Consider the following 144,179-nt stretch of genomic DNA (forward strand, 5'->3'; position numbering starts at 1 on the left):
GAGGAAGTTATTCTGAACTAGGTAGGGAGAACATCTGAGCCTATTTGAAGTCAGAACTCTACCTAGTTCCTAACTTAACATTTTTTTCCAGTTACATCTAGTATTCTAAGAAGCTCTGGGAGAAGTTGTCATATAAAAGTGTTAAATACAAATATCCTGTGCCTAGAAAGGAAGCCTCCTTCTTTCCAAGTCTATGGGCATAACAGAAAAAAAATATCTCGGAAGGCTTAAAGAGTGGTTGACAGTGGGATACAGTGCTTGAAACCCCAAGAATGATTGCCCCCACTAATTTTTTTTTCAGTTTTAACAAGCAATATTTTCATTGTTTTCCCAAGAACTCCAGAGAGTTTATATAGATCACACCCATAAAAGAGAGCAGTCTTCTTACTCTAAGTTTAATGCCTTTTAACCCAATTTCTTCTGCATCCTGAGTTTTTAGATCCCCCCCCCCTTTCCTGTCATTACTAGCCTGATTCCTTCAAGTAGTTTATGCATTCCTCTACCATGTGGGCAACTGGTGTCTACTTTCAGGGTTCAGACATACACCAGGATCCCTTGTGTGGCTAGTGCTGCGCCTATGAAAATCTACAACAGCTCACAAAACTGATTTAATAGTTTGAACCCTGATGGTACCTGCTGCCATAGCTCAGAAAGGAAAACACTATCTTTAGGGATGTAGGCAGTCTCCCCCAGTCAACCATGTCTATATCTGGACTACTTATCTGAGCTAGTGAATATCATCAGGACACTCACCCTGAATTAGTTCCACTGGCTAAAAACAAAACTAGGAGACAGGTAAAGGTGAAAAAGTTACATGCAGAAGAGGAAAGCTATGGAAGAATGGGATTCTGGGGTGGGGGAATGTTTGGTAGAACAATAATCCAATTGGTGGAGACAATGTGACTCTTATTCACCCAGTTGCTAGCAGGTCATTTTTTGGTGCCAAAAACTATTGCTTAACTAAGAACATGCAAACAACTTGTCAGCTACCCCATGTGAGCTAACCTGATTTTATTCAGATTTTGAAGGGTTTAATACAGTAAGTTATATAAATGAAAAAAAGACATTTACTATTCACATTACGTCTTTTCACCCTGAGATAATTTTTCAGCCACAATCAGTCACCCAGAAGTATCCATTTGACTCAATGAAGATTTTTTTGGGTGCCTTAACTTACATCCATTCTGTAGGGCAGTCACCAACATCTGATTTATAAAAGTGCTTTTTAAATGGGGCTGTTACCATCTTGAAATTGTAGTTTAATTTTACTAGTAATATAAAGCAGTCTACCTTTTCAATGTTTCCAATGAAGCTGAGAAAAATCTGTAAAAAACCATCGCTGCATATTTATTTTAATAAAAGGGCAGATTTATTCATGTTTACAAACAAATTCCAAAAACAAAAAGGAAAACAGGTATGCTACCTACTAACAACCTTTCAAAATGCCAACAGCCCTCATGCTGTATGAAGGATTCTATATATTAGAAAAATCAACACAGTTCCACTCACAATTCACCAAGACAGCACTATGCTAACATGTTTAGACAAAAACAAAAAGGACTAAGGTTCTGATGTATTTTGATTTAATCCATTTTGCCTGAGATGATAAAAGTATTTCAAGCAAGTTCCATCACATATTGATGTCCCGCATTAAACAATCCTCTACTAAATTCTGAACAAAAAAAGTTATTCAGTAAGTTTCTCAAAATTTTTAAAAATTAAACAGTTGTTTCAAAACCATTAAGTAGTAAATGTATTTAAGAAACTAATTAGGACAGAGGCCATAACTTCATTAGAACACCACTGCTCATGTTTTTACAAAGCATTAGTGTTATCTATTTGGCTATTAGTATTAGCAATTTATCTACAATATTCAACAAAGTAAATTGCAGGCAAAATTTAGTACAGTTTCAATAGAAACACCCTTTTCCTGAAAATACAGCAGTATTTGAAGGACTAATTTTTTTCTCTGCATCATTTATAAGGAAGCTTCCCATCTAAGAACAGGAACAAAAAAGTATCTACAAACCTTGTAAACAGATCTGTATCATTTATAAACATAAATAATCCAAATTATTAACAGCCAACAGCAGAAATTTAAGTATCGATTCAATGATCCAGGGCTTCTTTGCCCTTCCCAGCCCTCCCCTCAAAAGGATCAAGATAAACTAAAGTTCTAACACACTGTTCAGGACCATTAAGTACAACTAATGATCCGCAGGTCACTTATGCCGAGTTACCGTTTATCTGTCAGAGTTCATTATTATCCCCGCCCCCCAAAAGCACCCTCAAGTCTGGCAGAAAGCTTTTTTAAAAAAATAAATCTACATTCGTACAAGTGTCTTCTGTTGAAGTCCAGGACAAGACTACTATCTTGTCCATCACAATGTGTGAAAAGACCCAGTTTCAATTTGTTTCTTTACAATGCAGCTAGTGTGTTAACATTCAGCTTACAATCAGAGTGATGTTTCCAAACTATGTAGTGGGCTCCCTGGGGATGAAGAGGTAGCAGACTTGTTCATGTCTGTTGTAAGGTGAATTCCACTGTCAACCGCATTGTTATTTTTGTTGGGAGAAGGGGGAGGTGTGGAGTTGCGTTTTGTTGGAGCATCATCTTCAGCGTCAGTATCATCAATAAGGGGAATATGAGGCTCAGAATCTTCTATTCTAAACTCAGGATGCGTCATAAAATTGTGAATTGAACTTCGTGTCTCAGGTTTTTCTAACCCTTCATATAAGGAACTACGAAATGCATTCACCACTCGGATCTGTAAACATGAAAGAAATACAAAAAACTGTTAGTATGCTGCAGATTTACTAGTAGTGAATATGGTTCTTATGAGTTTGAATCCACAAACAGCTAGACATGAGTGAATCGAATTTGTATGTAATGTAGTGGAACTTGCAATAAACTGTAAAAAATGAGGAGCATTTCAGTAGAGCACTGCCAATCTACAGTTGGAATAAAAATTGTAGAAGTGTACTGTAAAAAACTGAAATGTCTAAAAATTCAAAGTAGTGCTAGAATTATTTCATTGCTTGACGTGGACTAAATGTTTTCAAAAAATGAAGTCAACATGAAAATTTTATCCAATGTACTTATTCACAAATTCAACAAGTTTTACTAAGGAATGTTTTATTCAACACCAAAGGGAAAAGGCTAAAAAAGTTGGGGCACGCAGGGTTACTATTTCTCATGCTGGGAATTAGGATGTCACGGACTATGAAAAAGCCAAGCAAGTGTTCACCGAATGTCACAATGATTGGACATTTACCAGCAGGACTCATGCAAAAGATACCTCTACAACAGCTGTAAATATTCGAGTATATACCTATTTGCCACAACAAAGTACATTTCCCCCCATAAAAAGTAATACGTTCTGTGCCCCAATTTGTTAAAAGTTGTAATAAATTACAAGTTACATTTTGCAACTGTTTTCCATTATGTGCAAAATTAAGTTTTTCCTGATGCCTTTCAAAAGGTGAAAAAGTTAAGCATTTTAAATGCCTCCACACAAGCTAAGTGGCAGATACAAGAACCTCTTTTTGAGAACAGTGTATGAAAATTCCCAAGACATACAAGTATTGGAATTGCTGCACATTTCAGTATGAAGGCCACCACTGTAAGATTTAAGTAATCACCTTTATATACAAGTGTGCATCTCAGATGACAAAAACATACAAGACAACCAACCAATGTGTAAGCTGTCACTGGCTAATTATAACAAATTTTATATATACACACATGGCCAAGTCTGTCTTCTATTAAGAGGTCAATTCTTCTCTGCTTTTGGTGCAGAGATGCACACAAGAAGAGAGTCCAAAAAGCTTCATATATACTGCTGAAGTTGTATGGCTTATGTACCATTTACAACTATTAGGTTCATGACATTAGAAGTGGTCTGTTAATTTGCATTTTAGAGCCAAAAAATGATTTTCTACCAACCTAGTAGAATTTGTTACTTAATGAGAAGCTGATAGAATGTACACTCCATGAAAGTTAACAGGTTACAGAACTCTCTTAGGTAACATGTCGAGATCCAAAAATTAACCTTTGCATTTAGCATCTTTAAGAATTTTCTTTAGCATTGTCATATAATCCTCAAAGTATTAGTTTTGCTAACTGTTCAGTCTGAAATCAAAATCCTTAACTATTAACTTGTAATTAAATGAGTACCTATAAAAACCAACACTAATATCAAATACATTTTTCCAGGCAAAACTGACACTGAAAAAAGGAATAGGAATGCTTCTTCACTTCTGTAACTCCTTTCACTGAGGTTCTCTCAGCAATGTAATAGAAGTTGGGTATTATTCCCATTTTACCGGTGGAAAATGGATGTACAGAGAGTAAGTAACTTGCCCAAGATCACTGAGTAATCAGCATAGAACCCTGGAATAATACGCAGGTCTGATTCCGAGTCCTCTGCCTTCATCAGCAGATTCCCATGATCAGCTGGTTCAGTACTATTCAGTTAGGCCCTGATTCAGTAAAGAATTTAAGCATGTGTTTAACTTTAGATAAATAGTCCCAATAAAATAAAATAAACACTCAGGTTCTTTGCTGCTATTAATTCAGCACTAAGGCCCTGATTCAGCAAAGACTTCCCTTTGATTTATTTTATATAAAAACAGACACGTTCTCACACCCATCATCATAGCACCTGAGCAATAAAAGAATGTACACTGACAGAACCCAAGACATGAGAGGCACTGAGGAAGTGCATGCAAGAACCAATTAACAGTGAAAAGAAAATACAATCTACATACAAGACTGGCACCATTCTGTCAACGACTGCGCTCCATCTAGTCAAAGAAAGTGCATTTTGGCACCATCTCATGCAAAGAATCCTAGAGAGCCTAGCTTCAAATGTCTCAATCAGTAAAGCTGTGTATGTACCTCCCTACAATCAGAAAAGTCTTGTTGTTATCGAGTTAAAGGGTTGAGGTCCTTACACTAGTTTCAACAGGGAAAGACCTTGTTACAAATAGTTGACTTAAAGGTATTTAGCACATCCAGGACCACTTACATCTCTGCATTATTAATGACTTACAGCTTTAAATATCAGGGAAACCATGTCTGACTCTGGTACACTTCCACTAAACTTCCTAGACATGTTTGACCATGAAGAATCAAAATTAATTCCCTTTCTTTGACTGGGATCCCAGTATATCAGAAGCGTTAACAAAATCTGATGCATTCAGCAAAATGAGGTCTTTGGAGTCTATAAGGGCACCTCACATGAAGGCATGCTATGGTTGTTTTTTTTGTTTTTTTTTTTGGTATAAAGAGTCACCACAGAATCTATTAACCAACATTAGTTTTAAAACTGGTGTGGTTCAATTTAGAACTGTGTTCTCTTTTCCACCTTAAGGGAGAAGTAGAGTCAGTTACTTCTCTGCTGAAGAAAGGATTCAAACAGGTTGAGTTTTGCTCCAAAGATTACAGGAGTTCATCCTAATCTCTTACGGCAGAGCTCCACAGCCAGGCACCCCTTCAAGAATGGAAGTATTTAAAATAGAGGCTATCATGGCAGTCACCATAAAGTGAGTGATGGTTGCGGATTCATTTCCTTCACGCCTTTCTCGAATGCAATGAAGAATTTGCTGCAGTTGGCAAGAGCTTTGTTAACAGCACTGAATTTAAAAATAACCCATGAAGGGGGAAAATCCACAAATTACATCAGCATAAACCAATCTACAGCATGTTGCATAAATAACCTCTGCACTCATTCAGCAGAAAAAACTTTTACCAATTAGACCTAACGTGTATGAGTTAAGCTCCAATACATCATCTTCATTTTTGCTATGACAATCTTAAATTACCAGAAACATTTGAGCCACATTAAGAACGTGTCAAATTAAAAAGAAAGAACATTCAAAATTGAGGATCCTCTGGTCCCAGTTGATCAGGCACAAGCGTTATTTTTTGCAAACATGTTAATGCATCAATAAACAAATTAAATTAGACTGATCATCTCCATTGTCCGAGCTGAGTGAAGAATAGTACATTTTCAGTTTTAAGTAACTGAAGGGTTAAGAGTAATACCATTAAGGAAATCTGAAAATATAACCAGTTCTCTGTAAGTGTCCCTTTTACTTCAACTGTTAGTCTAGATCAGAGGTTCTCAAATTGTGGTGCACAACTCACCAATAGTTCAAGGAGCATTTGCTGGCCACATGGTGCCGGCTTGTCCTTATCTCCAGTTGGTAAATCACATTAAAAAATTAAAAGTATTACTTTTCAACGTAAATAATGCCATAGCTGCCACAGGGAGGTTAAGGTATCTCAAGGGGGTGGAGAGATAGTTCTCAAAACACCACTATGATGTGGTCCATAATATGAAAAAGCTTGAGATCCTCTGCTCTAGATATCGATGTGTGGTACATAATTTCACATTGCTACAAGATCCTGCAAAAATCTAGGGATGATAGTACAATTCAGAGATTGTATCAGCACCTTAGTTACTCTTAAATGGCAAAACTGTACAGTTTATTGATAGAAATGAATTCCTCAGTTTAAGTAGACAAAGGTATTGCATAAATATATATTCAAGGAGTATTTTAGAAGACAATTTGGTATGTATTATAAGCATATAAAACATAATTCTGCTGATGTTATCAGGCCCCCCACCATAAAGGCTAAGTTGTAGCTTTCCCTTACATGCCCACACAGTGATGGAGTGTTATAAACACTCCACGCATATTTCCCTACCTACAAGGCTCGCATAAGGGCTGCTCAGAGTTGCAGCCTCAAAGCTCAGGGGAACACAGGGTCAAATTAGTCCCCAATGATAGCTTTTTTAAAAGCTAAGAATGGCCATACTGGGTCAGACCAATGGTCCATCTAGCCAAGTATCCTGTCTTATGACTGTGGCTGGTGCCAGATGCTTCAGAGAGAATGAACAGAACAGTGATCCACCCTGTCATCCAGTCCCAGCTTCTAGCAATCACAGGTTTAGGGTTGTGTCTCTGAACATCTTGGCTAATAACCATTGATAGACCTGTTCTCCACAAGCTTCTTATTCTCTTCTGAACCCAGTTTTATTTTTGACCTTCACAACATCCCCTGGCACCGAGTTCCACACAGACTGTGCATTATGTAAAGTAGTACTTCCTTATGTTTCTTTTCAACCGGCTATCTATTAATTCCGTTGACCCCTGGTTTTTGTATTGTGAATTGGTAAATAACTCTTCCTTATTCATTTTCTCCACACCAGTCAGGATTTTATAGACCTTTACCATATCTCCTCTCAGTTGTCTCTTTTCCAAGCTGAGAAGTCTCTTTAATCTCTCCCCTATGGAAGCTTTTCCATACCCCTAATCATTTTTGTTACCCTTCTCTGTACTTTGTTCCAAATCTAATATATCCTTTTTGAGATGGGGCAACCAGAACTGCATCCAATATTCAAGGTGTGGAAGTACAATGGATTTATATAGTGGCATTTGATATTTACTGTCTTGTTATCTATCCTGTTCCTAACGTTAGCTTTTTTGACTGTTGCTACATATTGAGCAGATGTTTTCAGAGAATTATCCACAATGAATCCAAGATCTCTTTCTTGAATGGTAACAACTAATTTAGACCCCACCATTTTGTATGTATAGTTGGGATTATGTTTTTCCATGTGCATTACTTTGCATTTATCAATGATGAATTTCATCTGCCATTTTGTTGCCCAGTCACCCAGTTTTGTGAGATCCCTTTCTAACTTTTCAGTCCGCTTTGGACCAATCTTGAGTAATTTCGTATCATCTGCAAACTTTGTCTCCTCACTATCTACCCCTTTTTTCAGATCAACATACTCATGAATGAACAGTAAAGATCTTTTGCAGACCCCTCTATTTACCTCTCTCCACTGTGAAAACTGACCATTATTCCTACCTTTGTTTCCTATCTTTTTAACTAGTTACTGATCCATGAGAGGGCCTTCCCTCTTATCCCATGATTGCTTACTTTGCTTAAGAGCCTTGGGTGTTCCTAGCCTCTGTTTGCCAGAAGCTGGAAATGGGCGACAGGGGATGGATCACTTGATGATTACCTGTTCTGTTCATTCCTTCTGGGGCACCTGGCATTGGCCACTCTCGGAAGACAGAATACTGGGCTAGATGGACCTTTGGTCTGACCCAGTATGGCTGTTCTTATGTCTTTCTGAAAGTTCAAATAAACTATATCCCCACTGGATCACCCGTGTTCACATGCTTGTTGACAACCTCAAAGATTTCAAATAGATTGGTGAGGCATGATTTCGCTTTATAAAAGCCATGTTGACTCTTTCCCAACGTATTTTGTTCATCTGTGTGTCTGAATTCTGTTCTTTACTACAGTGTCAGCCCATATGCCTGATACTGAAGCTAGGCTTAATGACCCTGTAATTGCCAGGGAGGAGGCATGGCTCCTTCTCTACCTTGAGACACTGGCTATCAGAGCTGGGTGCCAGGACAGGAGTAAGTATGCTGTGCTCCTTAAAGCAGTGTTGCAAATTAATCCCCTTTCCACACCAGGACAGCAAAATGCTTCCTGGCTGCTCACCCGAGGGTCATGTGGTTCTGTACTACCACTTGCAGCAGGCTCTGCTTAACAGGCAGAATGTAACCCAAAAAGTTATTTCCCATATATGGAAAGAAACGAATGAACATTCCCATAAACATCAGATTTTAAAATACAGTGCTGTACTGCACATCCCTATTCCCACAAACAACAGAATGTACTTTGTATTTAAAGATTCTAAGTGCTTTAAAAACATCAAATGAATTAAGCCTCACAATATCCCTGTGAGGTAGGGAAGGATCCTCATTTTACAGAATGGAAAACAGGTAGACACACAAGTGACTTGCTCAAGCGCATACAGGAAATCTGAATCAGAAACAGAGCCCAGAGGACCATACTTTCTTTTTAAGAAGAAAACTCCTGAAAGCTTTAAAAAAAGTCTCTGCCAGCACTTAGGCCAGCAATGTGAAAGTTCTTAAATTAGCTAACTACTTTTCAGGCTAGTTAACTAATTAAGTTTGTCACTTAGCCAACCCATAAGAATGTTTGCAAATGTTAAAAGGTAAATTATTAAAACAGGAGGGAAACTCATCTAGTCAAAAAAGTTTAATCTTTTTACACGTTTGTTTAAATAAAATACTTGTATATTTAATCTATAAATAAGTGTGCTGAAAATACTTACATGAAACAGATATAATTGAGATTAAGGATATAATGCATTTAAAGTATCCATTTTAGAATGAACTATTACACTTCTGGTCTTAACAGAAGAAGGCTGAAAAACCCAGATGCCACTTAGTTTAGAGAGCATAATGTAAAGAGAACAGAGGTAAGTAATTGACAAAACATCACTTGCACTGGAAGTTTATGTACTGCTGCCAAATGAACCTAGAGAGAGAGTTATCCAGTTTGAATGAAATAAAGTGTTGTACAATTCAAATATTTTAATGTTCTTACCAATGCCCCTGGTTGATTGGCTGAATGCTTCTGCAGCTTTCTGTATAGTTGGAAATTTACTACTATTGTAACTATTTGGAACAAGCCTATTTTATTAACCTGTACCCCGAAGTTAAAAAATAAATAAATATTGCCATCTGGTTAAGAACAGGTCCAACAAAAAGTAAGATTCAGTCTATGAAGCATTCCTATCAGAAGCAAGCTTTTATTTGGTCTATATTTTAAACTTTGTAAACTTTAATTTAAGTAATTTAAATCAGATTATTTTGCTAGAGAAAGTGTTAACATGTAAAATATGTAACTTTCAACTGTGTGTTATTTTAAATTATGGTTTATTTTCAAATTGGTATTACCTACTTTTGTTGGACCAGTTTAGTGTTATATGCTGCACTGAGTAAATTATGAACATTTTCATAAAATGAATCATTAGAGGCATATACTCGAAAATTTACAACAGTTTTCCTATTTCAGTTTTTAAGAAGTCCCTCTGTACATGAATGAATGAAGGCACAGTACATACAGGCTCACAGCTTTCATGTTTAAGTCTTTTGTTGCAACTGTTTCCATCTGTTCTCTAGCCCTCTAAGAAAAAAGTCTTGAGGACTCCACTTTGTGAAAAGAAAGCTTTATGAAAAGCCTGAACAATGAATTTAAATACTAAGGAGAAAATGAGAAACGTTAGGAGTGTGAATTAGGAAATGTTAATTTCATGCACTTAGGAACACACACTCACACCCCACAGTAGTAGAAGCAGTAGTAGAGGAAAACACTACATGTGTAGGGGTAGAAATATTTGTTACATCATGATGCTGGCTGGCGATGGAAGGTTGCCGCCTTAGAGCCCCCTGAATGGTACTTCCACTCTGGAAAGCATTCACTACATCCATCTGCAAGGAATCAGAGATTGTGACAGCTTGCTCAGCAAGAGAGAGAGAGAACAAGAGAAAGGACCATCCCATCTATAACACACAAGAAGTAAAGAAAAAAGGCACTTTTTATAGAGAGATACACAGGCAAGAGTTGCATTTAGAGCTGAAGAAAGTAAAGAAGGAGCTTGAGGGATTACAGAGCCATCCATACCCCCATCTTGAGAAAATCTCAGTCACACAGTTTAAAATTGTCACCTTATTGGGGTAAAGGGGACAAAGGGGAAGATTTAATTAAAAACCTCAACTACCACTGTCTCCTCCTACCTTTTCCAAGACCATACCTGAGTTTGTATCCTGTTCAGGCCCCTAAACCACAAGATCTGACCACGACGCAGTTCTCTTTCAGCATGATCAATCTCTTCTACATCTTCTGAAAATTCTTCTTCAGGAATCTCCTCCTTCTGTGTTCCATGCCCAGCTTCTTTAAGGAATTTCAAACGGCTGGTTGGAATTGTTGAGATCAGCTAAAGATGAAGGAAAAGATGTATAAGAATTAACAGAAAGAAGAATGGTAGTAAAAATTATATTTTTTTAAATGTAGTTTAAGTCACTGAACATACAATGTTAAGTCTTTGCCATTTTGCCTTTAACGGATAATATTCCGCAAAAACTATTTTTAAAATGCAACATATCTTTCTACTTCAGAGATACAACTTTCAATGTAAAACAACTGTCCTGATATCACCCTATTGACTCAGTATTGCTGGACACTCTCCAGCTAAGTAACAGCTGCAAAAAATGTGAAAACTCATCCCCCTACAACCTCATTTCAAAGGTGTGCAGCTGAACTCAGGCTATTGAAATTCTAAAATTAAGTGCAAGCTCTTCACTAACTGAAGAAATTTTAAATTAAAAGCATAAACCTACATTAATAAAAAAAAAAAAAAAGACAATTGTAACATTATAACACTATAAGAGTCCGGTAATGCAAAAGTTAGAAAAACTGCCAAATTACATGTCTGCTATTTATTCATGTAGCCCACACACAGCGACGCCCACTTAAAATTTTGAAACATGTTTAACATCTTTTGGATGTCAATACAATTCTCATATGTATCCAAAAAGAAAAACCCAAATATATCAGCAAAGCAAAACATGAATTCATCTCAGGTTGTCTTAGCTTGTACACAAAAAAAAGTTGATTTACCTGGCCCCAGAGTAGTGTTCCCATTCCCAGGAAAATGGACCATAGCCATTGTTCTATTGTAAGTTCTGAACAACTGAAAGGTTTCCCACCAAACTGTACAATAATTATCTGTGGAAAAAGTAAAAAAAAGTCAGAGAAAGCAATACTTACTGAAGTTTGTAAATTAGTGAATGTAGGTAGTAGGTATTGTGAATTTTAGCTACTTGGTGCTTCAAATGTAACACCAGTCATAGAAGCTGTTTACGTAATATATTAACTTTAGTTTGTCGTTTTAGTATTTTGATCCCCTGCACTTCCCCAGGCACCATCTTCAAACTACCTTTATTCTGAACCTCAGCTTAGATACAGAAGAGTTCTCCTCCATGCTTACCTTGTACTTCAAAAGTAGTGATAATTTAAACAGTTACTCTGGTTCAATTTAACAGATAAAATATAATATTAATTTTTCTTTATGCCTACATCTAGAAAAACAGCAGATTTTACAGAGACCAAGATTTATGTTTACAATTTACTATTTTTTTCCTGTTAGACAAAATACAGATGTGTAGTACCCAACCTAGAGTTACAACTCTGCTTTGTATAAAAGCAAGTACTGTATCAAGTGGACTCCCCTCCCAGAACTAGACATAGTGGTAATATTTTCCTATTTTAAAGATTGTCCAAAAAACAGCAATTAACACAGCACTCATTAAACAGCATTTCTGCACATCCACTTCAAGCTTAGCAGCAAGTATAAAAACCAAAGAGGAGTTGATTAGGAACCATAATATGAGCAAAAGTGAAAATCTGAAATCAAACTAGAAATTAAGGTTAAGTGTAAATTGTAGTAATTATCCATGCATTGTTTAGTGAGGGCAGCCAAACATATGCTATCATAAGCATATACACATTTGTATGCTTTACCTGTCAAAATTTAGAGAGCTTTTAGGAAAACCAAAATACCAGCATTAAAAATTAGTATTTGTAGTGTATACACATTACAGCATGGTAGCACTCAATTTGTGTATCATCATTTTAAGTTAGCATTTGGCTAACTAGATTTTTCCCTAAAGCTTCACATATTATATTTTAGGCTTTAAAAATTTTTTTTTTTAAATCTCAAATTACTTTAAAATTAACCTTGTACTATTGATTTTTGTTGTCTGTCATTTGTATTAGGGAGCTCTTAAGGGGCATCAACCAAGATTGGGGAGCACAGAGTGCTCGGCACTATACATACACATAGTGAGAAACAGACATGTCTTCTCTTTGAAGAGTTCCCAAACCAAACAGCCAAGACAGGAAAAAAGGACAGGAGAAAGTACTAATCCCATTTTATGGATAGGGAACTGAGGCCGAGAGATTCAGTTCCAAGGATACCTATTTTACTCCTTTTAAGGAACCATCTTGCCCCGCTTAGCAAAGCGTTAATTTTTTGAACTCTGGTACTGTATGAGACAACCTACTAAATACATTGTTGGCACTGATGTAAAAGTAAAAGAGACTTCAGTTAATGAACTGGAAGCCATCTGACCAGTTCAAGTTTTGTTTTATCTAGCTGACAAGTAGGGATAAATCCTTTGTTTCACAACGCTGTATCAGAGTTTCAATGTGTTACAGTTTCTGTAGAGTACTTTACATTTGCAAAGTGATGCATAAACAATCTTTAAAAAACATCTTTGAGGTAGGTTAGGCTTAGCCCCATTTTATAGATTGGGAGGATAGAGAAGTGAAGTAACTAGCCCAGAGTTATACAGCAAATCAAGAGTAAGAGCCAGGATTAGAATTCCCAGGTTCCCTGATCCTATTCCTGTGTTCTTGTCTCTAAATCACAGTGCTTCCTTGTGTCATAATTTTATGGAATTTCAAGTTTTCAGGTAAAACAATCTTAAAGGTGTGGGTGTGTCTTGGCAAGGCTAAGTGGCTATTTTATACTTGGCAGTTAAATGTTATGTCAAAAACATAGCATAGTATTAAATATACATTTCAGTACATTTCTGGTTTTCCTGATGAACCACTACCACCATAAAAAAGGACCTGTTAGAAACAAATGTGAAACCACAAGTTTAAGAGTCCAGAGAACATACTTAAGTTGTCATTCACATGTGTGAAGCTGAAAGATGCTAGAATTACTTGGCCTGGAAAGTTAGCGGCCATGTGATTGAAAATATTTAAAATTTTGGCAGACTGTACAGTCTGACCAGTTCTTTTAACATGTCCCATATACAAAAAAAATAAATAAAAAAATAGAAGGGTCCCCAGATGTTTGTAGTCATTAAGCTTAGAATAAGTTAAAGGAAATATAACCTCAGAGTATAGTCAATTTATGTAATTTGTTGCAGCAGGACATTCAAATACTTGATTTGGTGATGCTGACATTTCCAAGCTGATGTAGGTATAATTAATTCTCACTTTGTAAGGTATAAACTGATCAACACTGCATGTTTGATAACAGTACACTTTTTCTTCTAATGGGTCTTAGTTCAGCTAATTATATATAGGAAGATACTGCACTTTACAAGTGTTCTGACAATGGGTGACTTATATTTAGAACACATTTAGGTACATAACTCTTCAAAGTCAGATTTTAAAGTATCGATTTCTATAATGGGAAACTGTTCAATATTTTAGGCTCAAATTTTACATTTGTAACAAAGTTTTAAAGCTCAATTTAAAATGGTCTATATGAACCAACTTTTCCTCCCATGTTGTCAAACGAAGCTGTTCATGTTTATAGATACATAAACCTGACACTACTTTCTCTGGAAATGTTGAGAGACCTTTAGTGCAGATTCACCAACAACAAATAAATTAAATAGGACTAACAATATTAAACTAAAATCTTCAATTACCTACCTGCACAATAAACGTGCCCAGAACAATAATACAGAAGATGGCATTGTTGAAGATTCCTTCAAAAACATTTCTTTCACCATGGATTTTTCGGGCATTGATTTCATTAAAAAGTTGCATCATCACAAATGTATTAAAAACAATCGTGTAATGCTCTGAAGGGGGAGCATGCAGAGGTGCATTTCTTCCACTATCAATATCAAAAATTTTCTCACCTGTGTAATAAGACATTTCAGTATCATGAATTAACAAAAAAATACACAATTAGAATCAAAATATTAAAGAGGTCAGGATTAACATGACTAAGATTGAAATGCCATAATAAATTAGCTTTAACTTCTAGAAAATGAGCAAAGCTTTTATAATATTCTTACCAGCAAACAGGAGTGTAAAGACTACCACAAGTTGATAGACTGCATGACCCAAAATATTCTTCATCATCGTGCGAGAGATCAGAGGTTTATTTCTACCATAAGGTCTCCGCAGCAAGAGAGATTCAGTAGGTGGTTCCGTTGCCAAAGCAAGAGATGCTAATGTGTCCATTATGAGATTTACCCACAACATCTGCACAGCTTTAAGTGGAGAATCCTATAAAAAGGATATGTTTCCTAATAGATAACACAATAAATATCCTAGAAATGAACAAGTTGCAGCCATTAAAAAAACATTTGCTATATGGAAATTTGGTGTATTGCTTTGAAGAGCAGTACATTCTTTAGAACAGCACGCAAAATGGTGACTTTGAAAAGATTTCAGTACGCAAGAGTTCAGTTAAAGAGGCACATGTTTTCAGAACTTAAATTAGTTGAAACCAGCTACCACCAGTACCTACTTGTGTAATACATGCTCCTGTGAACGCAACAATTACTGCTACGACATTGACAGTAAGCTGGAACTGAAGAAATTTGGAGATACTGTCATAAACATTTCGTCCCCACATAACTGCTTTAACAATGCTTGTGAAGTTATCATCTGTGAGAATAATATCAGAAGCTTCTTTAGCTACATCTGTTCCAGCAATACCCTGTTAGGAAGAACATACATAGGAACACTGTGAATCAAAACAGCAGGAATAACGGATATATAGCGTATTTAGCATAATAATTACATTTCTACTACACAACTTTCAATTAAGGAAAAGTACAACACTCTAGAATATTAGGCTTACAATAAACTCACTTTTGGAGAACAAATATTATTTCTTAAAAGGTCTGAAGAAGCGCAAAATTGAAATGCAAGACTGAAATTTTAACAAGTTAAAGATACCGATGTTGATATGTATTTAAAAATTATCAATAAAATACAAAAAAGTTGAAGTATTTTACTGAGGCAGGTACCAAGGGATAAACACATTTTATATGCTTAATCAAATTAAGCTCTTGTGCTCAAACAATAAATCATCCTTTTGTTTAGTTTAAGCGTCTTTTTAGTTTTTAATTTGAACCATTAGATAAACCTGACCTCTTGACATGGTTAAAAAAAAACCAACCACATGTAACTGCATTGAGGAAACAGTTATTTTTTTAAGCAGGTGAATAGCTTGGGCAATCCAATAAAGAAATTATAAAAGTTAAGGTAGTTTTCCCATCAAAGTTTTATTTCACTGACCAGTTAACTTATTCTCTCAGATTATCTTTACTAAATGCTTTGTTTCAGAGTAGCAGCCGTGTTAGTCTGTATCCGCAAAAATAACAGGAGTACTTGTGGCACCTTAGAGACTAACAAATTTATTAGAGCATAAGCTTTCGTGGGCTACAACCCACTTCTTCGGATGCATATAGAGTGAATCATATATTGAGGAGATATATATACACACACATACAGAGAGCATGAACAGGTGGGAGTTGTCTAATGCTTTGTTACAGGAGCAGTACGTTTGCTACCATGTATACCAGCACAAATATCAAGATAGTGATGATCAGTTGATGTTTTAGTTAAAGCAGGAGTCCGCAGAGAAAGCTGGAGTCTTTAAACCTAGTGTCTTTTTTATTTCATTCATCATTTGTTGGCAATGGATTAGTAATCTTGAAAAAAAACAAAAACAAAAAAACACCATCCTCAATATACTAGAGATTCATGGTCCATAGTGCTTCTCCTGATAAGACTTTGTCATGATTTTGCTATAATTTAAGTACTATTCATGCTCTGCCATCCTCATTGTAAAACTGTCCCTGTAAAGTATATCACAGAAATATAAACTATAGTTTAACAGCTGAAGTGTGCTGTAAATCTGTCTATGGTGTAGTAATATTTAAAGGAGCCTCTCTAAAGGTGCTGCACAGGTAAAACATAACTACACAGTCTCAATCAGAGCAGACACTTTCTGCTCTCGTTTTCGAAAGAATATAAAAGGTGAAATAATTACACAAAATAATGACAGACTTGTCTGTGTGGTTTCTCATTATTGAGAAAATACACAGACATTTATTATCTAAGCTTATGTGGCTCCGCAACCAGCATGGTTGGTTGAAACGGCTGAAGTACAGTAATAGTATTAAGTCTTTCTGAGCCACCAGATAGTGCAGTAGTACAGTACTGCAGCCTGTGCTCCAAATCTAGCTGATTTATATAGGTTAACAGAAAACAACTTCATATGATCAGAAACAATGTACCTTTTGGAAGATAAACTTTTGTTTTATAATAGAGAATGCTTCTCTGCAAAAAACAGAAAAACAAGTGTGTATGTATACAAGGCACAAGCATTGGGTAATGAGGGTCTGAGATATATTAGTTAACCATTTATAATTTTTTTAAAAATCCCATTGGAGGCTAAATTATGTTTTATAGATTTCAAGGAAGAGTATAGGACTATACCCCTCCCCCACTGAATGTAAGATACTGGACCCGTTGGTAGCAATATTTAATGATCTTCATTTGTGCAAGCACTCTTGCCAGGAAGTCAACTCCCAGTGTCAAGAAATTAAAAATACATAGGCCACAATACTGGTATATATCAGTTTAACAAAAATCTCAATTCAACATTTAAAATTCATAAAATTCAGATGGCTGGAGAATGTCATACCAGAAACCATTATGCATGCAACAGTGCTTGTTTTAGTCAGAGGAAAAGAGTATTTTTCACATGTTGGCATCAATACAATAGTGAGCTATGCTCCTGAAAAGTGCTAATTGAGACTGGTATGCGAGTTACTATTGTTTTGCTTTCCCATGTGAAACTTTACTGTCTACGTATCTGCTTCTGTTCTAGGAAAAATGCATCCATGTTAGCTTCAGCATTAAAAAAAAAATCCCTAAAGTAAGAAAGCTTCAGGATCTTGTAACCAATCCACCTGACACCAAATTCCACAGAGATAACATGGTGTACATTCTTATCTTCAAGTTGGTGTCAGAATTCCACCTTGACAAGTAGCCAGAAAAAACAGAAGAAACTTGAACTCAAGTCTAGGTGCTTAAAAGGAGGTATCGTTTTTGTATGGACCACATTAACATCTCATGATTGAGGATAGTTTTAAAATTAACCCTCCTTGTAACTCAAGTAATTTCAAGTGTAGGGGAGAGCACTATCATCATCTAGTGCATTCTAATTCCAGGAATCCACTTCTCCACAGCCTTACTCAACTGCAATCCCATGCCTCTCTTGTAAGACTTTGGAACAATGAATTTATCTTACATTAAGTTAATGTAAAATGAATTGTCTTCCTAATATCAGAGGAGTAGCCGTGTTAGTCTTTATCCACAAAAACAACAAGGAGTCTGGTGGCACCTTAAAAACTAACAGATTTATTTGGGCATATGCTTTCGTGGGTAATGTGTCTCAGTATATTTATGCCTGCATCTGTAACTTTCACTCCATGCATCTGAAAAAATGTTGTTGTTTTTTCTCTCACGGAAGTTTATGCCCAAATAAATCTGTTAGTCTTTAAGTTGCCACCGGACTCCTCGTTGTTTTTGTCTTCCTAATGTGAAAGTTAATTAAAATTACCATATATACTCATTCATTAGCCCGTTCATTTATAAGCCGACCCCCCAGATAGTTAGGTAAAAATAGCAAAAACTGTATGACCCTTTCATAAGCCGACCCTATATTTCAGGGGTTGGCAAACTTTGGCTCCTGGCCCGTTAGGATAAGCTGCCAGTGGACCTGGACGTTTTGTTTACCTGGAGCGTTCAGAGGCACGGAGCCCCTCAGCTCCCAGTGTCCGCAGTTTGCCGTTCCCAGCCAATGGGAGCTGCAGCTACAGGGAGCCGAGGGGCTCCATGCCTGTGAATGCTTCAGGTAAACAAAATGAGAATGTATTAGATATTTAATTCAATGATTCCATAGAGTTTAAAATCAAATTTTGTTGTAGACCCATTTATAAGCTGACCCCCCTCTTTGATGAGTCACCTTTTTACCAAAAATATTTGGCTTATGAACGAGTATATACGGTAGTTAATTATAAATAACTGAACATAAAGTTGAAGCTAGAAAAATGTCCACAGAAAGATGAAATAGGTGCCAAATAAAGAAGGATGTTAATCCCAGACATAGAAAATAATCAAGTAGTTTCGCATGACAATATGAAGTTACTTTTTCTTTTAGCACATTAACATAGTTTTAGTCAAAGGGTACCAACTGGAAGTCCTAGAAAGTAACTCTTTTTGGTTTATCCACAGAATAGGTACAATATGAAGAGTTAGTTCAGTTTCCCTGCCCATTCAAATCCTTATCCTTCTCACCAATGCATCCAACAAGGGCCTATATCTATAATATTAGTCAGAGCTAAAATTAAAAATTGGATTTGGGAGCCCAACTCTTCAGCTCCTGTTTTTGAAAATCACCGTTGGGTGTCATGTAGTCAGTCAACTGGGGACGGAGACCAAACTCATTAAGTAGATTAAACATCCATCAGGTAGTAATTAATTCCAATCATTAACCTGTGATAGACATGATATGGAGTTTTGCCTATATTGGTTAATCCTGATATATTCAGTCCAAAGTTAATATCTGAATCAAAACAGGCTTGGAACTTTCTAGTAAGCTATGGAAAATTCATCTTGGAGAATTTAAGGTTGCAATCCAGCTGCTCTCTACCCTCTCAGGATCTAGCCAGACAGGTACAGTTACCAGATTCTAATATAAAGAGATGCCTGGATTTGGATGATGAAGGTTGAACAGAAAGGGTCCCACTATACTGGAGATCTCAATGGCCAATATAAGTGGGAACAAAATTAGTCTTTAATACTGTGGGATTATCAGGATCATGTAACCCATACCTCCTCACAATTCTTTAAGGTCAGCATACTTAAAGCCAACAATTTAGTGCGCTCCCACTCAGTGAGATCAAGCAATTGTAATGCAGTATGACTCAATGGGTAAGACTATCTTCTTTTGCACTAGGAAACTGAATAGTACAAGTACCTGGCAAGGTATTGCCCAGTCCCACACTTCAAGCTTTTCCAACAGGGGAAGATCTTTTTTCCTTTCTTGTTGATGCTGCGGTCCAACTGATTCAAATCAGACCACAGTTTTGGGACACTACCTCTGAAATCTCCACTTGGTGCATCACAAATGTATTTGTTTTCTGGAAGTTTCTAAAGCTTGGACTACTATAGGGAAGCAGCTCACCAAGTATACAAACTTTTTTGTATGCTCTCCCAGCCAAGGTCTGATGCATATGGTCACTTGGACAGGAGGATTTTGAAAGTTCAGAGTTTAAATTTCCGCAATCCTCTATCAATCATAGCTTATTCATAGATTTTAAAGCCAGAAGGGACAACTGATCATCTAGTGTGACCTTCTGCATAATGCAGGCCTATAGAACTACCCTGAAATTATTGCTGTTTGAATTAGAGCACATCTTTTAGAAAAAGAGAATCTTGGAGGGAATTTGTTAAACGGATGCATTCAGAGTCTGTGGCCCAAGACCTGGTCTCTGTTCTTTGAGGGTGCCTCCAGATGCAGTGGGCCAGGGTACCTACAAAACACTGCTCTGACTGAAGACCCAACATCCTTCTGTATCTGATACTTTTGTGAGGAACTGGAAGCTCTGAGGGTCCATAAACTCATTTAACTTTTCACTTCTAACAGGTCACTTTTAGACAAAATTATAAAATAGAGATCAATGAAGTACTGGAGGAAAATATCCTTGGTAAATTTTAGAAACAAGTTTTTTCTTCCAGTCAAAGCTGCAACAGGCTATGTTGTTGATCTAAGATTATTTCTATATAAAACCAATTGCAAACATTGATCATATCTCACTTTAGGCACCTTGACAAGCATGACAAAAGGAGCAGAAGAGGTAGCAATGAACTTCTGCATAAAAACAGTTTGATTTGTAATTATTAAAACTGATTGGAGACTAATGCTTTTAAGTAGATTTCATTCAGCATCTTATGACACAAGAACACACCTCCATTCTCTACAGCTGAAAACCTGAACCTTAGGTTAAAAGGTAAGGAAGTCTGAAGAAAATAAAAAAAAGTGTGGGAAGCGGTAGCTGTCAATGCTACGTCTGGTAGCTCAGTGGGCTACCAAGCTACAAGCAAATTTGTTCAGCTTTGTCAATTCACATATGACACTCACAGCAAGCAAGATTGATGCTTTAGCTAAAAAAGGCTAAAAAAACCAAAATTACTTTTTAACCACTGAAAGTAAAGAGACTAGAGTCCATACCATGGCAAAGCCAACATCTGCTTTCTTCAATGCTGGACCATCATTAGTGCCATCTCCAGTTACAGCTACAACTTGTCTCTGCTCTGAGACAGTGCTGTCAATTATACCTAAAATGAAAGCACACGAAGATTTGAATTTCAGCATTGGTAATTACAAGTTTGTGGGGCAGCCTGACTGTAGTGCTCTGTGTTTATGCACAATACTTAGTTAAGATGGGCCAAGTACTCCTTAGGTGAAAGGACTGGGATGTGAGACATGACCTCAGGTACTGAGATCATCAAATTTTAACAGATACAATGGGCAAGCCTAATTTAGTTTTTAAAAAGCCTGAGTCCGAAAAAAACTTGCATTTTGAATTTCTGAAACATTGAATGAACATGCACTTTACCTTTTACCAATGTGTGTTTGTCAGTGGGTGAAGATCTTGCAAGCACACGAAGCTTTGGCCAAATCTTATCTATTCGCTCTTGCTCTATCTGTACAAAGAATGCAGATTAGTTATACTGTGCAAGTAAAACACTATAAAAGACAAATGCAATCCTACTGAAAAAAACAGACTCACCTCTCCTTTTTCATTACGTATTCGTCTGTTGAAGTCTTTGCCCTCTAAGCATATGAAGTCTTCACCAGGATTCAAAATGCCACATTTTGAAGCAATAGCACGAGCAGTGTTAATGTTATCACCAGTGACCATGCGCACCGTTATACCAGCACGCTGGCATTTTTTTATTGCATCTGGTACCTGTTTATGGGGAAAAAAGCTTGTTATTGTAGTTTTCATGTTGAGTGCCTAGTACTTGTCCTAGCACCACCAAATAAAGTAATGGATGATTACAGTAAATTCCACTACTGAAAAAAGATGCACTGTGTTCTTGACCTGACCCATAGTAACACAATGTGACTGTATGGCCACCTCTAGTACTGGACTGCATAAAGAAGTTTACAAGTATTCCACTGCCTCTGAGATAATGGCCTTAGCCTCCGCCTCAAGTAGTAAAGGTCCTTCAGATCAAGGTTCTTTGTTCAATCCCCAACAGCTGACCAAGCAAAGCTGGTGTTCTAACATCAATAATTCACGTGTCCATGCACAGACTTCTTTTCCCCATAAAATTTAATTTTCAAATACATTTATTTTCTTTTTAGTTATCACTTAAAGAGCCTCACGCAATTGACCATTATTGTGTATTTCACTATCAGACTTTCTGCAGAGCACCACTATGAAATAAATTGTATACTTTAAATATCTGCAAAGAGCCACATGCCACGTTAGTAAGCTCTGGTGTTAAGGTTTACAAAAACAAATACCAGTATTTTATTCTGTGCATGTTTTATGATTTCGCCATTGTTTCCAACTGTCAGTACGCTACAGTTGGTAGTGCTCACTTTTGGGATAGCTCAGTGGTTTGAGCATTGGCCTGCTAAACCCAGGGTTGAGTTCAATCCTTAAGGGGGCCATTTAGGGAACTGGGATAAAAATCTGTCTGAGGATTGGTTCTGCTTTGAGCAGGGGGTTTAGACTAGATGACCTCCTGAGGTCCCTTCCAACCCTGATATTCTATGATTGGACTCAAATCCCACCCTGGGATTTGTTCTTATACCTATTGCTTATATTTAAATGCATTGTGAAGTGTTACTGTTCTCCTGAAAAGATCTACAAAGGAGATGTCTTCTTTCCTTACCTCTGGTTATTGAGACCCTATAAAATGCCTTTTTTTTTTTTTTTTTTTTTTTTTTAAAGGAGATACAGAAGACAATGGCCAATATTATTTGGTCCTAAATAATGTTGTTTCTAATGTCCAAGTTTGTGAATGCATTACTACTGAGTGCTTACTGATTGTTCCATTTGCCTTCCAGGTCATTGTAGAGGGCTACACCACCACACTGGCAATATGAAAGTCTTAATTATTTATAGTCTCCATCTATGACACTTTCACTAGGTTCCTGGACCACCTTTCATCACATAAGCAACATTAAATCTTAAGCACAGTAAATAAATGAGACTCTCTTTTGGCAAACAGTTCTGTAAAGAATGTCAAGAATCCAGATGCCTAACAAATTGATATAGATGAAGATTTATTTTAGCAAAAATACAGTTTAACAGTTACAATGAATTCACAGTTCTTCCTACCTCAGGCCTCACAGGATCTTCAATCCCTACAACAGCAATGCAGGTAAGACCAGTGACAATATCATTTTCATTGTCCCACTCTGGCTCAGGTTCTCCTGCTGGGAAGTCTCTGAATGCTAGACATATAGTTCTGAGTCCCTCAGAGGCCATAGGTTCAATCACAGTTTTTATAATATCATCACGGTCCCTAGGTCTGAATGCCTTTGGTTCACCATTAGCACTCAATATTTTGAAGCACCTAAAAAAAGAATGGAAGAGGTGACTAAATACCAAATAAAGGATTTAGTTTATGGTAAGATTCAGAACCACATACTTAAACACCTGATAAAATGAAATTGTAATGCTTGCAGGCATAACGAATCGTTTTCCTCAAAGGAAAACAATTTTGAGTCCCTCCAAAAGGCAAAGGAAGGTGGTGTCAACCTTACATTAACTCCCCCTCATATAAGCACTATATTTTGCAGGCGCTTAAAATGGCAGAAATTGAAAGTTAATATATTAGTCTGTCTGTATTGTACTTCTGTGTTTTGTGTTCAGTGAGAGATGGACAGTGGGGAGTTCCCACAGCACAAAATAATGCCCAAAAGCAGCAGCAGCTATGGTGGATGAGAGTGCATAAACTAACATTACCTTCAAAGAATTAAAACTCTCTAAACTGGTATTTAGATAATGCTCACTCTGACCAGCTGAGTCTAAGAAATTTAGCTCTTGAGCAATATGAGAACCAGGTCCAATGTTTCACGTGGTACAGGAGTAGGATTTAAATCAATTGTGCTTATCAATTTATATGGTACTTAATTTGGTCTGACACCAAAATATCTGCCTGCAAGACATCAGACCAAACTGCAGTGATTTTAAGCAAGGTTTTTATAAAAATTATATTTCTAAGATTAGCTTCAGACTTCTTGTTTTCGCAAGTCTGAGCTTTACATCTACATGTATAACTTGAACACAAGAAAAACCCCTTCCCCATGCTCCGGGTGCCCTTGTGTTTTGAATTGTCTGTATATATATTGTCGGGATTTCCAGTAAAGTTGGTAGTGAGTTGATAAACGTTTAGCAGTAAACAAGTGACCTCTCCCTACCCGCAGCAAGTAAGCGGTGTAGTCATTAGTAAGGCAGTGCCAACAATCTGTAAACTGAACCGCAAGTTCTTTAGACAGTCTACAAAGGAAAGCATTACAATAGCCCAAAAACAGTTTATCACTTCATAGGGTTATTCCTTCATCTCTTGAAATACTTTAATATAGCACAAACTGATCCAAATGATATGGTAAAAAACATTCACTAAAAATCAGCAGGTAATTTGTTTCAGAAAGAAACAAGTTTAGAGGATCTGACTAATGAGGAAAGAAATATTAGGTGTATTTTGACCGTAGAAGAGTTTGATTTCTCATTGCCAGGAAATACAAAAATAAATGTGTTTCCTCCTCAAGCAGCAAAGCACTAAAAAAAAAAAATGCCACTTAAAACTTCAAATACATTGCAATACAGTACAATATACACTAACTCCAGAAGCATAAGAAAGATGCTTTTTAAATATTAAGTCATAATTACATACAACTGAGTAGATGTGTTAACATTCTAAAGTACCAAATGACTCAACCATTCCCCACCACCATTATAGCCAAAATATGAATTTCAGATCTCCCAAAAAGCATATAGGAAAACTATGTTGAATTCTTAAAATGCTATGGTCTAAAACTACACATTTAACTCAACACTTGTCAATAAACAAATAGAACATTCACAAACTACCTCATGATTTGTTGAGACTAGAAGCAAGGTAAAGAAGTAAAGATGCACAACTGTTGTATATTTAAATATTGGGAAATTTTTATTACTTAAACAAAAGCTATGAAGCAGTCAAATCACAAATTCACAATGCCATAAGCTAAAATGTTTAAGTCGATAAAAATTGATGATTTTCCTTACCTTCCAAGAAAGGTCTTAAAAATATTTAAGGAGGTGATGAGGGAATCAAGCTCCTGCTAATAGTTATAGAAAGAGCAAGGGGGATGGAGGTGGGAAGTCACTGGTTAAGTAGTTATCAAAAAAATAATAATGTAGAGATTACTTAAAGTATTATTCTGGCATACTAGATAGATTTCCTTATCTGCTATTTTCTTCTGTTACTTTTCACAAGACTGGAGTAATTCTATGTTTTCAGCTACTCAGGTAACTTCCAATTCCATCTAAGTTTTCATGTCCCCGCTCCCCAACCCTGGCCAGAGGTCCCAAACCCTACTTCCAGTTTGGCATGTAGAACAGAAGCTCATGAGAAAAACAAACAAAAAAAAACAACAAACACAGGAATAAAAAAAAGCTACACAGTTTAAATTTGGATAAGGGTAGGTGCCTAGTACACTAGTGGAAAGACTTTCAATTTTCCAACATGGAAAGAATGAGGACAGAGAACATTTTAATTGTGAACAATTAAGTAGTCGTGATTTGTGATACTCTGATGAGATTTATCTTTAAATCAATGTGTGGAACAAACCTGTGTCAATGGCTACATCCACATTCTGTGCCAAAGTGACCAGAGAAACACAGAATTTACTTCCAGCTATTGAGACACTGAAGTATAGAGAGGAGGAAGGATTTCAGTTTTATCTTTCAGTAGTAAGAGATTAGTGATCTATCTACAAGCGTGCCCATGTTGACCAGTTTGATCTAGGAGCATTGTTCACTACCAATCCAACAAGATAAATTTTTTAGTTTGCAACAGCTCCCTTAGACTTTCTCCTGGATCTAGCCCTGATAAAACAGTGAGGATATGATACAGGTCCATTATATATACCCAAGCTTTTAAAAATACTCTAGCAGATACTGGAGAATAAAACTAGTTCTGGTAACAGACTGCTTTCTTTTCAAGGAGACAGGATCTCGGTCTAGTTTTGGCAACTCTGCTCTCTTTTTGGAAAATGGCTCAAGTTTTCCCGTTCCTCCATGGAAGATTCAGAACTCCACATCTCATGGAAAAATCCCCAAAGAGATCCTACCCATGTCAGGTTCTGCATGCCTCTTGAAGGACAGAAGAGTTTCTTCAGGCTGACATCTGCTTGGGAAAGGTCTTAACCCTGGAGTTGTGGATACAGCTTTAAAATCCTATGAGTTAGCTGGTCAGTTACATTATCACTAGATGAAAGTGATGCAGAGGAAACAAAATAGACCAGAAAAATCATCTTAGTTAGGGGGGCATTAACTGCTGAGCATGAGGGAGTAGTTTCCTTTTGGTCACAGAAACTTAACATTTAGAGGAGTGAACTCAATCAACTATCATGACTGAATCAGAACTTTCACACTTGACATAGGGGGCCTAACTTTTGTTTCTTCTTGAAGGCTTGACTGGGCTGATGTTATGGTCTGGATCTATGCCTGACAGAGGCACTATACTTCCCTAGAAAGTTGGCCACTGCCTGTCAGTTGTTCACAGCTGGGTGGGAAACACGCCGCACAGCAACCAACTAGCGACAAGACAGTCCAATGGTCTAAAAGTAGGGTGAGGAATTTCTCAGGTGCATGGCTGTCAAAGTGAACTTGCTTTCTGGTCCCATTCACTTCTCACCTCTGACACTATCCAGGTAAAAATGAGGACAACCGATGAGAGGGCTGACGCACCTGAAACAAAATCACTGACACACAGAATGGATGAAGGAAAGCCTGTCTTCAGCTTCAGAGAGGCTTTATCTTTTAAAAGGAGTAAATAATTGTTCTCAGGCAGGGCGTTGAAACTTGCCATGGGGGGGTGGGGGTGGGAGGTTGTAATGGTTTGTTGGTTCTATTTCGGTCTAGCAAGCATTTTGGGGCAGTGGTTGTCTCACATCTAGAGAGAGTCCCCACTTTGCTTGAGCGTAAAGCCATAGCACTGTGGTTGTGACTAGCCTTCTGCTCTGCCCACTTACCTGCTTCCTGTCTCAAAAGCAGATTCAGAGTTTGCTTAGGCATAAGAAGCAGCATGCCATTGCCTGCACCACACTTCAACTTTTATGCAAGTTTTCCCTCTTCTGCAATGTGATTTTAGGGAAGCAAAAGGAAAAGAGAAACCTACTTTACTGTTTTCCTGCTTCACTGAAATAGGAAAAAGCAGTTGTGTGAAAAAGGCAAAATATAGTAAGAGCAGCTCTCAGGGTAGTAGGAAATAAGTCTTTGTTACAGCTGGTTGTCACCTTCTTGACTAACGGGAGAAAGGCGTATATCCCAAAATCTGCATTGGTGGCAGCCAATACATAGAAGAGCCGCTACTTTTGCATGGTATAGTTTAACAGTTTTACTGTTCTCAAATGGGAAGATAAAAAGATTATCTGATTAGTTTGTCAATTACATGTACATAACATTTAAAAAAAATTAATCTTACTTTTTAAGAACTATCTCAGAGGCACCCTTGCTGAATATCCGAAAACTGCCATCAGAATTTTTTAACACCGTACTCATTGATTTTCTGACTGAGTTGAAGGTGTATACTTTGTACAGTGCCTCTTCTGGTATTTCATTTCTTACATCCTGATAATCTCTTTTTAAATCCAGAAGCAATCCCAGCAAGGCACATTCTGTTTTATTACCAACATGACGTGGCAGGCCACCTTCTTTTTCAGGAGGCTGTAAAAAAAAAAAAAAAAAAGATGCAATTCTATTCTAGTTTGCAGAATACAGTACTCCATTATTAGAAAATTGCAAATTTAAGAGCAGTAGAAGTGAAGTTATTACCATCCTAGAACCAGATACCCTGCTTATGAATTGCTGAATTTGTAAAATCAAAGTCACTTATTACAAGTGTTAAAAATCTGTATTTATAAATGCCCTGATCAAAGTGAAAAGAAATCGGCAGCTTTCATAAATTGTAAGCCAGGAAGGGACCATTTATGATTTTTCAGTCAGACATCCTGTAACAGGCCAAAGAATCCAACCCAATAGTTTCTGCATCTGATCCCATAACTTCTGCTCAAGTGACAACATCTTTATGGAAAGATATCCAACTTTTGATTAAAAAGACTACAAATGACAGAATCCCCCACATTCAAAGGTAAGTTGTTCCAATTCTTAAGTGCCCTCATTGTTAAAGTTATTTCTAGTCCAAATTTGTTTAATTTTGGATTCCTTAAAATTGACACATTATGTCTTCTCTGATAGATTAAAGAGCCTATTACTATGAAATCTCTTCCCCTTGTAGGTACTTGTAGGCCATGATGAAGTCACCCATTAACCTTCTCTAAACTAACTATATTGTACTTAAGTCTGATTGTAAGGCATATTTTATAGAACTCAAACTATTTTTAGCTCTTTTCTGAACCCTTTCCAACTTTTCAGCATCCTTTTTGAAGTGCTGACAACAGAACTGGACACCATATTCCAACAGTGGTCCCACTAATGCCATATATAGGGACAGTACCACCTCATTATTCCTACTCACTGTTTCTCTACTGTATAAGCCAAGGATCAAATAGAATGGCCATACTGGGTGAGACCAATGGTCTGTCTAGTCCAGTATCCTGTCTTCCAACAGTGGCCAGTGCCAGATGCTTCAGAGGGAATGAACAGAACTGGGCAACTGTTGAGTGAACTATCCCGTGTCATCCAACCCCAGCTTCTTGCAGTCAGAGGTTTAGGCACCCCCAGAGCATGGGGTTGCATCCTAGCTAATAGCTACTGATGGACCTATTCTCCATGAACTTATCTAATTCCTTTTTGAACTCTGTTATACTTTTGGCCTTCACAACATCACCTGGCAATAAGTTCCATGGTTAACTGCATTATGTGACAGTTTGCCCTCTTAGCTACAGGACTGCACTGTAAGTTCATGTTCAGTTTGTTACCCACCGAAATCCCTAAATAATTTTTGGAGTCACTTTCCACCCCCACTTCCCCAAGATACACTGCTGAATCTTTTAAGTATGATCTACATTCTTTATTCCTAGATGTAGGATCTGGCATCTGGCTGCGTTAAACACACATGGTGTTCAAATGAGCCCACCTTACCAAGCAATCTAGGTTGGTCTGTATTACACCGAGCTTTTATTTACCACTCCACCAATTTGTGTCATCTGCAAACTTTACCAACTTCTTTATATATTCTTCCACGTCGATTGATTAGCATTGAGCCAATGCCAGATCCCTGTTGGACCCACTAGAAACACCTCCAATTGGTAGAAGATTCTTCATTTAAATTTTTCATACCAGTTAACCCATTTTATGTTGATTTTTGTCGTGCTTTTAAAAAATAAAAAAGTCTTTTCAAAGTTTTTCATTAGTTGATGCCAGCTAGCCTAATATACAGTTAATATATTCTGGACAAAATTTGCCTATTCAAATTAGAAGACATGCTCTTGCAGATTAACAAGACACATAACATTAACAACTTCAACAGGCAGATGGTTTAGTATTTTTCACAGATTCTAGAATATTAAGATACTAGTGAGTTAAAAATTGTAGCTTGGATCTAGACAAGGTATTGTGATGCCTCTTTTCTCTGTAAGGTGTTTTTTTGGGGGGTGGAGACAGTCAAGGGTACCACTGTTACTGGATACAGCAAAAGGCTTAGAGCAACTTTCCTTTTTACAGGTACAGTAACACTAATATCATTCATAAGGGTTGTTTCCTACTATTTCTCCAAAAATCACTCTTCCCATGCAAGCATATTATAGGTCCTGAACCATCCGCACAAGACAAATTGGAGCAACGCATATTCTTGGAATGAACCTCAGCACTGAGCCACTCATATGCACCTACTGCACTCTTACTGGATATTTCTCTCTCCGTACTGGCTACTTTCTGAAAATTTTCACCAATTTTCTCTACAGGTAGCAAACATATCTTTTTCACAGAAAAAGTTCTAATTTAGCTATGTATTGTAGAGTTGATATTCCCTAACATATAGATGGGTACTGGCAAACTTATGTAATTGGATGGAGTATTTAAGGCAAGTAAGCCATACTCTGCTATATGCTTCACTATTTTCTGTCTACTCAGAAAGCAACCTCAACATTTTTCCTTATTATATATGGCATGTAATATCTCCTGAGATCATGATTGGTGGTGTGTATATGAATCAGGTAAGTGGATCCCACCATTAAACTACTAGACAAAAGTAACAAACTAAAAAGAGTGCAATCTTTATACTGAATATCAGTTGTGCAATAGATTTGTGATACAGGTACTGAACTATTCATTTCACAAATGCTCAACATAATGAAAAGGAATCAAGTTATGAACAATGATGGATATTATTGACCCTTAATCTATGCACTTATTCTACTAACATTACATTATCCAGGAATAAAAACTGATCAATTAAATTAAGCCACTATTTGTACTTGCATTTTTCATTATATCTAGTGAACACACTATACTGCTCACATGTTTATATTGTGGTAGCACCCAAAATGTGCTAGATGCTTTCCAAACAGAGGAAACAGCCCCTAGCCTGTAAAACAAAATTCATAAGTTTATCCAAGAATTAGGTATTATAAGAAAGTCAGCTTCTTGGAGTCCATTTCTGAATCACCAATTCAAAATAAGCCAGTATTTGTGTTTTGAATGGTTCCCAAACCAACTGAAATATTGGGGTGTCTTAAATTACAGTACAGTTAAAAGGTACCTCACCCTTAACTCAGTTTATACACATTTAAATCAGCTAGTTGATGGTCAAACATTACCATTATTTGTACAGGGTTTTTTTAGAACTAAAGATGAGTGGCCTTTTATTTTTACTATTGTATAAAACTAAGGAAATTCACTTACCAGTATTTTGGAAGTGTAAGCACAATTAACAGAAATTCCTGTTACAAGATGAGCCAGAGTTTTCTCAGGAATAGCATCTGGTTCTGGAATTTTTTTATAATGTTTTTCACTGACAAAAGCCTGCACCACTGTCATTCTGTTCATGGTCAATGTTCCAGTTTTATCTGAGCAAATGGCTGTTGCATTGCCCATGGTTTCACAAGCATCCAGGTGTCTCACCAAATTATTATCTTTCATCATTTTCTATGAAGAAAAAAAAGCAAATATGAACAGCTAGTCGCCACCACCGCCACCAGTGCTTCAACTTTCAAAACTTCTAACTTTTAAGGTATTGGGTCTTCAGAAAGCGCTAATACCTACTTGCAGAAGGGCAGGCCTCTTTAAAAAGGTGCCTCAGGTTGGCAACCCAAATACTGACACATACAGAAAATTTATACCCAAATATATCATGCCACAATAAACTGCATTTTAAACATGTCTACTAGAGCCAGAGTCCATATTCTGCTGCATTTGTATGTCAAACTTAGGTGAATAAGTAGTAACATTCCAGCGAATTACTCAAAGTGAGACACCAGCTATATCGCTACACTAATAGAATCTGGGATCTGAGCAGACCACTTCTAATAGAAGACATTTTGTTCAGCATCTACTCCTGACTGATCAACCGGAGATGAATATTCAACTGTTTCCAAAGATGGAATGTCGCTGCTGTAGGAGACAGTTGCTTTACAACTGCTCTATAAAAAAAAAAAAAACAACGGGGGGGGGGCAGACATATAGGGAGGTTGAGCCCTTTCTCCCTCCCCAATTTTTAAGTTATGTTTTTACATAGTAAGATTAGCATACAACTTAAATACTTCAGCTTGCATTACAGGGTGCTCTCCATTCACTGACTGGAGAGCAAGACAGAACTACTTTGTTATATTTTCTTTTAGCTTAAAGGGCAAACTATTCAGTCATCTTAAAATTTGTGTGATGTTCTGACTATATTTTTTTGTTAGAATTTTATTTAAAATGTTTCAAGTCAGTGAAGTTTGACTATTCAAGAACTGAAATCTGTGATAATGGACTGAACAGCCAAGAGAAACAGACCAGATGGTGCAGAAAAGTAGTGCATGAGTTTCACCTATAGACATTAGTTCAAAATCCTAGTTTCAATCATTCTAGCTCCCAAAAGGCAGTTAAGTGGGCTATAGGTCTCGAATACCAACACTGCTGCAAGTTGCAATAAAGGCACATTAGCAGAGCTGTATGAAAAAGCAGCACACAGTCAGTGTCTGCACTATGCCAATCTCAAAGCAGTGTTCAACCTCTCATTATCACTACTGTATTGGAACAAAATAAAGATATCTAAGAATCTGAAGTTTACCAAGGTAGCAGATACCTTGTACTAGATAGTAGGCTCTAGATATTCTGCAATATTGACTCAAAAATAGGGGAAAACAATGAATTGGCAAGTACCCAAGCAGACTATGAAGGATTATCGCACCATTTTCGGATTAAATTTACTAATTAGTAATGCTTATTGGACAAGTGTGTTAGTGGCAGAAAGGAAAGCTTACATAGCTCAGTGTGCAATCCTAACACACACACACACACACCTTTATTTTAAGTTAGTACAATAGGTTATGGTATGAATATGACAAGCATACTGGAGTGCTAAAACTATACACACATGCACATATGACAGAAGTCCTTCTATTCCAAGTCCATGCACCAGAACCACTATGCTTCACTTCATGTCAAGTAGACTATTTCTAAATTTACATTATTCTGCCCAAGGAACCCCTGATTTATATTAATGCACAGAGGATTAGATACCAACTCGCCACAATGTTTTTTCATTGTACTGTACTACAGACGAGAATGAGTGAAGTAAGATTCCCTCAGTCTCCAATGAAGACAGTTTAACAGTGTAGAATTTCCTGCTTTGCATGATTTAGAAAAGTTTTATGTGCCCACCTACCTTTAAGCATGCTTTTTACACATACCTTTACAGAGTAAGCCAGTGAAATAGTGACTGCAAGTGGAAGACCTTCTGGTACTGCCACCACCAGGACTGTAACTCCAATAATGAAGAACTTCACAAAGTATTGAATATAAATTGGTGTGCATTCAGCAAGCCAAGGTCGCTTCTGAACCCAGAAGGTATCAATTACAAAATACAAGATAAGGATAATGACTGTGATTGCAGACATCAACAAACCTTTTGTTAAAAAGAAAAGGATAAGCAGTTATTTAAAAAAAAATATCCATCTTCTCTATTATACAAATAACATCTAAAATAAGATTTCAAAAAAACTACCCTCATTTTCAGATTAAATGCAAAAATCTGAAAGTGTTATTTAAAGTGGGAAAAATAACAAAAATCTTAAGTATAAAATTGTAACAGGTAAGTCAGAAGATTTTGATGGTTCTCAAAGCAGTTATAAACTTAGCTCCCAAACACACAAATACAATTTTTTATTGGATATATAAACTCTTACACCGCTATATTAAGATGTAAGTAATGGAAGAGTCTTCACAAAGGTGAAGGGTAAAGCACATTTGTGACAGACTTATGGGTAATGGAAGAGTTCTCAGGAGAAAGAATAGCATTGAAGATAGCAGGCTGATCCAAAAGGATGAAAATGTAGAAGAGGCCTTGATATTTCACAACAGGACATTGGTGAGGGCAATTTCAGTGGAGTGAATGGAAGCTAGATTGTAGGGGATCATAATGCTAGTTAGTGAAAATACATTCAAGACAGGACTAGACAACACATTGATTAAGCATAAAGGCAAATGAAAGGAAGGAGATAGGAAAGTAGATGGAGAGAGAGAGAGAGAGAGAGAGAGCGCTTACACTAGTGGGACAATGACATTCATGCATATAGAAAAAAAGTTGCCAGAGGAGTGACTGGGGAAGAGAAGAAATGGGATTAATTTTAGGGCCAGATACAAGAGCAGACAGAATTGAGAGAAACAAGGAGAACACTTCAGAGTGAGAGCAGGAGAGTGCAAGCAGAAAGAAGAGGCATGGAAGGATCTCTTTAAAGAAGCTGAAGATAACCTAAGAAGAGGGATTTTAACAAGGGAGTGAAAGGCACAGAAGAAAGTTGTAGTGAGCTGCTCAAATGTGAAGTAAAACATTGTTTAGAAAGAAAAACTTGCATTGAATGCCTGGAAGAAGTGGAATTACACATGAAACACTTCAGTATAATTATTGAATGAAACTGAATGTGAACCCTTTGCACATCAACTACTAAAAATCTGTTCCCTCCTCTCTTCCAATAAGATAAGCATAACTACAAACATCAAGAAACGACTCCTGTGTTAAATGCCCTATTGCAATAATAATTTTCATGGTTTTGGTACAATTTTAGGACAATGCAACTATGAACAGGTCATTTTATATTACTTTTAAAATGGTGCACTTTCTAGTTCCTCTTCATAAACATAATAATAAGCTTTCTCATCCCATCAAATAAGCAATTGTTTGCCAAACATTTATTTTGTCATGTGCTTCTAACAGAGCTGAAACTATCTAGTTTATTTTTATTATGTAGACACATTTTTTATTTAAAAAGGTCTTAAAGACAAAAGTCTCTTAATTATTAACACTAAATATTTAAGATAAATATTGTATTTATGTGTATATTTATGCCTGCATCTGTAATTTTCACTCCATGCATCTGAAATGGGCTTTTTACCCACGGAAGCTTATGCCCAAATAAATCTGTCAGTCTTTAAGGTGCCACTGGACTCCTAGTTGTTTTTGTGGATACAGACTAACACGGCTATCCCTCTGATATTTAAGATAATGTAATAAGGGGAATGGGTGGAAAGAATAGTGATGTTAGTTTACAATATAAAGAAAATAAAGAGCATATGTAAAAACCTAATTTGTTAGTACACCATCCTGTGGAAGTATCAGATGAAGATGGACATGCAACATGACACTCTATGGATACACCGACACATGCCACCAAAACAAACCCTAGGAATAACAAGCTGCTCCTGCCTGCCAAAAAGGGTCTGTTCTAAAATTTTAGTTTAGATAATGCTAATAGTGACCTTGGAGCTAGTTACTCTCTCATGCTGATCTGACTTGGTTACTGAGCTAGTGCTCCTCAGCTGTGTTTCAGGGCATCAGTCATTAGCGCCTAGGAAATGCCTGGCTCCAAGGTCATTACTGATTAATTTAAGAAAAAATAAGCTTCAATAATGACATTTCACATCTATTTCCCCATTCATTTTGGAAGGGTAGACTTTAAAGTCAAAATGTCGACTTTAGTAGTAACTTAACTTTACTTATATCCTATAGCCCCCCCTCCCCACCCACCCACAAAACAACATGCTTGATTAGAGTGGGAAGAGATTCTCAAACCTGAATATATACCAATACAATACACAAAAGAAATATCCAGAAAAGAAACAAGTAATCGATAAAGATGCCATTGATATACTTTGTGGGAAGAGGAAGCAGAGAAGAATGCCTCAATAGTGGGCCCTCTAATAGAAGAAAAAGTCCTATCTTCAACAGTGTACGTCAATATTACAAATTCACATTCCCTCTGCTCAGATAAAGGGCAACAGATCCAACAATCACATTTCTATGTAGTATACTGCCTGGTCAAACATGTCTTTCCTGGAAAACTGTATTTGTTGGCATATAATATGCCAAAGTGAGAAGTAGTGTGAAAGGTAGAAATATTTCACAAAATACACCACACACCATCATCTTGGAAACCAATGTTCTAAAGCTGTACTTTCTAGTGTTATATTCTTTAAGAGAAACTACCAATACATTCATTTGATTATACACTCAGAGTAAAGCACACGCAGGTTCGTTGTAACTTTTCACTTTACAATTAGTGTATGTGCGCTTTAACTTGACTTTGCCATATTTTCTATCAAATAAGCCAGTGTGATACTAGAAAAAGGATAAAAACAAAAAAAAACTACCTATGAGTAGGTTATTTCAGAGCAGGGCCACCAGACTATTTCAGAACAATGACACCAAATTTGTTCAGTGTCAAAAACCACAAAAATATGAATAAAAATCATACCTGCTTTGCCAATCTGAACTGCTAGCTTTGTAAGTTTGCCTTGTAGAACTGATTTTTCTTTCTTTGGCATATTTGCTCTCTTCTTGTCTTTCTCATCTCCATCTCCACCATCTTCACTCTTCAAGGGTTGCATTTCCATGGCTGCACCATCTTGAGCTTTGGCTAAGTTTAGAAATATAGGGGACATACGAATGAATAATTGCATATGAATGAATAATTACAAAGTCCAGTAAGACACTGGAATCAGTGTTAGATGCATGTGCTCAGCAATCCCAACTCCCATTAATATCAGCTTTAGTAGTGTCCTTGAAGCCAGTCATTCCCAGCTGATCAATAACGTCACCAGTGATCCCTTATCACGTCAAAACTGGCTTCAGGATCACCACCAGAAATGAATGCTATGTGACCTAGAGGGGCTCAGGTCACTTCTATTTAGATGTTTAGCCAAGGCTTTTGGGAATTTAACATTGGACATTGTTTGAAAATTTGGGGTGAAGTTAGAAAATGTGGGTCTTAACGTTTACTACTTTTGATTTTAATCATAAGGGACATTTCATATTTGCATTTTTGGGTTAGGTTATGGCAACATTTACCTAGATCTATAATATTTAAACAAACTACTGTATATAGGTGAGGCAGATTAAGATACACAACCTTTTTTCCCCCTAGAATAGACACCTATACAAAAAGAAATGTTTTTAGTTGTTGTTGTTTTTTTATTACATATTTACCTTTGTTGCGGTTCTCAACAGCTCCATCTTGTTTTTTACCTGTCAGGAACAAAAATAAGGAACTGTAATTTTCAAGCTCCATCTCTCTAACATACAAGCATTAAAAAAAATAAGTTCTCAAGTCTTATTTCTGTAACCTATGGTTGCTTATTTCTCACATCAATTAACTTCGATTTAAATGTAGAAAATTTGACTGGATACCTAGGAGGAAAAGTAACTTCTTGTGTAATTTTTGTTTTATAATGGAACCATCAAGCTATGGGTTAATCATCTAAGTATAAATATCAACTTTGTTAGACCTGCATATCTCAGCAAAAGAGGTAGCTTAGACGTTCCTGTTTTGAAGTTCAGTCTGTTTACTCCTAGGGAAATTCTGTGCCAAAAAATTAAAAATTCAGCACAAAAAACATTTCTGCACGGAGTATTTCAAAATTCTGCGAATTTTATTTGTCAAAATAACACTACATATTCAAATCAGTTTCAATTATTTGGTAATTTATTTCAAAATACTTGTCAGCAGGTATGTCTAACAATACAGACAGAAAAATTCCCCCAGATATCCGCACCTCCTCTCCCCTCAGATCCCAGCTTCAGGGTCCCCCCTTGCCCAGATACACCCCCCCACCACCACCACCCAGAGCCCAGCTGTGCCCCCCACCCCAGCCCAGACATCCGCTCCCCCTACCCCTCAGAGCCCAGGGATCCAGAGGGAGAAACAGCCTGATGCTGGGTCCCAGGCTTGTGTGGAGTTTCCTGTGCGCCACCGTCTCCTTCCCCCAGAGTGTGCAGGGAACCGCACCTACCAGGAACCCTCTAGCTCCCTCCCCCCTCCTCCTAGCAGTGTCTATGTACAAGGTGGGCTCTGTCAGGTCCAGCAGGCCGCTAGTGGCGGCCAGCAGCATTGCGGCCCATTTCTGTGCGGAAAAGGAAATTCTGCACGCACAATATTAATTTCTGCAAAATTCTGCATTGTGCAGTGGCACAGAATTCCCCTAGAAGTACCTGTTGGACTGTTACAGCACCAGAACTAGGCTTTTTACACTACAGATGCTTCACCAGCACTGCTATACTGGTGTAGGTATGCCAGCATAGCCACCTAATGAAAATGCAGCATAAACTGACAGGAATTCTCCTAGCATAGCTAAACACCTCCCATGAATACCATTAATTATGCTGACAGAAACACTGTTGAAAAAAAACTGGGGGTTTTGCAAGCATAGCTATGTCAGCTAGGCAATGCGATTTTTAACTCCCCCCCCCGCTTCCACCCCCACACTCCTAGCTAACATATCTAGGCTACAAAACTTTGCAGCATAGCTGAAACCTGAGCAGGGAGGTCACTGCCAAAACTGAAACCACAAATTTAGTAATGTTTTAGCAACACTGCAGATGAGAGAATAAAAACTCAAATTAATACATATTTTGATATTTAGCATCACAAATGCAGGACTGGAAGGGACCTCGATACATTATCTAGTCTAGTCCCATTCACTGTGGCAGGACTAAGTATGATCCTTCTAGACTATCTCTGACAGGTGCTTTTCTAACCTGTTCTTAAAATCCGCCAATGACCTTCCCTTTCCAGAGGTATCTGTTAGGACAGTCTTATTTCTTAATGTCCTGTCTACATAGACATGGCAGACTACTTTTGAGTAACAGTTTTGTGTCTGGTCATTTGCCATATAAGAGAATGCCACAAATCTTTGTGGATACCCACTAATGATAATCTACAACAAAGTGGCCACCCGGGCAAATATGTAAAATCTGGATAGTTTCACATTGTGTTTTGTGTTAGGAAAACCACCTCAGCCCTCCTAGAAGTCAGCTGCAGTGGGGGTAAGATCAAGATCCTAAGATCAATTACTGCAACTGCTATCTTTTTCTGTGGAACCACCACTGCTGCTCCCACCTCTCTTCCTATTGCCCTATCCTGAAAGCGCCAGCATCTCCTGCACCAGCTGCTTGCTTCTTTTCCCCCTTACTTCCCCTCCCTCCCACTGTGAAGGCTACGCAGCTCCAGCTCTCTGAAAAGTGGCTCCCCTCTTAAATGAGCAGCAGGTCAGAGGCTGCTTTGCTCTTCACTTGTCCACTCATACTGGGAGAGGAGGGGAGAGGCGCTATCAGGGAACACAAGTGCACATTTTCTTACCATTTGCCCTGAAGGACCAAAATTTGGACAATCCTAGTTTAAGGCAACCCATTTACAGATCTGAATACAAGGCTGAACTATACTTCAGTATCTTCTACATACAAAAAATGTTTTAATCAGGACAACGGAAACAAAGCAACTAAATAGGATTTTTTAACTGAAAATTGATATGCAATGACACCAAAGCCAGTTTGAATAGGCTTCCAGTACTACCTTTGACAGAAGAATAAGTTAGGTTTTCTGCAGAGAAAACCCCCCACTGGTTACTTCAGTAGTCAAGTCTCTAGTCTAATTCAATAAGCCATACAGCAGTAGTTTCTACTATAAGCCTAAATGTAACTGCGTAGGAGAAAGACTCACCACAGCAATCAGCATGTGCCAGACAAAGGCTGACATCCAGTCCATGCTGCTTAGTAAATATGTATTCTAGGTCATTGCCTTGACTATTCTCTTTACCCTGGAGGGAACCATGACGACTTTAGTTAAGTGGATCTTTATTTCCACAACCAATGCTGGCTTGATAAATGGTTATTGTCTGAAATTGGAAAGGTATCCAGGTTGACACTTAAGCTACAAAATAAAAAAACTTTAAGAACACACAGTCTTCATGATTTTGAATCCTCATATCTAAGCTGAGGATTTATCTGCAGGTTTGCATAGTGAATGAATTCAGAGAGTGCTGTTTCCAGATTTATGAGAGAAAGATGTTCCTAGTTTTTGAAAGACACTCAGATTATATGTAGGGACAAGTCAATATTGAACAAAAGAGCACTACTTGCCAAAAGGGCTGTCTTGTTCTTTGTCTGCTTTGGCTAATTTGAATTATATCAGAAAGTCTGTGTTAAAAAGATAGCACTGAAGGAGGAAGGGAACAGATGCATTAACTCCATGCCAAGGGGTCAATGCTTGTTTGGTTTTTCTTAAATTTAAAGAATTAGCCTGCTTTACCTGAAGCCTTTGTTGATTTCTAATAGGAGTAAGAAAAGACAGGGTTAAGAGGAGAAAAGATACTCTGTGTGCTGAGCTACCATAAAAAGGTTCCAAAGGAACTGTAATTGCCAACCATATCTTCTGCTACTGTTTTGCCTTAGTAACCCAGCCCACCTTTTGAATTCTGGGGAAGTTTCTGGGATAAGATATGGAGTTGTATACCTCAAAAAGGAACATGGAATTATTTAAGATAGGAGGAAATATAATTAGCCTTTGGCAGAGATCCTAAAACAGATTATCATCCCCATAATAATTTATATAGATTATTGTGGAAGGAATATTTTGCTTCAAGTCCTTCCCAACTTCCTGGAAAGACATTTTTAGTGAGTGATGTAATGATTAAGGCCCTCTTCTAGGAGTCCTCATGTTTATCTCTGGTACTACTTAGTTCCAATAGCCAGTTGCCAGAACTGAAGTTATGGAAAGAGTCATACGGAGTAAGACAACTTTTTCCAAAGAGCTGTTCTCCATTGATTTGTCTTCTTGAGAAGACAGTAGATGCCATGTTGAAAGATTTTTGGCTGCAAGACATTACATGGGAACAGGTGCTCTGCACAGGCCACTGCAATCTGACTGACCTTGCCAAACAGTACCGATAGGATAGGAGAATATAAACTTTAAAGAACTCTAATATTACATTTTTCAGCCATTTAAAATTCAATGCTTACTTTTCTTGTCCTTTTTCTCCTTCTCTTTCTCTTCATCATCCCCTCCAGCCCCAAGTAAGGTAAATATAATTCCAGTTTGAGAGTTCACACCTACAGCAGTAACTACCATTCTTCCAGAGCCTTCCATCACATGGGTACCTGAAACAGAGTACATCTTAATACTTTTCCCAGTAAGTGTAAAAGTAGCCAGCTAGCAAAGCAATAAAATCAAATGTTATGGGTTTTTTGTTGTTTTTTAATAGAAGAGTCACTAAATACTTGATTAAATTATATATGATCCCTTGATTTGTGTTTAAAATTGTAGAAAAGTTTAAAAAAAGTTTAGACAGACTGTTCTTAAGAGACTAATTGGATGCTAGGGCAATCTAAAAACGTATAAGGCATTTTCCTGCACTTTTTTCTACTATTCCAACTTGTTTTAACAGAAACACTCCCGTTCACAGGCCAGGCTTTCATTCTGCTTAATCCTGCAATGAATTTAAAGAGAGTCACATTCTTATGTAAGCTACTTGCCAACTAAATTAATTTAAAAGCTAGCATTAATATTACAACTGCACAATCAGAGACAAGGCAAGCTCTTAAGGAGTAAACACTGTCTTGACAGCAAAATAACCTATTTTAAAATAAATTATATTCTTAGACAAAAAAGTAAGAGTACATATCAGCAGTTTAGGATAAAATACCCTACAGGGATATCACTGGTATCTCAAAACCAGGCACTATGAAACTAAGCAATTTAGAGTTGGGGCTAAATTTAAAAAAAATCCAAATATGTTAAGGTGTAGAAATATAGTTAGGGTATCCAAAACAACTCTGCACAACAGAAAAAATTAAGAGTTTAATCTGTCTTTAAAAATCAATTTACCTTACTCTGAAACTATGAACGTTTATAAGTTAGTTAGTCATTTCCATACCTTAACATGTTTTAATTTTTTTTTCATAGTTAAAACTAAATTTATTTGCTGGATTTATAATATATTGTTTTGGGATAATTACCACATCCTAGTATTTATTTCCCACTCAATTACTCAGACATTCTCACAAACTTAACCCAAGAATTTGCACCCAGGAATTTCAGAGTGCTTTACAAACAGGTAAGTGTTCCACTAGTCCTGAGAGGTAAGCAAGATTTGAGTTTGTAAATATGGGAAACTAAAGCAAAAGTTAAGTGATTTGGCCAGAGCACACTGCAAACTGGCAGAACTATGAATCTAAGAATTGTCTTCTTCCTTCTTTGTTCCAACTACTAGAAAAAAAAATGTCTCCCAGCTAGCTATGTTGTAGGGACTAAAAAAATAATGTAAAGAAAATTATCAAACCTTAGCCACTTCTGCTGTTAAGTGGTGAGATACAATGTTCTCTTCTTTACAGGCCATCTTTAAAAAGCTGAACATACTTATGTAGAATATAGAGCTAAAAGGTTCTCCCCTCTCCCCTGCCAAAACATCGTGCTTATGCTTGTGCTTTATTAGACATTTCATATTGTCTGCCCTGAGATTACGGTGAGTAGAATACTCAAGAAATGACAAAAGGCACAAGAGACAAAGCTGAAGGCATTTTTATACTGTTTAGGTTTTGTTTTAAACATTTAGCTTTCTTTGTTAACATTGTGAATGGATAACATTAATAAAGCATGCCACACAAGGGCTCATGAACACACTGTGAGCCATCCAACAAATCCGCCAACAAAACCAAGACCAGACCAGACTTGATATTGCTGGTATTTCAAAGATAAACCTCAAAAAGCTTTCTAATATAAGCTTTCACGTCTGGTTTACATATAAATGGTAACAGGACACAGCCCATTTTTAGAAGAGTCTTTTGTAAGTCACTTTGCAGGTGAAAATAGCTAATATATGCAGACTTATTAGGCATTGCCTCTGATGTCAGAGTCCCGATAGCACAAGCCCTCAGCAGGGTCATTGGGTCCAGTAGGAAGGAAAACCAGAATTCTAGAAATTCAAGTTCCAGGGTCAGTTATAACCTAGTATCAACTGCTCCATACTATGAGTTAAATATTAATATTCACGCACCTGACAGCAGCATAGGATCTTTATCCAAAGTCTTCTTAACCTGATCTGATTCTCCAGTCAATGAGCTTTCATCAATTTTAAGGTCATTTCCTTGAATAAGTACACCATCAGCTGGCAGAAGATCACCTAAAATACAGAGCATTAAAAACTGCAAACTTGAAACACTATTAATAAAGTCAAATAATTGAGTTAAATATATATTCACCATATTTTACTTGCGCAATATCCCCAACAATTATGTCGGCTACTGGTATCTGGATGACTTGTCCACCCCTGATGACAGTGAACTTCTGTTCTTGTTCGATGCGGCTCTGCAGCCCCCTAAATTGTTTCTCTTTACTCCAGTCATTGAAAGCGGTTACCAATACCACACAAACTACAGATAAAAGGATTGCAGCTCCTTCAATCCAACCTGTTTCACCTTCCTCCTCCTCTTCACCAACAGTCACTGCTCCACATGCTGTAAGAAATAAAGACTTTTTTTAAAAGTTCAAAAACAGACTCCTTTGTAATCCATATTAACTTTCACAAGGAATAAATTTACACTGACTTTAGTCTGGTAAAAGGATTTCCTAAGAAAGGCTTAAATTAAAGCTGGTCAATGTCTCAGTCAGAGATTACAAGAGAGAGTAGGAACAAGTAGGAACTTATGAGAGAAGTAGTGTAGTTCAGAAACTCAGGAAGCAAAGAAGGATTTCAGTGGGAATTATAGGTGCTCAGCAGTTTAAAAATATCAGACCATTTATTTAGATATCAGAGTTAGGTGCTTAAGTTTGAAAATTTTAAGGGTCCTTATCACTGCAAAGGTAACAGCTATCCAGCTCCAGCAAATCTTTTTTGTTCACTTTTACCTGGCAGCTGCTCAGTGACAAGATTTTGGTCAGTTGCCCTACTACTATTCAGAACTCTGCCAGTAGTGAAACAGAAGAACGCCTGTTTCACTCTTCTGGCTGCTTGGAGAAAGCTCTGAGCAGCTGGAGGGAAGATCCAGAGGAACGGAGACCTTTCCTCCCCTCCCCAAAAGAATGTGAAGTGGAGTAGCAGAAGAGCTGATATTTAACCTCCCTTTTCAGTCTCCCTCTGATCCTCCCAAAACAACAGTTAGGAAGAGGTTCTAGGCAGGAAAGGAAGAAAAAACCCTTCTCTGTTCCAGCAGCTAAAACGATGTGGAGCTTTAAGTGTGCCAGATAGTTAGTAGCTAGAGGCTTATTCAAAAGATGAGCCCCTGAGGGGGTTCCACCACCACCATCTTGGCAGGAAACCCTAGTACTCTCCCCATCTCAACAGCTATGTGCTGCATGGAAACTGATCTCTCCCAATGTTTCTCTTGACCTGGTTGGTGAATCTTCACCACTGTCTTGCTTTATCTACTTTTGACTACAAGCATTACCTGGTATATTTTTTCCAGTCCTGAACAGAATGAGATGAGATATTGAAACTAAAAAAAAAAAATTGGCATGTTTTCAATCTATAATTAATTTCTAGTTATCTTCTGAACCACCTCGAGTCTTCCAGAGCAGACAATGCTTTTAACTTCTGTTTACATGAAGAAATGTTCCCCCCACCTCAAATGTCACAGTAGAGGCAAAGGCTGCAACAGTGGATTTTCCTTCAAATTTTGAACCATAAAAACAAAAGCCATGCTTTGGCAAAAATTTCAGTTTGAAAATTTCAAGAAACTCTGGCTAGGACTTCAATGACAGTGCTTCTAAACAAGCTGTAAAAGGTAGTTGTGAAACTTATTCTGGATTTATGATTGGAACAGTTACTAAATTCTGCCATCCAAATTGACAGCAGCAGCTGTCAGTCTGGATGATCTACAGAATTCTGGAGGACTGCTCAAATGGTGAACTAGGAGCAGCTCTTAACTGACTATTTCAGAAGTTGTAACAATCAAAATAGGAGTTACTCTTTTAAAAGCTTTGATTTAACAACTGACAGTTATGTCAATAGTATGAGGTATGGTGGATAAAAACCATTAAATATTGGATTTTTTTAAATTGGATTTTGTTTATTTTTAAAAGTAAACATGTATTTAACTTAAATCTATTCAAAATTAAATTTGAAATCAATAAATTATGTTAAGGGATAAACTTATTAAAATCTATCAATTTTTTTTTTATTTAAGTTAATCAGTATACGTGTTTGCTGCCAACTTTTGGAGAAAGTCAAATCACTGAGCTGGTAGAAGGCACTGGCTAAGCACCTGGAACAAAGCTTGGTGAAATGCTATGCCAGCTCTTGATAGCAGTAGCCTCTTCTGCACAGAGAAAGTTTTCTTCATTTCAGTTTATTCAACTAGTTCAGTTCAATGGCTACTACATTCAAAGTTAAGAAATCAATTGGGAGTTGGGGGGAAAAAAAAAACAGGAAAGTTTTTTATTCATAGAGTGAAAGAAAAAAAACCCAGAGAATTAGGTGTGAAAAGTTGAGATCTTCTAGTTCTAAAATCTTGACGGATATGACCAGAAATAATCAGTTCTGTTCACTAACTACAGTTAACACTTTAGTTTTAAATGCAAAACATGTTTTGTTAACTTTGATCATTTTTTCTTATGTAGCCATCACATTTGTTATATTTATCTAATACATTTTCAAATTCTTTTTTGCATTTAATTTGCATTTCCATCCAGAGCTCAACACAAATCAAATTAAAAAAACCCTAGTAAATAAGATTATTCACCATTTATAATAAATTTAAAAATTAAGAATCCAAGTAAAATTCAGATGTAAATTAAGCAACATGATTGCTTAAATAAATGTGTACAGATATCCTAAATTTAATGTAAAGGCTATAATTAATTGCAAATCAACATGTTTTAATGCTTACAACTAATGAGAATCAACCTTTCAGAAAAACTAAAAAGTACAAATGCAAAATAATTTAAATCAATTTAAATCAGTGCATCCTGCTTGGTGATTTAAATCATGATTAAATTTGATTTTATTTAAAGAAATCCACCCTGCTATGAAGTCAACCTTGAGCTATACTACAAACAATTCTGTTTAGCTGATATTTATGCTAGTTTCTGAAACAGCAAAGGTTACTCAAATTCGGTCAGATCATCTGGTTGTCTCTCTTAGGTCTGAAGCGTTTTAGAAGATTCTTTGACAGGTACTGAAATAGCTGGCTCAGTGGAGAAAAGGGCTTGGTGACTCAGACCTGTGATCACATTAGTCACAAGAACTAGAACGTCTAAACTGAACTTGAGAAGAACAACTTGTAGCAAGAACTCTGCTATCTATGCAGCCTGGATAGGGTTTCTCTTTGTCTTGATGGCTGGGTCAGCTTCTATAACCTCATGAAAGATGTCTGGGAACAGGGTGAAAGAGCACCAGACCGGAAACAGTTGTATGTCCATTTTTATTTAGTCAACACTTCTTTGACAAGTTGAAACTAGAATGCAAAGCAAAGAAGCCACCATTATGTTTGCCCCCCCCCCCCCCAAATAAAACAAAAAACAAAAACCCTCACTGAAAGCCTGATCCAAAGCAGGTGCTGAAGTTTTTAAACTGATAGTTCTGAGTGACTGTACAGACAATCTTTTCATTTCTGAATTGGAGGATCAAAGACGGTGTTAACTATCATTTACAAATGAGAAACAGAAGACTGCTAAACATGCCAGCTCCCAGTGGAAAAAACCTGGTCAACACTATCTGGAAACAATTCTGTTTATTCAGAATCTTCAAGAAAGAGAAAAGCTGAATATTCATTTGCATTTCATTGCATGAAAACATGAACTGTGTGGGCTGTTTACTTTTGAAGAATCCAGCAGCTCCTGCTGCTTATGCCTCATTTGAAGTATTAAAGCTTGTGTATGATATCACTTCACAGTCAAATATGACTATGAATATTATTGGAATTGCTATTTTAAATGCAACCAATGCACCTGTTTTTTATGCTAGTGTTATCCCAGTAGAGAAGTGAAATGGAAAGCAAGCAAAATTACTTTGAATAAGAATGTTCTTGGTCTCCATTGGCTGATTAAAACTGATCTTATGTAAAATTTAGAATTGAAGTTTCACAACACTGCAATTTACATATATTAAATATTTCTTGCTTCAAGGTTAACTTACCTGCTTCGTTCCCTCCTGGAGGCTGGTAAAAAGAAAGGCCCAATGATATTATGGCTGCAATTTCTAATATAATTAGGGTAACATCCTGTAGTGCTTCCCATACTAACTGAAGAAATGTTTTTGGCTTTTTAGGAGGTATAAAGTTCTTCCCAAACACTGCTTCTCTTCTCTCTATATCTGCTGGATTTCCACTTAGACCTAAATATTTAAAAAAAAAAAAAAAAAAAGTAAATTTCGGCATTCGTTTTTTTATAATCATATGCATATCCCATTCACGAAACTCTGTATAAGCCAGAAGTGTCACTCTCTACAACCACAGCTAACTTAACAGGTAGGAATACAGCATGATACTATATATTAAATACTTTCAAGGATGATTCTTACATAATACAAAGTAATCTTTAAATTATTGGGGTTACAAAGAAGGAAACAATCACAAATCCACCCAATTTAGGCTTAATCTATTTCTGCCTTTTTTATACCATTTCAGAGAGAATTGTGGTCTCTTATGTATCTGAACATATATGTATGCCAGATAATAGATAAGACTGAATTGGTAGGGGGCTCAAGCTACCATATTGCGGGGCACCGAGAAGTTCTCCTATCTCTCATAGCTACTAAGGCCAGAAAAGACCATTATGATCTAGTCTGACCTCCTGTATAATACAGGCCATAGAACTTCCCCAAAATAATTCCTTGAGTAGATCTTTTAGAAAAAGATCCAATCTTGATTTTAAAATGATCAGTGATGGAGAATCCACTACAACCCTTGGTAACTTGTACCAATGGTTAATTACTCTCACCTATTAAAAAATTATACCTTATTTCCAGTCTGAATTTGTCTAACTTCAATTTACAGCCATTGGATTGCATTTTACCTTTCTCTGCTAGATTAAAGAATCCATTATTAAATATTTGTTCACATACTTCTACACTGTAATCAAGTCACCCCTTAACCTTCTCTTTGATAAACTAAATAAATGGAGCTTCTTGAGTCTTTCACTATAAGGTAGGTTTTCTAGTCCTTTAATCAATCATTCTCATGGCTCTTCTCTGAACCGTCTCTAATTTATCAACATCCTTCTTGAATTGTGGGCACTCGAACTGGACACAGTATTCCAGCAGTGGTCGCACCGGTGCCAAATACAAAAGGTAAAGTAAAATAAGTCCTCTACTCCTACTTGAGATTTCTCTGTTTGGGCATCTCAGGATCACATTAGCTCTTTTGGCCACTTCAATCATACAGGGAGCTTGTGATGGTTGTCGCCTCCTCCGATCCCTTGGTCTGGTCCCCTCATTCCTGTCCTTCAGTTTCTGGTTCAGTATTTCTCCAATGAGAGCCATGTTCACTTGGATTATTTTACATTTTCACATTCCATATTACTGAACTTTTTAGCACATCACACTTTATGTAACCAGTACACTACACATGCGCAAGCTTCAATTTACATAACTTCTGCATTTTTTTAGGTCATGTTTTATGTTACCCTGTTTCTGGGTCATCCCACTAAAATGCTTCTTGTCATTTCAAGTTTGTGTTTTGACCTCAAAACTTCCAGCACATTACCTTTGTTCTGTTTGCAATAGAATCATTTTAAGCAAATCAGCAATTCTATGTAAAAGAAGAATTGGCAAAACCACACTTATGCTAGCAAGGCTTGGCATAAGCGTTCTCTCATACAAACTCATTCACTATCTATAGTTAGAAATCATTAATGTATAGTTATCAGAGCTTTTAGTTGTACCATTAGCAATTCTTCATTTTTTAGTATCATTCAGTAGGTTATCCTATTCTACCGCTGAAGGGGTGTGTGCGTGCATGTGTGGGGGGGGGGGGGGAGGGAGGGTGTTATGGAAAACAATGACCCTTTTCTGTCAACATTTCTTATAGTCTTTAAACGGGGTTTCAAAGGCCTTTTTATTCAATGTCCAGTTTTGTTTGGGAATCACTACCAAAAAAAAAAAAAAAAAAACTTCACAGGAAAATTTTGAATGTTGTATTTTGAAGGGGTGTCTCCATTTTAGGGCCTTAATATTTAGTTGCTTTTAACAGTAACCCAACAACATCCATAAGTCAAACATGTCACTATCTGTAAGTTGAGTAACTCGAAGATCCACATATAAGGAGCAATAAGACATTCAAGTTGTGGCTTACATTCTCAGTAAGCTAGTGCAAGCACACAAGATGCCGACTGAATGAATGGCACCACCCCCATGATAGTGAGAAACATCACTAACACTTCCAGAAAAAGCAAGATAACCACCAGGGGACTGCTTCATGAATGAACTGAAAAGGACAAAACACAGGTGAGTAGGCCAAACCCCAATAGGTTATTCTCTTCTCTCCCCACCCCCCCGCACTCCTCTAAGTGCACACTTATTAATGTGTTGCTAGGAACAGAACCATTTTCTGTAGCTAAACAATAGTAATATGGATGAGGCAGTTGCGGGAGATATCCGTTTCCCTGATACCTAAAGTGAGGGTCTGAACATCTAAATAATCGCCGGGGGGGCGGGAGGAAAGAGCAAAATCATTTACAGCATACAACATCTTTAGGGCTCCTCTTCTGCAAGTCTACTTGAAAAAATTAACTATCTACCCTTATGCAGATAAGCTGCCACTACTGAGGCATTTGCTGAATGCTCAAGTAGCAGCCTACATGCAAGTAGTAGTACTGGATACTGAAAATAAGCCAAATCCTACCACAGAAAAAGAATTAATTTCTGTGTGTTGCAACCTATCCTGTCCCACTGTCTAAACTGACACCAGTCTGTTGGGAATCCCACGTGCGGTTAAAGCTGTCTGGGTAGTGACTGATTACTGTTCCTAGAGCTGGGTCACTCAGGCACACACCCCAGTTGTAGACCCCCATGTCTGACACTCCTGAGTCCGATCCTGCAGTCTCGCTCACCTAGTGCCACCACCCTCCTTAGCCCTCTCGTTGCTTCAACATGTTCCCTCCAGAGTCTGCCTGGTTGTGAGTGATCTGGGACATCAGGGACAGTGTGATATTAAAGTAAGGAAACAGACTTACAAAGACTTTTCTCACACACATTTTACTCAAAGCATAAAAGTTAGCAATTTATGAAAACTCTTCAACACAATCCTCCTCAGTGGGCTCTCTCACTTTTTTGCAAGTCCCTGATTTTGGTCTAAGTCCTTTGAGAGAGGCCTGCCTCCACTTCTTCTACCTGTATCTTCTGTTCTTGTGAGGATACTGCAGCTTTGGAGAAGTCCACCTTTTAAAAGAGTATCTGTCCCTCTCTGGTAACATAGAAAAAAAAACTACAGCTCTCCTAGCCATATGAGCAGACCAGGGGGAATTCCAGATAGCCCCACTCCACCATCTGATTTCCATAAAGAGTCCATTCAAAAGTAGAGACCCTGGAGGTAGCAATCCCATTGTTTCACCTAGGTATGGTCATTCAGTAGTGCTCCTTGATTGCTCTGTTACAGCTTTCTGAACATGTCAAGTTCCTACTACAACATGAACGATCTAATCCACCACTGTTACAGTTCTGAATAGCCATCAAAACCAAATGAAATTCCCAATGGGGGACACACATTCACGTAGGATTTAGCTCAGGTCTACTCTATAAACTTTAGCAGCTCTACACCGATGTAACTTGCATCAGCCAAAGTTTGTATATCACTAGGGCGAATGCATACTGGGAATGCGTTGATACAAAATGCAGCACACCACAGGTAGGTATCCCAGTGTACCACATGCCCACCATCTGGAGCAATACCTTTTGGGAATTTTCAAGTGAGTTGTGGTAGAATAAGGATGTCCAGGGATCTCTGGGACGTAGGGGTGAAGTTCCCAACATGCAACTTCTCCATCCCATCAGATCATCCATATCCCATCATTTTTTAAAAAAAAAAATCCCACAAAAACTCATGCAGCAATTCTCAGTCTCTGCTATCCCTGACAGAAGCATAGAACCCACAGAGCGCTGAGCTATTCTCATGAATATGCAAAGACAGGATGTATGTATGATTCTCCAGTACTTGCAGACCTGCAGGAAGTACTGCAACAAAAGGGGAAGTGAGGATGTGTTTAAGAACAGTTTGCTGAGAAACAATGAAAGAACAATTCAAGGTTGCTGGCAGCATTCACAGAGCAGTTGCAGATGGAGGAACACCACTTCTGGGTCTGAAAAACGAGCACTGATGATGGGATTGCATTGTAATGCAGGTTTAGGACTATGAACAACAGCTGCAGAACTTTCAGATGTGAAAAGCCACATTCCTGGATCTGTGTGCTGAGCTCATCCCAGCCTTGCAGTGTGGGAACACCAGCATGAGAGTGGCATTGACAGTGGAGAAGCGAGTGGTGATAGCATTTTGGAAGCTTGCAATGCCAGATTCCCCATTACCCAGTAAGTCATTTTGGAGTTGGAAACTACACAATGGGGGCCGCTGTTATGCAAGTGTGTAGGGGTCATTAATCATCTCCTACTACACAGGACTGACTCAGCAACTAGTAGATGGATTTGCAGCAATGGGTTTCCCAAAGTGGGGAGGGGGGAGCAATAGACAACATGTATATCCTGTTTTGGCACCGGCCCACCTTGTCACAGACTACATCAGCAGAAAGAGCTACTCTCCTATGGTTATGGGGATCACCAGGTATGCTTCGCTGATATCAATGTGGGCTCATCAGGGAAGGTGCATGATGCCTGCATCTTTTAAAACACAGGACTGTTCAGGAAGCTGGAAGCAGACACATTCTTCCCAACTAGTAGATTGTCATTGGCTATATTAAAATGCCAATAGTGATTCTGGGCCTATTCCCTTGCTCCCCTGACTCATGAAGCCTTACACTGGCCACCTTGACAGCACCAAGGAAAGATTCAACTACTGGCTCAGCAAGTGCAGAATGACAGTTGAATGTGCTTTTGGTAGATTGAAGGGGCACTAGTGCCTACTGACTAGACTGGATCTCAGTGAGAAAAATATCCCAATGGTTAACGGCCTGTTATGTCCTGCTTACTATGAGGCAAAGGGGAAAAGCTGCCACTAGGGTGGAGATGGTGTAGCTGTCTGCCAAATTTGAACAGTCAGCCACGGGGGTTGTTACAAGAGCTCAAAGTGAAGCTGTGCAGTTGAGGGACGCTTTGAAAGAGCACTTTAATGATCAGCCACAGGAGTGTTCTGTGTTAGTGTTCTCTGGCCCTGGAGCTTTGAGTACTGCTAAATATTTATTTATAAATATGACTAGGTGTTTTCCTGAAGCTATGCTTTCTGTGGTAGTTAGTGTGCATTTACAAGTTCTGTTTGCTTGATTAGTTCACAACCATATTGCAGATGCATAGCAGAAAAGATAGTGATTCTCCAAAAAATATAAAAAAAAACTTTGCTGAGCAGGAAAAACAATACAGAGAATCAATGTTAAAATGTTGTATAAACAATTTAAACAGAGTAAACATTTATGTCCCTTTGAGTGCACAGTGTAGTTAGTTGTGGATACAAATACACCAACCACAGTTCTCACAGATCACAATATGTGTAGCTGCGGTTTTCCTTGCTGTCCTCTGGTGTGGAGTGGTATTGGTAAGGATGCATCCCACATCACATTTTTTGGGGTGCAGGGAGCAGCCACCAAGGAATTCTAAAACAACTGCAAAGAAAGGGAAGTCTGGGGCTTTTGGACCTGAAGGTCAACCAAAGTCTGCAGCCTGTGAACAAACATAAGAAAATACTCCTTGTCCTGTTGGGACTCCTGGGCCTTTCTCCTGTCTCATCTTTCTCCATGCTGTTCATTGTACTGGCTCTCCAAGTCCTTAGTTCATGATCTGATGCTACACTGCAGGATCTCTTAGAACATGTACTCCCTTATCCTCATTTTTTCTCTTCCTCATTAGGGTCAGGCATTCTGCAGGTATGGATCAGACTGCCTCAAAGCTGCAACTCCAGAAGCAGCTGACAAAAGCCAGACAGATGTGTCACTGGATTTACAGTCACAATAGAAAGGGAAAGTTTCAAAAACTTGTTTTCCCTATTTCCATAAACACTTTAATAAGAAATGCTTATTGACACTTCAGCTTTGGAGCACATCAGCACAGCACTGCTTTCCAGCCCCAGCCATGGTGAGCAGGGTCTGCCAAGGGAAAGGGGGTGAGTGCGAAGAATTTTCTGCTGCATGAAGCTGTACAAGTTCAGACTATTCCACGGGTATGAGTATAGGGCAATGTACACTGAATATTGGCACTATTTTCCATCGGTGGTGTTAGCACAGTGGTGCCCAAACTTTTCCTCTTGGACACCCCCCCACCCCCTTCCCAGTAATGGAATGTGTCTGCCCCCTGCCCAGGGGACTGAGAGCAGGGGCCAAGGGCCGAGAGCGGAGGCAAAGTGGGGCTGGGTGGCCCTCCCTCCTGCATGGTGGCTGGCCCAAGCCCCAGCCCTGCAGTGGCCCTCCCCATATGTTCCTCTGTGCCCCACAGTTTGGGGGACCATCGTATTAAGCAGATCTCACTCACAAAGGATACAAAGGCACAGAAGAGCTGCCAAAGCCTGTATGCTGCTAGCTGAATTCACTACTGTGTGGCAGTCTCCTACTGCAGAGGAAGAAATAGAGCAGCCACCCCTATAAACCTTTGGGAAAGAATTGCAGGGTATCCCCATGAAAGCTTCATCAAGATCTCTCAGGAGGATAAGAGGCACCCCTATACACATGAATGATGTGCTCTGCATGCTCCCCCCTGTCCCTATGGCCTATTTCAAATGAGGAATGAAAAGCAGATGCCAGTTCTACTTCTACTGAACCTGTCTCTTTGTGAACGAGTAAAATAATGAAGAGTTAATACTTTTTTTCTTGTTAACATGTGGATGGGCCAGGCACCATTTTAAAACTCAAACAATGTAAGGAAAAAGGCATGTACACACTTACTTGAGTTTCCTTCCCTGTCATCAGGCTCCATCAGTGTTTGCCTATTGGGATGGCTAGACCATGGCAGAGTCTCAAACAGATCCTGGTTCGCAGCATGGCTGGAGCCCCCTGCCATGTCTCCTCCCTTTTGCTGTTCATGGTAGGGGGTCTCTGTCTTGGTCTCTTCCAAGGTATCCACAATAGTCTGTGGGGTGCTGGTCTGGTCTCCGCCAAGTATGCCGTGCAGTTCCTTGCTGAAGCAGCAGGTCTGCAGCGCAGCATCAGATCTACTGCTGTACTCCCTGGCCTTGTGGTATCCCCGGCGAAGTTCCTTCACTTTCACTATACACTGCTGCTGATCCTGTTGTACCCTTTTGCCTACATCTCCCATGCAATCTGGTTGTAGGTGTCCACATTTCTATGGCTTGTCCGTAGTTGTGTTTGCACAGCTTCTTCTGCCCAAAGGCCCAGGAACTCCAACACTTCCTGTCTACTCCAGGCAAGAACTCATCTAGTATCTGTGTGCGCATGGAGCCGGCCTGGTCATTTGGGCAATTGCACACGAGGATGAGCTGCTAGATATTCTCACAGAGTTGGGCAATGAGAAAAGGGCATTTCAAAAAACAGAAGGAAAAATTTAAGAGGATGGTGGTTTCCAGTTTCTATGACCCCTGCGCAGTGGAGTTTAAAATTGTGACTAGAGCAGTCACTTTTTCAGGGAATGGGGCATTGTGGGACAGCTGCTAGATAACTGTTAGGATCAACACAGGTCATGCGGTATCTACACCTGCACCGTGTCAACCTCAGTGGCCAGCCATGACTCTATGCCATTTAGGGAGATGGCTGTACTGAGTCATTTTAAACAGAGTGCTTATGTGAGTTTGAGTGCAGACACATGCACAAACAGGTTGGCGCAAGGTGACTTACACTATTATGTAGCATAGACTAGGCTTTGGTCAAAAGTCAAATAATTCTTAATTCTGTAGATCAAAAAGACAAAAGAATTGCCAGTATGGCTTCCTGAGTGTAACTGAATGTGGTTTTTGCTAACATAGCTGGTTTCAAGCCCAAGTTTGGAGAATGTTTGTCAAAATTAAATTGTATTAAAGCTAATGTGAATTCACTCACCCGCAGATTGCCCTATTTGTTCTGGTACATGCAGAAGTGAACACTGAACTTTAAGTGTAAATCTAACACCACATGTTTAGTTTAATGACTAGATAAATTGCTAGTGACTTAAGGAATTAATAGTTGAAGTTAGTTATAATTTAGTAGTTTTAGAAGGCTAAAGTTCTCCCACACAGAGAGTAGATCAAAGTTATAGGAATATTTTAAGGTCACTTGCCTGGGGTGGGTTTATAGTATGCTGTATACACATTTCAAAAGCCTTTGCAAAAGAAGTCTTCAAAGAGGAAAGTCAGCAGTAGTAAACACCAACAAGGTGGTAATTGGTTCTGGAACTGTTACACACTGAAGTTTAAAATTAAAAGCTGATAGATTTTATGGAAGATGAAACTATGAAGACAACTTCTGCTGTAAGTTTTCATGCAGCTATTTTGAAAGTCTTCCCTTTTTTGGGCTGTAACTGGCAAAGCTTAGTTTCATTCCCAATTAAGGACAACAAAAGTTCTTAAAGCAAGAAATGCATCATAATAACTGAACACTAGAACTTCAACTGTATCTGTGGCTAGTCCTTACTTACGAGTTGTAAAGTCAATTTGAAAAGTAGGACAGTACAAAATGACAATGGAATTTGTATATGCACAATTTAAAAAGTTTTAAGCTGTGTAACCGCATATTGGTCAACTAATGTTTTACGTTATGGATCTACGTGCCGAGTTGTGCAGCTTCAGCATAGGTATTAAAATCTCAGTTATGCAGCCATACTGCTAAGTCTAGGTTCCTTGTTCACGTTTCCTTTTGACGTTAATTTAATAATTGTTACATTACAATCACAATCTTGTCTGGTTGGAGGGGAACTTAAAGAGAAACTTGACCAGCCCAACAGATAATAGAACGTTGGCATTTTAAGAACCATGAGGAAGGAAAAGCTTGAATCTATACCTAAGGAAAGAAAGCTTTCAGGGGGAAAAAGTGAGAAAGTACTGGGATGCAAGGAGTTAACAGCACAGAGTTTGCAGAATGGAAAGACATTAACAGAGAACAGACAACTAAATAGGCCATGGTGATAATGAAATGTACTAGTTCATTAACTTTTTTAGAATTTTTCCATTAAATTTAAATGTCAAATCATTTCATTGTCCATTACTGTTACCAGAGTTGCCAGCTCACCAAGAAATTCTGTGATTTATATACAGTAATTTGGGGTCCTTCTGTGGAATTTAGGTCTAAATTGCTGCATGGTACACAGGAGTATATACACCACAAGAATTTTTATATCCTCCATTACAGTTACTCACCTATTTAAATAGTCATTTGTTGTCTGTCCAGAGCCATATTTTTGAACTAGGTGTCTCAAATAGAAACACTCTGCTAGGTTTACAGTTATATTGACCCTGTAGAGCCATTCAGTACAACCTTCCTTAGCTGATCAGTTTCCCCTCAGATACACTGGAGAAAGTTTATTGCCAGTATCAGCATATTCACTATTCACTACAATAATTTTGAATGTATGGATGCAGAGCAAGAATTTAAACTTGGCATAGAAATCATGAAATCCCTTTCTCTCCTGCTCCATTTAGAATAATTATTTAAATAAATACATACTATAGTGGAAGATCATATCTGTGCTGCCAGGCACATACCTTCTCTAGCAGTTTTGATAGCAGACGAGACTGACAATTCCACTAACTTCATCTGCTACACCCTGCTACATTCACTTTTCAAGCAAAGCAGGTGCTGCTCCACCATTGGGATAGTACATGAAGTGGACAGGAACACAGCAACAGAAGATACAAGAATATGGCTAGCCTGATTGTCTAGTGCAGTAGTTTTCACCCTGTAGTCCATGGACTCCTGGGGGGGGTGTCTGTAGACTATGTTTAAGACTTCCAAAGAGTCTGCACCTCCATTTGAAAATGTTTAAGGGTCTGCAAATGAAAAAAGGTTAAAAACCACTGGTCTAGCGATTTGGTAGTCTAGGGTCCATTAAGACCCTCAATTGGCAGCAAAAAGCTACTCATTTCATTATAAGAAGTTTCAGGGATTTGTGGCACATTTTCTACTATACCTCTAATAATCACGTAGGACAGCACATAATACAACAAGCTTCAGTAATATGGGAAGTCCTGTAGTGAATAGCTGTGCAAGGTCACACAAAGGATGTGTCTGACATACAATGAGAGTGTACTGAATCTATTCAGCTAGTAGTCTTGCTCATTTAATCTTTCCCCTCTTGTCTCCCATTATGTGCATCTATCCTCCCAACTCCTGTATTGATAGTGCACTGAATGACCACTAAGTGAAATTTACAAAGTTTCTGATCTGTGATGTTTCCAAGCATGTGTGTTCACTGGATAGTTCAAACTCCTCTCAAAACCTGGGTTAACTCTTAACTCCCCTACCATCAGGTTACATGGCTGGGGGGTATAGGTTAGAACTGGGGCTCCAGTTTCTCTCACTAGAACCCACCCATTTAGCAGCAAGAACACAGGCAAAAGTCACTTGATTGCCAATAGTCCTCCAATGCCCTTCCCACAATTCTCCTCAATGATAGACAAATTCTCCTGCAATTGACACAAATGACCTGGAAAGAATCCAAGTATTTCAGCACAGGGAATCATGGGGTATGCTCCCAGACTCATGGGCAAGTGCAGAAACAGTAATGCAGGTAAAGTGCAAGCATCCCCACAGCAAAACTAGGGCACTAATCACACAGATTAACTATGCAGTAAAGAGATACCACAAGAGACTCCACAATTTACACCACTAAGAAGTTTCACTTCATTGCCAGTGGAGTGACAAAGAACACCCCAGTGGGGAAAGCAACGTAAAACAGTAGGTCCAGGTGGAGGTCGACGAGATCAGTTCACTAAAAGAGCCAGGTAGTAAACTGGTGCTGGAACAGCCTGTTTGGGCGCACGTGGTAAATCCCAATCTTGTGCCAGACAAACAACCCTTGACAACTAGTTTCAAACTTGTTAAGTTTGCCCTACAAGCCATGGTTATGTTCATGATATCCCTACCCCTTATTAAAGGTTTACGCCGATCACAAAAAATAAAGAAAATTGGAATTAGTCATTAAGATAAATGTATCTCAATGTGCAAGGAGTGTCCTATTTAAGGCACAATTTTTATTACCATTCAAGTTTCTATTTCTACAATGCTACCGTTCCTTTCATGGAACAAATAAACGGATGTACAACAACTTTTCACCAATATCTGAATTTAAGACACAAATGATATCAACTGATCTTTTCATCTGTTGCAGTGGTCTACACAACTTTGTCTCCACTGCATGTGCTTTTACTCATGCTAAATGGTATATTGTCTAAGATGTTTATATCTGTTCTTGCCCTCACCTCAGACCAGTTTCATCCTCTGTACATCCTCAAGTTTATATCCTGTTTGGTCTACTACTCATGTTGTACTCTGGCTTGGAATATTCCAGTCCTCTGCTAGCACAGGAGAAGAATAGGAAACATCCACCCCCCTACTTTCAACACCAAAACATCTGATGTTCTTGTTCCAATATCCCTGGGTCACTATGTGGGGCTGCTGGTTAGCCAGAGAGTAATAAAACTCTTACAAGGATTCTTAAACTGGTAACAATAAAATGACTGCTAATATGAAGTTGCATAAGTGACAGATGTGTGGACTATGGCAGATTGAAATACAAGTGCAGCAGGAGGTTTTTTGTATCAACATGCAGTCACTCTCGGCTTTAAAAAAAAAAAAAGCCTGCATTTTCCTCTCAGCACCACTAGTCATATTTGTAATTCAGGATACTTTATTAGAGTACTGAATGATATAGTCAATGATGGTTTTGTAGAATATGCAAATCAGCAAAAAAAAAATTGATTGACAAAGTAGCTCAGAGATACCATAAAATTACATAAGCCTCATGTGTCTGTTTGGTAAAGTTGCAAAATTCATCCATTAAGTTTTTCATGGTGCTTTATCACTTTCACACTCGTGAGCAAGCAATTTGCAGTGAACAGATCTGAAGTACTGTTAAATATAAAAGTTTGACAATTCTATTAACAACAACAACAACAAGTACAACAAGTAAATATGCCGGAAAACAGTTGTCTTCAAACTTAGAGCAGGTCAAGTCAATCCTGTGGAGATTACTCCATTTTGCCTGAGCAGCAAATAGGCTTCTCATCAGGATTCAACAATAATGAAGTAGACAAGAAAAAAAATGTAAAAACCAGAACAATTTACAGTCATAATTCCCTCATTTAGACAAGATAGTTGAAATAAGAGCTTATCAGAGGATGAAGACAAAGTAATAAATGCAGTGTTTCAGATCCTTCAATTTCCAAGGGTTTTAAAATACAAGTTTTTTCAAAAATGTAAAATTCAACTGAAACCATTCATTGTTTACACTGCAATAGAAGAGGTTCATGCATTAAAACATTTCCCCTCCCCCATATTGGGCAACAGATGAGCCCATATTGCCAATGTATAGTTGGGTAGCAATACATCAACTTAGATGGTAAGCATAGCTTTCGAACATACACAAGCCAAGGCTGGAGTTTTTTTCCAGCATAATCACCACTAGTTTATGAAACGGGGTTCACAATGGGGTTCATGATCTGTAACTTACCATTCAAGCTAGAAACAAGTTTGAAGGTTCTCAAAGTGCAATAAGAGATTAAATTTGGCAAAGTTTATTTCAGCACTATGGAATAGATTTGTGTAACTGAGAATCATGACATTGTTTCTGAAATCTTGAAATATGTGACTTTGTGCAATTTTATATCAGTTACAAAAGTTGGTCTAGTTAACAAACTTGCTATTCGCTACCATGACAGATGATCATAATTCTATTCTTACAACAGCAAACACAAGCTAGCATTCTATTTAATTATTTATAGCCACATTCAGAGCCAAAATAACTGATCTAATTTAAATAAAGATCTTCTGGACACATGCTACCACAATACACTTACCTTCATTTGGTGAAGTTTTCAATCTTGTACAGATTGCATAAACATCTCCATAACATTCTTGTATTTTATGCACTGCATCTGTAGATCGCAGTTCCATAAGGGCACGGAGCTCTTCAAGTGAGATTCCAAAATCTCCATGATTAGATTCTTTTACAGAGTTTTTTACACCACTGTATGCAACTGAGTTGTTAGCCATGTCACCCATGATGTATACAGTCCTTAGTATGAGGAAACAGTTTCCAAAAAGGAACAAAAATTTCAACTTGAAGTACTTCCAAAAGTAAAATAAATCCTTTAGATATGAAGACAGTCAGATGAGCAGATACACATCACCCAAATAGAAAAGTGCGACATCAGTAACCCTTTCCAGAGAGGAATCTTGAATGTCGTCCCATGGTTAGTTCCTTTTCTTCAAGTTAGTCATATGAGGTGTACAGTCTAGGGAAAAAGAATATTAAAGCCATTATTTATAGCTGACAGGTTTCAGAGTGGTAGCTGTGTTACTTCTCATTATTTATAGCTGTATTTTCAAAACTCTTAAACACTATATTGGAAGAACTTAGTTAAACAAAGTTACATCAAAATAGCAAAAGTGTAAGTTACATTGATGTAGTATTTGATGTATAAAAGCTTCAACCATGTCCTTCAAATCCCTAAGACCCATGTCTACTTTGATGCCTACCATAAATTGTCAACAATAATAGCCAGTCATCTGATCAAAGAGATTAACGGTTCTCGCTTATGTCTTGAGTCTCTAAGGTCTGTGAAATGGGCACAAAGGCTACATAACCTTTCCTGGTTTACACATTTTTGTACCCACTACCCTCAATCCTCCTTGCACTCCCTCCATTTGTTGTACCCACTTGTTTCTTATGTTAGTGAACTCCTCAGAGCTGGGATTGCCTCTTTCTATATATACAGTACCCAGCAGTATTGAGTTCCATCTTACCGTGGCCTCTGGATGATACTCTAATAAAAACCAACAGCTACAGAAGCATCAGGAAAAAACAAGTTTCCACAGTACCCATATGTTTGCATTCATGAAAGATGGCGTTACTGTGTTAAGACTGTGGGAGTGTGTAAAAACTTGCTCAGGTCCTGGAATCCAGGGCTTAGTAGACTTCTCAGAAAAAACCTATGACTTAATGAGGCTTCTTCCTTCCACAACTAGTCAGATAACCTGGCCTTCACCTCCACACCCCCATTGGGCATCCTTGTGAAGTTTGATCCCTTCAGTGTTCAGGTAATACTGTATCACTATTCGGACAAACCTCAATCCACCAGCCTCTGAAGGATCTTAGCTCTAGTTCACCCGGAGAATGGGTTTTGGTTACAAATCTATTTCTGCTACCATAAAGCGCTTTCTCTGAGCAGGCCAGTTTATACATTCACTTGATCCAAAATAGTCTGCTTGCTTGCTCACAGTGCACTGAATATAGTTTCCTCCCCACAGTAATTTTTTTAAAGTCTCATGCATTTACACAAGTTGTTACTTCCTTTGATGCAAAGATACTGCAACTGAAAAGTAAACATCTAGACTTAAGGGACAGTATCAAGATAATTAAGCCTCTGGATATGGCCTTTGTTCCAGCTACCCAGAAAAAGGTGAACTTCAACCAGATCTCAGACCTGAAACAAACTGCATTTTAAGAAATCAGATTTGAATAAGCCCTCTGAGCCAGCTTTCAATGTTCAGCACTATAATTACAATACATAATGGAATGACAAAAATAGTTACTTACATTACACTTTTCATCCAACTCAGAGTGCTTTTCAAAAAGCAGGCAAGTATCATTATCCCTTTGCCTCAGTTTCTCCACTGCAATGTGATTTGTCCAAGGTCACAATCCAAGAACAAAAAACCCAGATCACTCCTATTCCTAGGATGGAGCTAGATGGCATCTTAGGTCCAGCTATTTGGCCTAGTTTGGATCCTATCTTTCTCAAGTGTTTTAATTCCCAGAACTTGCTTCTAAGAGAGAGATATGGTTTTACTGGAGGTGAACACTAGAGAACAGAAAGGCAAAGTTGGCTGTTTCTGCAATCTGGAGTCACATGTACAGCACAGTGTTAAATGAGAATATTTTCTTCTGAAATATAAAAAAGGCTTTCAATGATTTCAATGCAAGATTGTGTTAGAATCAATGTAAATTTCAGCCTACTTGCTGCCAAGCTAAGTGATATTTTAAAACTGATGGAGGTGAGAACTAAGAATACATACAATGCTGACAAAAAGTACCAGATTGACAGCCCTAGAAAGGGACTCATTTATTTACTCACAAAAAGGAATACAACAGGGTACTAGAAGTATGAAGTTCCCTACATGGCTGTCAGCAATGACCTAGAGGGACTATCAGTACCCGTCAGCTAGTAGTTCAGTCTCTATGCTTAGTAATTTAGCCTCTGAGGGCCAAAGCTGGAGGCTTTATTACTATAAGCATCTCAATAAGGCAAACTTAACCACAAGGCCAAATCACCATCAAGATACTGACAGTCACTACAGAACAAGCTGCATTCAAATTCATGTGCTTGAGACAGAACTGTAGCTTCTCAGTCAGCTAGACCCGTTAACATAATTCAATACAAGTAAAGCCTCCCCCCTTCCTTCATGATGGATTCTACATTTTTCATCCAAGTATGTGTAAGCAAAGCTTTAACTAGTATTTTCTAATGAAAGGAAGAAGCTACCCAATTAAGGCTCATACTTTGGACACCCAATGAGAGGTCAGGCATGGACAGTCAAAGTGTTACTTCCATAAAATAGGATTAAAGGAATTGCCCTACAGGATCAGAACTGAGGTCCATCTAGTCCAGTAACAGGTTAGACAGTGGCCAGTGTTAAAAGCTTTTGATGACCATTCAAGAAAGCCCACAGTAGGCAGATGGGGGATAAGCATATATTTGCAAGACAGGATGCAAGAAAGCCAATATACCACAGCAACAACAAATAAAACACTGGAGACAAACCTCATGACATACCATTGGAATTTTAGCTAAAATAGTATCTTGCCAAGTAATTCCTCATCCTTGAAATCACCATATTTAAAGGTATTTGCAGCGTACAATTAGAACGCAGGCAGATGTTTTTTCATATGTATTTAACAAATCTTTAAGTAAGAGCAATATTGAAAGTAAAGTACACACACACAGAGAGAGAGAGAGAGAGAGAGAGAGAGAGAGAGAGAGAGAGATCAGATCTCACTCACATGGTGGTCAGTTTACTCAAACACTTCATGGACCTTCAAATGTCAAAGTTTCACCAGTTAGATATCCTTTGCAACTGGGTTAGATTATGAACTATTAAAATAGTTCAAAGTTACTTATAGGTTGCAAGCCTTAGCTGATGCTCTTCTTTGCAAAGAATTTGACCTTTAACTGCACATTATCAGCAGCCCAGCTTTATTATGGGAAAAGACTCCCAAAGTGATTATCTTGGGGAAGCCTCTGACTTAATCTAATTAGTTCAACAAAGAACCAACAAGTCTATGAACCCACAGTTTGCATTCTGGTAAGAACTGCCTCCAGATATTTGAATTCGCTTGCCATTTCCAAGCGTTTAAATTTCACAGATTAATTTTAAGATAGCTGGTGTCAAACAAGATTTTTGTACTGAGGTACTTTAAAACAAAAAACAAAAAGAAACAAGTTATTTGTGTACAAATTAGGTTGAGATCTTCTGAGCAGGTACTGTTTTGTTCCACGAAGCTCCTAGCACACTATAAATTGCTGTATCAATAAATAGTTGAGACTCAAACACACTTCCTGGGGGGAGGCAGAAGATGAAAAATTGCTTTGCTAGCAATTATGCTATTTAGGAGAACAAGGTCACCTCAAATTTTGTTCCTGTGACTAATTTACAAAAAGTTATCAAAGTCTAAAATTGTATGTAGGTTTAAAAACACACACACACACACACACACGAAGAGATTTGGGGCTGAACTGTTGTACAAAGGCGTGTGTTTTGCAATTAAAGTGTAAATAACAGGGTCCAATTCGGCAAGCTGCATAAAATTGTTTATAAAAAGCAAAATTAGCATTCAGATTTATACAAAATTGAGGAGTCCAAACTAAACGGATACCAGGAGCCTTAAAGGCTCCTGGAGAGGTTACAAGTTGGCATAAAAAAAATTGAGGAAATCTGAAGGGGGGGTGAAAATATTCCTAGTTGGAGTAACTGAAAAGGTGCTTGGATTAGGTAATTTTGATGGAATGATGCTGCTGCCCCTTTTGGAGACATTGCTTCTCTGTGTGCAACTTGCTTGAGAGTGGACAGTGTAATGAACAGCTTAAAAGGAGGGAGCTTAACTAGCATAGCTAAGTCTCCCAGAAAACAGTTTTAGTTGACATCTATTTTCAATAGATAAGTTTTTCATTTAATATACCTCCAGCCCTTCAATGGAAAGGAGGACAGCCTCTACCAACATAAAGCTTCATTACTATGGGCTTGTCTACACTTAACGAAAAAGAAAAAGGAAAAGAAAAAAACAATGCAGTGGCACCACTGCAGAGCTTCAGTAAAGATACTACCTACATCGACAGAAGAGCTTCTCCCACCAGTGTAGGTGACCTACCTCCCTGAGAGGCGGTAGCAAGTTTGACAGACCTAGCACTATCTACACCATGGGTTTGGTTGATTTAAATGCATCATTCAGGGGTGTGGATTTTTAAACACCCCTGAGCAATGTAATTATACCGAACTAGTTTCCTAGAATAGACCAGGCCTATGGCTCCTGGGTTCCTTAGAATAAAAGTTAGAGGTCCTGAAATCTTTTGATCTGTCAAAGAGGAATTTGATAGCGCATTTAAATAGTTTCAGAAGTTCCACTCTTACCTAGCTTATAACAGAAGCTCATTAGTAAGTGTTCCTCTTACTGAAAATAATGTGAATTGGCTGTAGCTCCAAGACCTTCATCTGGTGGCAACATGGAAGACTAGAAACTACTGGTGTCTGCGGAGCCTGCTGCCATGGGACCACCTCCTGCAGGTAACAGCACCCATTTAAGACTCAAAGCAGTTTACCAGTTGGAACTTATAACAGATTGTTTGAGAAATCAAGACATCAGAAACTATTGGCCACTCTATATTTAACATTAGAGAAGACAGGGGCTCTAGAGATTAATGTATTCATAGTGTTCTCCCTCTCCCACATTTAGTGTGTCCAGGTTTAAACAGCTGATGAAGAGGATATTACCTTAAATGCCTACTAACTTACCAAGAAAGATCAAATCTTGTTTACATTCCTCTAAAATTCAGAAGTTCCAAACCTGAGTATGGTAAAGGACCAAACTGATACAAGGGTTTAAGGATTTAAGTAGTTCTTTCAAAATATTCCCATGCATTAGTACAAGACTGTTGCAAAACAGACTGGAGAGGCCTGGAGGCCCTGTGTTTATTCTTCAACCTATGAATAAGAGCTTGAAAAAGTGAAGGGACATAATCCTCCTATTATATTACAAAAAGTTATTTTAAGAATTAATGGATGGACGTTTGACACTGAACTGTCCATACAAAAGGCCTTTTGTTTATCTCCCTCTTGAATCAATTAAACAGCAACATGTTGAGAAAAGAAATTAATTGGACTTTTCTGCTGTTTTTAGTTCTATTCATGACTGTGAAAGTAAGCTTTTCAAAAATTGCATCAAGGACACTATCTGATATTTCTTGAAAGGCCAATTTAAATATTAAGTATTAAAACAGTGTTTAATTTGCAGTACTCAATCCAAAGTTTTGCATTATACGATATACTTGAGTTTTTCAGATTAGGTCTAATTTAAGGAAGCTTCAGAAAACTTCCACTGAACTCATCCAGTACCTGCTCTACAGGGGCTTTATAATCACTAACAATTCATCTTTTTTTAGCCTGTCAAGTCTGATTTAGAGACTTTTGCATTCCTAAATAAAATTATTTGGATTGTTTGCTATGAGAGGAGAAACTTTTCCCCTCTACTGGAGATACCTTAATTTTTTTGATTGCCCCAAGTATGTATAGTCACTGTGGTTTAAATGTTTTATTTAAATATGCTGTTTACAGCCTACATAAGACTGGTCCTCTCTTAAAAGGGATAAAAATTGAGATGAGGAACTGCTAAGATTTAAAATAGGACAACTGCTAGAAGGTGAAATTACTAATTCTACTCCATCATCAGATTCTCTGACACTGAAATTTTAAAAGGAGTGAAACAGATTTCTCTCCCCAGGCCACACCTGATGAGACAGCTCCTCTTACAGTTTTCCATCGCCCAACATCCATATTTGTTTGATGCCTCTTGAGTCTGTTAGGAGGAAAATCCTCCACTACTTGAAACCTGAGCTTTTTCACTCCACCTCTAACAAATTTCTTGTTGCCTACATTGTACTACTTACCTCAAATGAACAGCCCGGCAGGAACATTAGTCCAAGTGCTATATTTTAACTTAATCCACAACCCTAAGCAAGAGTGATCAACTGGTCAGAGATACATGCTGTATAGTACATTATTTGATATAGGAAGTCTAGTTATGTCATGTAAGAACACATTATTTAAGTTACAGGAAGTTCTGCATGGGAATCTTTCAGAAGATTTCCCCCAGATATTGGAAATCTCTAGCCAGGCACAATACTTTGACAGAAACTGCAAGATGTGTCAATGTAAAACTTGAACCTTTTTGAAGCTATAACCCTTTTTGTAATCAAACAGGTTACATGAAAGCGTTACACTATCTTCTAAAGCATAATCAAAATGTAGGGTATGCTGGTTAACACTACAGCATTTATATGCTTCCTATCACCAAAATAGCTTTCTGATTAAACAAGCTATTGTCAAGCTCCTTCACTGGAGGATCCTTGTCTGAGACGCAGCAGAGAAGTAAATTCTGTTTATTCATCTTCACAGCATAATAAGCAGCACCTCTGACTTTTGTTGAGGGGATGGTAGATGTGCAGTCAGGGAGATAAGAGGCATAGATGAAGGTCTTGTAGTGCAGATCCCTGTGGCATTAGACATTTGTTGCATCAAATTGTGTACATGCTCATTAAGAATTTGTAATACAGTGCGATTATACACTAAACTATAAAAGTGAGAGAGTCAATATTTGACCCCACAATGATGATATGCAAAGCAAGACTGAACCTGGTCCTCCTGCAAGATATGTTGCCCTAGCTAAGTGGCTTACTATGCTGAAACTCTTCTTTTTGCTACCTTTCAAAGAGTAAGAAGTTAGGCTCTCATCTCTTGTCACTCTCCATTAAGGAAACAGCATCAAAGGGAGTCATTTTATCAAACCGTCCCAGGCCTGATATACCTACATTCCAGCAGTCCCTAAAAGGACAGGATTCCCTATTTCCACTGTGTCTTTTGAATCTCAAACCTTTTAAATGTTTTTATCTTCATTTGAAGACTCATTCATGATAGCCAAGCCAAACAATCTCCCTTTTCTTTCGGAGCATAGTGAACGAGCTAAACAAATTTCACATGCTCAGATAATGGACAGCATACTGGCATACGTAGGATATCAAGCACTACTTCTGTGAAACAACTCTGGTTTACGTAAGTTTTACAGCATTTTCCCTACACTTCCTTAGGGAATCAGAATTGAGATCAACTTTTCTGTGGCTTTACTCTACAAAGATTTAAGGTTATTTTCATATTCACAAAGATAAACAGCAATACCTCAGATTCCTAACTTGTCTGTATATGGAAGTGCAGGGATTTTTTTTCTTCTCCCTCCATCCCCCCCAGCATGTAGATGATTTAACATAATAGTCCCTCCTTGTTGGCTACTCACTCCAACTACCTACCTACCTCACCCTATTGACTCCTCCATATCCTCCCAACAGCAGCAGCCTGCATAGGAATGTGAAATCCATGTTGCTGATGGAGTAAAAAAAAAAAAAAAAAAAAAAAGAAGGGAAGTAAGGCCCATCACAATCCACTACACCGCCACTTCATCAGTTGTGCCCATCTGAGGACTATCGTGCACATTTTCTGGTCTACAGCACAATGTTGCTCGAAGGATCCAGAAAATTGGTACACCAGCACCTCCAAAAGGACTTCAAACCCTATTTCCCCCACCCTCCCAAATCCCCACTATCACCATGCACTAGGATAAATCCTAAAGTTGGGCATCTGAAGCAACTTTAAATAGAGAAGAGGGCTTGAAGCGCCTGCTGCCAAACGGAAAGTCCATAGTCAACAAAACCATCATCTATCTATGATCTCATTTTGGATGAAGCATCCAAACTCACGAGCATCACTCAAACATGGTTCAATGCCATCTTCAATCTTAATCTGGCATGGCCAGTCCCCACAGGATAGTGTCACAAGACAAGACAGACTCCAGAACATATTAGAAAAAAAGTGGAGTATCAGTCCTGTTCCCCTGAAGCCTCAGATGCAGAGGACATTCCATCCCAGAAACAAAAGCCATTTGAGTGCATTCATGGGACCTTTGAGGTGATGGAAAAGGAGAACCTAGGACTCCTAGTAGCACCTTCAGATGGAAACCAGTCAGCTTCCTGGAGAAAGTTAGAGACCTGCTGCCCACCATGGTACTGGAAAACCCCAAATTCCTTGTCCTCACTCTTCATATAGACAACATCAATGGTACAATAGTATTTGACCTTAGTCTACATGGAGACAATAGGATTCTCCTAGGCAATCACTGGACCTACACATGCAGATGTGCATGTGGTTGGATCCTTTCTTTACCCTAGAACTGGAGATCAGAAATGTCACTAGTACACCACCCTTTTGGTCTTATTTCTACCTCATCCAGGCAGATACATCCACCAGCTCCTTCACACCAGCCGGTCCACTACCAAAGACTTCTGATCCCTGAGGTTTTCAACTTGCCTTAGGAGAAAAAGCCACCCAAACACAAGTCCGAGGTGCCAATGAGTTAATACAACAGTAAAATCACCTGTTGTCCACTATCAGCAGTGTGGCTCCAAGCAGTCCACTCCCTCCATGCCAATCAAGATCATCATGATTCACAGATGAAGTGCACATGGAAAAAGTTAGGATGCTAGTGGCAAAAACACACTAAATCCCTTGGCCGGCAGCAAAAACAAAAATCTACAGGACTATGCCACTGCAATCAAGGAGGCAAAGTGACCCTAATGGGAATAGTAAATGCTTCAAAGGGTTTGAACCATCCTCCTTGTAAACCTTCTCCCAGGTGTTGCTGGAAGCAGCAAGTGCCAGGTACAATACCTATGGGGTTGCTCTTAAAAAATAAAGAAATAAATCCTGCTCATGTCTCCACCCAGAAACTGAGGAAGCTAAAAATCTTCCCCTGGGCTCCCTTAATATGCAAAACTTCTCCACTTGCAAATGCTGTATATGTGTATAAAAAACAAACCCAAGGAAAAGGAGAACACAGTATTAATCTGAAAAAACACAGCAGAGAATCATCTGTGTGTGAATAATAAGTCCAACACCCACCCCCACAATATCTTTGTCAGTCTGCCTTCACCTCATTTCCCCCACCTACAGGTATGAATATCCAAAGAACAAGTGTTCAAAGTTGAATATGCCACTCTCCCCCTTCCCTCCACTGCACCCCACTCATAGTTTGTTGTCAGAGCTTAGCAAAGTCCCAGAGTCCAAGCGTGTATTCAGCCAGGTTCACCTCCAACCCTGAGGGGGTGGGAGAAGAGGCTGCCTGGCTTCCATTAAGAGGTACCTGGTCTGCACTTCCACAACATCTAAACCATCTCATCTCCCCACTGCTGCTGCTTCTGAGGCCTCAGCGAGGAATGGTCTCGAGGAGGATTCAGAGATGCATACCTACCAAACTCCTTGAAACATGCAATAGTTTGCCATTCCATCGTCCTGTTCCTCAGTAAGTGTGAGGGGGGGGAAAAAAAAAAAAAAAAAGGTAACCACCAACCTCCAAAGTGTCACATCAGCCAACTTCCTAGATACCTCACAGACAGGACACAGACAAGGGCACAGCACACAGACTGCTCTAGTGGCACTACAAAGATTGCCTCCTCATGGACCACAGACATAGTCAAGATCTCCATGCTCATTCTGTTGGACTTCTTTGCAGTTTTTTTATTCAGTGGCCCATAACATACTACTAACACACCTACATTACATAGCAGGAGTAGATGGCCTAGCAATACAGTAGTTTCAAGTTCCTCTTCAAAGGCCCTCGCCTGCAGCATGGCATAGGAATCCATATTAAGCGGTTTTCAGGGTCAACATGAGATAACCAGGAGACAGGATCCCCTGGGTTTACCTGCCAACAGCATACTGATACACTCAGCTACAAATCTCATTCTTAAACTGATACAGCCACCTCTAAAGTCAGAATGCCTACAGGAAATTAGCTTTTGGATGAACAGCAGTTGGCTCAGGTTGAACCCAAGCAAAAGACCCAAATGGAAGGGAGAAAAGCTTCAACAAGCTGGTCAAGTAACCGTCTCCACCTTCCATTGATGAATGGGAACTGTATGCCTTCAAAGCTGTGTGAAAAGTCTCAGAATCCTGTTTGACTCCTTGCTAAGCTTGGATGACAAGATAGCATCAGTTTCCTCCCCCCCGCCCAAAAAAAGCTGTTACTACAGCTTACTAGGAGACTTCATCCATTCCTCCCAGATGAGGACTTTGCCACCATAATCCATGAATGGGTCACTCTCAGGCTGGATTGCTATAATTTACTGAAATTGAATTAAGACAATGCACAGGCTCCACAGGTCAGCTTCTGTACCAAATGACTGGAGGATAGCTAATGTGACGGCAATTTTTAAAAAAAAGAGACTCCAGAGGCAATCCCAGTAATTACAGGCCAATAAACCTAATTTCATTACCAGACAAACTGGTTGAAATTATAATAAAGAACAGAATTATCAGACACCTAGATGAAGACAATTTGTTGGGGAAGAGTCAACGTGGTTTTTGTAAAGGGAACTCATGCCTCACCAATCTACTAGAATTCTTTTGAGGGGATCAACAAGCATGTGGACAATGGTGATCCCTCACCAAAGACTCTAAAGCAAAATAAGATGTCATGGGATAAGGGGGAAAGTCCTCTCACAGATCAGTAACTGGTTAAAAGATAGGAAACAAAGGGTAGGAATAAATGGTCAGTTTTCATAGTGGAGAGAGGCAAATAGTGGCATCCTCCAGAGGTCTGTACTGGGACCAGTACTGTTCAACATATTCATAAATGATCTGGAAAAAGGGGTAAACAGTGAGGTGGCAAAATTTGCAGATGATACAAAAGTTACTCAAGATAGTTAAGTCCAAACCTGACTGCAAAGAGTTACAAAGGGACCTCACAAAACAGGGTGACTGAGCAACTAAATGGCACATGAAATTCAATGTTGATAATTGCAAAGTAATGCACATTGGAAAACAATCTCAACTATACATATAAAATGATGGGGTCTAAATTAGCTGTTACCACTCAAAGCTCTTGGAGTCACTGTGGATGATTCTCTGAAAAACCATCCACTCAGTGTACAACAGTCAAAAAAGGTTAAAAGAATGCTGTGAATCATTAGGAAAGGGATAGACAGAAAACATCATATTGCCTCTATATAAATCCATGGTATGCCCACATCTTGAATACTGCGTGCAGTTCTGGTCCCGTCCCTCTACCCCAAACCTCAAAAAAAGATATATATTGGAATTGGAAAAGGTTCAGAAAAGGTCAACAAAAATTGTTAGGGATATGGAACAGCTTCCATATGGAGGAGAAATAAAGATTAGCACTATTCATCTTGGAAGAGACAACTAAGGGGGATATGATAGAGGTCTATAATATCATGACTGGTGTGGGGAAAAAAAAAAAATCAATAAGGAAGTGTTATTTTACCCCTTCACATAACATAAGAACTAGGGATCACCAAATGAAATTAATAGGCAGCAGGTTTAAAAGAAATAAAAGGAAGTATTTCTTCACACAATGACAGTCAGCCTGTGGAACTCCTTGTCAGAGGATGTTGTGAAGGCCAAGACTATAACAGGGTTCAAAGAAGAACTAGATAAGTTCATGGAGGATAGGTCCATCAATGGCTATTAGTCAGGATGGGCAGGGAGGCAAAACCATGCTCTGAAGTGTACCTACCCTCGGTTTGCCAGAAGCTGGGAATGGGCAACAGGGATCACTTGATGATTACCTGTTCTGTTCATTCTCTCTTAAGCATCTGGCATTAGCCACCATCTGAAGACTGGATACTGGGCTAGATGAACCATTGGTCTGAATCAGGATGGCTGTTCTTATGTATGGAATGGAACTGCCCATATTCCCCATGGCTGTGAGTACATAAGGCCTTTGCTCAAGTCTCTCTACTAGTTCCCAATCAGCCTTCAATGCCACTTTGGATCTTTCTGTAGTACAGCTGGGAGGTACAATTCCCAGCCCAGGTAGGCAGCCTCACACTAGCTCTGCTTGAGCTGTCACATTAAAAATAGCAGTGTGCATGTTGCAGCACAGCCAGCAGCTTAGGCTAGCCACCCAAGTCCAAGCCCACCTGACCCCCTAAAGTTTGAGCTCATGGGCTAGCCTGAGTCACCGCCCATGCGGCAATACATTTGGCATGCTAGTCAGAGAAGAACTAGAGCCACTGAACAACGCTAGGAATCAACTCCAAACTGGAGTGTAGATCCATGGTCCTTTAAGGCCATGGTCCTAATTTTCAAAGCAACTAATGGATCAAGACTAGTTATATCAGACAGCTTTGATCTATGAACCCTTATATCTGCAAGTGCACTCCTGAGACAAGGCACATCAGAAAGCCCAGAATGAAGCACATGAGAGCTGGTGACAAAGCAGCTTTGGAAAGGGAATCTCACCATAGAACAATCTTTCAGAGGAGAAAATGTGAATCCCACATCTGACCATCTTCAGGGAAAGTTGCAGAGATTCTCTTTGAAAAAGTCCTTTCCATCGTAAGTGACAATTCAAAAAACAGCCGTTTTATTCCCAAACTCCTCTGGAAATTGCCTACCCCAAACAGAATTCTACCCCAGAAAGGGAGAAGTGCTAGTGACTTCATGAAATCCACTCGGAACTTGATCTTACGTGGAAAGGCTTTGATATGGCAATGGGCGGCAGTATAAGCTAGATACAATCTTGTACACACTGGATATTTCCTATGGAAGGAATATCAAAAATAATTTTTCCTTATCACCTGGGGACCACAATTTTAGACAATACAAAGAGACAAGCCAGTGGAGGGAAAGCTTAACACCCAACACATGCTCAAATAGGTTGAAAAGCAGAAGCAAACAAACAATCTCCACTTAGAGAAATAAGGAACAAGTGTTTTTGTATGGACATAAGTTCACAAGTGCAGTATACTGTCAATTTACAATGGTCTGAAATTTAAAGAGTTTGACATGAGACATAGCACTGGAAATCATTTTTGATCTTTGTAGTTTTGATAAAAAGGTTGGAGATGATCAGAATTGGAAATTAAACTTAGCTTTATTTTGGTGTAGAAGCTTACATGCAGACAAAAAGGATTCACACTCTCTCTCTCTTCTAGTATACCATCCTGTCTTTCTGTTTAGTGTGGAAAAGGGATAACAATCTAACAAACACTCTGCACTTAACTCTTCAGAGAGCAAGACTGAGTAGCATGGAACAAAAAGAATGAGCCAGAAAAGTTCAAAGAGGGTAAAACTTACATACTAGTAAACCAAGACAAACTTAGTTCAAAAATCTCTAATCACTATCATCTCCAAAATTTCTGTTATTCATACAGGAATCTCAACCCTCATAGATGGCATTGCTAGAAGCAAAATGGGGTCCAAACTAGTGTTTGCACGGGACAATAGAACTGCTGCTCTGCATATGCTTCCATATCCCACGTCTTTTGAACCATGGAAGAGGCTACCATTTTGGTATAATTCATTCAGCAGAGAGTTCTGATGTCCCATTTAAACCAGAACAGACACAAAATAGAAGTTGCCCAGAGAGCTTTGAAAAACAAGCTAACATGTGGTCTGAGATTTTGGTCTAGAACAGATTCTGACAAGCACAGACATTCCATGGTAAATCATCATTCAAAGGAACTGTAGTCACTCTAAGCCTCACAGCGCTCTTCTGAAGTAGAGGAATATTGTCCTTGTTCCACATGTGGGCAGAATGAGGAGTGGCAACACTAACTGGTTTGCTGACATTCAAAATCTTTAGATTCCCTTCCTGACTCAGTCACATATTCCAAGTCCAGTTACACAGCAATACAGTACTACTATAGAATGCTTCCAGGGAAGGAAACAAGCTTCAGATTTCAGAACACTTCACAGTATTCTTGTTTGTGCTACAAGAGTTTACATGACAAAGCAGCAGATTCCCCCTCCCCATTTGATTACAGAATAGAGTTACTGAAGGAAATCGTGGGTTTAAAATCCATGGGGCAACTGAATTTATAAAACCTGTGCTTTTTCAGATAACTAGCTCAAATAATGATTTGCAGAGCTCACTGAAAAAAAAAATCAAATTCCTAGAGAGAACTGTGTTAACAGATGCTACTTGAGAACTGTATAAGATCATGACATCTTACTTGATCCCTTTCAGCTTTACGTTTAATGGTTTCAAGAGCTATGATTTGCCCCCCCACCCCAACCCTCAACACTAGACTAACCCTTTAATCTGCTGAAAGACAAAGGAATAGTCTTTGACCTATCAAATAAGAGTTGCATGTGTGCCTGAAAGACAGCCTTTCTTTGATTCTCCTATCTTCAGACAGAAAACAGGGAAGCAATGCTTCTATTTTTGTACTACAATAGCACCTTGGAGCCCTGATCCATGATTGGGGCCCCTTTGTGCTAGGTAGAGTACAAAAATAAAGACAGTCCTTGTTCCAAATAGCTTACAAACTGAACTATAGGAGAAAGATGGGGAACCACAAAGGAACAATGGACAAATTACTCCTAGCTTCTGAGTATCGGGAAAGTCCTTGGGTTTTGCGGAGGGGGAGTGGTGGATCTGGAAGGCCTCACAAGCAGTTACATGATTTATGCCAGGCAATTGTAGTATCAGGTTTGAGTTCACCCTTCATGAAGTGTTTTTTTACAGCAATTATTTGGATCAGCATCCAAGATATGGCAAAGTATTAAGCAGCCAGTATCACTCATCCAGAATCCTCTGCCTATCGACAGACAAAAGATATTTTGTTTGAAACTTGGATACTGTTATTCTATCCCACCCACCCGCCTCAAAAACAATGGTAGGTACTACCAACTGCAGTAGTTCTAAACAGTTCTAAATCTAACTTAGATTTTAGGTTTGCATGCACTTGGTAACTCCTAATTCAGGGTCTCTGTAAACAAGAATGGAATGTGGCCAAAGCACATTATGCCCCTATGTAAGATGTTTCAGTTAGAAGAGGTCTTATAAACAGAATATAACTCTTAAAAACTTTGTATTAAAGTACTACTTGGAATACAGAGGCAGATTTTCTTAAAGTAAAATTCACTGTTACCAAGGGAAGCATGAATCACCATTACAAAAAAGATTCAGAAGCCTTTGGTCTTTGACAAGACTATGACAATAATATACAAGAGACTATTAACATTTAAAGTACTCAGAATCCAAAGTCATCTTATTCATTCATTTAGCACCTACACTCCTACGGCATGCTTACTGACATGTAGTCCAAAACATTCCATGCCCTGAAAAATTTATAATCTAAGGCTTGAGCTACACTACAGACTTATGTCAGTATAACTACATCGCTCAGGGGTGTGGAAAATCTACACCTCTAAGCAACAGATATACCAACCCAACACCTGTTGTAGATGGCGCTATGTCAATAGGACAGCTTCTCTAGTCAACATAGCTAGCGCCTCTTAGGGAAGTGAAATACCTACACCAAAAGAAGAAACTCCTGTCAGCAGGGCCGTCCCTGGGGGAGGAGTGCAGGCCCCGGGACATAGGTGCCAAGTTTCTAATGTGTCAGGGGGTGCTCCCCCTGGCTCTGCCCAGGCTCTGCCCCCACTCCACCCCTTCCTTAAGGCCCCCTCTCCGCCCCACCCCCCCGAGCATGCTGTGCCATCACTCCTCTCCCCTCCTCCCAGCGCTTCCTGATGCCATGAAACATCTGATCTGCGGCAGGTGCTGAGAGGGAGGGGGAGGCGCTGATCAGTGGGACCTACCGGCGGGCAGGAAGCGCTGGGGGGAGAGGGAGATTCTGGTAGGGGAGCTCATCGCCCCCTCCCTCCCCCACACCCACCACTTACCTTCTCACCCCTTTCACCCACCCACCTCACCTCCCCACCCACCTCCTCATAATAAAGCGTGCCCCCCCTCCCCAAAGCACAGGGCAGTTGCCCCTATTCGCCGTACCCAAGGATGGCTCTGCCTGTCAGTATAGGTAGCATCTTCACTAAGCACTGTATGTGTAGACTTTAAATGTTTAAATATTTTCTTCAGTTTAGAGCTTTAAGAGAGCCCTCAAGCCACAGGACTGACATCACTGATAAACATTTACTCTGTTACAATACACACGTGGAAAAGCTTGTATGGTGCAAGTGATTTTAACATTTCTTTAATCTTGTTCAAGATTGCATCAGGTGCAACTGTATCTAAAATATGTTATACTAAAAGCCCATTATGGATTCATAGCATCAGCTTCAGTAGAATAGATAGAACTATGAAATACTACTTAAAATACATTTTATAAGTGTGCTGGCTAACTGAAGCATTCTATTAAAGAAAACAGTTAGAGCCTCGACCAGTGGTATAAAATTTATGATAAAACCAAGCAGCAGTCAGAAATAAAAGAAAATTGAAACTTTCAGTGCTGTAAGCAAATGCCAAGTTTGTTCCTTGAGCCACGTTCTGCAACTTTTAAAATTAAGGTGTCAAATTAGCCTATGGGGACACCTCCCCAAGTGCTTCCCAGTGCTTCCCTGTATCAGCTCCAAGACACAGGAATGCTCTGTCCCTTCTCTGCAACTCCCCCATTGACCACCTGTTGCATCACAGGGAAGGAATAGCAGCAGCACAGGTGTACTGTGCAAGTCCCAGAGAGCAGAATTCGGGCTCAACAGGTTCTTCCCAAGTCTAGAGCTACTTCTAGCAAAGAATAGCTGTCCTGCCCTACACAACTGCCTGAGTATTCCTGAAGAGAGGAAGGGGGGGGGGGGGGGAGTGAGAAATAGCTATCAGCTATTGCTCCTCAACTCTATGCCCCAACTCAGGTTAGAGGATACTGGGGGCTGCTTTACCTTGTGCCAGGTTGCAATGTTCTCTTCTAGGCCACAAAGCAGTCAGAAATACTTTCTGTACAATGTGCTCCAACCACTCTCTCCCCCAACATGTTTTCATATCAGGTGCTACAAGGAGGGAGATGTAGGAGCCAGGTTTGTGTATTCAGTTTCCAATTTTGATAGGGAGCAGAATAGGGTAAAGATTCTGCTCCAGAGTACTGATTGTGGCTCTTTAATGTTTAAACATATTCAGCCCTCTGACTGAACATCACTGGTTTAGACTGCCTATGTAGACTACACAAAGGTTTATAAAGTGATCCACATTACTGGCCTTGCAGAAGAACTGTTCAATCATAGACTTCATCCTTTACTTTCCTGCATTAAGCTGTTTTCCATAGCAAAAAAGTCTCTTCAATTTTACAGAGCAATACATTAGAAAAAACATTTATGAAATAGTTAAGGCTCCTACACACATACCAACCACACAAGATATAGTGATAAAGAGGGATGAATCCTAGAATGGCAGCTACTCCACCTCAAGACTGGAGATCTCCCAGCAATAAGCAGGATGGCTCACTTTTGTGCCTTTTTTTTGGGTTAAAAATTTAACCTTAGATTGCACAAAAGTGGGGGATGGGAAATTTTCCCCTACTGGATCACATCCAGGGAATGAAGCAAACAGTGCCTGGGAGTGGGACAGGAGGAAAAAGTAAAAGTAAGGATGACAACGGAAGTATTGGTGGACTAGCACAAAAAACTAAATCATGTGTGTCCCTCCTGTCCCCCAACATCAGTGACTTTGTTACTTTGCACTTTTAAGGGGAAAGAATTCTGATGAAAACTTCATGTTCAAAATTAAACTGGAGATGCCCAAATGCAAGCCTCCAACTGGCTGCTCAGTGGGCTACACTGTTTCCCTTACATTCCCAAGGTTCCCTTGGATTCCTCTATAATACCTTCCACCCCACAGTGCACCCTTCTGCATGGGACAGGGGCTGCGCTCAAGGATGAGGGCAGCTCATCTTCACTTCTATTGGGGAAAAAGGAAAGCGACTGCCATCTTTGCCAAGGATAGCCCAAGCTTCCTCCCACACAGATTATAGCAAAGCTGATAGCTTATCTGAACACAGCTTGTGTCTTCAGTCCCATTGTTCTCAATGAGCAGTGGCCACTTTGAAGAGGGCAATTTTTTCAGGGTTCTCTGCTGGATAAAACATTATTCGCCAATTTCTGACAGAAGCTTTCCAATTATGAACTACAGAAAAATTGATCCTTTCATGCTGAAGTATTTTCACAAAAACTTTCCATTGTAGCAGATCAAGATCCATAGCTGACAATTTGAGTAGAATGCCTTTAAAAATTAGTGCCACTGCCTGTCATGGACAGATTTCAGAATAGTTTCAGACATTGTCTATTAAAATTGTATGAAAAGCCAAACATCCCCCCCCCCCCCCCAAAGTTTCATTTTGAAAGGCCACCTGCTTGGGGGCAGAGGGGGGAGTTATGTTCCATTCTAAAGTTGTGTTTTGAAATGGGCTCAACAATGGAGTCACGTCCAGCACCTTCAGGATATTTTATTCAATGTTATGCACTGTGGTAATTGTTTTAGAAAAAATATTTACTACAAAGCTTTCCCTATTAACAAGGGAAGATAATTGCACCATATTTACTTCAATTTGAAACACCCGATTGCTTGCTGCTCCTTTTGTGTCTTTCATTTCCACCAAATTCAATTTAAAGACTTTAAAATCTAGGATTAAACTCCAAAAATCTGTAGTCTGACAGGGTCTTCAATTAGCCATATAGTTATGAGTTTCAAGATAAAATCCCACCACAACCAAGTATATTTTAAAGTTTCCTACCACCACTTTTTCTTATTTTAAAATCTTTCATTGTAGCTTGTGAACATTAATGCAGTTTCTACATGACTAAATTTCTAATAGTCAGCTTTCAAACTCTTTTCAAACAATTTTAATTTGCTAAATATATGTTAACTGTGGCCCATCCATAGTGATGAGGGAGATTGGGCAAAGTACCAAGAGGATATTCTTTGACAGCCGTATAACCTATCATTGCCACAGTTTCCAGAACTTTAACCCACTGTACCTGTTACAGTTACATATCCTTAACAGCATCAGTTACCTAAATACTTAACCCATATAATGAGTTCTCAGTCTGCCATCTGCACAAGCCATATAGAGTGAGCGGGTTTAACATATTTCTTCTCTATTTCTGAATTCCTGATTGCCAACAGTTTCACTTCCTTTTAGAATCAGGGCTTGTCTATACTTAACACTGCAGCAGCACAGATGCACCACTATAGCTCTTCGGTTGAAGAGTTTACCTTTGCCAACAGGAGGGCTTCTCCCCTAAGCGCAAGTACTCCACCTCCCCAAGAGATAGTAGCTAAGTTGACTGAAGAATTCTCCCATCGACCTAACACTGCCTACACCGGGGGTTAGGCAAGTTTAACTGCATCGCTCAAAGATGTGGATTTTTCACACACATGATATAGTTATACCAACCTACCTTCCTAGCCTAGACCAGGACTCAGTTTGGCTGGTAAACAGATGCTACTAAGTTTTATGCCAAAAAACAGACAGGATTCACATCAGCATGTGTATTTCATCCAGGATCTAGGAAGAGTAAGATTATCTGGGTTTGACTTATTAATACTATAACTCTAAACTTTTCTCAGATCAAAGTTTAATTACAATCACCAACCACTTATGCAGTTTTCCCATTTTGACTAGGAATCTGTTATAGGTTACATAGAGATGCTTCCTCTACATTCTTAACCAGGTATCCAGGGATCAAACTATCAGATGGTTTATATCAATCCCTTCATTACCCTCTGAGAAACAGAAAATGCATTTTATTTGCCTGGATTTCATTTTCTACTACATTATTGCTCAAACAAGGATGACCTGTAACATGGTTTCCTCATAGTCTGGGAACATAGTGCAGTAAAATCTCATTCTGTGGGCAAGTTAACAATAGAAAGGTCATTTGATTTGTTTAAAAAAAAAAAAAAAAACCCACACACACACCCTACAGAATCAATTCCAATCGTGTCACCCTCCGCAACATGGCAGGGGGACTTGCTGCCCCCACTACCTCTCAGCTCCAGGTCCACTGGTTGGTGAAAATTGATAATATAACATCACCAGGTATCATTCAAAAGTGCATTCTCCCACAAACGCAATGGTAGCAAACATGACAACCCCAAAACAACTAAAGTAGATCAATATTTGAGAAAGTGTTTAAAAACCATTCTTTAAAATTATACTTTAACATAAGAATGCATTGCTTACATTAAAAAAAGGACACTGATCTTCAGTAATCCTAGGGAAGTTAGCCTTGACATGTAGGACTGAAAACATTTATTCATCAATAATTTATTCATTCATCAGCACCATCTCCATCTAGGGCACCACTGCTAGACACTGTAAAATTGATCTTTGTCTGTGCCATGCTCACACAAAACTCTGTAAAAGGCAGGCTGCTGGCCAAACATTTGCAGGGCGGTGAGCATCTGGTCTTTCCATGTGACAATTTGATTAGCTGAAGATTGATGTGGGAGAGCATGATATTTCACACAACTGATGTGATCAGTCCATCCTCCGAGAGCCATCCATGCCCGACAGAGGGAGGGGAGTTTTAGTATACTTGACCATTCCAGAGCCATTCCACTGCTTGAAAAATTGCCCTCTTGATAGCAGGTATAAACGTACCGCTTGTCAGTGGCAATTTTTCTCCATTTGCTTCTTGGAAGACATCCGTCAACATAGCTCTGCAAGTGTCATAATGTGATCTTCAAATGGTAAACAGCACATGAATGCCTCCAGTACAGTAGAGGGCGACCTGCGGCCTGTCAGGGTAATCCGCTGGCGGGCCACAAGACAGTTTGTTTACATTGACCATCTGCAGGCACGGACACCCACAGCTCCAAGTAGCCACGGTTCGCCATTCCGGCCACCGGAAGCTGCGGGAAGCGGTGGCCAGGAACAGCGAATCGCGGCCACTGGGAGCTGTGGGCAGCCATGCGTGTGGATAGTCAATGTGAACAAACTGTCTTGCAGCCCGCCAGTGGATTAACCTGACAGGCCGAGTGTGGACCACAGGCCGCAGGTTGCCCACCAATGCTCTAGTACATTTATGACCTCAGGACTGTCTCAGCTGTTTCGAGCACCCTCAGAGTAAAGAAAGTCTTCAAATGCTGAATCAAATGCTTTTCAGTAAAATAATTTGGACTTTCCAATGGCCAATGCCTGTGGCAGATTACTCATATGCCGTACAGTTGCCATGTATATGTTGGAAACCTGCCATTCACCCAAGCATCCGTACGTGAGGCTTTGTGATAGAATGGCAGCCTTGTGCTCCACGTGCTTACTGTTATATTGAAGACACCAAGACCACCAATGCATCATTTACAAGTAGTACAGGCCACATGGTTACCCCCCCCCCCACACACACACACACGCATTTGGTATCAGCTATCAATCCTTCAAACTCCTACCAACTCCAGGACAAAATGCTTTTCTGTAAACGTTTAGCATGAAGACCATTTGCAGCTGCTACTGTTGAAATCAGCACTGTCTTCTGCTTTTGATAGCATCATATCTTTTGTAGCTTTTAAGGATATGCATGGCGATTCACTTCTGAGGATAGGATTGCTTTGCCTTTCTGCTAAGCTTTGTTCCTCTTCAATCCCATTCTAAGGAGAGAAAAATATGTGCTTTGTCTCTGCATCAACCATTGCCACCGCTTTCATTCATTAGAGCATCTGTGAGGCAATTTATGAATGCCAGCTGACTTGCACAGTTTGCAGTAGCCAAAAATAAATAGATAAATCAGTATTTGTTTGTTTTTAACCTTTTGACATAACCCATTACAACATACATTCTTGGTGTAGCACTCTATGGAATACGCAATGTCATATGCATGGAGGTCTTTTGGGTCCATGCACTCACTTAACTTTACTTCCCATGCAATATTCTCACTAAGAATGACTGCTTCAGACAGTTTCTTACATGTCTCACATGCTGAAACTGCTTAATGGATGCCTTCAGGCTTACTGCAGAAGCAATATTCTTCAAATTCATGCATGGGACCTAGTATAAAGGTAAGTCTCAAGGTTTTTAAGGTCAGGCTTGACAAATCCTTGGCTGGGATGATTTAGTTGGAGATTGGTCCTGCTTTGAGCAGGGGCTTGGACTAGATGACCTCCCGAGGTCCCTTCCAACCCTGATATTCTATGATTCAATTGTCCCAGCATCTACAATTTTTTTCCCGCTGCTCAGTGTACTTCTTCTCTAATCTCAAATTCAGTTTAAGGTACTTCTAATAGCATGCTAGGTGCCACCAAGCATTATGTTTAACCAGGTCCCCGGTGGTGGTATTCTCCAAAAAGATTCAGCTACTAATTGGTACTCTTCTCCCCACTGATGCCTAAAAATAATCAAGATGAAAGTAAAAACAGGGATTTTGTAAGAAGTTACTTTAGGGTTGTAATTAATTATGTTATATAACTATGTGGATACCATTTCTGGATGGATTCCAGTAATTTCTGCTGGATGCTGACATTTTAACCAGTGCCTCCTGACAACTCTTCGCATAATAAACAAAGCAAATAATCAATACCACTGAACTGCTTCTTTTTTGCTGATGATGGCAAATCAACTTGAAGAACTCCTATTTATAGACATCTTTAATATTAAACACAAAACAAATAATAAAGTATCATGTCCTGAGCATTATCTGATAGCAATGCTGTCAGATGAGGGCCACAATTTAACTTTGCGCGGGCTACATGTTTGACATGTCTATATTAAAGTCTGAAGTTTAAATATTTATTTTAATATATCAAATATATCAAATATTTTAATATATCAAATATATATATCTATGTAATTGTTCTAGGTGTGTCATGTTTGGTACCACTATGTTCATGGGAGAAAGGGCTTTCAAATGAAACCCAAACTGACCCATTTCCGACATCATCATCATATTTCCACAAACTGGAGGACCTAGAGCTGGGAGCAGCAAGTCACCGCCTGCCACGTCACGGAGGGTGACACCACTGAAATTAGGATTCTGCAGATTTTTACAAATCAAATGACACCTCCTTACTATTCTATCATTAACTTGCCCATGGAATTGCACGTTTCCAGACTGTTATTCTCCGTTGCTAAATTATAATTAAAAGGGATAGCTAAAATACAATAAAAGCTTTCCTAGTAGTATTCTATGTAAGCAAGTACTGCAGTTGTCACATTCATTTGTGATTGCATGACAGCAAAGAGCTAGCATCGCAGAAGAAAACTATGTGCCAAGAGATGCAGTACTGGAAAACACAAAATACAGTTAAGTTTGAACAACTCTTGCATTTTTCCCCTTTCTACAAGCAATTTTTCTAGTCTCTTCCTCTCAATATTCCACATTAGTACCCCCTTCTGTCAGTTCAATTTAGCATCACTTTCTTAGGGGAAGAAGATATTGTCCCTTAAGGTTAGCAGCAGCAAGGAATACATGAGGCCATGGCCAGTTACTATATCAGAATAATGATAATGGCTTGCACATGCATCAGACCTTTCTTACTTCTAGTGTACAAGAATAAGCAAGTCTTTAAAAAACAAAAAAACAAAAAACAAAAAAAACACACACACACCTTTTTGGAGGCAGGAAATATTTCGCAACCTACCTCAACCAGCTACCTGCAGTAAGTTGTACTGAAGGACCCCAGAAGGCTAAAAATCAGGCGTTCAAATGTTCAACTGTATTTTTAATTTAAGCGATTAATACATTTGAGTTCACCTTGATGACTGGACTGTGAATATAAGCCAGCGGGTGTCAAGCACACATTCCTGTACCTCCCTTGGGAGGTACGACACATTTTATTTATTTATTTTTAATTAAAAAGAGCGCTTGCTGTCCCAGCCTCAGGTGGCTGGGACTCATGCAGAAGGGCCATGCATACCCAGGAAGCAAGGTTAAAGGGGACAGCCGGAGCCCCGTCACCTGGGCTCTTCTCTCCTCCCCCCAACCCCTCGCCTATCTGCTATGAAAAGTGATATTCATCAATATCACTTTTCACATTGCCACCTTTATTTCTCTGCTTCTGCTGGCACGGCAGTGCCTTCAGAGCTGGGTGCCCTGCAGTAGCCACTGCTCTCCAATCTGCCAGGCAGTATATGTACTGAGGGGGTGTGGGGGGGAAATCAAATAACTTTCAGAACAGATATAAAGCCACATTTACATTTTACTTCTGTTCAATATGAATTCCCCCCACCATGTGCTCTAATGCTTTCCCCTCTAGCAGTCAACAATATTTCATCTTCTAGCTCATTACTGGAAAAATGAACTGATAAAAGATTACTCACATAGGAATGGCCAGTATTCAGTCTGATTCCTAATTTAAACCAATCCTCTACCCAAACAGCTTTGTTTTTTGTTGAGCAATACTGTTTCATCAGGATTGGAAGACAAGAAATAAGTACCTCAAGACAGTTGTGTAATTAAGCGATAGCCTCAGCAATATGTGCAAGAGGCAGGGAGATGGTATATGGCCAACAAATTGACCTCTTCTTGACCTTGCTAGGCCTAGATGGTCCTCCCAGAAGAGTGCCACACCAGAACTACAATGTAATTTTGCACAACATGGTACAGACAGTCAACTGTGAAAAAGTGTTGCCTCATGTACACATTAAGCATCTGACTGATTTTTGATGCCAAAACTGTTACCACTATCTCAGACAAGAACTATAGTGTAAAGTTTTTGTAAAGGTAGTAATGATACACCTTAACAAAAAAGGTACAGATATGGAAACAATCAAAGGAAGAATCACCACTTCTTTTAAATATGTAGAATTGCTTCAGAGGGCTTTGTTATTCTTAACAGACAAGTTGAGAGTAAGTTAAAGGAGAGCTGAAAGTGATGGAACCATGTAGACAGCCTTCTCACCCATCCATTAGTGGGAACCCTGAAAGACTTAGTAATATAGAATTCTTAATTCTTTATTACTAAGTTACTATGCTAAACTTTCCTAGAAATATTAAATGGCAGGATTTTCACAAGGATTGAGAACTTGCAGCTACTGTTGACTAATTGGAAGACTGAGCTTGAAGTTTTATGGTCTATGTTACACAAGTCAGCAAGTTTGTTCACTAACCACATTAGAAAACTTTTCTAGCTAGAAATTCACCCCCAAAAATTTAACAATAAGTTAACTTAATCTGAGGAATTCCAGCATTGCCAGGACTTGTGGCTCCATAAGAGTCAACTGCTTTTTGATCACAAGTATTTGATATCCTTCCCTTCTGTATTGAGGGTAAATATTTGTTTACCCTCATGATCAGAGTCTCTGCGCCAAGAGAAATCTCCTGCATCCAAGCTGGAGAAGACTCAGTGACAGCAGAGTGAGTTCTTTGGATGAGCCCATGTCCTCCATTGACAACAGTAATGCAGATGGGAAGGAGTGTAAATTGCAACATTGAGAACTTGCAACTTGTTTCCATCCATGGTCTGGACAGTTTCCTGCCTGTTTCCTCTCAGGGAGAGGGAAACTTAATCAAGATGGCCCATTTCAGACAGTTGACAATCACTACAAACGTTTTTCTCCTGCTGATAATAGCTCATCTTAATTAATTAGCCTCTTAGAGTTGGTATGGCAACTTCCACCTTTTCATGTTCTCTGTATATCTATCTCTTCTTACTATATGTTCCATTCTATGCATCTGATGAAGTGAGCTGTAGCCCACAAAAGCTTATGCTCAAATAACTGTTAGTCTTTAAGGTGCCACAAGTACTCCTGTTCTTTTTTCAATCAAAAGGATATGCCCCTCTCACTGCGGAATGCTCACTGGAGCATTGTAGCCTACCTGCACAGTCCTGGCTGCCTCAAGTAAAGCAGGAAGAGTGACTGCCTTCCAGAGAACAAAACAAATTAATTCAAGATTGGCATGGTATTTGGATTCAGCTGAAGAGGGAACAGGGACAGTGATCGTTGGCTCTGTACCATGCATGCTCCATACAAGATGTGTCTTCCTGGGTGGTGTGTTCTCAAGAGAAGACACCACCAAATTGAATCTGTTCAAAAGTCTATTGTAGCACACAATCCCTGAAACATCTTTTCTCTATCTAGTAAAGAAGAAGATGTGTTGCTAGTCAAGGAGAAAGATTTTGGTGCCTTTTATCAGCTGATGGGTGGAACAACGTGAATAAGCAAAAGAACAAAAGAGCAACATTTACTCCCTCCAACAAGCTTATGAAGTGAGAAACAAGGTGCAACTGTGAGTTGTGCTGTAAAATGTCAGCTGACAGCTACGTGTAATACTACAAGCCTGATTATGTCTCAGTCAAGAAATATTTTTAGTATTCAACTAGAATTAGCAGACTGTCTCATTAATTTTCTTTGCCTATTTCATTCTCTATTAGAACAGCTTCTCTTCCTCACCATAAACCATTCTTAATAGGTCAGAATTTACACTAGCTAGTTGATGATCATTTTTCACATCAGCAATGCGGTTGTCACCACACCCTTAGTGCAATGGATAGTTAACTGATTTTTGCAAAGCCAGCAGAGGGAGTACAGACATTGTTTTTGCTAGTTCCATATACAGTTGCTTTAAATATCAGTAGAGGAAAATAGAGAATTAAAAAAAAAAAAAAGAGACCCAGTTAAGTAAGAAAAAATATATACAAATTTTGGACCTAAATAACTGCATTTTACAGTAACTAACCAGTCAAAAATGAAGCAGAGAGTTTCCTCATGCACCAATATATAGTATACTAAGGTTGACTGACAGCAATTTTTCTAGCCAAGAATTAAACCTTGGAAAATAAGAATTTGCATAGTGAGTGCACTGACCTGACCTTAACTGTATTAGCATGAATGAGCCTTATAAAATAAGCAGAGTAGATTTGGCTTAAATTGAGATTAACAGCTACAGTTTAACGGGATCAAAAGAGAGCTAGCAACTTCTGCTTTGCCTTTTTTATTTTTTTTTTTTTTTTTAAAAAGCACTGCAGAATTCCTTCATTACAATCAAATTTAAACTTTGTGACAGGTTTTTTTTTTTTAAACCCTTGATTTTAAGATTATTATATTTGGATTTTTAAATTGAAAATAATTCAGTAGTTAAAAATTCACTTTTCTACATTTCACCTTTCACACTTGATACTACAGTACAATTCCAGTGATCCAAATTCCTTTTACCCAAAAATCCTAGTTATCTGAACTGCAGTGTTCCTCTCCCCTCCTCCTCCCCCCTCCCCCCACCAATGTTAATAGCACTTCTGTTTATCTGCTTGCCTGGTTATCCAAAATTTTCAGATGTTCCCCAGGCCATTCGCATGAATGGGAGTGTATTGTAAAAAGACCTATGGGATGGTCTACATTAGAAGTATTGCACTGGAGAAAATATATCAGTTTTAAAAGTCAGTTACTCCAATGAAACTTTTTTAATGTTAAGAAGCACTGAGAGAGCATGGAGAGCTGCATTTTGCACTGCTTTAGTTGTTGTTGGCTATGTAGCCAAGAGATCCCTGCCAGGAAGAACATATAACTTAACAGATGAGTTCACAGGATTGAGGTCTAAGACATCTAGGTTTCAACTTCACAGGGGAAAAAAGTATTAATTCAAGTTAGTACAGTGTAAAATTCTAATAAAGGCTAGGCAATTATGTCATTTTCAACCTGCTAACTTGTGTGAAAATGACTAACTGCTTCATCTTCACTAGATGACTTGAATTAACACATCTTCCCCACCCCTGTGAAGACAAGACTCAAGTGGAATCATTTGTGAGATTCTGCCAATACACTTTGTGGCCACTAAGGAAGCAATGGTTACTTACCCTATAGTAACTGTGATTCAAGATGCTGTAGTCAGTGTGAATCCTACTGTAGGTGCATGTGCACGTACACCTCAGGTATGAGATCAGAACCTCAAAGAGTGTCCTTTAAGGCTGTACATCTACCTTGTGTCTTCACATTCCCATGAGGCCATAAGGACAGAGCAGCCACAACTCTCCTCAGTTCCGTTGCAATTCAAATCCTGTTTTGCTCATTCCTTTTAAAAGTAGCAATGGACAGCAGGTCGTGGGATCCACACCAAATTCATTTCAAAGAATCATAGTTAATATAGAGCACTTAATCATTCTCAGAGTATGGCTGTAGATCCCACTGTAGGCAACTGGCAAGCCATATTCCCCCCCCCCCCCCCCGATGGTGGGGATAATGAGTTCTACATGCATCAAACAGCAGTTGTAGTACTGTGCTCCCAAACTTAGCAGCTGACTGGCAAGTCCAAGGCAAAGTGTTTGACAAAGCTCAGTGGGTTACCTCACATTGAGATCTGCATGGTGGCAGATAAGCAACATCCTGCTCTTCCAGAAGGTGTGAGAGTGCTGTAGAACTCACTCCATGCTTCTTTTTTGGGGGAAGGAGGTACTGCCAACAGGTAATGTGTGATACACTGTGTAATCCATGTTGATATCCTATTATGAAGTAGCCTGACCTTTAGTTATTTGTAGCCAGGAATTCTAAGGAGACAATTTGAACCGTTTGGTTCAGTCAGTGAAATAAAGGTAAGTTTCCTCACTTCAGTGGGGTTTTAGGAAGAATCAAAGTTAACTGATTACTTTGGGTGAGACTCAGACCACTTGTCAAGTCCCAGTTGAGCAATCCATCTCACAAACTCACTAGTTTGCTATGAGGAACCCAGCTGCTGGGTCCATGGGTGTTTTAAGCTTCCAGGGTCTCAGCAGGCTGCAGCATTGTTTCCTTCCCTGGCACATTTCCTGGGCACCAACCTGGCATCTGTTACCCCTTCATGAAAGTGGAGCCCCTCAACCCACCCGCCTAAGGCTGCCAGGACTAATGCTGACTGCCCTCCCACCCCAATCCCCAAGATGTCCCAGTAACTTTAATAAGTCCTCTCCCAGAATTCCACCCAAATGTGAGAGACCTCTGGTTTACAGTTTAACTCTCTCAGGAGGCATACGGTAAATGTAACAGATAGATACTTTGCACAAGATTTTAATAACACTGCTGTTTTACTTAAAAGCTAAAGCACCAGAGTACAGATAACATCCTAATCACAATGTCCCTCAATAGATCCCCCTTCCCATGAAGTCCTTGGGGGCAGGGAAATGATCTACATTCAGGAAGGTGGGCAGCTAGCCTGATGGCTGTAAACTGAGGTTTGTGTGGAGGCTCATCTTCTGGGGACCAGGTTCCTTGCATCTGTAGCTGGTCCAGGTGGTCTCTCCAACTTGTGCCCAATGTACCTGATCAATGCCAGAACCCAGCTGAGAATGGTACTCTGCTTTGCATGTTTTGGAGTGTAGATACCAATTCAGCTTTAAGATTATATTCTGCGGAACTATGACCCTGTTCATCTGGTGTCAGGTCAGACTAAACTGACCTGAGACAGAGCTGTAAAGGCTGCTGGTGAAGTCTGGCAATTGGTGTCATGTACGTGCATTCCAATATGTGGCATATCTGTATTATTATGGTTTGAGGGGAAAGAGCCTTTCCAAATGAAAACCAGTGAAACTTTCGTCTTTCCATAGCTGCAGCTGAACAGATCTAGTGCTTTTCAACGCTGCTGTTCAAAACTTTACCAAGTAATTTCAACACTATTGTAAAGAAGTTTTGCTAACATATTTAGCATTACACCTGTGTCTGTTTCACATAACTTCTGTTTGGGAAGCCTATAAACAGCTGATACAGGCACTAGAACTATTCATAAAACAGGAAGGTCAGAAGAAAGAGGTAGTCTTAGAGGGTCTGCTTTTCCAGAGTCAGTGTTGAGTCTGTGACAGACTGTCAACCCATAAGAATCTGGGGACCATTACACCAAAGAACGACTGACTGCAAAAAGCCACTCAATCATGCTAAATGCCCACCGCTGAACCTCATTAACCTAGACAGATGCAAGGACTTGCATGCCACTTATGTGAGGCATAACCACTATGACAAGCAGATCTTTGGTTTCCAGTAAAGAGTACTAGACACCACCACACAACCCAAACTTGCTACACTTCAGCAGTCAGAAGGAATTGGGGTGGCCTCAAATGCCTCTCCTTTTATACTCTGGAAACCCTGTGTTGGGGAGGGGAGCATGGCTACAAACATTGCTCTCTAGATGATTCTGGAATCTCAGATGTCTTGACTCCACAAGTGAAAACATGCAGAGGCTACCTTGACAGAGAACTAAATATTTTAGATGGTTCTTCATTCCTTCCACAAGGGGTGTTCAGTCAAATAAAGAATTTAAGGCAAGATTTTCAAGAATGACCAGTGACGCGAGCGGCACAAGACACATTAGCAAGGCCTCATTGTCAAGGGACGGTTTTGCAGCCTTGTCTGGAAAGCAAAGCCCACTTAAGACCACTCAGGTTGTACATTCAAAAAGAGTCACTAGTCACTTTTGAAAGTCTTAGTTTAAAATGTATATAAAACAATATTTTCTTACGTTTTCAGGTAGTCTACTCCCCCAAAAAAACACAACCACACCAATCTCGGTGTGAAAATGTCATGCAATCATTGTGGGACAGACACTATGGTAACAGTTTCATTACAAGTGTCTTTGCATGCATCAGGATGTGTATCTGATGAGAAGCAGTACAGAATAGTACTACTGACCAGAGTTGTGGTACTAGAATCATAAGCGAACATTAAATTCAGGAATGAGCAGATGGGAGATGGAGATGTATTCTACAGAGCAGTGACATTCTATGTCTAGTATAGATAGGATGAACAAGTAAACCAATGTCATCTATTTGATCAGCAAAACAGACAACACAAGCCAGTTGAGTAACTGGAGACAAAACATATATAAACAGTTGGAGACTAGAACAATTCAGGCTTAAAAGCAAAACAAAGTTACTGCAACTGAGATCAGAAAAAAGTTTATTTTTGCTCTAACTTTTGAAGAAAACATATGCAGTCAGCTCTCCTGTTTGCATGGATCTGTCAAACAGCATCAGTGAAAGAGAAACTCTGTATTGCATGGAAGTGAGAACTAAAAGTAGTTTAGATGTTTTAAGAAAATAAGATAAAAGGAACATTGCCAGAATGGAATTTAGTAAAGGTTAAATAATGTTTACCTAGGGTTTTTAACCACACCAGTATCCCAGTTGCTCATGTCCTTTTCAGGTCGTTGTCGTGAATTATGAATGAATAAGAAGTTACCTTTATTAATGAAGACAGGTTCCTTACAAGCTTCTGTAAGATGACTTTACCAAAGACAACCAAAATTTCAAGTCCTGTTGTCCTATTAGTTATTTGGCTAGAAAATTTTAGACAGAAGATCTGTATTTCAGAATTAATCTGTGTTGTATCAAGGGCAGGGTAATGCACTGATCTGACTGGAACTTAAATACTGTGTGACTTATTTAGCTATCACCTGCAACTTAGGGCAGAAAGAATTAATATCTTCCCATTTCCTCATAATAAAAGCCTCCAATATGCCAGTCCTGTTCCATTTTAGAGAATGTGCATACATGATCATACCATCTCCCTAGCATGTGGCACAGTGACTTGCTGAGCCACAAAGGAACCTGAAATACATCAGGACGACAAGTAATTGATTTTTTTTTTTTTTTTTTTTTTTTTTAATAGTGATGTCCAGCATACAACAGGGTTTATACAGAATAATTCTTTTCTCCATATTGGTATTCATAGGTCAGCAGCTTGCACCCAGTGAGCAGTGTATTTTGGTTGTCTTGGGGTGATGGCCAATAGTTTTCCAAACTTGCTTTACCTTTTAAAAAAGAGAAAGGCAGCAAGTTACTTAGGAAGACTATCACGTTAAACCAGTGGTTCTCAAACTGGGGGTCATGACCACTTAGGGAGTTGCAAAGTGATTACATGGGGGTTGTGAGCGGTCAGCTCTGAGCTCCCATTAAATTACCCCATTTTTTATTTTTAAGGGGTGAGGGTCACACAGATGCTTGCTGTGTGAAAGGAATCATTAACACAAAGTTTGAAAACCATTGTGTTAAAAGTAATTTAAAAATCCCTTGAGTTCACACAGTAGATTATAAATGCAAGACTCAGACATAAGTATTTATTAGGGCTGTCGATTAATCGCAGTTAACTCACGCGATTCAAAAAATTCAAAAAAATTAATCGCGATTAATTGCACTGTTTAATAAATTTCAATTGGTATTCTATTTAATATTTTGGATGTTTTTCTACATTTTCAAATATATTGATTTCTATTACAACACAGAATACTAAGTGTACAGTGCTCACTTTATATTATTTTTTATTCTAAATATCTGCACTGTAAAAATGATAAAATAGTATTTTTCAATTCACCTCATACAAGTACTGTAGCGCAATCTCTGTTGTGAAAGCATAACTTACAAATGTAGATTTTTTGTTACATAAAAACACAAACAAAATAACATGAAACTTTAGAGCCTACAAGTTCACTCAGTCCTACTTCTTGTTCAGCCAACTGCTAAGACAAACAAGTTTGTTTACATTTAGAGGAGATACTGCTGACGGCTTCTTATTTACAATGTCACCTGAAAGTGAGAACAGGTGTTCGCATGGCACTTCTGTAGCCAGCGTTGCAAGGTATTTACGTGCCAGATGTGCTAAACATTCATATGCACCTTCATGCTTCGGCAACATTCCAGAGGACATGCTTCCATGCTGATGATGCTCATTTAAAATAATATGTTAATAAAATTTTTGACTGAACTCCTTGTGGGAGAATTGTATGTCTCCTGTTCGGTTTTACCCACATTCTGCTATATAATTTCATGTTATAGCAGTCTCGGATGATGACCCAGCATATGTTCATTTTAAGAACACTTTCACAGCAGATTTGACAAAATGCAAAGAAGGTACCAATGTGAGATTTCTAAGGATAGATACTGCACTTGACCCAAGGTTTAAGAATCTGAAGTGCCTTACAAAATTTGAGAGGGATGAGGCGTGGAGCATGCTTTCAGCTGTCTTAAAAGAGCAACACTCCGATGCGGAAGCTACAGAACCTGAACCACCAAAAGAGAAAATCAACCTTCTGCTGGTGGTATCTGACTCAGATGAGGAAAATGAATATGCGTCAATCCGTGCTGCTTTACATCGTTATCGAGCAGAAACGATCATCAGCATGGATGCATGTCTTCTGGAATGGTGGTTGAAGCATGAAGGGACATATGAATCTTTAGCACATCTGGCATGTAAATATCTTGCGATGCTGGCTACAACAGTGCCATGAGAACATTTGTTCTCACTTTCAGGTGACACTGTAAACAAGACGTGGGCAGCAGTATCTCCTGCAAATTGTAACCAATCTTGTTTGTCTGAGTGATTGGCTGAAGTAGGACTGAGTGGATTTGTAGGTTCTAAAGTTTTACATTTTATTTTAGAATGCAGTTACTTTTTGTACATAATTCTACTTTGTAAGTTCAACTTTCATTATAAAGAGATTGCACTACAGAACTTGTATTTTGTTTTCTATAGTACAAATATTTGTAATAAAAAATAAATATAAAGTGGGTACTGTACACTTTGTATTCTGTGTTGTAATTGAAATCAATATATTTGAAAATGTAGAAAACATCCAAAAATATTTAAATGGTATTCTATTAACAGTGCGATTAATCGCGCAATTAATTTTTTTAATCGCTTGACAGACCTAGTATTTATGCGTCCCTCCCCTTCCAGCTCACAGAGAGAAAAATTTCATATTCTGATTCTCTTGCATTACCATTCTGTAGTGTTTGGGCTGCAAAAAGCAGAGGGATTTGAATTAAAGACCATACCCTTAGTGTTTTTTTTTTTTTTTTTCAGGAAATTCATTACGGTTTTCTATTAAAATACAGATCCTTTTCAAATATCAAAAATCTATATACTTGCTGTTGTGTGTTTCTCCAAATTAATGCTTTGAGAATTTTCAGTATCAATCTATGAGGACATTCTCTCATCTTATGCAGATAATTCATACAAGTTCTGAAACTGAAATAAAAGAGTCATGAAAACATTTCTAGAGTTTTAGAAACAAGACCTATAGTCTGAATTTGGAACCTGCAGTTTTCTTAGTGTTCAGATTTTAAACTTGACTATTTCTCATGTACACAGTTAACCATTTGTTGCTGTTTTACAGCATAAACACTCAGTGGTAATTAGTACAAGAGAGAGGGAGGCAGGCAGGGAGGGAGGGAGGAAAAAAAACAAAAACAGAAAACAGTTGATGCCATAAAGTCCTTTATACATACAGGGATAAGTTATCTGCCATGATCGCCTCCAGTCCCTCGTCCTCTTTTTAGCAGTTAAGAGAATGTTGTAGAAAGTATTTCTTAATTATTGGAATTTCAATCACACACATTAATAAGCTATGTTTGAAAACTTGAAACTGATCTATTCCCTTGCATCCTTCCTCAAGAACACAAGGGTTGCAGAGGTTTAACCTTAAAACCACACTTTTTAGTTAAACTGGTTCAAATTTGTATGTAGACAACACCAGGACATTCATGCTGATTTTTGCACTCTGTTAATCTGATACGATTGTAAGTTTAAAGAACAACCACTGCAAAAATATAGTGATCTTGTTTAAATACAGAAATTGATTTTAAAACTGGTTTTAGTTATTGTAGGTTTCCTCACATAAAGTTGAGCAGATGTGTGTCGAAAGGGACAGGTGATGAGATAGGAATAAAAAGGCAGATCAGTTTTGCATTGAAAGCCTTGAGTGCCTTTGAAATGGCTAAATGAGAGTGAAAAATTACTAAATATTTTTGTACTTTCAGAGAGACCAAAGGGACCACTCTGAGTTTTCACTATTTTGACTGCATAGAAACAGAAGTTCTGATTAAGTAAACATGAAGCCAAATATTTTATACCTAACCGTTTTCAGTACAGGCAGAACGGATAACAATGACAGAGTTTCATATACACAGGATGCTAAGTGACAGAGGATAACCTATTTATTCAGTTAATTAATGTTGTCTGCCAAACTGATTCAAGACAACAGGAATTAGCAAACACTTTGGTGATATATTCACCTGGTAAGAGTAGACATATAAGCAAATACCTGCTGCCCTCACTAACTGAAGTTTTGGGCACATTTCCCCTACTTGGATAAAGATTTTACTACTATTGGTAGCAGTTCATGGAGTGCTGTTTAAAGTTCTCACTTGAGAGCCTTAAAATTTGAAGTAAGTATTCAAGAGCACACTCCAAGTACATACACTATTTTTTACAGGTAATCACTAACAGGTTAGTAAGATCACAAAAAACTGCTTTATAGCCAACTTCACATGGTCTTCACTGCTAGCTAGATGTTTAACTGCCTTATTTTTTTAAACCCAGAACACAATACACCTTGATTAACATCTAGACTATTAGTAAGGTCTATGCAATTATATTAGCAGCCGCAAACCAAAACCAGTTTCTCAGATACTTGGAACATAAGCAATGGTTAAAATAAATAAATAAAAATGCCCTACAGTGGCATATTTAATTGCTCAGCTACTTTTACAACAAGGTAAAGAGCTTGAAGCAGATTCGTCAGTGAAACAGCTGTCAAACTCAGATGTGGTCTACCACTACCAACTTATGTCGGTGTAACTACATTGCTCAGGGGTGTGGAAAAGTATACCAGCCTAAGCCCCGGTTTAGACAGCGCTATGTCGATGTGAGGGCTCCTCCTGTCAACATAACTACTGCCTCTCAAGGAGGTGGAGTACCTATGCCCATGGGAACCCGTCAGCATACATGCCATCTTCACTACTACAGCAGCACTGTAAATGTAGAGAAGCCTTAACTTACAACAATCTAATCAAGGTAGCATCAAACTAATACTACCCTACTACCTTCTTGCATAGAACTATAGGAGTAAACAGCATATTTACCCAATGTATTGAATTTTATATACACAAAATTCAGTATGCTTACCAACTCTTGTTTTGTCTTACCTCTCTAGTTTTTAAGCTCATGAAGTTTAGAAGAGAAGAGCTTCATAAAGATTCCCCAAATACAAAGATATTAAAAAAAAAAAAAGTTTTAGATTGACTAGCCCACATGCTAAAAAAATGGCATTGTAATACCATTTTAGAAACTTGAAGATCCCCCTTCAAGCCCCCATCAGTAGCACTTCTCCATCTGAAGCGGATTTCCTGTGCTTTAAGGGTAGCTGAAATTAGCATAGTATTTGTGTTTTAAATTTTCAATCTTAGGCAACCTTAGACTGTTTGAGTGTAGGAAGTACAAAGTTCCTATCCAGGGTTCCCTTTGACATAGCATTGAGTGCAGTCATAAACAAAGTAGACTGAAAAGTCAACTGCTCACTTGCAAAAACGTACCACCACCACAAATATCAACTCTCATTGTGTCCATTCCTTAAAATCCTGGGAAGAGAGAGACAGGCTTTGCAGAATACCCTGAAGGATCGGGGCTACTTCAGACTAAGGATAGGGGTGAATGAAAAAAGGAATACCAGAAGTGAGTGCCAATAGTCCTCTCCTAACCCTCTTTTCTTTCAATGTCTGGTCTGGGGCCTCCAGCTTGAGTGTCTCTACTGACCACAACTGCATCAGAATGGCAAGGACAGAAAGAACCTCTCACATATGCTAGCCTTTGATCATTCGGTAATTTATAGATGAAAAAAGTCAAACTCATCTCAGAAGACTGGCGCAGCTCAAAAGACAACCAATGTCATACATATGGTGAGAAACTCCTTAGCAAGCAGGATTTACACTCCACACCACTTCAATTTAAAAACTTAAGACCCAAGCTCCTTGTTATTTGCATCCACTTAGCTATCTAAATACACCCCTTAGCACAGAATTTCACACCAGAACTCAGGCTTTCGTTTGAGTTTCCAAACCTTATGGTTGCGCAGAAAGAAAAAAAAAGTTGCAAATGTGAGCCAAGTCAGTGATGTCTGCCTAAGGCCTCGTCTATTCTAGAAGAGTTGTGCTGGTTTAACTAGATCAATGATTTTAAAATCTAATAAAGATTTAATTCTTGCTTCAATTGTTTTAACATGTTCAGTAAGGGTTAAGTTTAAGTTCACACTGATTTAATTAGATAAATTTAAATACATTTAAAACAAGTTAAACCAGTGCAACTTTCTTAGATTAGACAATAGTCTTGCATACATGAATAAGCTTCACCAGTTTATTTTAAAGGTGTTACTTTAAATCAGTTTAGTTCAACCAAAGCAAGGGGTCATGTAGATACATTTTAGTTTAAGCCAGATTAACTCTGTATTTCATCTACTTAAACTGAAGAAAACCAGATTTAAATCAAAATAAGAGCATGCACCAGTGTTTTCCCCAGTTTAAAAAAAAAAAAGAAGTTAAACAGTCTAAAACCAGTGCAAGTCTGGAAGCAGCCTGAAACAATAGCTAAGATATTAACTGCTGCCATTCATCTCAATGAGGTTTTTATTCTAACATATAAAATATGCAAGTTTGTGTCAACATTAACTACTTTTTTTTACAGAGCATTTTAACATCCAGACAGCGTTTATCTCCGAAACCTAAAACTACCTCCCATATCTTCCCAGCTTTTAAGAACCCTAACTATCCCTGTCCAACCACCCAAGAAACTTCTGTAAGAGTTAGGTATATTTTAATTAAATTCCTCAATACAATAGAAGTTATGGGGCAATGTAAGTTTTACATAACACTGATGACCCCCTCCCCCTCCTTCTCTCTCACACACAGACTCTTCAGGCATTCCTGTAACACAAATAAAAGAATATGCTCTAGAGACCATTTCATACTTGATCCAATAGAAAAAAAATTATTTAAGTTTGAAAATTATGAGCCAGCCCCATTCTACCAAAGAATACTAAAGGAATCAGCAGACCTATGCACACTGCACTAGTTTAATTGTGAGGTGACTACAGGATGGAACACTGTAGCAGTGGTTCCCAGGAGAAACTGATTAACTCCTGGCCATATGTATATTAAGTCTACCCTGGGCTCTGCTTTACTTAACTATCTGAAAGGGTAGATATAAGTAATTGTAGGAAAGGGCATTAACAATTTGCCGTATCTTCCACTTGCTTCCCTAGCCTACTAACATCAGTTTAGTCTTCTCCAGACTGACTTTCAGACAGCAAGCCCTTACTACAGTATATCCAAATGTCTACCATTGTAGAAAGCATTTGACAGCTGACTGGGTTGGTGAGGTAGAGCTGCACCTTAATACTGTATTTAATGCCTCTTTATCAATAGAGCTGGATGAGAACTTTTTCAGCAAGTAATTTGTTGGCTGGGGGAAAAAAGCTTCAATAAACCTAAAACTATCAGTAAATTCATTTATGTCAGATTTGCCAAATATTTTAAATTTTTTTTGCAGTTTCATCAAAACTGTTTCAGTAGTGTCAACACAAAACAGTTTTTTACATTACTGAAACATTCTGATTTTATGGGCTGGAATCACCAAGTGACCTGCTGAGAAGATGCTGGAGCCAGCCTCATGAGTTTTAGCCAAGTGATTAGGTGCCTCACCAGGAACATGGAAGGTTAGATTCCTCCGTTTGTCGGATATGGAGATTTGAACTTGGGTCTCCCATACTGCAGGAGAGTGCAATAGCCACCAAGCTATGGGTTATTCGGGGCGGGGGGGGGGGGGCAGGGAGGGTCCTCAATCCCTCATGAGAAGCTGTTCCTGACTATTGACTATAAACATGGATCATTCATGGGGCAATTCACAGTATTCGTCATGAGTGACAAATCATTGGGCCAAGGAAAGAGGAACAGCTTCAACAGGAGAAACTGAGGAAGATCCTCACCAGACCATCCCATAGCTCAATGGCTAGGGTAGTCTCTTGCATTGTGGGAAACCCAAGTTCAAATTCCTTCTCCACATCAGGCAGAAGGGGGGAAATGCCTCTGTCCCCCATCTGCACCCTAGGTGAGTACCCTAAACACCAGGCTAACACTTATAAGGAAATCAACCCTTTGCCCTCCAGCCATTGTGTGAATCTAATCCTCTTTTGCGTTTAGCAGAGTGCCTGAAATTGAAACCAAAAATTTCAAGTCTGCTCAAACTATATGTTTTCTGATTTATTGGAAGTTTATACACACTCAGGTGTTGGTACAACCCAAAAATGAAACTTTGATTTCTGGAACTGCGAGCAAACTGAAAAAATAAAAGAAAAAAAGAAAAAATTATTCACCTAGGTCTACTTGCTAATGCTCCTAATGAATATTTGCACACTTCTAAAGAAGAGAGGAAGAAAGAGAGGACCCTGGACAACCCCTCCCAAGAACCCTCGGGCAGAAGATTAGTTACCAAAAAGCTTTCTGCAGAGATGCAAGATTAGAATTAAGACACTTAAAGGCAGCCCCATCTACACTAGCATTTGCAGGAAAAGGAACTATCTCATAGTTGAGATTGAATAGATAGAACAGACAGCTCTAACATCAGCACTGACACCTGATCTCAATACATTAGCAGAAGAGGATCTACCAACACAACCAATGCAGTCTATGCTATAGCAAGGTCAGTATTTTTTCCTTATTGACAAAGGCCAAGCAGATCCAAGGCATCCAAACAGATATTTAACAAATTGCCTCATACCAGCCTTTAACCTAAAAGGGGAGATTACATTATGCCAGAAGTCTCTGTACACCAGCTTCAAACCTCTGATAAACACTGCTGTCACTGAAGACTACCAACAGCTATAGGGAAAAAAAGCATGGCCTATCTTTTTTTAAATAGAGATATTAGGAGAAAGGCTGCAATAACCCATCACTGGGCCCTAAGCAAACTTACACTTCTCCCAGTCCAGTGCAGAGGAGAGGCCAAGGCCAAGAGACTAAGCCCACTCTGCACCTCACTCTGCAGCAGCAGCTCCTGCCCCATGGGGCAGCTCCACTCACTCAGTTATGGTCTGGCTGCACCTCTGACATGACATGCTTTTACACATTCAAAGTCACCTATGTACCAAGGTTCTTTAAGTTATTCAGCACAAAACCCTATATTTAACTACGTTCTTTCAAGCATCACTTACGGCACATCTAAAAAAATCTAACAAGCCAAAAGTCAATTAAGTGGAATGGAAGCATGGGGGATATTTCAGTGAAGAAGAGCCATAAGATCTGAATAAGACAAAAGAGCATCATGACCTTTCAGCATCTGGATCCTAACAACTTGAGAGCCTGATAGCAACATAAAGCAACAGTGCCCAAATGACCCCCTCTCTTTTTAAATAGAGACAGTAATGAAAAGTTGTCTGTCAAGTGTTTCTGTTCAGCACTGTAAGAATGTGGAGCAAATAAGGTCCCTGATCCATAGATCAGATACTGTACACCAGGTGATCACAACTGAATAATGTAGTATTCTCTCCTGCCACCTTATCTTTAAGTGAAAGTGTAAGGGCACAAGCTAGGGTAGCAGATTACAGGTTCCATGGAAGTGTTTTTGAGGGTGGTAGATATCTCCTACACCTACCTTGGAGTTAACATCACATCCCTGTCAGTGATATAAAAAGTATTCCACCTGTAAGTGACAATACTGAAGGTATCAAGTTCTTGACACATCTGCATGGGTGAAGGACCATGCCTCTATTCACCTGAAAGTAGAAGTGACATCCAACCTTCAAGATCATAGATTTTACCCTAACTTCACCTTCCTGAAAAAGAGTCCTAGCAGAGACCAGACAGTTTGTAGTACTTACACACCAGTGTGAAATATACAGGATTGCATGCATACAAGATTTTTTGAATATGTAAGGTATATGTATATACTACACACACACACACTATACATTTAAAAATCCTCACAACATCCCTATAGGTTTTAAAGAGAATGTTAACAAAAATAGGATGAAGTTTTCAGAAGCACTCAGTCTTAGGAGCCCAAATTTCATTTTGAGCAGTGACTAGAGGTTCTAAGTCAGTAAAGTGACTCTGAAAACTTTACCCCAAATGAACTTTAAGTTCCCCTAGTAGTGTTCTAATATAATACACGAATGAGATGGACAATACAAGTAGTTGAGTGTTTCTTTTAACTCTAAATTTTGGTTATTGCTAGTTATTTAGATATATTTACAATTATATCCACCCAAGATTGTATGTCCAATACAAGATTTTATCATGATCTGTTCACTGTTCTTCACTGTAAGTGCTAACAAAAAAGGTCCCATGTTTAGAACTCTTAATCAACAGTGCGTCAAAAACTTGGCACATTTTCTCCTTCCTTGGTATCCTCTATTACAGCTATACCACCTTGGATTGTGGCTCTCATGGACTTGAGCAAGGTTGGCCTGGTTCTGAATTGTGAAGGATTCTAAAGGGGGCGGGGGGAACAAAAACAAAACAAACAAACAAAAACACATAGGCCCCTCAGGAAATAGCATTCCTCCAAGTTGGTGTAAAGCCATTACACCAATATAATGTTGGGAGTCACTGTGATGAGAGATCCTTTTTTCAAATGGGATTTTAAGCAAGCTCTTAACAGTCTACAGCAGAGTGTCAAATATTTGGAAGCAAGAATGGAATGTTGTGTTTAATTATGGCCCATAAATCATGGTTTAAGTTCAGGACTAAACACTCCTCAAACAGAGGAATGCCCATTGATGTCAGTAATAGGTCTGTACAGAAGTGAAGGGGAGGATATGGTACCTATATAGTAAGATCTAGTTATTGTTTGTTCAGCACCATGTCACATTCATTGATAATATACTTTCCTAATGTTCCATCCTTATTTCTATCCTTTGTTTCTATCCCTCTTCCTTATTCTTTTGACTCTCCTATACTCTTCCCTGCATTCCCATGCAGGAACTTTCAACCCCCAACCTAGTGTACTCCACTCCTACACCCTACCATCAACTAAGTGAGTAAAAAAAGGTAATATTGACATTCAGAATCAGCATTTGGCATTAAAAGTCAGATTTATCAAGGACAGCAGAATTCACATTCCTGCACACATCCTGAAACAATTACTTAGATAGACATAGCGACATCAGTTTCACTCAGCTGAGATTGGGAAGGGTGTCTCCAGTCATAAGGACTCGCAACGCAAGTTTTATATCTTAAATTCTGGAAAAAAAATATACTAGTGTTAGGCAAGCTATACAAAAACATAATGTGGACAAGTTCCAGCCTATTATCTGACACCCAATGTAGGGGAGTTAATGATCTCATGTATAAAAACCTCTATCCCAGGTCCAAGGCAAGTTAGCTGACTGAGTCTTCTTACATTCTCCCACTTGCTGTATTCATTGTAATAGTACTTCCCCCTATGTTTGTCTCTTAAACTGTTGTACAATGTTGCTGTGCTGCCATGTTCCACAGAGATACTGAATCTAGTCTTATTTATAATACAGTCAGATGCAAGAACCTATGTAGGTTTAAGATTGAGTTAATAACTCCCAGCGTCCCTACTTATTGTAAGTTACATGGTAAAAAAAATATAAAGTAGGAAACAGCAACTTTTCTCTTTTCCCAAGGATTATTTTTGGGCAAAGACAGAGGAATGGTGAATAAGAAAAGAAGCCTGACAGCTACATTCAGCTTATTTTAATATCACGTGATCCAAGTTTCACACGAGAAGAAGATAGTGTTGCAACCACGCAATAGTTAATCCAGGCCTGCACAACATGCGGCCCGCATGGGCTCACTGTGCGGCCCGCGGGGAGTGAGGGAGGGGGGCTGAGTAAGCGAGCGGGCGGGCAGTGAGTAGGCGAGCCGGGGAGCGTGGGGGGCTGAGGAGGCAAGAGGGCAGGCAGTGGCGGGGGGGGGGGGTAGGTGAGCCGGCGGCGGGGGACGGGGGGCTGAGGAGGCGAGCGGGATGGCAGTGGCGGGGGGTAAGTAGGCGAGCCGGAGGGGATGGGGGGCTGAGGAGGCGACCGACGAATTGGTGGCTGACCTGTTCTACTGATCTGGTCTGGCTCCCATCCCCTCTCCAAGGGTTGCAGCTGTCTGGAGGTGCCTGCCTTCCATGCCTACCTCATTCAGTCAACAGGGCAATTGATTACAAAGTGGGGGGAAGATCTTATTCTACTTCTAGCAAAAAGACATTTTTCTTTTACCTTAATTATACTACCTTAGGGGCCCGCTATAACATATTACCGAGGTTCAATACTGCTGTTTCGGTGGGGCGGCACTGGGGAAGGAGGGTTTGTTTCCGCGGGGCAGGCAGCACTGGGGGGGAGTGTTTCCGTGGGGCGGGCGGCGCCGGGGGGGGGAGGTGTTGTGTTTCGGGGGGGGCTGGGTGGCACTGGGGGGTTTCGGCGGGGCCGGGGGGTTGGCCCTCAGCTGTTTTCTTTGGAGTAATATGGCTCTCGCCGCTTGTGCAGGCCTGATAATCGCTCAAGAAAATGAATAATGATAGAAGAGTTTTCATGCAGAACTCAGTGTTAATAATTCTAAACAAGCCAAACATCTTCCAGATAACTGGTTTATTGACACATTCTTATCTGACTATTTTGATTTTTAGACTGAGGCATCTGGTTTCCAATAAGCAGCAGCACTTACTTCACTGTAAAGCCAGATGGATAAAATGATTAGAAATACATATTTTGCCCTATTTTAACATTTATCATTTTTGTGCCACAAAAAAGAAATTGGTACCTTCAAGAGGGAAGTTATTCAGTATGGTAAATAGGTGTAAGGACTATAGTTCTCTAGATCTCATTTCAAGACAAGTGAGTTTTGGGCCCACCATAGTAGGTTACTAGAAACTGCTAGTCTCAACTCATAAGCAAAATACAGTCATCTAGTTGATAAAACCACAAAAATTAGGATAGAAAGCTGTTGTATTAATATTCCATAATTAAACATTTTAATTAAATCCATTGTAAAAATGCAGATGGGTTATCAAAGCAAGTTCTTAAGATTACTAAAGAGCCTAGCTGTTATTAGATTTTAATTCAAGACTGTACTGGTTCTCTTTTGGGGAGCAAAGTTGTTACCAATCTCTTCAGTTAGCGCATGACAGATTCATGGTATTTTCTCTTATCATATAAAGTTTACATTTAAAAGCCTAGAGACAAACGGTCTGCTTATCTTCCTCTATTAGTTTACTTTGAGCTGGAACCAGTTTCAGTTGCCAAAAACAGAATATGTTTAAGAATAAACACCCTCGTTACACTTCATTGTATTGTGCTGTTTCTCCTTTAAACAATGAAGATAGATTTTTTTCAGGGTATACACTATTAAAACCATTCTAATTCACTTATAGAAAGTATTTAGAAATATTAAGTATATGCAACAAGATTAAGTACGAATTTCTTTTTATATTTAATTTAGAAAATTTAGAAAATTAAAGTGGTTAAGAACATAGTAAACTAGTAGTTAAAATGTAATAACATTGTATATTTTTGAACAATGTAGGTATCTCTTGTTTATGTTGAATGGTTTTATTAAAAGACTAATATCCATGAAAAATTTGCACATCCAAATGTCTATCTGAAGTTCTACTGCACTGAGGTCAGTGACATTTTAGTTGTCTAAAGAATACTTGAGTGCCATTAATATTTACTCTATATTAATGAAAGAAATTTGAGTTGGAAAAGACTAGGTTATCTTGTCCATCTGTGTGCCAACACAGAATTATTCCCTATGGCATAGTTTTAACTGCTTTACCCAGTCCATTTTGCAGTTACTCAGGCAGCACAATTTCTACCACATCTCCTAGGTGTACTATTCCCCACATCTATAGTTCCTTAAGTAGGTGGTGGTCTTCATGTTAGTTTTAAAGATTTTCCTTCACTCATTTTTATCCCAGTTCTCCAGACCATATCATGTAGAGCCACCTCAATTTCTTCTCCTTCCTTGGCATTTCCATCCTTTGAGTACTTGCAGCTTATCTTCTCCCCTCGTGTCTAGCCAAACTGTATATGTGTTCTGTATGGTTCAAATAAGTAGACAGCTCAGAGTTGTGTTTCATTATGTAAGATCTTCATAAGCATTTACAAGTTTACCTTAGCAGAGGTCTTACAGCATTTTTCAGAAGTTGAGCAAAAATACTATTAAACCGTAATACAGCAACTGAAATCCTCAAAATTTAACATCTGACAGACTGAAAGGTTCTACCTATATTGCTTATGAATTGAGATAGTGACACTAGACAAGATTCCGCTTTAAATTTCCAAGCACGTTTTTAAGGTAAGTGATGAAGAATAATGTCATAATACCCAGAAAAATAGCAAGAGTTGGGTAAAGCATAAGTCCCTGTAAAATATAGTTAGTTCATTTCACTTGCATCAAAAGTGAAGATTAATTTTGTGGTCTCGATTATCCACAGCATAAGCAGCATATTTGACAGTCTCTGCTCAGTAGGAATTTGACTAATATAGTAAGGGATTGCAGTTAAGAATTGGGGTACACTGGCATACTGCCTAGAAAAAAGTGGTTTTGCCCATATTAGCAGTAGCTTGGACCTACTAGTCCCCTACTACTTGAGCACAAACGGAATTCTTATCTACATGAAAAAACGCAACTACCATCACAGTAGCCTGCTACCAGTAAAGGGAAACCAGGAGTGATAAGAAAATAAGCACCCCACAATGTTGGTTCCAAACCTGCGATTTCACACTTTAAAGCATGGGGGTGGGGGGGGGGTTAAAGCTATTTTTGTGCTCTACTATTAAGTGACCACTTCTTCCACTTATGCACTAAAAAAAGTTTCCATTCATTATGCCATAAGTATTTAAGTTTAGTACGCTGGAAGCCATTTCTGCCAAGAGAGACACCAATGGCTTAAGGATATACAAAAAGTTTACTCATTGTTCCAAATACCATAAATGCAAAATTTGGACAAGTTCCTGAAAAGTTTAAAAAAAAAAAACCCAACTAGTAATTCTGAACAATTTTTTCCACTAGCTATAGTAAGACAGTTACTGCCTGCTTTCTAAATGGAACAGAAAAAAAAATGGCAAACGAAACTATCAAGGTCATTTAACAAAGTTTTCTAAACTCTCAATTGCAGAAGCACCTGTAAACATTTATAGCTGTGTTTTTTCCAGAGATTTGCACACTGCTGTACCCCTTCCCACAAGTGTACAAGTATTTTGTTTAAAAGATGATATATTAATGTTGTAAGGGTACATCTTATTTGAACTTCATTCCCAGAACATGTTTTATAATTTTACTGAGGGACCTCTCAAGAGTCTTCCAAAACCCCACCCACACCATGTTTTGGGCCCAGATACTAATGACCCTTCCCCTAAGCTAAAGTGCAGCAGCTTTAAATGTAATTAACACAACACAAGTCCACTTAATGCTTTGTTTACAAAATAAGCTTTCGAGGTTTGATAGGTAGCTCTTGAAAAAATTATCCAAAATAAGTTTTATGTTGAAGGCAGCATACAACAACTCAGTTTCAGAGAACAACTTGGTTGTTTCTTTTGTCTTCTATTTTGTTGGGGGGGGGTGGTTAAAGTCAATATAAAAATAGTCTAACAATTGTTACTGTATATCTTTCATCCTTCTTATATTTAAAGTTTACAAAAAATGAAACGAAAGAAGAAACATTGAAATGGATTATGCTGTAACAAGTTTCATGCTGAGTTCAGAACGCTGTCCTTAATTCACCCCCACAATGGCAATGTAGATCATATTAAAACTGGCCACTATTCAGAGACCCTTACATTAACAGCTAGTCAAATTGAGACATCCAGGACACTTCTTAGCCTTAAATGTCCTAGTTTTGACAAATTAAGGCAGACACTGCTAGTTATTTTGGTAGAAATCACTTACATTGCAAGGGGGGGGGAAATATGATAAATGAAATGCCTCCAAGGTCATGGGCATAAGCTTTATCAACTAGGTTTCCAAACAAGCTTCTTCCTGAAATCCTATCAGAAGTTCTTCCAACTTCTAGACTTTCACATCAGCAGGGAAAATAAAATTCACCATCTTCTGAATGCCCCCCATACCCTCTCACTCCAGAATGAGCAGCAGCACTCCCTTCTGCGACAGGCAGCAATCATCCCCCAGTATTAAGGCCTCTTCATAAACTCACGTGGTGTAACATCCAAAGGTTACATACACCATTTGGCTGAGGATGACACTGTCATACAAGCGCCACCGTTAGAGACACTTCCTGCTACTAAGTGGTACAAGAAGGACATCACCCTGCTCACACAAACGCCCTCCCGCAATCTGCTGAAAGCAGCCTCAATGGTCCTCCGGGAGGACTCCTCCCTCTATTTCAGAGGCGTTGCAGAGATGCCTTCATCCTAGTCCAGAATCAATACACACACAGTCCGTCTAGCCATTAATAAATCAGAACAGCAAGTCCGCTGGGGTAAAGGGGGGAATTTCTGTCTGCCTCTTTGCCGGCTCTTAACTAACCCGGACTGGGGAGCTGCCCACAAGACAAAGCGGCGGAAGGCCGGGGGGAGGGGAGTCTGCTAGTGCAACTGAAAAGGCAGAGAGACCCTCAGCTACAAGCGCCGTCTCCCCCGCCCCCAGGCCAGCGGAGGCTAGCTGGCTCCGTGCAGGGCTGGCAAGGAGGCAGGCTGAGGATGATCATGCCGTGCAGCAGCAGACGACTAATCCCAACTACTTAACCCGGCAGGGAACAGGGGCTAAGCACCACCTATGGTGTGTGCACCCGGGAAGGGAGGGAGCTCGCACGGCGAACAGCGCCTCTGCGCCCACTGGGGTAGCCGGGCTCGGCACTACCTGTGCTGCCGGGGGGGGGAAGAGGCAGCTGCAGTCCCCCAATCACCCAGCCCAGCACACATGTCACACAGCGCCGGCGCCGCTTACCCCGTCTCCTCCCTAGGAAGGTCCGAGCTGCAGCAACGCCCGCCCCGCGCAGGAGTCCAGGCAGGGGGAGACCCCCGCATCGGCCGCCCTCAAGGTCACACCGCGCCCCGGATACAGCGCGGCAGCCCGCTGCAGGGGTTAGCGGCCACCCCACGGGGGCAAAGGCGCTGAGCCCACAGAGCAGGCGGGCGGAAAGCAGCCGCAGCTCCGCGCCCTCCGGCGGCTCAGCCCCTGCACCCGGCGGCTGGGGCGGGGGCGGCGCTGCCCTGCCTCGGGGCCGGCTGATGCTCCAGCTACTGGCTCCGGGGCTGCCGCTTACCTCGGCCGCTGCACAGCCGCACGCTGGACGGCGCCTCGGGACGCACCGGGAATCTGCCGCTGCCGCCGCCTGCTCGGCGCACAAGGTGCCCGCGTCCCCCGCCCTGCTCCGGGTGGCCAGCCCCGCCCCGCCAACCGGGGGGAAGGCAATGAGGGGGGCGGGCCCCAGTCCCACCCCCGGCAAGCAGCGGCTCCTCACAGGGCAGGAGCCAGCGCTTCACCCTCGCACGCGCCCCGCTGCGGCTTGGCCCCTACCAACACCGGCTCAGCAGCACCCTTCACGCCGCGGAGCCCCAGCCCTGCAGAGTAACCGCTCCCACCGCCACCACCTCCTGGCCGGGCTGCAGGGCAGAGCGGCCCGGCCCCCGCCCGTCTCCCCCCGTCACTCACTCACTGCTCACCGAGCCACCCCCTCCCCACGCTGCAACTGCCGCTTCCTACCCCTTGTCCCGGCGATCACATGACAGGGGTCTTGTTCGGGTGAAGGGGCTCCAGACGTGCGGCGCCTTCAATGGGGGAGGAGAGGGAGGAGCCTCCGCCGGGAAAAGGGGGAGTGGGCGGAGCCAGGCGCTCTCCCCGCCTTCCCCCTCTCCCATTGGCTGTTGGGCGATGACGTGCTTGTTTCCATGACGTGTGTGGGCCGGGCCGAGGCGTTTGATGGGGCCCGGCGGGCTTGTCGGTGACTTTGCTACGAGCTTCTCTTCGGGGAGGGGGCGGGTGCAGTGCGCTCTGCCCCTCCCCCGCCTTAAAAACCCCCGGCCATCCCCGTGCCTAGGGGCGGCAGTAGGAGTGGAGGGAGGGAGGAGCAGCTCATTGCGCGGGGTAGCGGGGCACAAGGGGGAGCTAGGGGGCAGTGGGGGAGCCTATCGCACAGGAGAGAAGGTAGAGCGCGGGAGCTCATTGCAAGCACGGGGCAGATAGGGGGAGCTCCCTGCACAGGGGAGGGGAGCAGAGAGAGGGAGCTCCCTGCATAGGCGGGGCAGAGGAGAGTATAAACTCGCGGGGAGAGAGGGTTCTCGCTTTATGTAAGGCGTGGGGAGGAATTGGCCCGCTCACCCCTTTCCGGAGGTTGGAGAGTAGGGGGATCGTACCCTTCTCAGGGTTGAGGGGAGGCTGACTACCCAGAGTCAGCCCTCCTTCTCCCTTGTTTCCATCTGAGGGTGAAATCAAATTACAGTGACCACAATCCGGAAAGCAGCTAGTTAAACCTGCTGCCTAGACCGCGTGAATGAGGGACACTTCAAACCAGGCTGAGGGCGATTGATTGTAAATGTCTCATTGAAACACACAGCAAAATCCTCCCCCAACCCCAGAGGGCGAGGACTGATTTAAATTTCATTTTCGGTGAGACAGCTTTCCTTCCCCCACACCCAAAGACAGATCTGTAAATCCTCTCTCTGTTCCATCATCTCAGCAAAACCCGTGGGGTGCCTCATGTATTTCCAGTTTTAGTTCTGTACGTGTCATTTTACAGAGAAGTGCTCCGAGTTACCGTGGCTTTATTTGTTTTCTAATTCTGAATGGAAGTTATGGACATTATTTATGCAACCTGATTGGCTGTTTTACAAAGCATTAATTCCCTTAAAATGCTCTGTCTATATCAGTTTATTAATAATAATATAACTATGATCTCAAAAATCTTACATTAAAAAATAAGCCAGCCTCATAAAACCTCTCCTCTATAAGATAATATATCCATTGTTACATCCATTTTTAAAATGGGAAAATTTGAGGCATAGAATTTGTCAACATTTTCAAAAGTGCATAGTAATTTTGACTGCCTCAGCTTCTGAGTGCCCAACTTCCAACACCTCAGACTTGACTTTAAGTGGTGTGGATCATTATCCATAGCTCCTGCTGAAGAAACTTTGGAAGCTGCAGATATTCAGCACTTTTCTATGTCAAGCCCTGGAACTCTCAAGGATAAGGAATATTAGTGGAGGCTTGAAAATCTGGGCCTAAATGACATAATGAAGAACACACAGCAAGTTGGCAGCAGAGCTGGGAACAAGAACCCAGAACTCCTGATTTCTCTCTCCCCCCTTCTCCAACTCAGTAGATCACCCTTCTCAGTGAAAATACTCCATAAAACACATTTATTGCTATATGCTCTTTGTTTTGTTATTTTGATTTTCCTTTTCTTTTTGACACAATATCAACCTCTCTGCTGGGCACTTCAGTGGAATGAATGGCCAGCTGTGTTTGGTCCATCAGATTCTTTTAGCCAGCTATAAACACCCCATCTCTCCATAGTTATTGCTCAAATCCCACAGCTATTTAAAATCAAAGTTGAAAAGGAAATTAAATGTAGAAGCTTGTGTAATGCTAGTGGTGAAGCCTGAGAGGTGTAACAGAACCTAGTGGGTTAAAGCAACCTTCATGCAAACAAATTCTAGTGAAGTCAATGTAAACCAGCCCACAAGGACCAGAAAATAAATAAGTCACTTTAACTACATTATCATTCGCTTAGTTGTGTTTCATTGTCTGTTATTCTTTCTTACCTGAATCTGTGAAGCAGTCACAAAAGGGCTGCTAACTAATTGGCTCCTGCCCATGTTGAAGGCTGCTAAAAATATTACCTTATGCCACATCTCTTGAGGTCAATAGAGAAATCAAAACAATGAAAAAGACAAATCCTGCAGATTAATATATCAAAATTTTCTTGTATTTCTTCTCAGAAGGAGAAAATAAAATATCTAAACCCATATATCACAAGAAATTCTCTTGCATTCCATCTGCAACTCAGTGTCCTCATGTGCACTGATCACAGTGGCTCAGCAAGACTTCCCCAGACACTTGAAAATTGCATTTCTGGATACAGCTTTATGAAACTGGCAGATGTGTTCTGCACAGCTCTGCCATGTCTCCTAGCCCTTAGCTAGACAAAAAGGGCTAAGGAAGCATGTTCTTGTGATTAAGACACTGAGATCTTGATTCATTTTTGGATTCTGCCACAGACTTCCTGTGTGATGTAGGGGGAAGTCACTCAATCTCTCTGTGCTTCCATTCTCCACCATAAAATGGGAACAATAATAATTTCCTATCTCCCAGGGATGATGTGACATTATTTAATTTTTACAAAATGTCAGATCCTGTGATGATGACGGCGATAGATTTTTCATAGGAAGATTCAAAATATTAGGCTCAGTCACTGTATCATCATTGTAGTATTAACATTTATTTTACAATAAAGTACAAGAATAATGTATACAAGATACAACACGAAAAGAGTGTGTGTGGGGGGGGGGAAAGGTTATTGGTGCTTCTATAATGTCTTCTATCTGAGGATTTTGAAATTCTTACCAAATTAATCCTCATAAGTAGAATGTTCTTGCCCATTTTCCCGAGATATATTAAATCAAAAAGTATTTCTTCAGGTCCTTCTCCTGTGTCTAACACACACAAGCTAACATTTTCCAAAGATGCCACTAATTTTGGGTGCCCAAACTTTTGCAGCATCAACTTCAAACAAGACTTGTAAATGCTTAGACCTACACTGATTCATTTTGAGCAATCTCAGTGCTACTGTAGACAGGAAGCATTGGCATTTCTTTTCAATTGATTTTCTCAGCACAGTCCCACAATATTCCTTCCCACTTATTGCAGACTACTCTAGATAAGAGTCCTATTTTCTCTGTGCTCCTGCCTGGAGTATCCCAGGAGCAATTTTCCTGGAAGTCTTTTACCTGTATATAATTCCCCTATCTCACCTCCAGCAATTATTATATGCAGTGTTGTTGTAGGTGGTCCCAGGATATTAGAGAGACAAGGTGGGTGAGGTAATATCTTTTATTGGGCCAACTTCTGTTGGTAAGCAAGACAAGCTATCATGCTACATAGAGCTTTCCCTCAGGTCTGGGCTCAAAAGCTTGTCTCTCTCACCAACAGAATTTGGTCCAATAAAAGATATTACCTCACCCACCTTGTCTCTCTAATATTTGGTCCAATTCAGTTGGGCAAAAGGAGGATGGGATCTGTGAACCAGGTCTAATGATTTAAAAGGTGCGACCACTGTTGTAAGGGTGGATACAAGTAACTGTGGAAGTCTGTGTATTTCCCCTCTTCCCCTTGCCAACCTCAGCTCTTTCTGGTCAGCAATGAATGAGTAGGGTGTGGAATGCATCCCAGTAGCTGAACAATTGCTGAAAAACCAAAGACCTCCTGCCTCCTTCTCGAAGTGAACAAACATGCACTCTCATCTTCCACTAGTACCATTATGACTGGATTCCCGCTTCTGCTATGTACTTCACCCTAGGCCACTTGTTATTATGTTGGTGAATAAAGGATGGACATTCTTAAGCTTCTATGGACCCCACAAACTGCCCAATATCATTGTGATCTGCAACAAAATGGCACCTGAATGATTATAAAGAATAAAAGTGTGAAAATACACAGGGACAGTATTATTACCAATTCAAAAGCCATATCTATTTATCACACTAAGGGTACGTCTATACTTACCTCCGGGTTCGGCGGTAAGCAATCGATCTTCTGAGATCGATTTATCGCGTCTTGTCTAGACACGATAAATCGATCCCGGAAGTGCTCGCCGTCGACACCGGTACTCCTGCTCCGCAAGAGGAGTACGCGGAGTCGACGGGGGAGCCTGCCTGCCGCGTGTGGACCCGCGGTAAGTACCTTGTAGTTCGAACTAAGATACTTCAACTTCAGCTACGTTATTCACGTAGCTGAAGTTGCGTATCTTAGTTCGAACTGGGGGGTTAGTGTGGACCAGCCCTAAGCTACTTAGTAAGCACAAATGCCCCAACTAGTAATAGGTAATTCATGGGTCAGTCAGTCAATCAGTTAGTTTCTTGGCTAGCAAGACCAGGCAGCTATCTAGCTCATGTAACAGTTTCTCTCCCCCTTTTCTTCTAGGGATCATGAGCAATGAATTGCGCACTCAACCACTCATGCAGCTTAGCAATGAGGTTGTGAAGCAAAGCAACCTTCCCTCAGCCTCCTCTAAGATGGACATGGCCTCTCTATCACTGCTAGGCTCCTTTCTTGGTAATCTCCAGTGCAGATTTATCAGGGTGTAACTGACCTATTGTAAACAAGACTCCTTGGACTTTGGCTGGAATGTTCAGGAGCCCAATGTCCACCTGTAGGCCTGCATTTAACATCTATTTCCCAACAAATGCCTGAAATAAAAGAGCATCTTTAAGGCTTTGTGCTGAACCACCCTCTTCCCCTATCTTCCACCCAAAATGGTAAATTTTAATTTCTTTAAAAAATATTTTTCATGAGGTTTTGTATTCCCTGCTGTAATAATATGCAGCCCGCAAACAAGAAATGAAAAATAAACCAGAGGAATAAAGGAATTAGGGACAAAGTAGATTGTTGCACAAGCCACCTTTATCTTCATCATGTCACATTTGAAAGAGAAAGAAAGTACATTATCCTCATTAACTCTTTCTTCTTTCATTTCCTTTTCAGATACTGCTACAACACAGCAACACGACAGCCTCAGAACAGACAGAAGAGTACAAAGGAAAGTACTTCATGTAGATAGACTCAAAACCTACATTAAAAAAAAAAAAAAACCAAAACCAAAAAAAAAAAACCAACAGTGAAGGATATCATTCTCTTGGACCTGAACGAGATGAAAAGGGAGCCTCCCTTGGTGGAGAACCTGAAGCAGCAGTGAAAGAGGAAAGGAGAATGGAGGAGGAGGAGGATCACTTCAGACTGCTATCAAGAGCAGCAAAGAATACACATGGACGGCACTTCAGAAGGAAAATTAGAGAATGAAGGAAAGCATTGAACATGAAAAGGAAATGAGACAGTTGAAAATGAAGCAACATTCTACAGCCATCTGTCAGATGACAAAAAATGTTGGAGAATAAATGTTCACCAGTACACTGGAAACAAAGTGCCAGGGCAGCCAGGCATTGCCTACCACCAACACTCCAACCCATGTGACAGATATGACAATATCCTGGACAAACCTTATGGAATTAAGTTAAAGTATCTTAGGAGGTCATTATATTAAAATGCAAACGTTTATGTATTATCATGGGATGGTATGTAACTTCTTTTAAGGGGGAGACAAGACTAATGTAAACACTGGGAAGTGTTATGTGCTTCAAAGAACTCTTTTACAACAATGGAGCAGACAAGATTGAACTTTTAGTTGAGCAGTGTTCTTAGGAAATACTTGGGGCATGCAAATTACTCACCTCTAGAGCCATCCTTTTGAAGCTGCACCTTGAAGAGAAACCCATTATCTGACTGATTACCCACTCAGTCTCTTCAAAGGCCTAAACTGGATAAAGGAGGGACTCACAGGGAAGCTGTTCTGAGTTAATGTGGTTACAAGCTGGTGACCACAGGAAAAAGCCCTGTTTGGGGTCTGAAGAACTAATCACCACCCAGAGCCCTTGTAGGAGTTAGGTTTATCTCTAGTAAGCTTATTAGCATGTGTGTAGATTCTCTTATTGTTTTAACATGTTTTCTCCGTAATGTTTTTACCTTAAGAATAAAAGTTCTCGCTTAGAAAGAGCTGTGTGGTAATTTATAATTGTTGGCACTAACACTGTCTATCATCTCTGAGGAAAAAAGTAAAGTAGGCCAGCTTAGGCAGCCTGACTTTACTGGGGAGGTCACAGTATAGGCAAGGACCTGTGCCATCTAGAAATATCCTGGTCAGCAGGGAGAGAGACGTGTTGCCACCCAAGTGAGGTGATGGCTGAGGAGCTTAGAGTGGTAACCTTGCTGGACCACAGAAGGGGAATACAGGTGCAGTTGCCCTGACTATGGCACCCCTGCGCTAGTGACTTCTCCTACATGACATTTCACCATTTTGGAATGATCCATTTATACTCTCCATCTCTCTCATGGCCAACTCCACGATCTCTTAATACCTGCCTTCCAAAAGGACAATAAAAGCCCCCAGTACCCATACCCAATACTTCCAATTATATTTGTCAGTATACAGAAGTAGTTTTAGTGTTTGTGATTTCTAGCAATAGAATTTGGCATTGCAATGCATCATACTCAGTTAGTTTGGTTTGATTTGATTTTGCACCAGTGCTGTTGTTTTTCTGTGATGCTTTTTAAGCCTTTTTCCAGCAATATTGCTTTTTACTGGTTAACTAATGAAGCTGGTGTTCTTGTTTTTAAGATCAGATTCTCAGTGTAACTCCATTGATTTCACTAGCTGTATGCCAACTGAGGATCTGGCCCTTAAAGTTCACTGTGGTATTCTGTTCTATGATCAGTTTACAAATGATAGTTCACTCTCTCCCGACCTCCCCTCTTCCAAAAAAACAAAAATCACTACAGAAGCAACTGTAGCCCTCTCTCTGAGGCCAGCATCAACATTACTGCTCATTCTGAGTCATACTCCTGACTCACAGAAATTAGTATTAGAATGAATATAGCCCGCTCCTCTCTTTCTTCAGTGTAGGGTAACTGTTTTGAGACGGACAATAAATTGTCTCCTACTAATGCTACTGTGCTGCTGCAGTGCTTCAGTGTAGACACTACTTATGCCAATGGGAGGTTCTCCATCTCCCTGAGAGGTGGTAGGTAGCGTGATGGAAGAATTTTTCTGTCGACCTAGTACTGACTACACAGGGACTTAGGTGAGCTTAACAATGCCGCTCAGAGGTGTAGACCAGGCCTGAGGTTGCTATAGCAAATGTTAGCATATCTACTTCAAGTAGTTCAAGAAGATTCTGAAACATTTAAGAGTCACTGTAGCTAATGGTTGTCATCCTGTTTTTTTTTTCTCTCTCCAAGGAATGGTGGCAGAAGAAAATCAATTATACATTCCACTTATCATTTGAATGCTTAATTCTTCATTAATCACTCTAACACCATAAACAAATGCTTTTATTTTGTTTTGTTGGTCAGTTGCAGCTCCAAGTCATCACGTCTGCTTTTAAATACTGAGGTCATGAAGGGGGGGGGAAATCTCACATCACAGTTTTTAAGCTCAATAATTACAAATTTTGTAAGCAATTAAAAGTTTAAAAGTTTGGTTCTGGCCCAGCAAACCTTAATCACAGGGATAAGTGCTTCAGGATTACAAACTGGGGATCTGTGTAATATAACAGGGATGGCCCAATTGGAGCTTGTGAGCCACATGTTGCTCTTTTACAGTTAAAATGTGCATCGTGGAGCTCCCCACACGCTCCCATTCTCTGGCTAGCCAACTGCGTGTGTGTGTGGGGGGGCGCTCAGGACTTCTGCCCTGCAGCAAGGTGGTGGGGCTAGAGGCTTCTGCCAGAGATGACTGGTGCCTGCTGTGAATGGGGAAAACACAATTCAAAAGTTTGTCCCCCCAAAAGCTTGAATCACATCCCCCGAAGCATGCCCCCCCCTTATCCTCAGCAGCCCCTCCCTGCAGCTCCCAGGTGCTAGCTCTGCATGGAGAGGCAGTGGCAAACAGTGGGAGCTGCAGGAAAGGGCCACTGCTTTAGCTCTGTGGAGACAGACAGCAACAAAAGCAACGGCTCTCTGCAGCTCCCAGCTGTTTGCTGCTGCAGCTCCCCATAGTCACAGCTCTTGAACTTCTGAAGATTGTCATATGTGGCTCAGAGAGTCAGTAAGTTTGGCCACCCCTGTAATATAACATTAAACCATATAATAAAGTATTACTTTTACATTATGTTTAGGATAAAGGGGGTTAGTATTGAACCCACCAAGTTTAAACATGTCATTTTAGGAACACATCTAGTAATAGGATTACTGTAGGATATTTTGGGATGACTTAGTTTGGGGATATAAGGTACTGCACCCAGTAAAGACACTGTTCCAGAACAGCATCAGATTAACATGTATATTTTAAAAATTGCTTAGATACCACCCAAATGCTGAAAGATGTTGAGCACCTTCAGTTCTCATTGGCTTCAGTGATTCTTGCAGTCACTCAGTACCTTTTAGGACTGGTACCTATGTTACCAATGATATCTTAGATTATTAAAAGGAATTTTTTATAATTCTAATTTCTCCCTGTGGAGTTTGTTTAGTTTTTGCAGTTTAGCTTGGCAGTAAACACAGCCAAATCAGTTTCACTACTACCATCAGTTTCTAGCCAATTTCACTTTCTAATTCTCGTGACCTAGCGCTCTTCTGCAATGTTTAAATTCCAAATATTGCAGAGGAATAATTTTTTTTATTATTAAACAACTGTTCCAACAGAAATCTGTGCTCCAGTTGGTAGGAGCAGCTGCAGAAGCAGCCAAAGTAGGGACTGTTGCACTGAGTAATGGGGTGAAAGAGGGCCTAGCGACCATCCTTTCCCCCCTACTCCTTCCCTGGTCCCAGAACTGTCAAGGGAGACCCCCCACATACACATTCTGAGGGCACTAGGAGCCATGGGAGTTAGGTGCCGAGACAATTTTGAAAATCCCATTAGGCATGCATCTGCATTTTTAGGTGCCTAGATACGTTTAAATGTCTGGCCCTAAGCCTACTGATCCAAAAGCCTACTGAAATCAATGGAAGGACTCCTATTAACTGCAGTGGGCTCTGAATTGGGCTTCACATGCAAAATCCATCTCTTCACCTTTACTTTCCTTCAACAATCAATACAATAGAACCAGCAAATTCTCAAAGAAGACTTAAATAAAGGAGGGCACTTGCCCTGTTTTTTAAAACTGCTTTGTCAGTGACTTGTACTCAGCACAGTTGTTCTTTTTCTGATTCACCTGCAGACTTTTATTAAAGGTTACCCCAAACAAAGCCTTGAAACATAAATAGAAATTAATAGTCCCTTTGAAAATAGCCCAATTACCTCAGGTGGGTTTCCCAGAGCATGACTGAAGTTTATTTGACTCTGATGGGGCTATTTAGATGAGTAAAGATCCTCATATTAGTAATGGTTGCAGGATGAGATCAGATTCTTGGTTTGAATTCCACTGAATGGGTAGTCTGAGTTTCTAGTTGGATGGTATTTACACAACACAAAACATCAACACAATTACCAGAGTTGTTGGTAGAATTAATAGAGAAATAGTGGAGTAAATGGGCATGTGCTCTACTCCAGTACCGATAGATGTGGTTCCTTCACAACAAGATTTGAGACACAGGATAGGGAAGCTGGCACTGCCACTGTCTTTGATGTGCCTATTTTGTGGTAGTGGAAGGACTTCCATTCTTTTGCATTCTGGATCTTTTTCACTAAACTCAATTTGGGAGGTGGGGGGTGAAAAGTACTGTACTTCTTAAATGCAAGTAAATCAGCCTCAGAGACTCAGACCTGACATGTCAAACCCGCAAACAAACAAACAAACAAAATGCAGAAATTGGGCTTGTTTTTGGCTTAATTGGCTTGAGAGTTGCTTGTTGGGAAGTTTTTGGCTTGTAGCTAGTTGCTTGTTGTAGCTTGTTGCTTCTTTTTTTTTGATTGGCTCCCGGCAAGCAGGGACAAGGAGAAGCAAGAAGGGGCAAGGGGAGGGAGCGAGTCAGGGGTGCACAGCGGGCCCACCACAGTCCCAGACTGCACGCCAGGGGGATCTAGTCACATAGAGTGTTGGGGTTCTTAGGGACTGGCTTGTTTTGGCCTTGTTTCGAAATGGGATTAGCCTGATTTTTGGCTTATTGTGAAAGTTAGAGTGCTTATTTACCGCATGAAAGTTGGCAACTGTGACTCAGACCCCTGATCCTGCAATTCCCTGGATGTTGGTGCACTGCCATACCCCCTGGAGTCCCTTTGAAGTCAATAGGGCTCTTCATAGATGATGTGGTTCTTGTGCTCTCAACAAATTACAGGATCATGTGCTAAGTATCCCTTTTTGAGAATGTACTGTACATACCTATACCTAGGGCCCTACCAAATTTATGGCAGTGAAAAATGCATCACAGACTGTGAAATCTCGTGCGCAGCCAGGGGCTCCTACCCTGCGCAGGACTCCAGCTTCTAGTCCTAGCAGGGGATGGGGGAGGGACAGGACTTCCTCTTCCCCTGAAGGGGCTGCTCCCAGGGCAGGGCAGACCCACCTCTGAGAACCTCCCCCTGCTGTGGGAAGCTGCGCAGCTTGAGCTGTCACCTCCCCGTGTGGAGAGGCTGCGGCTCGAACTGTCTCACACATACACACCTGCATGGAGAGGCTGCAGCTCCAGCTGTCAGCTCCCCACACCGCTGGGAAAACTGGACATATGGTAAACCCCTCCCCCACCCCCCGCGACCTTCACTTCTGCACTGCTGCTGGCAATGGTCCTGGCTTTAGAACTAGGTGACTGGCCAGCTCTGAAGGCAACGCCCCTGCCAGCAGCAGGGCAGAAGTAAGGGTGCCAATCCCATAATCCCCCACAATAGCCTTGCCAACCCCCCCTCCCCCGACTGTCTTTTGAGTCGGAACCCCCACGGTTACAACATTGTGAAATTTCAGATGTAAACACCTGAAAATGTGAAATTGACTAATTTTAAAAAACCCTGGCTGTGAAATTGACCAAAATGGACTGTGAATTTGGTAGGGCCCTACCTATACCTAAACAAAAACTTGGTTGATAAAAGGAGTTAAGGTTAAAAATATCTTTCAATTGTCTCAGCCAAAACTCCAAACCAATATTACATGTTGAAAAAATTCCTAAACTGTTTAAAAAACAATAAACATGTAAATGTCTGTAAATGTCTGACTATCAGAGAATTCTTCATTGCTTACTCTCACCCCTTCCTGATTTATATCACCCACCCAGCCTTAACTTTGCCCACTAAAACTTACAAACACATATGCACCTGACAAAAAACCAAATTAGTAGGGCCCCGTCTCATAGCTTTGTATTGCAACCCTGCAAAACTCAGCATCTTTGGCTTCGTTTCATTTTGATAGTTTTAGGTTCCTAAGAACCCAGAACTCAAAATGAAACTCGGTGGATGTGAACCTATGAGCACTAAAACCAAGAAGAGTTAAATAAACCCTCTTCAAACTGAAACCACTGAGTTTTGCAAAGCTCTACCCAAGAGATAGTTTTCTTGTGTTTTCCTCTTTTCTAAAGTAACACGAAAAATGAAATTCATAGACAAGTTAAACTGAGATAATGCAGCTGTCTTAAACCCACAAACCCAGGAAATTCAGAGTTAAAGCTGGGACATTATTCTTATCCCATCCTGCAGCACTTCTGGTATTTTCAAACACTGTTGAAAGACTACTGCAGTACCTAGGTATAATTAAATGGGCTTAGGTCAGAGTTTTAGCCTTACCTTCAAATTTCTTTGATTTTGTAGGTTAATGTTAGACTGTCACATTTTATTCTGGTCAGTCTTCTATGCACTCTCATTTTAATTACATTTTTATGGCCGTGACAATAAATAAAAGTAAATAAAAGAATGGGAGGGGAGATATGTAAATATTACGTAAATGACTATATTAGATCTTAACTATACTTTTTGTATTTTTCTTTTGGACATTCACGGCATATATACCATAGTCCCAAATGTGCATATTAAGGGCCTGTTTGTGGCATTTGGGATATGTCTACATTGCAACTGAACACCCGTGGTTGCCTATGTCAGCTGACTCAGGTGTGCAAGGCTCAGACTACGGGCTGTAAAATTACAGTGTAGCTGTTCGGGCTCAGACTGGAGCCCAAGCTCCAGGATCTCATGAGGGCGGAGGGCCCCAGAGCATCTACGCCATAATTTTGCAGCTTGAGCCCTACACAGACTGACATAGGCTACCCAGGGGTGTTTAATTGCAGTGTAGACCTATCCACAGTCACTCTTACAAGTTAGGGTCAGTACAGTCACACCACTTCCTCTCTGGGTTCCCAGTGTGTAGAGTGAGTGCATATCTCCCTTTAGATATCCTGTTCCCCTACCTTTCCTGGCTAGCTCTGCCAATTTCTGTGAAGGTATGGGGTGAGAGAGGCACCTTCTCCTCATTCTCTTCTGGATAGTTAATGCCCTTGGAAAGCAGTGGGTCATGCATATCTTGGCAATGTGCAATGGCCAGAGAAGCTACACACATTAAGGCCCTGATGCGGCAAATATTGATGCACACGTTTAGCTTACATACAGCTAATAGTTCCATTGACTTCAGTGGGACTGTTCATAGAGATTAAATAAAGTTAAGCATATGTATAAATCTTTGCAGGATTGGGACCTAAATAGATCCATTAAGCAAATAGATAGAAGAAAGCCCTTATGAAAAGTACTGTGGTTGCTGCGCTTGCATAATGGCAGCTTTGTTAGACCTTCCTCCGTATCTCCATTGTTTTAAATATCAAAAAGCAATTAGTGTGGATTATAGACTATTCCTCTGAACAATTTAATTTCAACATATGCAGCTATTTTTTAAGCAGATGAGCACAAGAAAGTCTCTGCTGCCAATACGTTTAATCTTTAGCACACTCATTAGCCTATCTGATCTGCAGCTTTAAAGTGCATGACATTTTCACCCAGGATACAAATATCTGGAAATAGAATTTCTCAGGGAGACTCTGACAAGGCCCACCTTGCTCCCCTGCTCAACCCTGTCCAGATTTGCCTTTGGTCATGGTGGGGAGAGGAGCAGGGAGTGGGAGAAGCCCTGGGTCCATACTCCCCTTACTTATCAGGAAGACTTACTAGCCAGGGGTTTGATGGTGTATAGGTTGCTCCATTGCAGTGGGTGAAGGCCAACGGTAAAGCTAGGAGTGGAAATTTGAATGGGCCCCTCTTATGTTGGATGGGCAATGATAGATTCATGCTAGCTCAGCTTGAGCTAGCCTGCTAAAAATAACAGTGTGGACTTTGTGGCGGCACTGGTTAGTTGCCTGAGTCCAAGCCTGCCTGACTCCCAGAGTCTGAGGCAGGAAGAAGCAGGAGAAACTAAACTGCCTAAAGGAGGTACACACAGCCACAGCTTTCAGGAGCAAAACACGGTGCAAGATGCAGCCTAGTCCCTTGAGGCTGAGGGGCTGACACCCGCACAGAGAGGAAGGCTCTGCTCATTGTGAGTGTGGCTCTTGATTGGGTAGAGAGAGCGACCAGGCTCCCAGCTGTGTGGGAAAGGGCTCTTGAGGGGCATTGGGGTGGGGAAGTCCCCACCCCTGTGCACATATGGGAAGGACTGCTGTCTGGGTGAGGGGGAGACAGGCCCTGCTCTCCGTGTGTGGGTTGCTCTGCAGTCTTGATCTTGGCTTGGGGTGGAGGGAAGGACCCAGGAGTTGGAGAGTGAGCCAAGCCCCCATTCACCCTGCAGCAGTGACCCCTGTCTCACAAGGCTGGGCTCGGATTCCCACTCAAGCCCACTACCTCTTGGTGCTTGCGGATTCGGAGGATCCCACCGAAGTATCACTTCATGTGTGCCTCTGTGTGCAGGTGGGCCCTCCCTCCCCCTGTGGTGCCCCGTGCCCTTCTTGGACCTGGTGCCACCAGATGGGGGAGGCTGTTCTAGATTTGATTTTCACAAATAAGGAGGAACTAGTTGAGAATTTGAAAGTGGAAGGCAACTTGGGTGAAAGTGATCACAAAATGGTAGAGTTCACGATTCTAAGGAATGGTCGGAGGGAGAACAGCACAATAAAGACAATGGATTTCAAGAAGACAGACTTTAGCAAACTCAGGGAGCTGGTAGGTAAAATCCCATGGGAAGCAAGCCTAAGGGGAAAAACAATTGAAGACAGTTGGCAGTTTTCAAAGAGACACTATTAATGGCACAAGAGCAAACTATCCCACTGCATAGGAAAGATAGGAAGTATGGCAAGAGACCACCCTGCATAGGAAAGATAGGAAGTATGGCAAGAGACCACCCTGCATAGGAAAGATAGGAAGTATGGCAAGAGACCACCCTGGCTTAACCAGGAGATCTTCAACGATCTAAAACTCAAAAAAGAGTCCTACAAAAAGCGGAAACTCCGTCAAATTACAAAGGATGAATATAAACAAATAACACAAGTATGTAGGGACACAATTAGAAAAGTCAAGGCACAAAATGAGATCAAACTAGCTAGGGACATAAAAGGAAACAAGAAAACATTCTACAAATACATTAGAAGCAAGAGGAAGACCAAGGACAGGGTAGGCCCGTTACTCAATGAGGGGGGAAAGACAATAGCAGAAAATGTGGAAATGGCAGAGGTGCTTAATGACTTATTTCGGTTTTCACCAAGAAGGTAGTGGCAATTGGACGTCTAACATAGTGAATGCCAGTGAAAATGAAGTAGGATCAGAGTCTAAAATAGGGAAAGAACAAGTTAAAAATTACTTAGACAAGTTAGATGTCTTCAAATCACCAGAGCCTGATGAAATGCATCATAGAATACTCAAGGAGCTGACTGAGGAGATATCTGAGCCATTAGCAATTATCTTTGAAAAGTCATGGAAGATGGGAGAGATTCCAGAAGACTGGAAAAGGGCAAATATAGTGCCCATCTATAAAAAGGGAAATAAGGACAACCCAGGGAATTACAGACCAGTCAGCTTAATTTCTGTACTGGAAAGATAATGGGGTAAATAATTAAGCAATAAATTTGCAAACACCTAGAAGATAATAAGGTGATAAATAACAGTCAGCATGGATTTGTCAAGAACAAATCATGTCAAACCAACCAGATAGCTTTCTTTGACAGGGTAACAAGACTTGTGGATAGGAGGGAAGTGAAAGATGTGGTATATCTCGACTTTAGTAAGGCTTTTGATACTTTCTTGCATGACCTTCTCATAAACAAACTAGGGAAATACAACCTAGATGGAGCTACTATATGGTGGGTGCATAACTGGTTGGAAAATCATTCCCAGAGAGTAGTTATCAGTTGTTCACAGTCATGCTGGAAGGGCATAATGAGTGGGGTCCCGCAGGGATCAGTTCTGGGTACGGTTCTGTTCAATATCTTCATCAATCATTTAGATAATGGCATAGAGAGTACACTTATAAAGTTTGCGGATGATACCAAGCTGGGAAGAGTTGCAAGTGCTTTGGAGGATAGGAGTAAAATTCAAAATGATCTGGACAAACTGGAGAAATGGACTGAAGTAAATAGGATGAAATTCAATAAAGACAAATGCAAAGTACTCCGCTTAGGAAGGAACAATCAGTTGCACACATACAAAATGGGAAATGACTTCCTCAGAAGGAGTACTGTGGAAAGGGATCTGGGGGTTATAGTGGATCACAAGCTAAATATGAGTCAACAGTGTAACGCTGTTGCAAAAAAAGCAAACATCATTCTGGGATGTATTAATAGGAGTATTGTAAGCAAGACACGAGAAGTAATTCTTCTGCTCTACTCCATGCTGATTAGGCCTCAACTGGAGTATTGTGTCCATTTCAGGAAAGATGTGGACAAATTGGAGAAAGTCCAGAGAAGAGCAACAAAAATGATTAAAGGTCTAGAAAACATGACCTATGAGGGAAGATTGAAAAAATTAGGTTTGTTTAGTCTGGAGAAAAGAAGACAGAGGGGACATAATAACAGTTTTCAAGTACATAAAAGGTTGTTACAAAGAGGAGGGAGAAAAATTGTTGTTCTTAACCTCTGCGGATAGGACAAGAAGCAATGGGCCTAAATTGCAGCAAGAGCGGTTTAGGTTGGACATTAGGAAAAACTTCCTAACTGTCAGAGTGGTTAAGCACTGGAATAAATTGCCTAGGGAGGTGGTGGAATCTCCATCATTGGGGATTTTTAAGAGCAGGTTGGACAAACACCTGTCAGGAATGGTCTAGATAATACTTAGTCCTGCCTTGAGTGCAGGGGACTGGACTAGATGACCTCTTGAGGTCCCTTCCAGTTCTATGATTCTATATGAGTTTCACCTGCTGAGCTGGACATGTGTGGTGGCTCAGAATATGACAAGGCAGAATTTCCAGAGCCTAGCTTTATGCAATGCCACAGCATAGCTCTGTCTGCATCCTTTTTTCGTGATCACTTTCACCCAAGTTGCCTTCCACTTTCAAATTCAGATACTGGAGTGAGGCTCGAGGCTACTCCAGCCGCACTACCCTGCTCAGATTTGTATGGGCTTGGGTGCTAAATGAATGGCTTGTGACCCTCCCAGGCCCACCCCTGTCTAAACCCCTGATGAAGGCCCAGCTCCTCAAAGGTATCTAGATTCTTAAGTTCCATTGAAATCAATGGGATTTAGGTGCCTAAATGCATTTGTGGATCTAGGCTGAAGAAACTTACTCCTTCTCCAGAGCCAGGGGGACACATGGATGGAACTTACAGTTGTCTCTCTGAGGCACAGTGCTTCCCAGGGCTGTCCCTGGGGTGATACAATTTATACCTCTTCCTTTGCATGATCTAGCCCGAAATTAACAAACTATCCAGGGTACAGGAAGTAAAAACGATTTGTGCATGAAAATATACATGATGAATTGTATAAGGTGTATGCTATCTTTACTTAAGTACCTGCACCCCATACATTGATTTCATGACCCAACTGTGAAATAACAGATACTGCAAAAATGGGAAGTTAATCACAAAAGATATTTCAAAACATATTATTTGTGTTTAAGAGAAATGCATTGTAGTTCACTGCTAACTATGTAAGGTGGATATGAAATCTTGTTTTTCCACATTGCCTTTAGTCACATGTTGTGCTTTGGATTTTTTTTTAAACCACAAACTCATGAGGTTTCTCTGTATTTATTATACAGCTTTTTCCGTACTGACAATGCCTATTTGTTCTCTATTTTTGGCTTGTTTTTGCACTGTTATCTCTAAAGTACAGAATATTTGCTGTTGACTGCAGGGACTGTTTAATTAAAGCAACTATATCAGTATAAGTAAGATGTATTGCAGTATATATATATATATATATATATATATATATATATATATATATATATATATATATATATATATATATATATATATATATATTCATTCAGTCTCTAATTACCATAGGTTATTGATTGGTGTGAGAGGTAAATTCTCTGTATTTGATGTTTTCCTTGAGAATGTTGCAAAAGAACCCAAAGTAAGTAACACATGCCACGCATTAGGTACAATTCATATGATTCAAGTGACTACTGAACCAAAACAGCTGTGTATCTGTTAAAATCAAGACTCAAAGGAGATATGGACATATCATAAAAACCTATACCATAACTGACCAAAATTGGCACCTTATGTCTTTCTCAGCCGAGGCCCCAAAGATTCATGGGAATGGAGATTAAACTAAAATACCCTTTAACTCTTGGAGGTTGTCTTTCCATGCCATTGTTAAAGCACATTGGTGGATCAGCATGGGGAAATTTGCAGTGCTAGCAGGAGCGCCGCCAGCTTTTCTGCCGCCCTAGGCGGCGAAAGGTCCCGCCCCAAAATGCCGCCCCCCACAGAGGCGGCAGAAGGTCCCGCCGCTGAAATACCGCCGTGGTCACCACCCCCCAAATTGTAGCGCCCTAGGTGACCGCCTAGGTTGCCTAATGGGTTGCACCGGCCCTGAGTGCTAGCCATGCTGAGCCTTTACCATGGTTAAACAGACAACTTCAGTCTCATGGGCTAGCAATTCAGCATCTTTCACAAATACTACATGTGCTAAAGGTCAGATTACACCAATTCAGTAAGACTACTCAATGAGTAAAGTACTACTCTACATCAGTAAGGACAGCAAGATCTGGCTCTGACTTGTTAAAGAACTATTGGAGGAAAGTTATCCGTTGTTTTCTTTTCTGTCTACATGGTAATTGCTTCCCTCTGAAATTAGTATTTACCTTTAAGGCTAGCATTTATTTTAGAAATAAATTATACCATGGAAGAAGGGTGCTCCCCTCACCGGCTTTACAGTCTACCAGATTAATTGGCATTCTATTCTTTAAAAATCTAATTCTTTATAAACTTTCACAACCATTATTTTGTAAAGTCAAATCTCTGAGGAGAGTATGTTACACTTTAAGGCTCCTATCATAAGGCATTAATTTGATTTCTTTTTAAAAATATAACAATGGGGATATGTATTTTAGAAATACAACTTAATGTTATACAATTTCTATTTGTCTAATAATAGTAATACCTCACACTTAAACAGCATATTTAATCCATATGATAAGGACTCTAAGATATTTTACAGTGCCTCTCTCTTTCTTTTTAGGTGAAATTATTTGGGTTTCTATCATGCTGCTTTAATCCTCTCATTTGACACATGTTTCTGTGTTTTTCTGAACTCAGGGTGTTTGATGTGTCGTACATCAGTTGCTGAGGATACAGAGTTCAGAACTTTTGGCCTGTTGGTTGACATCAGCCGGAGAAGGAGAACATACCAGAAGAAATAGTGTTGCCTTTAAAGACCTTAATGGGAAATCAATTGTGTTCATTGCCAGTGTAAATCTATGAGTGTTTGTGTCTCTTCAGATTAACCGTGGCAGTCTTAAAAGAAGAATAGTTCAAGTTTCTATTTTTTTCCTTTAAAATAAAGGGAGAAACATACTTCTGGTTAGATGCATGTAATTATGTTTAAAGATATCTTCCTTTATTTACACCCAATCCACAGGATCTACCTTAGCATACTATAAAACAATTAATATGCTCCTAGTCTATATATAACTGCTAAGGGCTTCTCTCCCAAATACAGTGTCTGATCATTAAATTTCTGATCACATATCACCGGTCTGACTCAGTCTGAAGTTCCGTGGGGCAATCAAGCTTGCATCTCTGTGGTACAATCTCCCCAGCATATGTTGGAATGAGACAATGGTTTCAATATGCTTTGGGATTTGTTTTTCAGACAGACTCTCTCCTTTTTGTCTGGCTGATGGGATTTGAGCAGCTACATTCATAATGAACTGTTTCTCTCTCAGGTAATGTGACTCTGAGGCTTCTCTGAGAGGATACCCCTTTAAATAGGAGACACTCAAATGTAATTATAATGATCACATTGATCAACAATTTACAAGATAAAACTCATGTAGCACAGGAAAGAACATGAAATTAAAATGAAATATACAAAACTGCATTTCTACAAATTATCTAGCAGATTTATTTATGCTATTGGGAAGCTTTGTTACAGGGAAAGGCAAAAATAGATTTAATAAAACTTTAAAACACCTGAGCTTAGAAATCAGATTACAGCTATGTCTACACTACAGAGTTTACGGTGGCACAGCTGTAGCCCTGCACCACTATAAGTCTCCCATCTAGCCGCTCTATGCCAAGGGAAGAGAGCTCTCCCATTGGCATAATTAAACCATCCCCAACAAACGGCAGTAGCTATGTGGCAGGAGAGCGTCTCCTGCTGACGTAGCGCTGTCCTCACCAGTGCTTCTGTCAGTGAAACTTATGTTGGTCAGGAGCATGTTTTTTCACACCTCTGACAGACAAAAGTTTTACTGACAAAAGTGCTAATGTAGACACAGCCTTTATTTCTGTCCCAGGAGCTTGAAAGGAGCCATTCAAGTTTTTCTCCTATGTTCTCAGTCTCATATATCTCCTCAGAATTGCTTGTCTATATCTCTCACTGACCTTTCCAACTGGTTTTTAAAAAACACGTTATCTTTTTGCATATTCACATTCATATTGCTATCAGTAATGGACTTCAACATACACTTGGGATAGTACACCACCAGGAGACCTCACTCATGCAGGGAAGTTTAGAGGCTACCCTTTGTTCCGTTTTTACATCAAGTGCTCAACAACAGATCCCAATTCGGATAATACAAGACAGCACTTGAGCCAAATGGCCTGTATGAGTAATGCAGAAACATTTTTTATTTTCTAGAGCAATTAATTAGACATTCACACTTTCACTCCCACACTGAAATGAATCTCCATATGTTCAATTAGCATAGAGAAAAAAATTAAATTAAAGAAAAAAATATAGTGAAAAGTCATAATCATGTCCTAGTAACATTTACTCAGAGCGCTAACTTTCCGTCAACATATTTGGACCTCATAGCCTTATTAATATATGTTTAATTAGTCTGCACACCTCATACTTTAAATACAAACAATGGCCCCCTCACTTCTCATCAAATAAATAATATAGACAGAGCAATTCGAGGTCTTTTATAAATGAGACTTCATTACTTTTGCAAAGTATACTGCCAGACATCATTATTAAATAGTACTATGAAATATTATCTACAATTAAAATTAAACTGCACTTATAAAACTACTCATTCTGTGATGTATTGTCCTTGGTGCATTTATTTGTTTCATTTACTTGCTAACTTCTCAGTCATTTATATGAAGTGCCGAAGTTCCAATGCATCTCATTGGAAACTTCTAGAGGATGTTGTGAAGGCCAAGATTATTAGAGGGTTCAAAAAAGAACTAGATAAATTCATGGAGGATAGGTCCATCAATGGCTATCAGCCAGGATGAGCAGGGATTGTATCCCTAGACTCTGTTTGCCAGAAGCAGGGAATGAGCAACAGGGAATGGATCACTTGATAATTACCTGTTCATTCACTCTGGGGCACCTGACAGTGGCCACTATCAGAAGACAGGATACTGGGCAAGATGGATCTTTGGTCTGATCCAGTATGGCCGTTCTCATGTTCTACATCTCTCTCTTCAAGTGAAGTTTATTGCCTTAAGTTGTGGGTGCTTTCAATGAGAGAACTGCAAAGCACATCTGAACTGGGCTGCCATCCCAAGACACAAAAGTAACACCTCACAGCTAGAGAGAGATGGAAGCACAACCATTAATAGTTTATAAATCACTGGAAAGTCATATTTGTTTACACTGTATACTTTCCCCTGAGCTTAAGGGAAATAAGGCACTCTGGCAAAAATATGTCCTTATCTGTATAGGACAGTATCTGATTGGTCAGTATATACAGAAGTTTAGAGTGTACCTGATAGGCACAATCCTGCATTGGGGCAGGGTCCCATTGTTCCTTGGGCAGAGGTTGGCCATCTTCCTCTCCCCAGTTCACAGATGGATTGCACAGGCTGAACCATCTTTTAGGACATTCAGCACCCAGATCATCTGTGGGCAGTTGTGGAGGATAGTCACATCTCCTCCCTACTCCTTTAGGAGCCACCCGAGAGGCATATGGAGAAGTAGTCCCTCTGTTTCTCTGATTGTCCCTAGCTCTCTGCTCAGACTGCTAGACCATGCCTGTCTCTCAACACTATTAATGTCATTATTTATTATTAGTTTTACAGCCCCCAAAGTGTGGTAGATGCTTAAAAACATTGAATCAGACAGTTTTCTACCCCCAAGATTTTACAATCTAAGTAAACATAAACAGACTAGGGAAGGAGCAAAGGAGACAAGCATACATGCAAGTGACTTAGTGATGTTTGACAAGCCTCATGTTCGATCCATAATTTTGGTGTTTTTAATGTTTCTCGTTTCCCTTCTCTTCTCCAAACCCCTCTTCCCCTCTTGACTCCATGCTTTCTTCCAGTTCTTCCCCAGTTACTAGCTGCCTAGTTCCATGCCATTCCCCACCCACACATTTAGTGTAGCAAAAACTCCTTAGTGATAGTCAATCCCCATACATCATCTAGCTCCTCATTCTTGGTCCTCTTCCTCATCCAACACATATCCCCACCCAGCAGTCAGTCTCCAACCCCCACAAAACACCTAAAAATCTGGAACTGCTGACTTCTAAGGCAGTGAAGTTGCTACCCCTCGTTACTCTCAACAGTTGCTGCACCTGAATGTTTCCTTCTTGGAGGAAGCAGGAGCTTTCTTAAAGGGCCATGCCTTGTCTGAGAGATACAGCACACATTGTGCTCCTGGTGGAGGGGTGGGCTTCTTGGAGCCATGTGCTTCCAAAGTCCTGGCTCTTTATGAAGTGGTGCTTTGGGAGCTCAGCTTTCTCAGGCTATCCTCAGGAGAACAGTGTCTCCTTTCTAACAAATTCAGTAGACTTACCTATGACTTCAGTGGGGTTTCTGCACACAGGGTAACTATACAACCAGCCATTAAATGAGTTGTTGTTATAGGTAAGATAAATGAAAATTGTAGTCAGTGGGAAAATTTCCATTGAAACAAAATTTCAGTGAAAATGGAAAAAATATTTCCTGCATAAAATTTTGTGGAAAATATATTCTATTTTCTGACCAGCTGTAAAGCTGCTCAGAAAATTTTCATTGCAATGAATTTTTTGGGGAAAAAAATGGGGGTGAAATTCACAATTTCTTCCCCACATTTTCTAGTTAAAGTTAAAATACTCCAGGATATATCCTGTATCAAAGGAAAACTAACCCCCTTTCCATATCTCTAGCTATAGAATGCGGTAAAAACTTTCAACAAAAAACAACTTTTGAAAAAATAGGACAATTTTCATTTCTAGCTTGTGAGGCAGAAACAATGTGCTTTTCATTTGGAGTGGAAAAAACAGTCATTCTGGGTTCAACTATCCCATATTCCTGAACAAGGTAAATCTTTTCTAAAACCCCTGATAAAGTTATATGTTCTGGTCATACTAGATAAAGGAATTATAAAAGCAAAGTGGGTTTCTTGGTGTGTTCCGTTGCCTGCCAACTCCCAGAACTTTATTCCACATCATTGTTATTCCATGGCAATACTAAAATCAGACCTCTGAGAACAGAGCAAAAGGCTTGGGTGTGCTTAAGTGTGCTCATTCTTTTCTATGCAATGTAAAAAGCTGTCCCCACGTTTACCTTGTATGCAATTTTGCAAGAGGGGAGTGATTGAAAGTTCTTTTAAAAAGTACAGACAGTATATTGGTTAATTAGTCATGTAGTGCTCTTTTGTGAGAGTAACTTGCTAACAGACGTATGACTCTTACTTTCATTTTTACAGAGCTAATAAAATTTCCTTCTGGATTTGAGTTCCTGTTCATGGCTCTAATTTTACATACATTCATATATTTCTTACACTTTGATTTATTCAAATCAGGTTTTTAAAGCACAAGTATATGAAATACATGAACTCATTGCAAAACATGGCACAAATATCTATGCACAAAAATGGATTACTCAACTGGGAATTGTTTTTCATCCTCCAAGAATCCTGTTCTTGCACATCCATTTTAGTGGTCCAGTCCCGAAAAGACTTATGTTGTACTTATCTTTATGTCGTTGAATAATTCCAGTGAAGTCAATGAAACTACCCTCTGTGTAAATTTAAAGCATGTGTTTAAGTCTTTGCAGGGTCACTTTCTATGTTAGTTGATTGAGACACCATATTTTCTTGGAAGGAAACAGATTCTAATACTCCTAACAGGAAACTCATTAAAACTCAGCTTTTAAATGGGCAATATGGATGAATATAAGATGATGACCTAGGCATATATAAATATAGAAGTGTGAGAATTTGTTTGAAGAAAAAGAAATAAATTATGAACAATTTATGTGGTAAGACATTTGTTAGGAGGTTTTGGGAAGAAAGAGTTTTTGGTTTGGAGGTGGGCTGAACACAATAGGCCAGGTTCTTGGGCTCATTACATTTATTTTGCACCACTCCAGAAGCACAAAGAAGTGGCTAGTTGAGGATTTCCCCAACATGGGGGAAACTCCAGGTGGGGTAGGGCCAGTATAGCATCTCCTGTACCAGTCCTCTTCTAGCAGTGCTATACAGGTTGTGGTCAACGAAAAGAGGTGTAGCCAGAATAAGCCCTGGAGGCTATTGGCAGAGCAACCTTTAGGTTTAAACTTGAATCGTAATATGTAAATTGTTGATAGTGGGCAGCTCTGTTTCACTTGGGTGACTGGGGCTAGTGTTTGATTTCTGTAAGCTCTCATTTCTCATATGGCTGTTTTTCTGGTGACAATACCTTTAGCAGAAATGCTGAAAAATAACTGTTCTCATCACTAAGGGCTTGGCTACACTTACAAGTTAGAGCGCATTAAAGCAGCCCAGTGCGCTCTAACTCATGATGCGTCCACACTGGCAAGGCACGTAGAGCGCTCTGACTCCGCGGCTAGAGCGCTCCTGGTACTCCACCTTGGCGAGTCGAATAATGTTTGATGCGCCCCTGCCGAAGCGCCGCAGCGCCAGTGTGGATGCCTTGGTCTGTTAATGCACTCTGATCGGCCTCCAGAAGTGTCCCACAATGCCTGTTCTAGCCACTCTGGTCATCACTTTGAACTCTACTGCCCTGCCCTCAGGTGACCAACCATCAGACCTGCCCTTTAAATTCTCTGGGAATTTTGAAAATCCCCTTCCTGTTTGCTCAGCCAGGTGTGGAGTGCTCTCAGTGAATCTTTCCAGGTGACCATGCCTCCACGAGCCAGGCAATCCCCAGTATGGAGCAATGGCGAGGTGCTGGACCTCATCAGTGTTTGGGGGGAGGAAGCTGTCCAGTCCCAGCTGCGCTCTAGCCGTAGGAATTACGAAACCTTCAGGCAGATATCAAGGGACATGACGGAAAGGGGCCATGACCGGGATGCACTGCAGTGCCGGGTTAAAGTGAAGGAGCTGCGGAATGCCTACCGCAAAGCCCGCGAGGCAAAACGCTGCTCTGGTGCTGCCCCCGCAACCTGCTGTTTCTACAAAGAGCTGGACATGATACTTGGGGGCGACCCCACCCCCACTCCGAGGACCACCATGGACACTTCAGAGCCCAGTTCAACAAAGCAGGAGGAGGAGGAGGAAAGCGGGAGCGAGGGTGCTGAGGAGGAGGAAGAAGACACCCCAGAATCCCTAGATGCATGCAGCCAGGAGCTGTTTTCGAGCCAGGAGGAAGATAGCCAGTCGCGGTGGCTGGTGCTTGGGGAAGGACAAACATCAGAGGAGGTTCCCGGAAAGCGGCTTTTATTTTGGGAAGGAAGTTATTCGGTGCGGGCTCTTGGGGTGAGGATGGTTAGGCCTGCATGCATGCCTAGATGCGGAGAAGGGCATTGATATGCTCTCTCACATCGCGGTAATCGGCCTCAGTGATCTCTTCAAAGGTCTCAGCCAGAACTTGGGCAATGCGCTTGCACAGGTTTATTGGGAGAGCCACTGTGGTTCTTGTCCCAGTCAGGCTAACATGTCCGTGCCACTGTGCTGTGAGGGGCAGGCGGACAATTGCTGCACACAGGCAAGCTGCATATGGGCCAAGGCAGAAGCCGCATTGTAGTAGAATACCCTCCCTTACTTCCCAGGTCACCCTCAGCAGCGAGATATCTTCCAGGACGAACTCCTGTGGAAAATGTGGGGACAGTGTTCAGTATAGGTGCCCCCTGTAGCTTTGGCTCTCCCCAAGGCACAGAAACCCAGAGGACAGTACAGTCATGAAACAATCAGTCCCCCTTGACTCTGTGCTTACTTACCATTTTGGGGTTCCCGGGAGTTATGTGCGCTCACTTTGGGATGGGCAAATTATGCTATTGTGTAGACTGTGCTTGTCCTCCTTAAGTACAAGGGAATCATTGCTCTGTCTGGTGTGAACAATGCTGCCTCTGTTAAGTGTTGCATTTTGCCTTTACAGATGCAACCTCGAGATCTCAGCAGTCAGTGTTATCACCGGCAGAGAGACTGCAAAGAATCAGGAAGAGGCCAAGTAGAAGCAAAGAAGACATGCTGCATGAAGTAATGAAGCAGTTACTTAACGAGACTCTAAAAGTGCAGGAGTGGAGGGAGAGTGAAAGGAGGATCCGCCAGCAGAATGAGGAGCGCCGGCACAAAAGCGCGGAGCTCCAGCAGCAAAGCATGGATCGGCTGATAAGCGTCATGGAGCGCCAAGCGGACTCTATCCAGGCGCTCGTAGCCATGTAGGCAGAGCACTACCGCTCTCCCCCCCCCCCCCCCCGCAGCCCTTGTCTCCAAACTCTTTCCCATGTGCCACCATGTCACCTCCAACTCACTTTCCCCAACATCCGGGTTCTTACCACCACCAGCTGCCTCCAACACCTGTAGCTTCACCACCCAGCCCTGAAAAGTACGATCCTTACGCACTGCACTCAACCCCCATCACCATGCAGTATAGCCATCCTGAAGTGCAGCACTCGTTGCACAGCACTCCAGACAGGAAGGCTGAGTATGATAACAGGGCATACGCAAATCTGTGATTGTACCGTTCCCCACCCCACCCCCTTGCCCTTTCTGTTTCCCATGCAGTTGTGTTTCTTTTCAATAAATGGATTTTTTGGCTTTGAAAACATTCTTTATTATTGCATAATGTAAAGATACCTTAGCCCAGGAAAGCAACAGGCACTGCAAGTCAGCATAGCAAACACAGATTCCTACTAACATTGGAACCACTGCACTTCACTCCCCTGCAGAGCACCAAACATTACTGGTGGCTTTCAGCCTCAAATTGCTCCCTCAAGGCATCCCTAATCCTTGCAGCCCTGCACTGGGCCCCTCTAACAGCCCTGCTCTCTGGCTGTTCAAGTTCAGCCTCCAGGTGTTGAACCTCCGAGTTCCATGCCTGAGTGAATCTTTCACCCTTCCCTTCACAAAGGTTATGGAGGGTACAGCACACGGATATAACGGCAGGGATGCTGTGATCGGCCAAGTCCAGCTTCCCATACAGAGAGCACCAGTGGCCCTTTAAATGGCCAAAAGCACACTCCACAGTCATTCTGCACTGGCTCAGCCTGTTGTTGAACTGTTCCTTGCTGCTCTCAAGGCTCCCTGTGTAGGGTTTCATGAGCCACGACATTAAAGGGTAAGCGGGGTCTCCAAGGATCACAATGGGCATTTCGACTTCCCCTACGGTGATCTTCTGATCTGGGAAAAAAGTCCCAGCTTGCAGCTTCCTGAACAGGCCAGTGTTCCGAAAGATGCGTGCGTCATGCACCTGCGTTAATGTCAGTGAAACGCCCACGGTGATCCACAAGCGCCTGGAGAACCATAGAGAAATACCCCTTCTGATTAACGTACTTGGAGGCTAGGTGGGCTGGTGAACAAGAATCCTTAGGTTCTACACATGCATTCAAAATTCCTTACAAATGTGCTGCCAGAATTTCACGAGACAAACATCCTGTGAATCCCCCTACAATCACATATGTAATCACAGCAAAGCTTTTCAGCTTATATTAGCCTATGCCTGGTGTGACAGCTTTAAGAATCCTGTCTCCAACCAGTTGCAAACCCTGTTTTGCCAGAGCTGTGAGTTACCAGATCAAAGGACTATAAACAGTTAAAAAGTGGCTTGATTCCTAGGAACGTGGGTGCGGTGAGTTGCCAGGGGCTCTCCAGAGAATGTCAGTGAGCTCTGACAGGGAGACAAGCTGTCAAAGAGAAGGTTTGTGGAGGAGTCCATGGGGAGTTAGTCCTAGTCCAGGGTCTCCATGTGGAAGATGGTTAAACACCTGGTAAGCTAGACAAGTCTTTTTTATTGTTTTCGCGTTCTGTTTTTCTCTGAAATAACTTGTTTTAAATAAATGATACTTTGCTTTAAGGAGACTGTTTGGTCACTGATTACCACTGTCATTGTCCAAGAGGGAACAGAATTGCAGGGTCTGGACATAAGTCAGATCTGCTAAGCTAAATCACATTTGATATACACATGAACTGCAACTGAGGGCCAGGTCTGAGAGTGGAGGAATCATATGAAGTCACTCCAAGAGATGGGTGATGGCTCGAGGACTGAGACCTAGAGGGGGTGAATTTGGAGAGACCAAGAGACGGTGAGAGGTGCAGTTCTAAAGCAAAAGGTAACACTTTCAGATGTGCCTACATGTTCAAATGTGACATAAGTACGTAGGGGCCTAAGTCTTAGTGAACATGAAATTTAAGGAAACACTTAAGCATATGTTTAACTTTAATTTGAAGCTAATGGGACTTGAGCATGTGCTTAAGTGCTTTGCTGAATAGGAATGGATTTAAGCACCAACTTAAAATCAAGAATATGTTTAAATGGACTTTGCTAAATTGGAGCTACAGCTTCTAGAATATAGTTCATTCTTACACCCAAAACTAGAGGATTAAAAAAGTAGAGTTCTAAGATTCCTGTGTATAACAGTGTATTTCTATCTACAGCTAGTAACTTATTTATTTTTAGTGGAAATTCTCTGGGACCTCCCAGTTTTCCACTCTATAGCCTCTACCTGCAAAGACCTTGCATCATGACAACCTTCTCTGTAGCTGAGGAGAGCAGGATTTAGTGTCTTCTGGAGCCTATCTGTGCTGCTCCAATTCTTCAATCAAATGGGGCCATTCAAGAATGATGTGAGGTTTTTCCCACACCCTTATTTCCCTGGAGCAGAGCTGGTTGTCTTTGCAGAACTCCTGATGGTGGAAGGGAGAGTTTCCTCTCTCTTTTTGAAGTACTTCATTGTATAACTATTTGATGAGGGATTTTTTCTGTATTGTTTTTATGCACAGGTCACCATTTACTTCCACTCCAGTCAAGAGCTGTGTAAAGTTGAGAGCAATTCTGATATAAAGGGAAAGAGAAGCTTGAGAATCAATACTCTGTTTACTTCTTTCCAACTTGATTGCAGATGTTGCTGGAGTGAGAGTTGTGGGTGCTAGAAACATTTAGGCCTTGTCTGCACTTAAGTTTTGCTGGAACAACTATGTTGGTTAGGAGTGTGAAAAATCATGCCCCTAACTGGCATAGATATATTGGCAAACCAGTTATGCCAGCAAAAAAGTCCTTTTGGTGCTATAGCCTGTGCTTAATTTGTAATGAAAGAGGTGCCGGGGCTCAAGCAATTTTTTACATTCATAACTGATGCAGCAAGTCAGAGGTGCTGGGGCTATAAACTGCCAAGTCTAGAGGTGTGGGGCTCAGCCCTGGCAAGCCCTGGCACAAATTAAGCACTTGTTATAGCTCATATCATTCAAGGAACTGTTATAAGCTACCCTGGCAAGAAACTAGGAGGGTTTCCTGGTATAATTATAATTATATGTAGTTTACTAGCAAACACTTTCTACTGTAGACAAGGCCTTAGAGCCTTAGGGTAAACAAACTGCCAGTGTTTTAAGCACTGTGTTATCTATTCCTGCTCAGAGCAGGTCTAATCAACATTGTACTTAAAATGCCAGTAGCAGACTGTGGCTTGTTTACACTCTGGCTCCCAACTCTGCTAATAGCAGGGGACTTGAACCAGTCAAGATATTAGGGTATTGCCAAATGTTGATATGTAACACAAGAATGTGATGTTAGGAGGAATAATTACAGGTAATTCCCTTTTTCAGAATTATCAGGCCAGATCATCAGCCAGTCAATGTAGCCAAATAGACTGAATAGATTTATACCAGCTGAGAATCTGGCCCAGTATGTATGTAATTCAAATGATAGTTAGACATTATATAGATTCTAAATATTTTGGAGGGGCAACCAGCTTTCCACTGTGAACCAGATTTTGCTTTTGCAAATGCTGAGATAGGGTCCTTTCCACTTCGAATGTCACATCTGTGATTAGTACACAGACATGTAGTGGTACTGCAAAATGAACAAGAAGTTTTTGATGTATAGGAGTTGGAAAAAATTTGGTGTAAAACATAACACTTTTTTGTTTTGCCTTACCTGAAATAAAAACCAGCTTTAGATGGACAGTACATAAAGTGTGTGTGTGGCAGAGGGGTCCAGGGCTGTGTTAAGTTTTTGTGGGACCTTGACTTACATTTTGTCATAAATGCGTTTTATTTGTTCTTTTTCTTTATGTTTTACTTCAACTGAAAATGTCCAGCTCTCCAATATATGCATTTTAAAATGTTAATGTTCTCTTAAGTTACTTAAATATAGTTAGAAACTTATCTCCACCTTAATTAAACTTTTTGTCATTGAATTATCATAGGGTGCCTTTTAAAGTATTTTAATTGCACTTTATTTTATTCATATTTATTAAGTGAAACTCTTGGATCAAATCAAAATGAGCAGAGAGTGGCATTTTATTTTGAAGTTTTAAGACAGCATTCTTAAAGAATGGAGGTTAAAAAATACAAAGGAATTAATTGTCATTGCCCTTTTAATTTGCTGCCCTGCCGAAGTGCTGTAGATTCCTATCTTAAAATGTTATTTGCAGCCGATTCACCAGATCACCAAATATGGCGTCATTGTTTCATTTATTACATTTATTTTTGTTTTCTGACTGGGTTTATTCTAATGATTAAAAACAGAAGAGTTCTAAGTGGGATACTGAAACAGCATTTCATTTCCAGTGACATATTCTTGTTATTATCTAAACAGTATCATACATTATACTTAATATGTAAGAGACAGATTTTGCCCTCCCTTACATGGCGATGGGAAGAGAGAGAGGTTGTGTGTTTGTGTGTGAAGGGGGGCAAGGTGGAGGGAGTAAGGGGCCTCTCTTTCCTTCACAGCCCATTTAAAGTCCTTTCCAGAGCCACAGGGCAGCTTGTAACCCCTCCTGAGAGCAAGTGGTCAGGAAAGGAAATGGGGAGGAGCAGGGAAGGGGGTGGGGGGTAGTGGGCCTGGCTGGGTGGCCATAAGAGGAGAAGTATGTTGCACCTCTTAAAAAGATGTCACAGTTTATTTCACTCCCTCCACCAGCACAATTGAATTGCTCAGGAAGACATTCTCTGAGGCTGAACGCCTTCCAGTGCTCCCCCACAGGCAGCGCAGCCCTGCAATGCCTCAGAAGGCTGTGGCTAAAAACTACAATTTGGCCATAAATGTAAGAACACGTTACAAAATGGAGAATAAAACATGATTCCTGTCCCAAGGACCTTCCACTCTAGTACAGGCAAAGCCCAACCTGAGACAACAGTCCAGAGAAGGGAGGAAGTAGAGAGAAACAATGGACATTCAGGGAGTTCAGTAAAGGGAGGGTGTGGAGCAATAATTAGTGAGGAGAGCACTGTGGGAAAGTTGCAGCAATGTAGTGGGTTTTAAGGAGAGATTTGCAGTGTGTGTGTGGTGTTTGGCTGAGAAAGAGAGACTTCCAGACACAGGGGGATGAATAAAAGAAGGCACAAATCTGAGTGAGAAGTGAGGAAAGAAGACGCACTGAGAAGAGTGTAGGGAGGGAAAGGGCAACAGGAGGGTTTTCTACTTCTATTTGTAACTTTTTTTTTAGTATTTCTATTTTCCTGATTATCACACACAATCAATTTTCTTTCTTTTGTTTACAATAGGAACACATATGAAATAAGTGCTCAACATTATTATCCTTATCATGTCAGCGGTTAAGTTTTGTCCTCTTATTTGCACAGAATTGCCTAAAGCCGTAATATAGGAGGACTTTTAGGATAGGTTTTTTTTCCACCTGTCCATGAAGGCAGAACTAACAAGATTGAGATGAAATGGACCTTCCACTCACTGCTAGATAACAACTCTTTTTTTATCTGGAATACATTGAGCTAAGACTTGACTTGATGTGTTTTACGTTGTCATTAAATATTGACACAAACAATATCTTTGTTTACACTGCATGATGCTTCCTTTAGGTCCTATTAAGAAATAAGGTGGGTGTTGGTTCTTTTTTATACTCCGTGATCAAGCCTGGGTTAGGGATATGTGGGGAGTGAGTTGTCAAAGTTTGCGATGTGTACGCGAATGATTTAGATTTATGTATATTTTCTGAACAACTGAAAGCAGGATTATTGTTATATCAAATATTCTCTAAGTCAAGTCAATAGGGCCAAATGCTTTCAACTGTATCAGTTACTGCCTAATAAATTATTGGCATAAACAACATAATGTGCTACAGACAACACAATGTGATGTGAGCAGCAAGCTTTAGAGGAGTACATCAGTACTTGAAATTAATGGGAGCTTATGAATCAGTTGTGCTAATGAAATAATACCCTGATAAAAATTGCTTATGTCTACAATCCTGTGGTTAGATTATTCTGTTTTCAACAAATTGGTATTTTATGTTTATATTTTGTTGTTCAGACAATGGGGACAGACTGACTGAACACTGTGGAAAAATAATGTAAAATAATAGTTCCTGATATCCGATGAATTATTACAGCCCTTTAAATAAGATAAGACGAAGCCACCACCTCTGTGGTTGTCCCTGCTGTCAGAGCTCGGGCAGTTCATGTAACAGAGAATTTCAAGTTCAAAGTGTCTGGCTGCAAACTCACCAGTTCAAGAGACAACAGGGTAGATTCAGAAGTGACAGTCACAGAAATTACACTTTGATAAATCAGCATGGGTGAAAGTGATTGTAACTTACACACTGAGGTGATGGAAGCATGGAATTGTAGCACAAAAATCTACCAACAAGATAGTGTAAGAAGTTGTAAAATGACACTAACAGGAAGGTATTAGAAGGTACAGAGTAACTTTATCTTACGTCTTCCTGCCAGTAGCTTTTCTTGCTACAACCCTGTCCTTCCACTCCCTCATCATGTAAGTTAAACCCACTTACACTTATGCTGACTTACCCAAGCGTAACTTGCCTCACCAATGATACCTGCTTGACATCACCTTCATATCAGCTGCAAACACCACCATCTCTCATCGATCAAAGGGCCTGCTGAGATCAGCAAATGCTGAAGATGGCTGAATCTGTACCGGAAAAGAATGAGATGGTGGGAGGCATCTAGGACAACTCACTATCTCTGTAACATCACCCTCCACTGAGGGCATTCACACTCAGATTAAGACATCTGTTACCTTGGTGTTCTCCTGGAGCCTGATTCTATGTTGCTCTACACCTTTTGCAGTCATTGACACCAGTGCAAAATGGATGTAAAATGCAGTCAGATGAAATGGACAAAAACATTAGAAGATCTGATGGATGAAACTGAAGTTAGACAAATTCAGACAACTTCAGACACACATTTTTAACAATAAGGGTAATTAATCATTGGAACAACTTACCAAGGTAAGTGGTGGAATCTCCATCACTTCAAGTCTGTAAATCAATACTGGATGTCTCTCTAAAAGATATGCTGTAGTGTAGCCAGAAGTTATGGGCTTGATGCAGAATCACTTGCTGAAATTGAAATGACCTGTGTTATGCCAGGTGATTGTAGTGGTCCTTTCTGGCCTTAAAATCTATGAACCTATGAATCAATTATGCAAGCAAAAAAGACATACACAAAAAGTCAACATATTGCCTTTCTTGCATCAAGTGACAAAAAAAGTGGTAGACTTAAACACAAATAACAATCTAAGGACAATGGGCCAAAATCTGATCACAAAGATGTAAATTAGGAGTAAGTGCACTGAAGTCAATGGAGTGATGCTAATGTGAACTGCTATAGGTGAGAGAAGAATCAGACCAACAGTAAATAATTCTTCAATGTTCATTCATTTCTTTGCAGTTTGTTAACAATTTCAGTCAAGAGTTACTATCTCTGTTGCCTCATTATATTCGTCATAGTGTTGACTCTGAGGCAATTATTTCATACATATCCATGAGTGAGTTTTTCCATTGTATCTTTATGTTGGTTTTTCACAAAAAAATCAAAAGTGTAATAAGGAGTTGTAAACTGGATTCTGAAACTAAGCACAGCTGTGAAATTCAGTATTGGTGTAAATGGGTGTGACTCCCATTGCTTTATTTTAAGTTGTGTCCGATTTCCACATTGTTGAATTTGTTCCAGAAGGTGCACAAATTCTGCACAATTTCAAAAGATTCCATATGTCCATGTACTGAAGAATGTGTTTTAGGCTCCATCACCACTTGCCATCTCTTAAGAGAAACCCAGCATCTGAGGGCAAACAATGTCAGTGACAGTGAAAGGACCATACAAGGGCCATACTGAATGAACTTAGATTGTTGTTTGTGCCAGGAAAAGTGGGAACTGGCTGGATACACTCCCACTACTTCTGATTCTGCAGAATAAAATAAACACCCAAAACACCAACAAGCAGGTACAAAACTGAATGCAGTGTGATTTGTTCTATCACTGAAATAAGTGGACTAAATAACAGTATAGCTAATACATGGGTGAACCAGAAGTAGTGGGAGTGTAAAGAGGGAGATGGGGCTTTCATAGACTATCTGGGCCATACATTTTTGTCTCCTCAGTTCTCTGCATGGCCTGTTTGCCAGTTGATGAAGTGCTACGGCTTCATTGATTATATATGTTTTTCTATGTATTAATACTATTTTAACATTTATTTGGGGGATACCTTGCTTCTATTTCTGAGGCCAAACAGCCCTGCTGGGAAACAGATATTCATGATTTCCCTAACCTGCAGACACAGCAGCACAACCTTCCCTCTTCCTGTGCTTTGCTGAAATGTCAGGCATCAAGGCTCACATTTGTGCAACCACAGGGGCTGGAAACAGCCTAAGAATAGGCTTTCTTGTATTAGTTCAACTTCATTTTCTGATTTCAGCCTGGTGAAAAACAATATGATAATAGTCTCTCTTGCACTGTTTCATATCCAGCTGAAAGCAGGTACTGCTAGCATGCCATTGGAGGAGCATGAACATGAAAATAAAGGGTCAATTTCACCAGCATGCTCCACTGACACAAAGGGTACGTCTATACTTACCTCCGGGTTCGGCGGTAAGCAATCGATCTTCTGGGATCGATTTATTGCGTCTTGTCTAGACGCGATAAATCGATCCCGGAAGTGCTCGCCGTCGACACCGATACTCCTGCTCCGCGAGAGGAGTACGTGGAGTTGATGGGGGAGCCTGCCTGCCACGTGTGGACCCGCGGTAAGTACCTTGTAGTTCGAACTAAGATACTTCGACTTCAGCTACTTTATTCACGTAGCTGAAGTTGCGTATCTTAGTTCGAACTGGGGGGTTAGTGTGGACCAGCCCAAAGCAACCATAACCTTGACTGAACTGGCTGGTTAAAGAAGCCGCAGCATACTGGTGGGTCTGGCCCAAAATAAAGAAATCATGAAATAAAGAGAACCTTCTAAGAGATTTGTCTATGGACTAGATCTCCTGTCCTTACTAGTGGGGCTTTATTATCATGTTAATTATCTGAATATTTCTCAACTCTCAAGAATTCACCCTAGGTCACATTATCTCGACAGTGGAGGTTTGATTATTGTGTGAATTGTTTAAGAGATCAGAAATTTTTAGATTGGGAAAAAACACTGGTTTTGGTAGTCTGAGAGAAAAGTGGCAGAGTCAAGAGGTTATGAAAAATATTTATTGTAAGATACCAAATGTGGCTGACATAAATTATATTTTTAATTGATCTATGGCATGGTGCCATTTCTCTTTTCCTGTTAAGACTTAACTACTATAACAAAAGCTGATTAAAAAGGAAGGGGACTTAATCTGAGATGCAGGAGTATGGGATTGAGTGGACTGTATTTATTTATTTTACTTTTTATGTTCAATCTGTTCAGGTTGGACATTGCCTAGAAGTAGATATAGTAGGCTGAATTCAGCCTGGTGTACGGTGATGCCACTGCCACTGATTTCAATGGGAGTGGCAACCATTTACACAAAGGAATACATTTAGTTTAATATGGGTTTACAAAATGGGGAAAAAAGGAGAAAAAAGAAAATTACACATAAACCTTATATTTTTTTAAAAAAATGGAAGCAAAACAAATGAACAACATAAGAATAACACAAGAGATTTGTACTCCAGAAAAGCTATAAGGTCTTTGTGTTACTGCATATAATAAAGTGTAATCGCAGTTGACCACGGACTTATTTTGCAGGATAGATCTGTGAATTCTTCTTTCAGTTGCAGAAACAAAATGCTGTTAGAGCTCTTTAAAGCACAGTCAGTTTTAACCACACCTTTCCTGTCCCCAAAAAAGTTAAAAATATAACTGAAGCCTTCTTGTCGGGTCCTAACCACATTTATTTTGTTGTGTGGTTACATGCTGTAAATATACTACCATTTTTTGTTGCCAATGGATATATGTTGTTATAATATCAACACTGCAAGCTTTATGAAGTATACCTGTGTACAACAGGGATACCAAGAGATTGTC

The 144,179-nt window shown here is 40.0% G+C and overlaps 1 protein-coding gene across 1 annotated transcript; it reads right to left on the reverse strand.

Annotated features, from left to right (window-relative positions):
- Nucleotides 1–2,456: 2,456 nt before the first annotated feature.
- On the reverse strand, nt 2,457–108,189 carry ATP2B1 (ATPase plasma membrane Ca2+ transporting 1). Its single transcript, XM_065419954.1, has 22 exons — nt 108,100–108,189; nt 59,489–59,926; nt 46,537–46,734; nt 42,665–42,919; nt 42,460–42,585; nt 40,427–40,564; nt 36,620–36,658; nt 35,889–36,050; nt 32,829–33,043; nt 30,838–31,080; nt 27,458–27,699; nt 23,101–23,338; nt 21,535–21,714; nt 21,361–21,448; nt 20,973–21,079; nt 15,189–15,380; nt 14,731–14,944; nt 14,360–14,571; nt 11,525–11,632; nt 10,659–10,841; nt 10,249–10,335; nt 2,457–2,768 (listed from the first exon to the last, which is right to left on the reverse strand). The coding sequence occupies exons 2-22, from the start codon at nt 59,691–59,693 to the stop codon at nt 2,457–2,459; spliced, it is 3,744 nt and encodes a 1,247-aa protein (XP_065276026.1). The 5' UTR covers nt 59,694–59,926; nt 108,100–108,189.
- Between the last annotated feature and the right edge of the window lie 35,990 nt (nt 108,190–144,179).

Source organism: Emys orbicularis, chromosome 1 (genome assembly GCF_028017835.1).
Source record: "Emys orbicularis isolate rEmyOrb1 chromosome 1, rEmyOrb1.hap1, whole genome shotgun sequence".
NCBI classification, from domain to species: Eukaryota; Metazoa; Chordata; order Testudines; family Emydidae; genus Emys; species Emys orbicularis.

Coding starts and splice junctions, on each gene's coding strand:
- ATP2B1 (XM_065419954.1), bottom strand. CDS start 59,693: ATGGGTGACATGGCTAACAACTCAGTTGCATACAGTGGTGTAAAAAAC. Junction 21,715..23,100: donor AAGATCCTGTGAGGCCTGAG/GTAGGAAGAACT, acceptor CCCCATAAACAG/GTACCAGATGCAATAAAAAA. Junction 15,381..20,972: donor CAGATGTTGGCTTTGCCATG/GTATGGACTCTA, acceptor TCTTCCTAACAG/GGTATTGCTGGAACAGATGT.